A 144,179-nucleotide genomic window follows, 5' to 3' on the forward strand; every position below is an offset into this window, starting at 1 on the left:
TCATTAATATTATTATTATTAAAACTTTGCTGGAGTATTTTAAAGCATATCCTAGATATATCATTTCACTTTTAAATATTTTGGCTCATATCTTTAAAAGATAAAGACTTAAATACAACCACAATAACATTATCACACTCAATAAAATGTATAATTTCTCAATATCATCTAATACCTAGTCTGTATTTAGTTTTCCTTTAGTAGCTCAAAAATGTTTTACTTTGCAGCTGTCAACCTTCAGATTTTTTAAAATTAATTAATTAATTAATTTGACTGCCGTTGGGTCTTCGTTGCTGCGCACGGGCTTCCTCTAGTTGCAGCAAGCAGGGGCTACTCTTTGTTGCGGTGCTCAGGTTTCTTATCGTGGTGGCTTCTCTTGTTGTGGAGCACGGGCTCTAGATGCGTGGGCTTCATTAGTTGCAGCACGCAGGCTCAGTAGTTGTGGCTCATGGGCTCTAGAGCACAGGCTCAGTAGTTGTGGCGCACGGGCTTAGTTGTTCCATGGCATGTGGGATCTTCCCAGACCAGGGCTCGAATCTGTGTCCCCTGCATTGGCAGGCGGATTCTTAACCACTGTGCCACCAGGGAAGCCCCATCCTTCAGATATTTTTATTGACAATTTCGGAAGCTCTGCCACTCCCACTCCTTGTTTCCCTTAAGCTCTTTTTCCTATTTGACACTGTTGGCTATTCCTCATAACTTTTAAAGCTATTCTGCATGTTCTTCTGTTCTAAATCCTTTTTTATTTTTTCTTGGCTCCTCTACTTCCTCCTACCTGTACCCTTGAGACCCAATGTTGAACTCTTCTCTTTTTCTTTAACTTTCCTTTTCAGGTAACTAATCTACATTACTGTTTCAACTATCACCTTTGCTTGAAACTAATATAATACTGTCAATCAACTATACATCAATTTAAAAATAAACATCACCTTTGTTAATGACTAAAATCTTCATCTCTAGCCCAGGCCTCTCATCCAAACTCCAGTTCTCTATTTCTAACTGCCTACAGGACACTTCTGCATGAAAGCCCTATTGTAAACTCAAACTGAAAATATCTAAAATTGAGCTTACTATTTCCCCCATGCCAAGTAATTCTCTTCGTTTCCTCCTTTCTGATAATGGATATTTCATTCTCCCTGTTCCTAAGCTTAATATCCTAATTATTTCTAACCTGTGTTTCTCTTTCATTCCCCTTATTCAGTTAGTTACCAAGTTCTATTGATTCTTTCCTTGTAGTGACTCTAGCTTCTCTCCAGTCTCACTGTTATTCTCCAAAATCTAATCTCAGACCTTCATAGGTAACTTAGCTACCATTTAGCATTATGCTGGAAGTCTTGACCAATGCCATGAAATGAGAAATCAAAATAAGAGGTATAAATACTGGCAAGGCAAAGACAAAACTGTCAGGACTTCCCTGGTGGTGCAGTGGTTAAGACTCCACGCTCCCAATGCAGGGGGCCCGGGTTGATCCCTGGTCAGGGAACTAGATCCCACATGCCACAACTAAGAAGCCTGCATGCTGCAACTAAGGAGCTAGCGAGCTGCAACTAAGGAGCCCACCTGGTGCAACCAAATAAATAAATATTAAGAAAAAGACAAAACTGTCATTATTTCCAGTTGATACGAAAATCCAAGAGAGTCAACCTACAAGTTATTAAAAAAGAAATATTTACATGCAAGATGGCCACTTATAAAATATATCTAAATCAATAACTTTCTATATAAGCAATAACTAAGTAGAAAATGAAATTTCATTCACAACAGTAACAAAAGCTATAAAATATATAAGAATATAGGCAATGTTCTCATATAGGAGAGGATAAAAAAAGCACTAAGCATAAAAGAAAAATTTGATTGGACATCATCAAAATTAACTTCTGCTATTTCATTTAAGAAAATGAAAGGCAAGCCACAGAGTGGGAGAAAATATTCACAATACCTATTCTGATAAAGGATTTGTATCCAGAATATATAAAGAGCTTTTACAACTCCAAATAAGAAAACAACCTAATAGCAAAATAGGCAAAAGATTTGAACAGACACTACACCAGGAAAGATGTATCAATAGCAATTAAGTAAATGAAAAGCTGCTCAAGTCATTGGGCATCAGGGAAATGCATGTGAAATACCACTATATATACCCACTAGAATTGCTAAATTAAAAAGACAATACTAAGTGATGGTGAAGATGTGGAGCACCGGGACTCTCATACATTAGAATTTTAAATGGTACAACCACTTTGCTGTACTATTTGATAGTTTTTTAAAATGTTAAACATACAAAGTTAAACATACACCTACCCAATGACCCAACAATTCCACTCTTAGGTATCCCTCAAGAGAAATGAAAACATATGTCCACAAAAAGACTGATTGATGAAAGAAATGTTCAAATATTGAGGTATGGGGAAGTCATTCTGGCTTGAGTTAACTTGAATTTTATGCACACAGCCTGTTTGTGGCCTAACAAACATAGATTGTAACTCTGCTTTAGTTATTAAAGAAAAGGATGCATTGACCAGAAGTAAACAATGTCCATGTTAAAAATAAAGATTAAATGCCTCCCTTCCTGAGATGCCAATACTGATACTCCTTCCATGATAAGACTCCCTTCCCAGGTGCCAAGGCCAGTACTGACTCGCTGTGCACATGCTGACTTGGTTTTTGGTTTGTTTTTGGAAACCTTGAAAGAATGTATCTATGACTTGTTTGATGTTCTTTGCTCTGACCAGATACAAAATTGTGATGAAAACCATGCTTATCTGGAGCAGTTCTTCAGGGTTATCTGAGAGGCTGTCTTCTGGGCTACAGTCCTCAGTTTGGCTCAAATAAAACTCTTTTCTCTTCCTATTATAGATTATTTTTTATTTTCGTCAACAAGACTTATATACAATATTCATAGCAACTTTATCCATAATGGCCCCAAACTAGAAAAGAATTGCTATATATCCTTGCGATTGAATGCTACTAAGCAATAAAAGGGAATGAACTACTGTTATGCCCCACAACATGAATAAATCTCAGAAATATTATGCTGAGAAAATAATTAGCAGCTCATGGTTTTTGAAAAATCAAAATACTTATACAAGTTAAGAAGGTAACTATCAAGCTATCATATACAATGTGATGAAAGAAATTTTCACATATTGAGGTATGAGGGAAGTCATTCTGGCTTATACATGATTTAACTTGAATTTTATGCTAGCTAAAACAACCTGCTTGTGGCCTATGAAACATACATCGTACACCTGCTGTAATTACTAAAGAAAAGGGTACACTGACCAGAAATAATGTCCATATTAAAAATAAAGATTAAATGCCTCCCTTTTGGGATACCAGTGCTAGTACTCCTTTGATGATAAGACTCCCTTCCCAGGTGCCAGGGCCATAGAGACTCACTGTGTATGTACTGATCTGCTTTTTTTTGAAACTCTGAAGGAATGTATCCCTGACTTATTTGATGTTCTTTGTTCTGACAAGATATAAAACTGTGCTGAAAACCATGCTTCTCTGGAGCAGTTGCTCAGTTATCTGAGATATCCTATTCCAAAAAAAAAAAAAAAAAAAAAGGACACAAAAGAGTAAATGCTCTGATTCCATTTATATGAAGTTCTAGAAAGGTATAATTAATCTTCAGTGACAGCAAGCAGAACAGTGGTCCTCTGGGGCTAGGGGTGGTAAGGATTGACTACAAAGGGGTACAAGGGAACTATTTGGGGGTGATGAAAATGTATGTCTTGATTGTGGTAGTAATTACATGGTACATACATTTGTCAGAAGTCATCAAGCTATAAACTTAAAATGAGCTTATTTAGTGGTATATAAATTATACCTCTATATATTTGATTTAAAAAGAAAAAATATAATTTGGCAATAGAAAGGGATGAAATACTGATACATGCTACATTGTGGATGAAACTCAAGAACATTACGCTAAGTGGAAGAAACCAAATACAAAAAGATGATATACTGTGTGATCCCATTCATGTCAAATGGTCAGGAAAGACAACTTTATAGAGACAAGTGGATTAGTGGTTGTTGCCTGGGGGTTGGGAACAGGGAGTGACTGTAACTGGGCATGAAGGATCTTTTTGGGGTGACAGAAATGTTTTAAAACCAGACATGAAAAAAAATTTAAAAATCAGATTGTGATGATAGTAGCACAATGTTGTAAATTTACTAAAAATCATTTAATTGTATACTTAAAGTGAATGAATTTATGGTATGTAAATTGTATTTCAATAAAGCTGTTTTAAAAAGATAATTGACCATATGGTCCAGCAATCACGCTCCTTGGTGTCTATCCAAATGAGTTGAAAACTTATGTTTGCACAAAAACCTGCACTTAGATGTTTATAGTGCTTTATTCATAATTGCCAAATCTTGGAAGCAACCAAGATGTCCTTCAGTGGGTAGATGGATAAACTGTGGTACATCCAGACAATGAAATATTATTCAGCACTAAAAAGAAATGAGCTATCAAGCCAGGAAAAGACATGGAGGAACCTCAAATACACATTACTAAGTGAAAGAAGCCAATCTGAAAAGGCTACATATGGTATGATTCCAACTAAGGCAAAGCTATGGAGAAAATAAAAAGGTCAGTAGTTGTCAGATACTGGGGGGAGAGGGGAATGAATAGGTGGACCACAGAGGATTTTTAGGGCAGTGAAACTATTCTGTACGATACTATAATGGTGAATACATGTCATCATACAGTTGTCAAAACTCATAGAATGTACACCACCAAGAGTGAACTCTAATGCAAACTGGACTTTGGGTAGTAATAATGTATCAGTGTAGGTTTATCAATTGTAAAAACTGTACCACTCTAGTGTAGGATGTTGATCATGGGGGAGGTTGTACATGTGAGAGGGCAGGGAATATATGGGAACTCTCTATTTTCAGCTCAATTTTGATTTGAATTTAAAACTACTCTGAAAAATAAACTCTATTTTTAAAAAAGAAGAAATGAGCTATAAAGCCATGAAAAGCCACGGATGAAATTCAAATGCATATTACTAAGTGAAAGAAGCCAATTTGAAAAGGCTAAAGATTGATTACAACTATATAGCATTCTAGAAAAGGCAAAACTAAGAGACAGTAAAAAGATCAGTGGCTGCCAGGGGTTAGGAGGGAGGGAGGGATGCATAGGCAGGCCACAGAGGATTTTTAGGGCAGTGAAACTATTCTGTATAATACTATAATGGTGAATACATTTGTTAAAACTCGTAGAATGCACAACTCCAAGAATAAATCCTAAGGTAAACTGTGGACTTTGGATGATAATGATGTGCCAATGTAGGTTTGTTGATTGTAACAGACATATCATGGGAACTCTCTACCTTCCGCTCAATTTTGCTGTGACCCTGAAACTGCTCTAAATAATGCAGTATTAAAAAGTAACTATTTAGGGCTTCCCTGGTGGCACAGTGGTTAAGAATCCGCCTGCCAATGCAGGGGACACGGGTTCAAGCCCTGGTCGGGGAAGATCCTACATGCCACGGAGCAACGAAGCCTGTGCGCCACAACTACTGAGCCTGCGCTCTAGAGCCCGCGAGCCACAACTACTGAGCCCACGTGCCACAACTACTGAAGCCAGGGCGCCTAGAGCCTGTGCTCTGCAACAAGAGAAGCCACCACAATGAGAAGCTGGTGCACCGCAATGAAGAGTAGCACTGGCTCGCTGCAACTAGAGAAAGGCCGAGCACAGCAATGAAGACCCAATGCAGCCAAAAACAATAAAATAAAAAAAAGTAACTGTTTAAACAAAAATAATAACAATGTATCATGAGATAAAAGTAGAATGCATAACGAGCGGTCCAGGAAGAGAGAATGGAAGTATAATAATGTAAGGTTCTTATACTGTTTGTGAAGTGGTATAATAAACACTTAAAGGTAAACTGATAACTTATAGATGTACACTATCAACCTTTAAGCAACCACTAAAATAAAAAAACAAAGAGGTATAGCTAGGGACTTCCCTGATGGCCCAGTGGTTAAGACTCCATGCTTCCAATGCAGGGGGCGTGAGCTTGATCCCTGGTTGGGGAACTAAGATCCCACATGCCGCTCGATGTGGCCCCCCCCCCAAAAAGGGGGAGGGTATAGCCAATAAGCCAACAAAGGAGATTAAATGGAATAAAAATAATATTGATTAATCCAAAAGAAGGCAGAAAAAGAGAACAAAGAAGAGATGGGGCAAATAGAAAACAAATAGCAAGATGACAGACTCAAACCTAACAATCACAAATCAACAATCACGTTAAATGTAGATGGTCTAAACACCCCAGTTACAGGGTAAAGATGATCAGATTGGGTAAAAAAAGCAAGACCCAACCGTATGCTTCCTACAAAAAATACTCCTTAAATACAAAGACACAAATAGGTTAAAAGTAAAAGTATGTAAAAAAAAAGATGTACCATGATAACACTAGTCAAAAGAAAGCTGGAGGGGCTATATTAATATTGGACAAAGTAGATTTCAGAGCAAAGATACCATGAATAAAGAAGGTAATTTCATAATGATAGAGGGGTCAATTAATGAAGAGGACATAACAATTCTAAACGCTTGTGCATCTAATATAAGACCTACAAAATATGTGAATCATGGACTTCCCTGGTTGTCCAGTGGTTATGACTCTGCGCTTCCACTGCAGGGGGTGCGGGTTCGATCCCTGGTCCGGGAACTAAGATCTCACATGTTGCGTGGCATGGCAAAAAAAAAAAAAAAAAAAAAAAATCCATGAATCAAAAACTGATAAACTTGCAAAGAGAAATAAACAAATCCACAATTCAAGTCAGAGATTTCAATACTCTTAATAACTGATAGAATGAGTAGGCATAAAATGAGCAAGGATATAGAAGTAAATAACACTATCAACCAAATTGACCTGGTTGACATTTATAGAACAGTCCACCCAATAGCAGCAAAGTACACATTCTTGTCAAGTGTACATGGAGTATTTACCAGGATAGGCTATATTCTAGGCCACAAAACAAGTCTCAATGAATTTGAAAGGATTCAAGTCACACAAAATATGAATAATGGAATTTAAATTACCTATCAATAACAGAAACATCTCTGGAAAATCCTCAAATATTTGAAAACTAATCCACTTCTAGACAACACATGGGACAAAGAAGAAATCAAAAAAGAAATTAGAACATATTTTGAACTGAATGAAAATGAAACCACACCATATAATTCATGACATTCTGCTGAAACAATAGTTACAGGGTAATTTTTAAGCACTAAACACCTATATCAGAACAGAAGGAAGTCTCAAAACAATAGCTTCAGCTTTCACTTCAGTAAAAAGAAGAGCAAATAAAACTCAAAGAACAAAAATAATGAAGATCAAAGTGGAAATCAGTGAGATAGAAAACAAACAATAGAGAAAAATCAACAAAACCATATTCTTGTACACCAGTGTTCATTGCAGCATTATTCACAATAGTCAAAAGTTGGAAACAATCCAAATGTCCATCAATAGATGAATAGTAGCTAGACAAGTCGAATTCATGGAGACAGAAAGTGGATTAGAGGTTGGTTTTCAGGGGCTGTGGGAAGAGGGGAATGAGCAGCTATTGCTTAGTGGGTACAGAGTTTCTATTCGGGGTGATGAAAAAGTTTCAGAAATAGACAAGGGTGATGGTTCCACAACATTGCGAATGTACTTAACGCCACTGGATTGTACACTTAAAAATGGTTGAAATGGCGAATTTTGTTATATATATTTACTACTATTTTTAAAAATTAATAATGTAATATATCAAAAACTATTGAATTGTACAATTTAAGTGAGTGAATTGTATGGTATGTGAATTTATATCTCAATAAAGCTGTTAAAAAAAGTGCATACTGTATGATTTCATTTATATAAAACTCTAGAAAATGCAAACTAATATATGGTGACAGCTACCTTAACTCACTACCACATTTTCTTTTATCGCCTCCGTTTTTACTAACACTTTTTCGGTTCCCTGACTGCCTCTTTATGTTACTATTTGTCTTGAGGAGAAAACAGCGGTCCGGGGAGGAGGAAGCGGCCTCACTTTGTCACGGGAAATGTGAAGCTCGGGGACCTCCGAACCGAGGAACTGGGACCCCAGAGATCCTTGATTACCCAAAGGTGTAGTTTAGAAGCCAACGACTTGCAGAGCACGCGGCGGGCGCTAGAACTCCATTTCCCAGGAGGTCGCGGGGCACCGGAGGGAGACTGCGTCCGACGACGGGGGCGGGACTCGGTAGCTGCCCGGATGTGGCGCCGAGCCCGCCGAGCCTGCCCAGCCCAGCGAAAGACGCCTGGGAGGCTCTGCCAGCTGCGGTTGAACAGCGCGGGAGGACGACTAGTTTGCCGGGTAATCCTTATGGAGAACCACCCCCCCCAGGAGGCCCCCTCATCCGCTCTTTTCTCTTCGAGTCTCCCCATCCCCGGGACGGTTACCTTAGTATATGAGCCACTCCTTGGATGGAAGGGATTTGAGAGTGGGATGAGTTGTATGTATAGCGGGGGAGATCGAGCCAGCTCTTCCTATTTGTGAATCCGACGTGAGGCACCTCTCTGTCCCAGGCTCACGAGTCCATCTGAAGTCCCAGAACCAAGGACCCTCGGTGGAAAGGATGTGAGGGAAAGGCCGAGCGGGCTTGCGGTGGCTATCGATGGGTCACTAGAATTGCCTCTCTGGTTAAGTTTCCAAGCGCAGGATAGTCTTCCCTGGCTCCGGGTTGGGGAGTGTTCACATGGCTTCCTTCGCCCTGGGGTGTCTTTGACTGGACTTGAACCAAAAAGTCAGTCTTCAATGTGAAAAAGCTTCCCGGATTTAGTAGATAACTAAGTTGCAGAAAGTAGTGAATAAAAATGAGGGTCTTCTGCTGAATTGTCTTAGTTTCAGAAAGTTAGAGTGATTTCAAGTGGGTTTGACTTTTGGAAAGGGTGAGACTTGGGGGGAGAATGTGCTAGAAATAGTAATACTCTGAGCTACATTCTTGTCTTTACTGCTACTGGGTCTTTTTTTAAAATTTATTTATTTTTGGCTGCATTGGGTCTTCGTTGCTGCGCACGGGCTTTCTCTAGTTGCGGGAGCGGGGGCTACTCTTCGTTGGGGTGCGCGGGCTTCTCATTGCAGTGGCTTCTCTTGTTGCGGAGCACGGGCTCTAGGCGCCCCGGCTTCAGCAGTTGTGGCACACCGGCTTAGTTGCTCCGCGGCATGTGGGGTCTTCCCGGACCAGAGCTCAAACCCGTGCCCCTGCATTGGCAGGCGGATTCTTAACCACTGCGCCACCAGGGAAGTCCAGTTATGGGGTCTTTTATGTTGTGCCTCTAACCTAGGAGAAAAGTGACTGCTGGGAAATGTACATGTGAAGAAGGATGCTTTGTCAGATGAGAATGGAAGATTTAGAAGAAACTGTAATTCCAAGGTTAAAAGTGAATGCCTTCTGAGGTGTTGGTCTCTGCAGCTCCAGGCCTCTTCCAATTTCCAATCCTAGAGGCATATGTAATGATCTCTGAGCTGAGGTGATGTCTACTTTACAGTGCTACTATGAAGCTTAAATAAGATATGTGAAAGTATTTTACACAATGCCTGTAACAGGCTCTCAGTTTTTAATTTCCCCTTGTTTCCTCATAGCAACTTATTTTTCTCTGGACCATGCTTTACTGTGTATTATTGTTTACCTTTTTATAGAAGTCCTGCCTTTACCCTAAGACTATAAACTTCTATCATCGTTCTTTATTTTTTAACCCTTCTTTGAGTCTCTCCTAGCAGTGCATTGTGCATAGTAGTGCCTGGGAGAGTGTGTGGATAGTGGTGGTGATGAGGGAAAAGCTGTGGGTGATCTGTAACCGGACAGCATTGTGCTGGATGCTGGAGCTGAACGAAACAAGCTTTTCTCATATGGGTGATAAACAGAATATTTGCCTCTCTCTTGTAACTCCTAGCCTTCTCTCAGAGTTCCCAGCCCTTTAAAAAGTATTATTTTTATTTTTAGTATTTTTAACCATTCTAAAGTGTACAGTACAGTAACTATATGCACATTTTTGTGCAATAGATCTTTAGAATTTTTTTATCTTGAAAAACTGAAAGTCTATACCCCTTAAACAACTACCCATTTCCCCCTCCCCCTGCCCCCGGCAACTACCATTCTACTTTCTGTTTCTATGAATTTGACTATTCTAGATACCTCATATAAGTGGAATCATGCAATATTTGGCTTTTTGTGACTGGCTTATTTCACTTAGCATAATGTCTTCAAGGTTCATCCATGTTGTAGTGTATGAAAAGATTTCCTTTTTCTTTTTAAGGCTGAATTATATATATATGTATATATATTTTTCTTCTTTATCCATTGTCCATCGATGGACATTTAGGTTGCTTCCATCTCTTGGCTATTGTGAATAATGATGCAATGAACGTGGGTGTGCGATTATCTCTTTGAGATCCTGTCTTCAATTCTCTTGGATTATATTTTTTAGTCTTATTTTTAAACTTGTTAAATATGGAGAATTTCAAATATACACACAAGCAGAGAAAATCGTATAATGAATATGTGGGCTGAATGAATGAGTCAACTGTACAAAGCAGCCCCCCCACTTCTGCTGAACCTTCCCTTTCTTTGAGAGTTTGCTATAGGTGAGGATGTTTTGGTTTTGTTCAGACCTGGGATGTTCTAGGTGCATTTCATCATGTAGGCCTGGTATTTATTATATATACCAGGAGTACTGGTAGACGTAAACAAGTAGAAAAGAGTGTAGATGGCTCTTCCTAGTTATAGAGGTGAGGAGCTGAACTTCGGATGCAAAACGGTCTTTGTGCCTAAGAGTTTTGCTCTGGTTCAGCAACCCCCTCAGATGCACTGTTGTCACTTTGAGCAGAGACACCGGATGATACCTAGAGGCGGCTGGAAAGATGAGTTGTACAGGGAGTGATTGCTATCAGAGGCAAAAGAAATTAATCCAAACTGGGAAAGTCAAGGAAGGCTATTCTCAAGGAGTGTGGTGGTGACTTTGCCCTGTTTCCATTGACCTTGTGTGTTTGATCCTCATGCGTATTCCTAGATGGAAAAAGACAGCTATGGTCAGTGAGTCTTCTGGGATGATTGCCTACTAGAGCTGAATCAGGCTCTGGACTTTTAGCTGTGGGACCTGTGCCAAGGAAAGGAAGCCTTCTAGGTGGAACGCCTCACTGGGCAGAGCTGGCTGTGTGAGGAGAGAGCTACCCCTAGCGGGCCTGTGCGAAGCATGCTGAGAAGGCCAACTTTTTTTTACCTTCACCCAAAATGAGCTGTTTTGTTTTGTCTGGTTTTTGTCTATGATATGGACCTAATGTAGACCTTAGCTAATAAGACAGCAGGATGGGGGAATGTGTCTATTCCCCCACATTCCCAAGGTGAGAAACTAATTGATTCTCAAATTTTTTTCCATAATCAAATACATATGATAATGTGTCCCCTTTCCTCCATGTTCGGACACTTGAAGTTAGTGCCGTGAGGATTGGATCTGAAATTAGGGTACTAGTTAAGAAGCTAAAGAAAATGGAGTGCTGTGGAGGCACTGACACAGTAGGGCATTGACAGAATATTAATAAGGGGATACAGACATGGGAGCTCATAGTAAACATGCTCCTTGGAGATCATCTGTGTTGTACCATTAACTCGCAAATACTTGATTCATGAAGAAATGGACGAGAATATAGTGGTGTTATGACCTGTAGTTTTACTCAGATAAGGTCGGAAGGGGTGAGACCCCCTGGTTTGTCTAGCATTGTACTCACATTATAGAACTTTTGCCTTCCCCGGCAGATTAGTAATTTCTGTGAAGTCATAGTAGCTTCTAACACTTAATGAGTACTTCCTATGTGGCAGGCACTAATAAGTACAGCACATGCATTCTTTCATGTAAGCTTCAGGTTAAAAACTTGCCCGAGTTTCACAAAGCTTAGGAAAAGAGAGGACTGGTTTTCGACTCCAGGAGGTCTGACTTCAGAGTCTGGACTCTTAGCCACTTCTCTATATGGCTGAGTCTGACTGGCCTACCTTTCTCTCCAATATTATGATGTCACTTTTTCAGGAATAGAGTGTCCTTTGCTGAGTCTATAGCCACAGACCCAAAGTAAGAGACATGTTTCCTTTCGTTTCAACCTTGGGAACCTTCTTTCTATACCAATTTTTTTGTTTTTTAATTAGTTAACATTTATTTAGCATCTGCTATATTTTAGAACCTTTGATACTGTATATGCAGACCTTATGACGATACTGCAACATAAATAACCTATCTTGTTGGGCTCACAGTCCTTTTTGAGAGTCTGATGACAGCTTTGGATCTTCTTTCCAGAAAAATTTCCTTATGCACATAATATTGCACATAACTGCAGAGGTGGCTTCTAGAATCTACTGAAGCTTATCCTCTAGCAGTCCATGGACTCCATGGTAAGAATTCTTGCCCTCTGCAACCTTTCGCAGCTGACTTTTCCATAGTGTTAAGAGGCCAGGCAAGTGGCGGTGGCGGTGGGGGGGGTCTCACCTCCTTTCTTTCTTCTCAGAGAGAAATGTTTATATGGCTTAGGCTCCCTAAATTAACCAGACGTCTGTGAACATTCTTTCTTTCTCTCTTGTCTGTAGGACTCCAAGGGAAGAATGCAGACGATTAAATGTGTGGTTGTAGGAGATGGGGCTGTAGGTAAGACCTGCCTCCTCATCAGTTACACAACAAACGCCTTTCCCGAGGAGTATATCCCTACTGTCTTTGACAACTATAGTGCCCAGACATCTGTGGACGGCCAGATCGTCAGCCTGAACCTGTGGGACACAGCTGGCCAAGAGGAGTATGACCGACTGCGAACACTCTCCTACCCCCAGACCAATATCTTCGTCATTTGTTTTTCCATTGGCAACCCATCTTCTTATGCCAATGTGAGGCATAAGTGGTACCCAGAGGTCTCCCATCATTGCCCCAATGTACCTGTTTTGCTGGTAGGCACCAAGAGGGACCTGCGAAGTGACATTGAGACAGTGAAGAAGCTGAAGGAACAGAGCCTAGTGCCCACAACTCCTCAGCAAGGCACTTCCCTGGCTAAGCAGGTGGGGGCTGTGAAGTATCTGGAATGTTCAGCCCTGATGCAGGATGGGGTCCATGAGGTATTTTCAGAAGCTGTCCGGGCTGTGCTTTACCCTGCCACAAAGAAGAACAGCAAGAAGTGTGTCCTCTTATAGCTTTCGGGGTGCTGCTTGGGGACTGCACCTAAGGAGAATAAGGGGGAATTCCTTTGACAGCATTTAACAATGCCAGCGTGAGCCACTTATCTCTTCCCCTGGAAACCCTAGACTCCAGGTTATTCAGCTTTTGGAGGAACAAGGAGAGGCTAGTTTGCACTTGGCTGCTTTGAAGTTTGGTCTGAACCTTTTGGAGGAAGTTTGAGAGAGTGAGTGTGTGTGTCTCTCCTGTCAAAGTGGTAAGAGGAGATGCCACCAAGTGCTGTTCTTTTCTGTCCTGGCCAGGCCACGACTAAGCAGAGCAGCCTAGCACTGTTGTTTGTAGGCTTTTGCTTGGCTGTTTAAAATCTAATTTCAGCGTTCCTGGCTGTATTTACCGTTGAGCAAGTGCCTCACAGAAGGACAAGGTTCTCCAAATTTTCAAATCATTGCCTTAAGCTTTCTGATATACTAATTTTTGGAAACCATCTTATGTGTGATTCCTGGGTGTTCCCAATGTTGACATGCTCTTTCCATTCTTGAGAGGAGATATTTTTGCAATAATGGTTAAGCAGCATTTCTAGAGTTCTGTGAGATGGTAATAGATGTTTCTTAAAAGGGTTCTGTGGTCAAATAAGGCAGGAACCAGTGATTTAAATAATGCCGAATAGTTTCTTCTACTGCAGGAAGTTATAACTTTTAATAAGTATGCAATATTTCCCAAACTTATTTCACTGAACTTTTGTTTTTTGGCCCCATGCAACACCTATTAACATCTCTGGGAACACAGTTTCAGAGATGCTGGATTACAAGGGACTGGGAATTCTCATGGCGGAGACTGTGAAAAAAGCATAATGTGGTCTTGTTCTTTGTGCTGTTTCCCTCTTCATTGCCTTTGAGAGGAATGTTTACCAGCCATGGCCTTGTTATTGGTTCCTCTTCCATCCTCAGGAGGTGGGTTTGGCACTTAGTCACGATAGTATATTGGCTGTGGGATCTGATGTTCAGATCTGCTCTTGGATTCTGCTAGCACAATAGGCACGGTGATGTGTAATGAACAGTCCCTCTGAAGAGCTGTGTCTCTGAGGCTTCTGTGTGGCTCTTTTTTCTCTCATCATCCTTCCGCTTGAAGGAAAGACCACTGAAGACCACTGAAGACCCCCTAAATAAAACCAATGAAACGACCAACGAAATAAAATGTCCTGCCAGTCACTGTCAGGGGGTTCTGTGATTCCCTCTGATACTTCTCTTCTGCTGTCATTCCTCTGAGTCACTATAAAGACTACCTTGCTCTCTTCCTGTTCCTCCCGCCTCTGTGTATCTCCCTGTGTGTTTGTTCAGCCCTGTGTGCCTTTTGAGGTTGCTCCAAGAGAGCTGGGGTACGTTGGGTTTCCAGGCCGCAGGGCTGTCGTCGCCCTTGTGGTGGTGTTGCTGGAGTTGCTCAGCCTGCTCTCGGGGTGGAAGGAGTCAGATTCCATATCCCAGCGGGCCTGCTGCTCCTTCTCCCTAGTTGTATTTTTGACCTTCTTCATTTGATATGGAAGGAAACCTTAACTTCTCTACCTGGCAAATAGTGGTTGACAACTCCACCGTGCACATATCCTCTCACCCTGCCAGAACAGCATGGGATTTTTGAGAGTTTGGGAAATGGAGCTAAAAGGAACACATACCTCCCCTTGGGGTGGGTGGAGTGCCTGAGCTTAGCTCTGTGATCATCTTGCTGTTGCTCTTTGACGGGATGGATATGATCAGAGTAACCTCAGGCTAACTGAACCTCCTGAATAGGGTTGCCAGATAAAATACCATAATTGTTTAGTATAAGTGTGTTCCGTGCAATATTTGGGACACACTTACACTAAAAAATTATTTGCTGTTTATCTGAAATTCAAATTTAATGGGGCATCCTGTATTTTTATTTGCTAAATCTGGCAACCCTACTCTTGGAGAACCTGGAAACTGGAGGTCAAATATCAAGTATTGATAGAAGATAAAAGGTTATGTAGGGACTTCCCTGGTGGTCCAGTGGGTAAGACTCTGCGCTGACGATGCAGGGGGCCCAGGTTTGGTCCCTGGTCGGGGAACTAGATCCCGCCTGCCGCAACTAAGAAGTCCGCCTGCCTCAACTAAGACCTGGTGCAGCCAAAATAAATAAATAAATAAATATTTTCTAAAAATGGTTATGTAAATTCTCTATTCTTCCTCCTTTTCTTCTGGTTGCCTTTTCCCTCACGGTGGACTAGTGTTTTGTTTTCTTTTTCCTTCATGACTGTACCCTCCACTTCACATAGTACTTCACTGGTGTATATTTCTACACTGCTGATTGTCTAAAGCTGTGGAGGATCCAGGATGAATACTGTTGTCCAGCGCTTGCCTTCTATCTCAGGTCCAATGTATTGTATCTGTTTTCCAGTGTGTGACTCAGGGCCTCCTGGGGGTGGCAGGGATTATGTATGAGAAGTGAGTCAACTGGAAGAGGGTGAGGGTGGACCTCCTCAACTAAGGCCCAGTAGCACTTTGGAAAGTGGGGCTGCTGTTACAGTAACGTGGCCACCGTAGAAGTCAACTGGCTTCTGGGCACTGTGCCCACTGCCCTTGGGTAGAGTCACTGGGTTTTCCCAAAGGCAGCCAAATGAAAGTGTATTCCAGTCTCAGGATGTTCTGATTGATGCCACCTTGGGTGCTCACGGGACTTCACGGTTCAAAGGGGTTAGAAACATGGCTGTCACCTGGGTCTCTGGGAACTTTCTAATTAGCTACTGAAATCTTTTAATTTAATAGTGCCTCCTGCTCTCCCTTTGCCTGGCAAATTCCCAAATGTAAGCCTGGGTTTGGTTTGGGCAAATTTGTGTCCTCTAATAAATGGAGGTGTGATCCACAAGTCTGAGAGTGGTTTTGTATTGGTCTGATTTAGTAGTCTTAAGCATACACTGACATCTTGGTTTTTATACTTGAAAGGAATTTGTATGAAGACTAACATGCTAATATCACTTTTAAATTATTCATAAGGAATGGTAATAAACTTTTCTGATTTTACTGGGTCCATCGTTTTCTAAAAATCAAAGCAATTCCTCACCACCACCCCTTTGCTTTGAGTGGTTTCTAAATGCTTTTCAGCTTGCAAAGGATGAAATAACTATAATTGTCATATTGCACATGGCACCTATGTGTAGCTGTGCTTATTTCTCTACATCAGATAATCAGGGTAAGGAACTGTCTGCCCTGCTAACATTGATTGTCTAGTTCCTGCCCACCCCCTACCTATTCATCCCCAGGATTTAGCTTCATTTCCTGGTTTTCAATAATGACAGACCAGTTAGTTCCCTGTTGGTGATTTTCCTCACTTATTACACTACATTCAATAAACAATTATCAAGCTCCTACTGTGTTACAGGCTTGACTGTGCTAGGGGCTGGGTTGTGAAGATAAGATATATCATTTAATATTTTTTGCCTCTTCCAGTTATCTCAGAAAAATCTTCCCGTTTGTTATAAAAATGAACTAGGGAATTCCCTGGTGGTCCAGTGGTTAGGACTCTGTGCCTTCACTGCTGAGGGAGTGGGTTCGATCTCCTCCCCCCCAAAAAAACACAAAGAACCCCCCCAATCCTGGCTGGCAACTGTAAATAGCGCTGGTGAGTAAAGAAGTGCAATATCATGTTTTGTGTTTTTTTAAAAACAGCTTTATTGAGGTATAATTTACATACTGTACAATTCACCTATTTCAAGTGTACAATTTAATGATTTTTAGTAAATTTACCGAGTCATGCAACCATCACCAAAATTAAGTTTGAGAACACTTCCATCACCCCAAAGAGATCCCTCATGCGGTTAATCCCCGTTCCCACCCCCAGCCCTAGGCAACCACTAATCTTTGTCTTTTCTGAACATTTCATATAAACGGAATCAAACAATACATGGGTATATAACGAAAAAGAAGAGATAAGAACATACTCATTTGCATATATTTTCAAAAAGAAAAAGGAAATACAAATAGCGAATCATGCTGTACATCTGAAACTAATGTTAATGTCAATTACGCCTCAATTGAAAAAATAATAAACGAAGGATAAACCAGAAATTAATGAAAATGGTTACAGGGAGTGGGTGACAATGGGGCAGAGAGCGTAGGCATGGGAGCAAGACTTCTCTGGAAATAGCTTTTTAAATAGTTTTGACTTTGAACCATGTAAAAGTTTACATTTTTTAAAAATAAAAATTTTATAAAATTTTTATCCTTTTTATTAAAAAGGACAATAAAAGCAAATCCTAAAGTTGAATACAAACGGAAACAACTCCACAGAGGAAAAAAAAAGATTCACGTAATTTTTAATAGGATATAGTCTAAGGACAGAAAACTGCGAAGAACTTCTGAACTTTACTTAGGTTAATTGTTGGTAGTGGTATTGGTCTTGTAATTCTGAAAAGAGTAATATATTGGTGTTAGGAACCAGAGTTTTCATTGTAAGAGAAGCAAGATACAAATATGAAATGGGGAACGGCGAGGGAGAACCCTGTGGTATTAGATTTGAATCGAAGGTATTAGTATAAACTCATTAATTTAAAATTTTTTCTCTCTCTCTCCACTGAAAGGGCCTACAAGCAATGATGACCCAGTTTTGTTTTTAAAAAAAAATATTTATTTGGCTGTGGCGGGTCTCAGTTGCGGCACGCGGGATCTTTAGCTGCAGCACGCGAACTCTTAGTTGCTGCATGTGGATCGAGCCTGGGCCCCCTGCATTGGGAGGGCGGAGTCTTAGCCGCTGGACCACCAGGGAATTCCCGATGCCCCAGTTTCTAAACACCATTCCCCACTAAAAGGAACCAGGGCTCCTTGGAGAAATGGCTTATATCAGATCCAGGACAGGGAATGCACAGAGTGAGCCTGGAACATCTTGTGCCAAAAAGCAAGGAAGTGCTCAAAGACTAATTGGGGTCATGTCAAAAGGACACAGGAGCCAGAGTGAAGTGGTAACCATTGGACAAATTTGTAACAGTTCGAGGATCAAAAAGGATAATGATGGTGTTAGATTGTAACACATTAAAATAAAAATACAAGAAAGGAGATAAGAAAAAGGAAAGTTCTGTACTGAATAAGTCCAGTTAATAAATGTAGAAGGAATTAAGAATTAGAAAAATCACCCTTTTGCACTCTTCCAATATAATTGATTCAGGCAAGGATCATCGACGGATGCTAAAACCTTTGGGTGCAAGGGGATAGGGAACAGAATATTCACAGAATTTCAAAGTACCACCCCATAGGTTATTTACTAATACAAAAGGAAAAATGTGTCATTGCGACGGAGAGATCTGGTGGACACCTTTTTGAAGTGATCAAATTTAGTATCACCAACATTGGGACAACCTGACATTGTGCCTTCTGATGACCGGTAAGATATTTAACCGGAATCACTTTGAAGAAAAGATTAAACGAATTCAGCATATAGAATATTTTCAAGACAACTTCCCTTCCCTTCAAGACAACTTCCAAATACGTACGGTCATGCAACACAAAGAAAAAAGCTGGTCGATTCTGGATTGGGAGACTAAAGGGAGATAAACAAATACAATGCATGAACCTTGAGTGGATCCCGGGTCGAAATGTAAAATGCTCCAATTAGGACAATTTTGGAAATTTAAATACGGACTGTATGTTAAATGATATTGAATTAATGTTAAGTTTTAAATATGTGCTAATGGTATTGTGGTTGTGTAGAAAAAAGTATTTTTAGGGGTGAAGAATCACGATATCCGTAACCCACTTTTAAATGGTTCAGGAAAACAAACCTAGCAAAATGTTAAAACTGTGAATCTAGGTGAAGGTTCGCCTGTTCGTTTTACTTATCTCTTAGTTTCACATTTCCCGAAAAAAACAGGGGGGGAGAAAGTCCATTTCTAAGGGTAAATTTTAATTCAAAACAACTAACTGCAAAGGTACCTTTGCCACACTGCCAGTTTCTCTTTGGAACGAAACAGTACAAGAGGAGACAACACAGACGAGAAAAACCGGTTCTAATCTTTACTTCCATGTCCTGTGGCGTGGTTACCTGCGGTTACCAGTACGTAGATCACGTGACCTAGGAAGCACTCCCCCCAGTGCACTGAGACAGCTCCTGCTTAGATAAGTGGAAGGGGGCGGGAGCGAACGTTTTCTCTGACTAACCGCTTTTCACAGATCCAGCCTCCTGATCGCATATAGTCCAATCAAAAGCCTCTAGTAATGTAGTGACACCAATTCTCCTTTCTCGTAGGACTGGCGGCCTTTCCGGTTCTGTTTTTCTTTATTCCGCATCCGGTAGGGGCTGGTAGGGTCATTGAACTCTGTGAGTCACTTCTGGTCGACATGACAGTTTATTTCCGGACTATGGGACGAGGCTGGGGTTTCCTCTTCCCCGTAGCGGCTGCCCGCATCGACGCCGCCATCATGTCAGACACGGACAGCGATGAAGATTCCGCTGGAGGCGGCCCATTTTCTTTAGCCGGTTTCCTTTTCGGCAACATTAATGGAGCCGGGCAGCTGGAGGGGGAAAGCGTCTTGGATGATGTGAGGGGATGGGCGTGGGGATAGGGCTGGGGGTGGATCGGCTAAGGAAAAGGTGGAGTGAGGAGAGTTGAGTGGTCTTAGGAACTGGAAAAAGAGGGCGATGCGGCCCTCCCCCAGTGAGAGGGCGCCCTTAACGTACGCGAAGAGGACCAGAGAAGCGGTTGCCATGCTAGCAAAGATTGTGCAGTGACGGAGAGCGAGGGGGCTCAGTTTGGGCGAGGGTGGAGACAAGAGAGGAGAACAGTAGGCAAGCTCTGGGACGTCAGCGGCGCTGATATGGATGGCTTTGGAGCTAGTTAGATGGAGAAATAGCAGCTTAACCTAGTGAGAGTGCTTTCAAACCTTTGCTACGAGAACTTTGGAGATTCTTGAAACTGCGTTTGTGCCATCGCTGGCTAGAGGAGGCTCTAGAGCGAGAGGACAGGACCTGCACCAAATCACGTGGTTCAGGTCCCAGTTCTTAGAACAGCCAGTGTTCGAACTATCCAGGGCAGACCCCTTCTGGTCCCAGTGCACTTCTTACATAGTTTTCCCACCGTTCACTGACATTCATGAAATAGTTTCTTGCGCCTGACACTCACCTAGCTTCATTTAAGTTCGTCTCCCCAAGGAGAAAATACCAATATTCCTCATTCCCTGCAACACACAATAAAGACAGCAGTAAAGTTCTTGCCTTGCTTTCTCTGATCGGAGTTTCCTTAGCCTTTATTCAGGCAACTGCTGTTCCACTTATTTAGTCTTGGTGGGTGTTCCTTGAATAATCTTTCCTTACATTAGTTTAAAGGATGGTGATGAAATTGGACATGATGTGTTAATAAAGATCTGATCAATGTGGAGTTTAGTGGAAGATGTACTTTACAGTTCTCAGATGTGATGCTGCTTTCAGCACGCTGCCGAGTCGTTTTTCAGATGGATTTATAGCTTTGTCGTGGATCTGGGAAATAAGCCTTGTGGTGTGGGAAACTTAGGTTTAGGTATTGTCTTTGATTCTGGTGCTGTCCCTTTTTCAGGAGTGTAAGAAGCGCTTGGCAGGCTTGGGGGCTTTGGGTCTGGGCAGCCTGATCACTGAACTCACAGCAAATGAAGAATTGATCGGGACTGACGGTGCCCTGGTAAATGATGAAGGTGAAGTCTGGGTCATGGGGAGTAAGGTGGGGGAGGAGGCTAGCCACTTACTGTACATGTACTTTTCAGTGGGAATTATCTAAGGGAGCGAAAGTTTCTTGCTCTTTGTTTAGATCTACCTCCCCTTTTTATTTATAGGATGGATCAGGAGTACAGAAGATGCTGTGGACTATTCAGACATTAATGAGGTAGCAGAAGATGAAAGCCGAAGATACCAGCAAACAATGGGGACCTTGCAGCCCCTTTGCCATGCAGGTGATTCTTTGGTGCCATCAGTTAAGAGCACTCCAGTACATTTTCTTGCTGTGTAGTCCAGTTTGTTTCTATCCAAGCTTTCTGTCGTTGTTTCTGCTCTTTATGTCTTTGCTTCTCTCCCTTTGTCAGCTCAGTTCCAAGTAGCTGCTGTCCTCTTTTGTGTTCTGGGGCAGCGTTACTATACTCAGGCTTTTATTCCTCATACTGGTTAGTCCCAAATTCTTGGTGAATGCCAAATAAGGATGATAATTCTTTTCTCCTTATCATCTGGTACTTGAGTACCTATGGGGTTCACAGTACTGTTTTAGATGCTATTTAAACTCAGTCTTTGTCCTCAAGGAATTGGTAGTTGAAGAAAGATTAAGTATGCTATGTTGTATATAAACAAGCACATGTATTTATCGGCTCAGCTTCTGTTAGTCACTCCCTACTTGTATGCCGACACAGTGCGCTTAATGCTTGCTCACAACATGGGTTTTCCTCCTAGTATAAGGTGCTACATTATAGAATCAAAATGTCAGAGTTTGAAGGGGTTTTAGTGATTATTTATTCTTAACCTCATCATAGATATGGAAACCTGGAACTTCAGAAAACTTTAATAAAATGTGGAACTTTATCAAAATTTCTGTAGTTACTAGTGGCAGACCTTGACTAATTCAGCATTTCAGTTTATTAGGCATTGAGCACCCGTTATGTGTTATAAACTGTGATAGTAAAGTACAAAGATAATAAAATCCATTTTCTGATTTTTGAGTAGCTCGGCTTTGTGGTCTGGAACCTAGACTTGCTGATCCTAGTTCATTCTTTCCACTGCCCTGTACTACCTTTCACTGTTTGGGACTTTTGTATGAAGTTGTTCACTGTTTATTCATTATCCACCTCTTTGAATTAGATTTCAGGCTGCTGAGAAGTATAGATAAAACCTTGGTAAAGAGCTGAACTTAGTTTCTTCAGAGCCAGTTAATATATTTGGGTGCTTCTTATATAAAGAGAATTAACTGCACCACATACACAAGAAGTAACCTAGAAAAATAGAAGATACAGGCCTTACTTTCAGGGATATTGTTATCATTTGGGGAAGCTGAGATAAATGACTGCAGAACATAATTATTCATAATAAGAAGACATAAACCAGTTGCCAGCTCATGTTTCTGTATAGAGTGTTATACTTAATTTTGAAGGGCTGCCAGACTAGCTAAGTCAAATAGCATAGCTATTTGTTTGAGCACCCTGACTTAGGCTGAGGGGGAGGTGGTAGCAGATCTGATTTTTCAGGGCATGTTATAGTTTTCAGTTTTGGATTTGTTGTCTTGGCTAGGGATGGTAAGGAAGAGGATAGGTGGGGGGTTCTTAGTTGGGTTGTGTGAGCTGGCCTCCTGGGAAAGGAGGATGCTGTATTTGATAGAGTCTCAGTACTGTGGGAAGCTCATTTCCAAGTTCTCTTGTCCTCTGAGGGTACCTTCATCTATGCCCTTAGCTTCCTCCTTCCCTGGCATTGGCCCTTTCACATGGCTTGATTGATAAGGGTGTTTCTTTGGAATAATTAGAAGTAGATGGAGGTCATTAGAAGAGGCTTCATGGAGGTGAATTTTGAGCAAAATTTTGAAAGATAAGGTTTGATGAAGAGGTCGCAGCAGGGCATTGTGGTTTGGAAACATGGCTTGCATAAAGGTTGGGAGATAGAAATAAGCAAGTAGTGTGGGGGGAATTGGCCAGCAAGTTTTCTTGGAAGGAGTGGAAAACATACACCAAATAGTAAGAACCAACCATAGAGCAATTTGACAGCACCTTTATGTACGCATTACTTGGGGTTTGCTGCCATAAAGGATTGTAAACTGATATAGATTGTTGAGTAAGAAGCAGGATGGTATAATGAAAAGAAGATGGACTTTGGAGTCAGAATGTCATAGGTTCAAGTCCCAACTCCATATTTAGTTTGACCCTGGGAAAGTTGCTCAGTCTCTGAGGCTTGGATTTCTCATTTGTAATAATCCGTCAGTTTTCTTTCTGCAATAAGTGTATTAATACCTACCTCATTAATAGGACTTTGGTGGGAATTCAAGTTCATTATCACATGGTATGAAAGCACCTACATAGAACAGTGTTGTGGTGGATGCTCTATAAATGTTAGTTGTCTTTCCTTCCTAAATGAAAATGAAAAGTGATGCTTGTTGCTTTGGGGTTTTGATTAGAAAAAGGGTGAAGGGGCAGACTAACTTGGAGACAGTTCTTGTGGGCTAGATGTAAAGTTATCAAAAGTTATCAAGGTCTGGAATAGGGTGACAATTGTGGAAAATGATAGGCAGTGTCAGACTTGAGAGTTGCTGATAAAACATCGGTAGAACTTGGTGAGTGAGCAAGCGTGTTGGAAAGACACTGTTGTTAAACCAGGCTTGAATTGTGACTTTTGTCACTTAAAACTGTATGGCCCTAAGTCACTTCGCTTCTGTATCTCAGAATAATTCCTACTTTGTAGCATTATTGGGAGGATTATAGATAAAATAGCTAAAAGTACATGGCACATAATGGGAGCTCAGTGAATAGAAGTTGCTATAATGACTACTATTAATGATTGATTGGAAAAGGTGTGTTGGGGGTAAGAGATTGATGAAGGAGACAGGAGGCTAAAATCATAAGCTGGGAAAATGAGGATGGAGGTGGTATTGATAGTAACAAAAGGGAATTTAAAAGAGTTGAAGGATATTTCAGTGTGATACAGAATGCAGTTGTTGAATATATGAATGGAAAAGCTCTTCAGGCAGCAGAACATGCAGTGCAATTGTAGAGGGGCTAAGTCAGGGCAAGACTTAACAGATTTGAGTTTAGTCTGGATAAAGGTGATTCTTTAGAAAGGGAATGGAGAGTGTATAGAGGAATAAAAGCAGAGTGTTCAGGACTAAGTATTGAGTGATGCCATTGGTTAAAGGGTAGTGAAAAGAATAACAGACTATAGAAGGTAGACAGAAAAAAATGTGTCAGAGACTTGGGAGGTGAGAAAAAAGTCCAGTCTTAAGCTGACAGAGGAAAGAAGAATGTTCAATTCCGTTATGAGATTGAGTAGCATGAAAATAAAGGAACAGGGTTTGACCAGGAGAAGGAGCAAAGGTTTTAAACAGTTCTTGGGAGCTTCCTAAATTCCTGTGTGAGATATACATGGTGTTCATAGCACTTGGCAATATGGTGCCATCTCTTTCTGAAGGCAGAAACTGCATCTCTTGTGTGTTGTCAAGGCATCTGCCTAGTTCTTCATGTGGTGCTTTAAATTCTTGAACGACAAGGGAGCTCAAGGCTGTTGTGTGACATTCTGGATATTGAGGAGATCACTTTCTTGGTTTTATTAGATTATGATGAGGATGACTATGATGCTGATTGTGAAGACATTGATTGCAAGTTGATGCCTCCTCCACCTCCACCCCCAGGACCAATGAAGAAGGATAAGGACCAGGATGCTATTACTGGTGGTAAGTAGAGACTGTCTATTTTTGTCTGAGGAGCAAGTTCCATTCCTGGTCCAAATTTTTGCCATGCTCATAGTGGGCTATTAAAATTAAGCTGCTAGGAAAGGACACAACTTCTAGAAGTGATTCATACAATTTTCAAATTTCAGTATTAAAGGGAAATTTTACTTTTAAAACATTTGGCAACAGTATTTTAACATGTGCTCAAGAAAAAGTAGTTTAGGTCAGTGTGGTTCTCAAATCTGGCTGCCCATCAGAATCACCTCGAGTCTTTTAAAAAAAATACAGATTTCTGACTGTCACCCTTGGAGAATCTGATTCAGAAGATCTGAGGTAGAGCTCAGGGATTTCAGAGAATTCCCCCAAGCAGTTTCTGATGCAACTGATCTGTACTGGTATTTGGAATCTACCTGTTTAGATGACTCTCTTTAAAAGAAATGATTAAATAGGAAGGCACCTAGAATGTGTATAAATCATTTAGAGCCACCTGTCAGAGTCAGAGATTTCAAAGGCAGGGTCTTTAATGATCGTCTCACCTATTCCTATGTCTGCAACAGCAGTAAGTAACCCTGTTCTAGGCTAGAAGATTGGGGAAGAGCAGTATCTTTGATCTCCTGTATTTTGAGGCTTATGTCAACCTAAGTGTCTCCTATTAGAGTTTTAAGCCATTTCCTTTTTAGTCTGCAGGCTAAGTAGCATTTGTGGCATAGATCTTATTTTATGCTAAATAATTTCATTGTTACCCTGTGGGCTTAAAAAATCTCTCCAGTTTATGGGTCCCTGAATCGGACATAAGGCCTGACTGGTATAAAAGTGTTATGTAATTTTTCTATTGGTCACATTTCTTTAACCTAATATACTTACAGAAAGTAGTAAATGTAGTAATAGTGTTTGTTTTCTCTCATCACAACCCCAGGGTACCAGGTACAAGGTGAGTTGGGGATGGTGGGAGATAATGAGTTGGAATGAGTTTTCTGGGTTGCCTACTAGTAATCTGGGTGCTTGGAACTGTATCCCCTGCCATTGAGCCATGCTTAAGCCTAGAGTGGGTGTTGGCTGAATTTGAGGAAATATGCTCACAGTTACATGCCAAAGGGGTTTCTCTTCCTTGTTGCAGTGTCTGAGGATGGAGAAGGCATCATCTTGCCCTCCATCATTGCCCCTTCCTCTTTGGCCTCAGAGAAAGTGGACTTCAGTAGTTCCTCTGACTCAGAATCTGAGATGGGACCTCAGGAAGCAACACAGGCAGAATCTGAGGATGGAAAGCTGACCCTACCATTGGCTGGGATTATGCAGCATGATGCCACCAAGCTGTTGCCGAGTGTCACAGAACTTTTCCCAGAATTTCGTCCTGGGAAGGTACTTTCTATGGAGAATGTCCACATTGCAAACCACTGCCCTCTTGTAGATACTGAGTTGTGTTGTTAAGATATTGAATATGGAATGGGTAGAATCTAAAGGTTTCCTTTTTTTAAGTTTTGTGCGTTGATAGTACATGTGATTTATATAGTTCTCATTAGAAATTGTCCTTTCTGTTTAAAAAGAACTAATCCAAATTATTAATGAACACTTTACTTTCTTGGCAGATGTTATAAATCTGAGTTCAGCATTTCTTGATCCCTCCCTCACAGTTGAGTAGAATCCTCAAGGGAGTTTCCAGACTCAGAGCTACTGTTTTCGTATCTGACATTGAGTCTCTGACATAGAAGCACGTTTTGTGTTCTAGGTGTTACGCTTCCTACGTCTTTTTGGACCAGGGAAGAATGTCCCATCTGTTTGGCGGAGTGCTCGGAGAAAGAGGAAGAAGAAGCACCGTGAACTAATACAGGAAGAGCAGATCCAGGAGGTGGAGTGCTCAGTAGAATCAGAAGTCAACCAGAAATCTTTGTGGAACTACGACTACGCTCCACCACCACCTCCAGAGCAGTGTCTCTCTGATGATGAAGTAGGCAAAGTAGAGATCTGGAATTAAGACCTAAGAGGGGAACAAATGAGTTCTCCCTAGCTTATGTCTAAATTGAAAATGATACCTTAGCAGGTAGTGTCCTGTGCTGATTATCATTAAGTAATCATGATTTCAATCCCAGTGGCTGTCCCTTCCCTGTTGTAATAGAAAAGTATTGGGGACAGGCAGATGGTGATACACTGATGAGTAGGAAAGTTGAATGATAGAGTATGCCATGATATACCTCCATTGTTTACATTCGAACTCCAGTCCTGTTCAAGAATCATCCTTACGGCTCCTCTAAGTTCCCCTCCTGCCTCTTAACTCCCTGTAGCCTTAGGGCATCTGGGATCAGGATATCTTCCTCCCCTTCTACTTTATTCTGTTACAGATCACAATGATGGCTCCTGTGGAGTCCAAGTTTTCCCAGTCAACTGGAGATACAGATAAAGTGACAGACACCAAGCCAAGAGTGGCTGAGTGGCGTTATGGTCCTGCTAGACTGTGGTATGATATGCTGGGTGTTCCTGAAGATGGCAGTGGGTTTGACTATGGCTTCAAACTGAGAAAGATGGAACTTGAACCTGTGATGAAATGTAGAATGATGGAGGTAAGTAACACTGGTATGTAAGAAAGGAATCACTGTGCCCAGAGCCCTATCAGTTTTACTTTACTTTTCAACTGGGGAGACACTGGGTAGGGTTTCCTTGGTGGGAGATTGAGGTGTCCAAGCCTTTTGTTTGGTGTGGTATATCACCCTAGCAACTTGGCCCCACTGCAAGGATTCTGTTTGTGAGATGAGTGCTGTGCCAGACTAGGAGTGGGAGGAGGCAGATACCCCTTTGTTATCAGGTTCTTCTCTCAAGTCAGGGACCACACTTGATGTATCTGTTGTGGCATTTGGAGTGGGAACTCTGACAAGTGACCATTCAGGGATTTGTTGTTCCTCTCCTACTTGTGTAGGACTTCAGGAAACTTGAGGAAAGCAGTGGCACTGATCTTCTGGCTGATGAAAACTTCCTGATGGTGACACAGCTGCATTGGGAGGATGATATCATCTGGGATGGCGAGGATGTCAAACACAAAGGGACAAAACCACAGCGTGCAAGCTTGGCAGGCTGGCTTCCTTCCAGCATGACTAGGAATGCCATGGCTTACAATGTTCAACAAGGTGTGCATCTATGCCCGCTGAGTCCAGCACAAACTGTCCTTCATCTCAGTCATCTTAAGTAGGCTTAGCTGTCATCTTGGCTGCTGAGGGACAGTGAAATGTTTTGGATCTGAGCCCTGATTCTAGTCTGTAATGTTTTTTTTACACTGTTAATGAACTAGGTTGGACTCTGATTTCTCATTAGAAAAATGTGAAAACTACTTTGAAGTTAAAGATCTTTCTGAACTGTAACAATGCTTTTATCTTTATAGTCTACTTTTGTTTCCAAAGGCCCTTTATCTTTATCGTTCTACAATTTGCTTTTTTCCTTCTTAAATACACGTGGACACTCAAAAAAGGTATGCTATGCTTAATGTAGAAAACTGTGAAGATACAGTACAGTGTCAAAAATCACTGGTAATCCTACCATCTAGAGACTATCAGCTTTAACATTTTGGTGTATTTTTCTTTCAGTTTTCTGTCTTGTGTGTGTATGTAGCTGAGCTCATTCAATTTTACATGTTGTGCTTTTCACATAATGTAATATTATTTTACGTCATTTAAAGCTCTTCATAAAAATGTTTAATGACATGGGAAATTCATTTTAAATGGAAAAAAAACCCCCAGATATGAAGTGGCATATTTGATAACCTGTTTGCATAAGTGAAAAAAAAAAACACACTGTATAAACAGAAAGTTTACTAAAAGGGAATATGCTATGGGATTTACAGTGGTTCCTTATAGTTTGTAAGATCACAAACAGCTTCGCAGTTTTCTTTATACCTTTTGTGTATTTTCCAGATTTTCTTGAGTTAATCTGGATTGCTTTTATAATTCAGAGGAAAACGAAAAATGTCTTTTAAATCTAAGAAATAGTTTTTTTTCTTTTTCCTTCCCTTTTTTTTTTCTTAACACCTTCATTGGAGTATAATTGCTTTACAATGGTGTGTTAGTTTCTGCTTTACAACAAAATGAATCAGTTATATATATACATACGTTCCCATATCTCATTCCTCTTGCGTCTCCCTCCCTCCCACCCTCCCTATCCCACCCGTCCAGGTGGTCACGAAGCACCGAGCTGATCTCCCTGTGCTATGCGGCTGCTTCCCACTAGCTATCTACCTTACGTTCGGTAGTGTATATATGTCCATGCCTCTTTCTCGCTTTGTCACAGCTTACCCTTCCCCATCCCCATATCCTCAATTCCATTCTCTAGTAGGTCTGTCTCTTTATTCCTGTATTACCCCTAGGTTCTTCATGACATTTTTTTCCTAAATTCCATATATATGTGTTAGCATACCGTATTTGTCTCTCTCTTTCTGACTTACTTCACTCTGTATGACAGACGCTAGGTCTATCCACCTCATTACAAATAGCTCAATTTCGTTTCTTTTTATGGCTGAGTAATATTCCATTGTATATATGTGCCACGTCGTCTTTATCCATTCATCCAATGATGGACACTTAGGTTGTTTCCATCTCCGGGCTATTGTAAATAGAGCTGCAATGAACATTTTGGTACATGACTCTTTGAATTATGGTTTTCTCAGGGTATATGCCCAGTAGTGAGATTGCAGGGTCGTACGGTAGTTCTATTTTTAGTATTTTTAAGGAACATCCATACTGTTCTCCATAGTGGCTGTATCAGTTTACATTCCCACCAACAGTGCGAGAGGGTTCCCTTTCATCCACACCCTCTCCAGCATTTATTGTTTCTAGATTTTTTGATGATGGCCATTCTGACTGGTGTGAGATGATATCTCATTGTAGTTTTGATTTGCATTTCTCTAATGATTAATGATGTTGAGCATTCTTTCATGTGTTTGTTGGCAGTCTGTATATCTTCTATGGAGAAATGTCTATTTAGGTCTTCTGCCCATTTTTGGGTTGGGTTGTTTGGTTTTTTGTTATTAAGCTGCATGAGCTGCTTATAAATTTTGGAGATTAAGCCTTTGTCAGTTGCTTCATTTGCAAATATTTTCTCCCATTCTGAGGGTTGTCTTTTGGTCTTGTTTATGGTATCCTTTGCTGTGCAGAAGCTTTGAAGTTTAATTAGATCCCATTTCTTTGTTTTTATTTCCATTACTCTAGGAGGTGGGTCAAAAGGATCTTGCTGTGATTTATGTCACAAGAGTGTCCTGCCTGTATTTTCCTCTAAGAGTTTGATAGTTTCTGGCCTTATGTTATGTCTTTAATCCATTTTGACCTTATTTTTGTGTATGGAGTTAGGGAGTGATCTCATCTCATACTTTTACATGTACCTGTCCAGTTTTCCCAGCACCACTTATTGAAGAGGCTGTCCTTTCTCCACTGTACATTCCTGCCTCCTTTATCAAAGATAAGGTGACCATATGTGCGTGGGTATGTCTCTGGGCTTTCTATCCTGTTCCATTGATCTATCTTTCTGTTTTTGTGGCGGTACCATACTGCCTTGATTACTGTAGCTTTGTAGTATAGTCTGAAGTCAGGGAGCCTGATTGCTCCAGCTCCGTTTTTCGTTCTCAAGATTACTTTGGCTATTTGGGGTCTTTTCTGTTGCCATACAAATTGAAATTTTTTGTTCTAGTTCTGTGAAAAATGCCAGTGGTAGTTTGGTAGGGATTGCATTGAATCTGTAGATTGCTTTGGGTAGTAGAGTCATTTTCACAATGTTGATTCTTCCAATCCAAGAACATGGTATATCTCTCCATCTATTTGTATCATCTTTAATTTCTTTCATCAGCGTCTTATAATTTTCTGCATACAGGTCTTTTGTCTCCTTAGGTAGGTTTATTCCTAGATATTTTATTCTGTTTGTTGCAATGGTAAATGGGAGTGTTTTCTTGATTTCACTTTCAGATTTTTCATCATTAGTGTATAGGAATGCCAGAGATTTCTGTGCATTGATTTTGTATGCTCCTACTTTACCAAATTCATTGATTAGCTCTAGTAGTTTTCTGGTAGCATCTTGAGGATTCTCTATGTATAGTATCATGTCATCTGCACACGGTGACAGCTTTACTTCTTCTTTTCCGATTTGGATTCCTTTTAATTCCTTTTCTTCTCTGATTGCTGTGGCTAAAACTTCCAAGACTATGTTGAAAAAGAGTGGTGAGAGTGGGCAACCTTGTCTTGTTCCTGATCTTAGTGGAAATGCTTTCAGTTTTTCACCATTGAGGACGATGTTGGCTGTGGGTTTGTCATATATGGCCTTTGTTATGTTGAGGAAAGTTCCCTCTATGCCTACTTTCTGCAGGGTTTTTATCAGAAATGGGTGTTGAATTTTGTCAAAAGCTTTCTCTGCATCTATTGAGATGATCATATGGTTTTTCTCCTCCAGTTTGTTAATATGGTGTATCACGTTGATTGATTGGCATATATTGAAGAATCCTTGCATTCCTGGAATAAACCCCACTTGATCATGGTGTATGATCCTTTTAATGTGCTGTTGGATTGTTTGCTAGTATTTTGTTGAGGGTTCTTGCATCTATGTTCATCAGTAATATTGGCCTGTAGTTTTCTTTCTTTGTGACATCCTTGTCTGGTTTCGGTATCAGGGTGATGGTGGCCTCGTAGAATGAGTTTGGGAATGTTCCTCCCTCTGCTATATTTTGGAAGAGTTTGAGAAGGATAGGTGTTAGCTCTTCTCCAAATGTTTGATAGAATTCGCCTGTGAAGCCATCTGGTCCTGGGCTTTTGTTTGTTGGAAGATTTTTAATCACAGTTTCAATTTCAGTGCTTGTGATTGGTCTGTTCATATTTTCTATTTCTTCCTGATTCAGTCTTGGCAGGTTGTGCATTTCTAAGAATTTGTCCATTTCTTCCAGGTTGTCCATTTTATTGGCATAGAGTTGCTTGTAGTAATCTCATGACCTTTTGTATTTCTGCAGTGTCAGTTGTTACTTCTCCTTTTTCATTTCTAATTCTATTGATTTGAGTCTTCTCCCTTTTTTTCTTGATGAGTCTGGCTAATGGTTCATCAATTTTGTTTATCTTCTCAAAGAACCAGCTTGTAGTTTTATTGATCTTTGCTATCGTTTCCTCTGTTTCTTTTTCATTTATTTCTGATCTGATTTTTATGATTTCTTTCCTTCTGCTAACTTTGGGGTATTTTTGTTCTTCTTTCTCTAATTGCTTGAGGTGCAAGGTTAGGTTGTTTATTTGAGATGTTTCTTGTTTCTTAAGGTAGGATTGTATTGCTATAAACTTCCCTCTTAGAACTGCTTTTGCTGCATCCCATAGGTTTGGGGTCGTCGTGTCTCTATTGTCATTTGTTTCTAGGTATTTTTTATTTCCTCTTTGATTTCTTCAGTGATAGCTTCGTTATAAAGTAGTGTATTTAGCCTCCATGTGTTTGTATTTTTTACAGATCTTTTTCTGTAATTGATATCTAGTCTCATAGCGTTGTGGTTGGAAAAGATACTTGATACAATCTTAATTTTCTTAAATTTACCAAGGCTTGATTTGTGACCCAAGATATGATCTATCCTGGAGAATGTTCCATGAGCACTTGAGAAAAATGTGTATTCTGTTGTTTTTGGATGGAGTGTCCTATAAATATCAATTAAATCCATCTTGTTTAATATATCATTTAAAGCTTGTGTTTCCTTATTTATTTTCATTTTGGATGATCTGTCCATTGGTGAAAGTGGGGCTATGAATGTGTTACTGTCGATTTCCCCTTTTCTGGCTGTTAGTATTTGCCTTATGTATTGAGGTGCTCCTATGTTGGGTGCATAAATATTTACAATTGTTATATCTTCTTCTTGGACCGATCCCTTGATCATTATGTAGTGTCCTTCTTTGTCTCTTCTAATAGTCTTTATTTTAAAGTCTATTTTGTCTGATATGAGAATTGCTACTCCAGCTTTCTTTTGGTTTCCAATTGCATGAAGTATCTTTTTCTATCTCCTTACTTTCAGTCTATATGTGTCTCTAGGTCTGAAGTGGGTCTCTTGTAGACAGCAAATATATGGGTCTTGTTTTTGTATCCATTCAGCCAATCTGTGTCTTTTGGTGGGAGCATTTAGTCCATTTACATTTAAGGTAAGTATCGGTATGTATGTCCCTATTCCCATTTTCTGAATTATTTTGGGTTCGTTATTGTAGGTCTTTTCCTTCTCTTGTGTTTGTTGCCTAGAGAAGTTCCTTTAGCATTTGTTGTAAAGCTGGTTTGGTGGTGCTGAACTCTCTCAGCTTTTGCTTGTCTGTAAAGGTTTTAATTTCTCCATCAAATCTGAATGAGATCCTTGCTGGGTAGAGTAATCTTGGTTGCAGGTTTTTCTCCTTCAACACTTTCAATATGTCCTGCCACTCCCTTCTGGCTTGCAGAGTTTCTGCTGAGAGACCAGCTGTTAACCTTATGGGGATTCCCTTGTGTGTTGTTTGTTGTTTTTTCCTTGCTGCTTTTAATATGTTTTCTTTGTATTTAATTTTTGACACTTTGATTAATATGTGTCTTGGTGTATTTCTCCTTGGATTTATCTTGTATGGGACTCTGTGCTTCCTGGACTTGATTAACTATTTCCTTTCCCATGTTAGGGAAGTTTTCAACTATAATCTCTTCAAATATTTTCTCAGTCCTTTTCTTTTTCTCTTCTTCTTCTGGAACCCCTATAATTCGAATGTTGGTGTGTTTAATGTTGTCCTAGAGGTCTCTGAGACTGTCCTCAGTTGTTTTCATTCTTTTTTCTTTATTCTGCTCTGCAGTAGTTATTTCCACTATTTTATCTTCCAGGTCACTTATCCGTTCTTGTGCCTCAGTTATTCTGCTATTGATCCCATCTAGAGTATTTTCATTTCATTTATTGTGTTGTTCATCGTTGTTTGTTTCATCTTTAGTTCTTCTAGGTCCTTGTTAAATGTTTTCTTGCATTTTGTCCATTCTATTTCCAAAATTTTGGATCATCTTTAATATCATTATTCTGAATTCTTTTTCGGGTAGACTGCCGATTTCCTCTTCATTTGTTAGGTCTCGTGGGTTTTTATATTGCTCCTTCATCTGCTGTTTTTCTGTCTTCTCATTTTGCTTATCTTACTGTGTTTGGGGTCTCCTTTTTGCAGGCTGCTGGTACGTAGTTCCCGTTGTTTTTGGTGTCTGTCCCCAGTGGCTAAGGTTGGTTCAGTGGGTTGTGTAGGCTTCCTGGTGGAGGGGACTAGTGCCTGTGTTCTGGTGGATGAGGCTGGATCTTGTCTTTCTGGTGGGCAGATCCAGGTCTGGTGGTGTGTTTTGGTGTGTCTGTGGATTTATTGTGATTTTAGGCAGCCTCTCTGCTAATGGATGGCGTTGTGTTCCTTTCTTGCTAGTTGTTTGGTATAGGATGTCCAGCACTGTAGCTTGCTGGTTGTTGAGTGAAACTGGGTGCTGGTGTTGAGATGGAGATCTCTGGGAGATTTTGTCGCCGTTTGATATTATGTGGAGCTGGGAGGTCTCTTGTGGACCAGTGTCCTGAAGTTGGCTCTCCCACCTCAGAGGCACAGCACTGACTCCTGGCTGCAGCACCAAGAGCCTTTCATCCACACGGCAAGAACCTTTAGAAGGTATTCGGGAAGAGGAATCAGAGGAAGAGTGTGGAAGCCGAAGTTTGTGAGGTTCCAGAGCACAGACACGTACACACCGCCCGTCTCCTTCACCAGCATTTGCACCTCTGCTTCTTGCTGCCCTCAGAGGCCGCGAATCTCTGCAGAGCATGCCCAGTTGCTTATTCAGGCCTGTGCCCCGCTGTGGGCGGAGGTCATGGGAAGGATGCGACTGCCGGCTGACCTGGAGCTGAACCTCTTTCCTTCCTTCTATCTAAACACTTTATTAGTTACATAGCAGTCATACTTGGATGTTTTCATAGTTTACCAATAATTACTGTATTTTAAATATAACATTTTACTACATTTATTGTTAGCGTATTTTACCATATCATTTATTACCAGAATTTATTTAATCAGTCCATTACTAAACATTTAGCTGTTTAAATTTTGAGTATTATAAAAAAACATTGCAGTGAGCATTTTTGTCTGCAACATTTTTTAAAATACACTGTATCCACTAGGTTCCTTTTCAGTAGCCACATGAGTAACTACTAGCATTTGCTCCTTTTCCCTTTGCTAGAATTGAAGGGGGCATAAATGTTTTGTTTGTTATTGTTTTCTCGTGTTTTGACTAGGTTTTGCAGCAACCCTGGATGATGACAAACCTTGGTACTCCATTTTTCCCATTGACAATGAGGAGCTAGTATATGGACGCTGGGAGGACAATATCATTTGGGATGCTCAGGCCATGCCCCGGCTCTTGGAGCCTCCTGTTTTGACACTTGATCCCAATGATGAGAACCTCATTTTGGGTATGGTACTGGCTGGGTCAGTGTTTCTCCTCCATAATTGACAGCTTGCTCTGCTAATGTCGGGGGCAGGAGCAAATCAGAAGGGTTGGGAAGGTCAAGACTAGAAGCTTCTTGATGGCAGTTTGAGAGAGCAAAGTTGTGGCTGTCAGTTTCTAGTATTGGTGTATTGTTTAGGGAAAACTCATAAGATAGGAATGTTGGAAAGTAGTACCTTGGAGATGTCAGGAGTGTAGTTTGGTTGGAGTTGATTATGGACTAGAAGTGGTCTGGAGAAGGATGAGAAATCTGGTTAGGAATTGCAAAGGTGTCATTAGGAAAGGTGAATCTTAAGGGATAACAACTCCAGGGTGACTTTTGTTTCCTCAGAAATTCCAGATGAAAAGGAAGAGGCTACTTCTAACTCCCCCTCCAAGGAGAGTAAGAAGGAATCATCTCTGAAGAAGAGTCGAATTCTGTTAGGGAAAACAGGAGTCATCAAGGAGGAACCACAGCAGGTCTGTGAAGGGAAAAGGGGTTTGGTGTTTAGAAGAACAAAGAAAGGTAATGGAGAAGGGTAGTCTCACTAAGGTTTGATGATCTATCATTAGAACATGTCTCAGCCAGAAGTGAAAGATCCATGGAATCTCTCCAATGATGAATATTACTACCCTAAGCAACAGGGTCTTCGAGGCACCTTTGGAGGAAATATTATCCAGGTAAAAGTAGCATTTTTTCTGTGGTGAATGGGAACCACTGCTTTTTTATGATGGAGGATATGGGTAAATCTTGCCTAGGCTGGAGTTTAATTTGAACCCTTATATTTCTGTCTTAGCACTCAATTCCTGCTGTGGAGTTGCGGCAGCCCTTCTTTCCCACCCACATGGGGCCCATTAAACTACGGCAGTTCCATCGCCCACCTCTAAAGAAGTACTCTTTTGGGGCACTATCTCAGCCAGGTCCCCACTCAGTCCAGCCCTTGCTAAAGCACATCAAAAAGAAGGCTAAGGTATGATTGAATCTTGGTTAGAAAAAAACAGCTATAAAAGACATTGGAGTACAAATGGGGGAGATGGACTGGATATTAGATGATACTAGGATATTATTTATTTTCTTAGATGTGATAGAATGTTACTGTGGTTATTTAGGAGAATGTCCTTATTCTTGGGAGATGTATGAAAATGCGGTGAAGTGCCACGATAACTGCAACTTTGAAAAACGGTTAAGCAAAATCTATTGAGAGATAGTTAACAGGTAAAACAAATATGGCAAAATATAAAGTTACATCTAAGTGGTGGGATAATAGGTGTTCATAGTTTTGACTTTATGTTTGAAAATTTTTGCAATGAAATTGGAAAAAAAAAGGCAGGTAAGAGTTTTTGATGTCTCAATGAACAACATCACTCTGTAATTGTTGTCCTGTCAGTAGCTGTACTGTATTGTCTTTGTTCTCGGCAGATGAGAGAACAGGAGAGGCAAGCTTCAGGTGGTGGAGAGATGTTTTTCATGCGCACACCTCAGGACCTCACAGGCAAAGATGGAGATCTTATTCTTGCAGAATATAGTGAGGAAAATGGACCATTAATGATGCAGGTTGGCATGGCAACCAAGATTAAAAACTACTATAAGCGGGTGAGTCTGCTCAGAAAATCTTTGTTGTTAGTATAGTTGTAGTTAAATATCCAGTGATCATATGTGAACGTGTATTTTCTTATTTTATACTAGAAATTTATTGGGAGAAAGGAATGATATCCATTTTGCAGGTAGTACTATTAGTAGAATGCTGTGCTCATGGAATATTTTGTGTAGGCTTATTGATTATATTCTGGGATAGTAACTGGGTCTGCTGCATTCCTTGTAGAAACCCGGAAAAGATCCCGGAGCCCCAGATTGTAAATATGGAGAAACTGTTTACTGCCATACATCTCCTTTTCTAGGCTCACTCCATCCTGGACAATTACTGCAGGTGAGGAATTACTTCCTGTTGTAACTCTTAAGGAAATTGACAGATGAGGAGCTAGTCAGCCCAGAAAGGACCAATTCTAGTTGATTGAGATACTGTTTATACATCAAGTATGGGAAAGAGCAATATAAACTAAAAATGATTATAATACAAAAATTTTTTGCATCTTTTTATTGAAACTGGCTCCTTATTATGTTATTCAGTAAGTTAAATTTGAAATAGTTTTTTGAAAATACCTAGTGGTAAGAAGTCTAGAAACATCTGGGTGGCATAGGGAAATCAACCTGGGATTAATAATTTACTATAGGGACTTCCCTGGTGGTCCAGTGGTTAAGACTTCACCTTCCAATGCAGGGGGTGCAGGTTCAATACCTGGTTGGGGAGCTAAGATCTCACATGCCTCGGGGCCAAAAAACCAAAACATAAAACAGACGCAATATTGTAACAAATTCAATAAAGCCTTTAAAAATGGTCCACATTTTTAAAAAAATCTTAAAAAATATTTACGATAGTTAATTTATGAATGTTTAATTTGTATGTGTAAGATGGGTATGTTTTGATTATATTAGTCATGGTCATTTTGAGTATTGAACCACCCTGAACTGTGCTACTTACAGTCCCCAGCTGTAGTGAAATGGTTTTTTCCCCTCTTTGTTCTGATGGGTATAGAGATGCCCTTTGGTAACCTAGCTTTTACATCTTTTGTTAAGGCAATGTACAGAGGTCCACAAATGATGTGAGGAAATCTTTAGCACTCTTCTACCTTGTTTCCCCCCCCACTCCCGCCCCACTTCATTTCTCTTGGCAATCTTAACCATTTTACCTGCTCTTGTACCTACTTTATTCCATTGTTTCTATTGCTTATTCTCTTAAAGCATCTAATAAGCACATTTTTTTTTTATCCTCTACATCTGTAATCCATTTTCCACCATATTTTGAGTATCACCTTCATACTGTTCCTGGAGTTCCTACCCCTGTAACTTTCTATTGAGATTTTCTACCAGTCCATCCCCTTCTTATGTGGCTACTTTTGTAGTCTCTCAGAGAGATCCTTTTTTACCTTCCCCTGTAACTCTTTTTCACATTTAGAATTTTCTTTCCACACCTATCTATTGAAGATCCTCCCTCTTTCTACTTTTCTGATTTTTTTGAAAAGTCTTTCCTTAGAATCACAGCTTCTTGTGATAGTTGATCCTCATCTGGCTGCTGCTTAAACAAGCTCAAATGTTTCTGTCCTGCATGTTTAGTCTGTCTTTTCTAGCACACTTTCTAATTCATCAGTTGTTTTTGTTGTTTTATTTTTTTATTAATTTACTTAACAAATGTTTTGATCTCACATATTATGTCAAGGGCTATGCTAGGTCTAGGGTAATAGTATGGTACTTGTTAGTTTATAAAGTGATTTTCATATGTAATCTTTATAGCAATCGTGTGAGGTATAGGCGTTTTAAATATCTCCATTTTGGAGATGAGGAAAATTAAGCTCATAGCTATTAAGTAATTTATCTGACATACAGTGAGTAGCAGAGCCAGTGTCATCTGAACCCAAATCCTGTAGTTTCCCTACTACTGACTCTTAAAGGTAGCCAGTGGGTAAAAAATTATCTGTCTAATCCCATTTGATACTCCATGTTATAATTTGTTTACGTTATTCGATAGACCTTAGATGGCATAATGGGGATAGAGAGCAAACAAGCTTGATTTTCCTTTCTCATTAGTTTACTAAATTTCCAGGGTTTCTCTGTATATAACTTTTGTGTTTTTGTTTTTGTTAGGCATTTGAGAACAATCTTTTTCGTGCTCCAATTTATCTTCATAAGATGCCAGAAAGTGACTTCCTTATCATTCGCACAAGACAAGGTTACTATATTCGGGAATTAGTGGATATTTTTGTGGTTGGACAGCAGTGCCCCTTGTTTGAAGTTCCTGGGCCCAACTCCAAAAGGGCCAATACACATATTCGAGACTTTCTCCAGGTAAGAATGAGAGGATAGGGAGGGGCTCTGGGTGTACATAAAAGGATATGTGGACTTGGGGGCACACCAGGAAAGATCAAAACACATAGGGCATTAGCAGGGGAAGGGGCCCTGGGGAGGACTTTTATCCTTACTTTGCCAAATAAAAAAAATTCGGTTTGTTGGGCAGGTGTTTATTTACCGCCTGTTCTGGAAGAGTAAAGATCGGCCACGGCGGATCCGAATGGAAGATATAAAAAAAGCCTTTCCTTCCCATTCAGAAAGCAGCATCCGGAAGAGGCTAAAGCTCTGCGCTGACTTCAAACGCACAGGTCATCAATTGTGACTGATTATATGTCCTCTCTGCCTCTCTCCAAGAAAGGAATTACGGCTTCCAGTTAAAAGGATAAACATACAGTTAATAAAGTAGAAAAAAATAATAAAGTCATCAAAAGGAGGTAGCAAATCTTCTAATTATGGAGACTCTGATTACTATTTAATTTTTTTTTTTTTTTTGCTATTTAATCTTGCCTGTCAGGAAATTCAGTGTGATTGTTGGATGTCTTACATGAGATATAGGAAACCTAGCAGCAGGGCTTTTCTTTGCCGGACAGTCAGGCTAACTGTGGCTAGGCCTGATACCTTCTGGGACATTGCCTAGTTCAGTCTTGTTTCGCTATCCCTGTTGCTGTCAATGAAAGGGCCTTTGGAATTCAGAATGGTCTCATTTTCTCTATCTTTTCTAGGCATGGACTCAAACTGGTGGGTGCTGAAGTCTGATTTTCGTTTACCAACTGAGGAGGAGATCAGGGCTATGGTGTCTCCAGAGCAGTGCTGCGCTTATTATAGCATGATAGCAGCAGAGCAGCGGCTGAAGGTGAACACCTTCCTCTTAGGCACTACTTGTGCCTATGGGTTTTTTTCAGAGAGATGAGGGTGAAGACTTTTCTCACTGGCTTACAAATGATGGTTACTAGATTATTACCAACTATTTATAAAGTCAAACTGTATGATGTACTCTGTGTACATCAGTTCTGGGGTAAACTGCATTGTAGCTACATACCAGTGGGAAGGCCTAGTGAGGGACTTAGGGCATATTGTTTTGCTTTGAAAATGGTTGCTCATTCATTTGGGTGGTGGTTTTAATCTCTGTTCTTTGTAAGACAGGTGTGTTAGCAGGAAAAGTACTTCTTAGTTGTTTTCCATAGCCTTCCAGGTGGGCAGAGATGATGGTGCTGGACATGTGGCTTAGAGAAGCATAATGTCCTTATCAGGCCAAAATAGGAAAGGTCTAGCTGGGGTGAGATAGCACAACTCTGTCCCATTGAGTTAATAAGCATCTCTATTCCGCTTCCTAATGGGCCTTAACTATCCACATGTATTAGCCTAAGGATGTAGAATGGTGATAGGTATGCCTAAGATTTTACAGAATCCATTCTCTATGCAAAATGGGCTTTTGGTGTTCTGTACTTGGTATTCAGTGAAACTTGTGCTTTGTTTTATGCATGGATTTGTCCTCTTCCAGGATGCTGGCTATGGTGAGAAGTCCTTTTTTGCTCCAGAAGAGGAAAATGAGGAAGATTTCCAGATGAAGATTGATGATGAGGTACGGCTTTAATCTTCATTGGTACATCCCTTTTATCCTTTTTTTTAAAAAAAAACAGCTTTATTGAGATGATTGACATACAATAAACGGCACATATTTAAAGTGTACTATTTGGTACATTTCGTTGTATGTTTATACCTGTGAAATTGTCGTGACAAGATAATGAGTGTATCTGTCACCCCCACAAGTTTCTTCGTGCCTCTTTGAAATCCCTTTCTCCATTCTCCTCCCTTCTCTCTACCCTCCCTGTCCCTCCTTGACAACCACTGATGTGCTTCCTGTCACTATAGATGAGTTTACACTTTTTAGAATTTTAGGTAAATGGAATCGTACAGTTACATGTACTCTTTTTATTTTAATTGTGGTAAAATACATGTAACACAAAATTTACCATCTTAACCTTTAAGTGTGTATTCAGTAGTGTTAAGTACATTCACATTGTTATACAGCCAATCTCCAGAACGCTTTTCATCTTGTAAAACTGAAACTATTACCCATTAAACAGTAATTCACCGTTTTTCCCTCCCTCAGCCCCTGGCAACCACCATTTTAATTTCTGTCCCTATGAATGTTACTACTTTAGGTGCTTCACCTTACAGTATTTGTTGTTTTTTTTTAACATCTTTATTGGGGTATAATTGCTTTACAATGGTGTGCTAGTTTCTGCTTTATAACAAAGTGAATCAGCTATACACATACATATGTTCCCATATCTCCTCCCTCTTACGTCTCCCTCCCTCACACCCTCCCTATCCTACCCCTCCAGGCGGTCACAAAGCACCTAGCCGATATCCCTGTGCCATGCGGCTGCTTCCCACCAGCTATCTACCTTACATTTGTTAGTGTATGTATGTCCATGCCTCTCTCTCGCCCTGTCACAGCTCACCCTTCCCCCTACCCATATCCTCAAGTCCGTTCTCCAGTAGGTCTGTGTCTTTATTCCTGTCTTACCCCTAGGTTCTTTGTGACTTTTTTTTTCTTAAATTCCATATATATGTGTTAGCATACGGGATTTGTCTTTCTCTTTCTGACTTACTTCACTCTGTATGACAGACTCTAGGTCTATCTACCTCATTACAAACAGCTTAATTTTGTTTCTTTTTATGGCTGAGTAATATTCCGTGGTATATATGTGCCACATCTTCTTTATCCATTCATCTGATGATGGGCACTTAGGTTGTTTCCATCTCCAGGCTATTGTACATAGAGCTGCAATGAACATTTTCGTACATGACTCTTTTTGAACTTCGGTATTCTCAGGGTATATGCCCAGTAGTGGGATTGCTGGGTCATATGGTAGTTCTATTTGTAGTTTTTTAAGGAACCTCCATACTGTTCTCCATAGTGGCTGAATCAATTCACATTCCCACCAGCAGTGCAAGAGTGTTCCCTTTTGTCCACACCTTTTCCAGCATTTATTGTTTCTAGATTTTTTGATGATGGCCATTCTGACTGGTGTGAGATGATACCTCATTGTAGTTTTGATTTGCATTTCTCTAATGATTAATGATGTTGAGCATTCTTTCATGTGTTTGTTGGCAGTCTATATCTTTGGAGAAATGTCTCTTTAGGTCTTCTGCCCATTTTTGGATTGGGTTGTTTTTTTGTTATTGAGCTGCATGAGCTGCTTGTAAATTTTGGAAATTAATCCGTTGTCAGTTGCTTCATTTGCAAATATGTTCTCCCATTCTGAGGGTTGTCTTTTGCTCTTGTTTATGGTTTCCTTTGCTGTGCAAAAGCCTTGAAGTTTCATTAGGTCCCATTTGTTTATTTTTGTTTTTATTTCCCTTTCTCTAGGAGGTGATTCCAAAAGGATCTTGCTTCGATTTATGTCACAGAGTGTTCTGCCTATGTTTTCCTCTAAGAGTTTGATAGTTTCTGGCCTTACATTTAGGTCTTTAATCCATTTTGAGCTTATTTTTGTGTATGTTGTTAGGGAGTGGTCTAATCTCATACTTTTACATGTACCTGTCCAGTTTTCCCAGCACCACTTATTGAAGAGGCTGTCCTTTCTCCACTGTACATCCCTGCCTCCTGTATCAAAGATAAGGTGACCATATGTGCATGGGTTTATCTCTGGGCTTTCTATCCTGTTCCATTGATCTATCTCTCTGTTTCTGTGCCGGTACCATACTGTCTTGATTACTGTAGCTTTGTAGTATAGTGTGAAGTCAGGGAGCCTGATTCCTCCAGCTCCGTTTTTCGTTCCCAAGATTGCTTTGGCTATTCGGGGTCTTTGTGTTTCCATACAAACTGTGAAATTTTTTGTTCTAGTTCTGTGAAAAATGCCAGTGGTACTTTGATAGGGGTTGCATTGAATCTATAGATTGCTTTGGGTAGTAGAGTCATTTTCACAATGTTGATTCTTCCAATCCAAGAACATGGTATATCTCTCCATCTATTTGTATCATCTTTAATTTCTTTCATCAGTGTCTTATAATTTTCTGCATACAGGTGTTTTGTCTCCTTAGGTAGGTTTATTCCTAGATATTTTATTCTTTTTGTTGCCGTGGTAAATGGGAGTGTTTTCTTGATTTCACGTTCAGATTTTTCATCATTAGTGTATAGGAATGCCAGAGATTTCTGTGCATTGATTTTGTATGCTCCTACTTTACCAAATTCATTGATTAGCCCTAGTAGTTTTCTGGAAGCATCTTTAGGATTCTCTATGTATAGTATCATGTCATCTGCAAACAGTGACAGCTTTATTTCTTCTTTTCCGATTTGGATTCCTTTTATTTCCTTTTCTTCTCTGATTGCTGTGGCTAAAACTTCCAAAACTATGTTGAATAAGAGTGGTGAGAGTGGGCAACCTTGTCTTGTTCCTGATCTTTGTGGAAATGCTTTCAGTTTTTCACCATTGAGAATGATGTTGGCTGTGGGCTTGTCATATCTGGCCTTTACTATGTTGAGGAATGTTCCCTCTGTGCCTACTTTTCTGCAGGGTTTTTATCGGAAATGGGTGTTGAATTTTGTCAAAAGCTTTCTCTGCATGTATTGAGATGATCATGTGGTTTTCTCCTTCAATTTGTTAATATGGTTTATCACATTGATAGATTTGCGTATATTGAAGAATCCTTGCTTTCCTGGAATAAACCCCGCTTGATCATGGTGTATGATCCTTTTAATGTGCTGTTGGATTGTTTGCTAGTATTTTGTTGAGGATTTTTGCATCTATGTTCATCAGTGATATTGGCCTGTAGTTTTCTTTCTTTGTGACATCCTTGTTTGGTTTTGGTGTCAGGGTGATGGTGGTCTCGTAAAATGAGTTTGGCGTGTTCCTCCCTCTGCTATATGTTGGAAGAGTTTGAGAAGGATAGGTGTTAGCTCTTCTCCAAATGTTTGAAAGAATTCGCCTGTGAAGCCATCTGGTCCTGGGCTTTTGTTTGTTGGAAGATTTTTAATCACAGTTTCAATTTCAGTGCTTGTGATTGCTCTGTTCATATTTTCTATTTCTTCCTGATTCAGTCTTGGCAGGTTGTGCATTTCTAAGAATTTGTCCATTTCTTCAGGTTGTCCATTTTATTGGCATAGAGTTGCTTGTAGTAATCTCTCAATCTTTTTTGTTTCTGCAGTGTCAGTTGTTACTTCTTTTTCATTTCTAATTCTATTGATTTGAGTCTTCTCCCTTTTTTTCTTGATGAGTCTGAGTAATGGTTTATCTATTTTGTTTATCTTCTCAAAGAACCAGCTTGTAGTTTTATTGATCGTTTCCTTCATTTCTTTTTCATTTATTTCTGATCTGATTTTTATGATTTCTTTACTTCTGCTAACTTTGGGGTATTTTTGTTCTTCTTTCTCTAATTGCTTGAGGTGCAAGGTTAGGTTGTTTATTTGAGATGTTTCCTGTTTCTTAAGGTGGGCTTGTATTGCTATAAACTTCCCTCTTAGAACTGATTTTGCTGCATCCCATAGGTTTGGGGTCATTGTGTTTCCATTGTCATTTGTTTCTAGGTATTTTTTTATTTCCTCTTTGATTTCTTCAGTGATCACTTCGTTATAAAGTAGTGTGTTTAGCCTCCATGTGTTTGTATTTTTTACAGATCTTTTCCTGTAATTGATATCTAGTTTCATGGCGTTGTGGTCGGAAAAGATACTTGATACAATTTCAGTTTTCTGAAATTTACCAAGGTTTGATTTGTGACCCAAGATATGATCTATCCTGGAGAATGTTCCATGAGCACTTGAGAAAAATGTGTATTCTGTTGTTTTTGGATGGAGTGTCCTATAAATATCAATTAAGTCCATCTTGTTTAATGTATCATTTAAACTTGTGTTTCCTTATTTATTTTCATTTTGGATGATCTGTCCATTGGTGAAAGTGGGGTGTTAAAGTCCCCTACTATGAATGTGTTACTGTCAATTTCCCCTTTTCTGGCTGTTAGTATTTGCCTTATGTATTGAGGTGCTCCTATGTTGGGTGCATAAATATTTACAATTGTTATATCTTCCTCTTGGATCGATCCCTTGATCATTATGTAGTGTCCTTCTTTGTCTCTTCTAATAGTCTTTATTTTAAAGTCTATTTTGTCTGATATGAGAATTGCTACTCCAGCTTTCTTTTGGTTTCCATTTGCATGGAATATCTTTTTCCATCCCCTTACTTTCAGTCTGTATGTCTCTAGGTCTGAAGTGGGTCTCTTATAGACAGCATATATATGGGTCTTGTTTTTGTATCCATTCAGCCAGTCTGTGTCTTTTGGTGGGAGCATTTAGTCCATTTACATTTAAGGTAATTATCGATATGTATGTTCCTATTCCCATTTTCTAAATTGTTTTGGGTTCGTTATTATAGGTCTTTTTCTTCTCTTGTGTTTCTTGCCTAGAGAAGTTCCTTTAGCATTTGTTGTAAAGCTGGTTTGGTGGTGCTGAACTCTCTCAGCTTTTGCTTGTCTGTAAAGGTTTTAATTTCTCCATCAAATCTGAATGAGATCCTTGCTGGGTAGAGTAATCTTGGTTGCAGGTTTTTCTCCTTCATCACTTTCAGTATGTCCTGCCACTCCCTTCTGGCTTGCAGAGTTTCCCTTGTGTGTTATTTGTTGTTTTTCTCTTGCTGCTCCTAATATGCTTTCTTTGTATTTAATTTTTGACAATTTGATTAATATGTGTCTTGGTGTATTTCTCCTTGGATTTATCCTGTATGGGACTCTCTGTGCTTCCTGGACTATTTCCTTTTCCATATTAGGGAGGTTTTCAACTATAATCTCTTCAAATATTCTCTCAGTCCCTTTCTTTTTCTCTTCTTCTTCTGGAACCCCTGTAATTTGGATGTTGCTGCATTTAATGCTGTCCCAGAGGTCTCTGAGACTGTCCTCAGTTCTTTTCATTCTTTTTTCTTTATTCTGCTCTGCAGTAGTTATTTCCACTATTTTATCTTCCAGGTCACTTATCCGTTCTTCTGCCTCAGTTATTCTGCTATTGATCCCATCTAGAGTATTTTTCATTTCATTTATTGTGGTGTTCATCATTGTTTGTTTCATCTTTAGTTCTTCTAGGTCCTTGTTAAATGTTTCTTGCATTTTGTCCATTCTATTTCCAAGATTTTGGATCATCTTTAATATCATTATTCTGAATTCTTTTTCAGGTAGACTGCCTATTTCCTATTCATTTGTTAGGTCTCGTGGGTTTTTATCTTGCTCCCTCATCTGCTGTGTGTTTTTCTGTCATCTCATTTTGCTTATCTTACTGTGTTTGGGGTCTCCTTTTTGCAGGCTGCAGGTTCGTAGTTCCTGTTGTATTTGATGACTGTCTCCAGTGGGTTGTGTAGGCTTCCTGGTGGAGGGGACTAGTGCTTGTGTTCTGGTGGATGAGGCTGGATCTTGTCTCTCTAGTGGGCAGGTCCACGTCTGGTGGTGTGTTTTGGGGTGTCTGTGGACTTATTATGATTTTAGGCAGCCTCTCTGCTAATGGGTGTGGTTGTGTTCCTGTTTTGCTAGTTATTTGGCATAGGTTGTCCAGCACTGTAGCTTGCTGGTCGTTGAGTGAAGCTGGGTGCTGGTGTTGAGATGGAGATCTCTGGGAGATTTTCACTGTTTGATATGATATTATGTGGAGCTGGGAGGTCTCTTGTTGACCAGTGTCGTGAAGTTGGCTCTCTCACCTGAGAGGCACAGCACTGACTCCTGGCTGCAGCACCAAGAGCCTTTCACCCATACGGCTCAGAGTAAAAAGGAGAAAGAGTAGAGAGAGAATTAGTAGAGGTATGAAGAAAGAAAGGAAGGAGGAAGGGAGGGAGGGAGGGAGAGAAGGAAGGAAGAAAGAAAGGAAAGAGGGAAAGAAAGGAAGGAGGGAGGAAGGACGGAAGGAAGGAGGGAAGGAAGGAAAAAAGAAGGAAGGTACAGTAAAATAAAATAAAGTATAATAAAGTTACTAAATTAGAAAATAATTATTTAGGGGAAAAAAAGGGACAGATAGAACCTTAGGGCAAATGATGGAAGCAAAGGTATACAGGCAAAATCTTACACAGAAGCATACACATACACCCTCCCAAAAAGAGGTGAAGGGTAAAAAAATCATAAATCTTGCTCTCAAGGTCCACCTCCTCGATTTGGGATGATTCGTTGTCTAAAGGAGGGAAGGAAGGAAGGAAGGAAGGAAAGAACGAACGAAAAAAAGAAGGTAAGGTATAATAAAGTTATTAAAGTTAATTATTAAGAAAAAAAACTTAAAAAAAAACGGATGGATAGAACCCTAGGACAAGTGGTGGAAGCAAAGCTATACAGATAAATTCTCACAGAGAAGCATACACATACACACTTACAAAAAGAGAAAAAGGGGAAAAAATCATAAATCTTGCTCTCAAGGTCCACCTCCTCGATATGGGATGATTTGTTGTCTAAAGGAGGGAAGGAAGGAAGGAAGGAAGGTAAGAACGAACAAAAGAAAGAAAGAAGGTAAGGTATAATAAAGTTATTAAAATTAATTATTAAGGAAAAAAATTTTAAAAAACGGACGGATAGAACCCTAGGACAAGTGGTGGAAGCAAAGCTATACAGATAAATTCTCACACAGAAACATACACATACACACTCACAAAAAGAGAAAAAGGGGAAAAAATCATAAATCTTGCTCTCAAGGTCCACCTCCTCGATATGGGATGATTTGTTGTCTAAAGGAGGGAAGGAAGGAAGGAAGGTAAGAACGAACGAAAGAAAGAAAGAAGGTAAGGTATAATAAAGTTATTAAAATTAATTATTAAGGAAAAAAATTTTAAAAAACGGACGGACAGAACCCTAGGACAAGTGGTGGAAGCAAAACTATACAGATAAATTCTCACACAGAAACATACCCATACACACTCACAAAAAGAGAAAAAGGGGAAAAAATCATAAATCTTGCTCTCAAGGTCCATCTTCTCGATTTGGGATGATTCGTTGTCTAAAGGAGGGAAGGAAGGAAGGAAAGAACGAACGAAAGAAAGAAAGAAGGTAAGGTATAATAAAGTTATTAAAATTAATTATTAAGAAAAATTTTAAAAAAAGGATGGATAGAACCCTAGGACAAGTGGTGGAAGCAAAGCTATACAGATAAATTCTCACACAGAAGTATACACATACACACTCACAAAAAGAGAAAAAGGGGAAAAAAATCATAAATCTTGCTCTCGAAGTCCACCTCCTCAATTTGGGATGATTTGTTGTCTATTCATGTATTCCACAGATGCAGGGTACATCAAGTTGATTGTGGAGCTTTAATCTGCTGCTTCTGAGGCTGCCGGGAGAGATTTCCCTTTCTCTTCCTTGTTCTCACAGCTCCCAGGGGCTCAGCTTTGGATTTGGCCCCGCCTCTACATGTAGGTCACTGGAGGGCGTCTGTTTTTTGCTCAGACAGGACGGGGTTAAAGGAGCCGCTGATTCGGGGGCTCTGGCTCACTCAGACCGGGGGGGAGGGAGGGGCGTGGAATGTGGGGCGAACCTGCAGTGGCAGAGGCCGGCGTGACCTTGCACCAGCCTGAGGCCCGCCATGCGTTCTCCTGGGGAAGTTGTCCCTGGATCCCAGGAACCTGGCAGTGGCGGGCTGCACAGGCTCCCCGGAAGAGGGGTGTGGATAGTGACCTGTGCTCGTACACAGGCCCCTTGGTGGCAGCAGCAGCAGCCTTAGCATCTCCCACCCGTCTGTGGGGTCCGCGTTTTTACCTGCGGCTCGTGCCCATCTTTGGAGTTCCTTTAAGCAGCGCTCTTAAACCCCTCTCCTCGCACACCGGGAAACAAAGAGGGAAGAAAAAGTCTCTTGCCTAGACCTTTTCCTGGACTCCCTCCCCGGGCTAGCTGTGGTGCACTAACCCCTTCAGGCTCTGTTCACGCCGCCAACCCCAGTCCTCCCCCTGGTCTCTGACCAAAGCCCGAGCCTCAGCTCGCAGCCCCGCCCACCCCGGAGGGTGAGCAGAGAAGCCTCTGGGGCTGCTGAGTGCCTGTCAGCACCGATCCTCTGTGCGGGAATCTCCCCGCTTTGCCCTTCACACCCCTGTTGCTGTGCTCTCCTCCACGGCTCCGAAGCTCCCCCCTCCGCCACCCGCCACCCGCCACCCGCAGTCTCCGCCCGCGAAGGGGCTTCCTAGTGTGTGGAAACCTTTCCTCCTTCACAGCTCTCTCCCACTGGTGCAGGTTCCGTCCCTATTCTTTTGTGTCTGTTTTTTCTTTTGCCCTACCCAGGTACGTGGGGAGTTTCTTGCCTTTTGGGAGGTCTGAGGTCTTCTGCCAGCATTCAGTAGGTGTTCTGTAGGAGTTGCTCCACGTGTAGATGTATTTCTGGTGTATCTGTGGGGAGGAAGGTGATCTCGGTGTCTTACTCTTCCACCATCTTCTCCTCTGCTCCAGTATTTGTTTTTATTTATATCACTGATGTATTTCATCTGGGATAATATTCTCAAGGTTCATTCAGGTTGTAGCATGTGTCAGAATTTCCTTCCTTTTTTTTTTTTTTTAGAGTTTTTGTTTTGTTTTTTATTATCTTTGGCTGTGTTGGGTCTTTGTTGCTGCACGCGGGCTTTCTCTAGTTGTGGCGAGCGGGGGCTACTCTTTGTTGCGGAGAGTGGGCTTCTCATTGCAGTGGCTTCTTTTGTTGCGGAGCACGGGATCTAGGCGCGCGGGCTTCAGTAGTTGTGGCGCATGGGCTCTAGAGCGCAGGCTCAGTAGTTGTGGTGCACGGGCTTAGTTGCTCCATGGCATGTGGGATCTTCCCGGACCAGGGCTCGAACCCGTGTCCCCTGCATTGGCAGGCAGATTCTTAACCACTGCGCCACCAGGGAAGCCCTTCCTTCCTTTTTTAAGGCTGAATAATATTCTGTGGTATATATATACACACACACACATATACCATGGAATATTATTTTGGTTATCCATTCATCCATTGATGGACATTTGCATTGTTTCCACCTCTTAGCTGTTGTGAATAGTGCTACTATGAACATGGGTGTGCAGGTATCTCTTCAAGACCTTACTTTCAATTCTTTTGCATATATACCCAGAAATGGAATTGTTGGATCATATGGTAATTCTATTTTTATCAGTAGTTGTTTCAGGAACCTCCATAATGTTTTTCAAAGCATCTGCACTGTTTTACATTCCTATCAATGGTGTATAAGAGTTCCAACATCTCCACTTTTTCGTCAGCATTAATTTATTGTTTTTTTGATAAGTAGCTATGTCAGTGGGTGTGAGGTGGTATCTTAGTGTGGTTTTGATTTGCATTTCGTTGATGATTAGTGTCTTTTCATGTGCTTGTTGGCCGTTTGTATGCCTTACTTTTGAGAAATGTCTGTTCAAGCCCTTTGCCCATTTTTTGTTTGTTTGTTTTTTTGGCGGTACGAGGGCCTCTCACTGTTGTGGCCTCTCCCTGTTGCGGAGCACAGGCTCTGGACGTGCAGGCTCAGCGACCATGGCTCACAGGCCTAGCCGCTCTGCGGCATGTGGGATCTTCCTGGTTTGGGGCACAAACCCATGTCCGCTGCATCGGCAGGCAGACTCTCAACCACTGTGCCACCAGGGAAGCCCCTTTTGCCCATTTTTGAATTGTGTTGTTTGCTTTTTGCGGTTGAGTTGCAGGAGTTTATATATTCTGGGTGTTAACCTCTTTTCAGATATATGTTATGCAAATATTTTCTCCCATTCCATAGGTTGCCTTTCACTCGGTTGTGTCCTTTGTTGCTGAGAAATTTTAAATTTTGATGTAGTCCAGTTTACCTAATTTTACTTTTGTCACTTGTGCTTTTGGTTCCATATCCAGGAGATCATTGCCAAATCCAGTGTCGGGAAGCTTTTCCCCGTCTTTTCTTCTAAGAGTTTTACATTGTTAGTTCTTACATTTCAGTGTTTGTCCCATTTTGAGTTAATTTTTGTATATGGCATAAAGTAAAGGTCCACCTTCGTTATTTTGTACGTGGGTGTTCTATTTTCCCAGCACCATTTGTTGAAAGTATAAATTTTTTCTTGTCTGTGTTCTTCACTCTAATGATGAGATTCATCCAGGTGGTTGTGTGTATTAATAGTTTGTTCCTTTTATTGCTGCGTAGCATACTACAGTATGGATGTACCACAGTTTGTTTAATCATCTGTCAAAGGGCATTTTGGTTGTTCCCAGTTTTTGGCTATTATGAATAAAGCTGCTTTAAATATCCATGTATAAATCTTTATATGGACATACATTTTTTTGGTGGGGGGGTAAATACCTAGAAGTGAAATTGCTGGGTTGTGTGGTAACTCTGTTTTACCTTTGGAGGAACTGCCAGACTTTTCCACAGTGGCTGCACCATCTACATTCCTACTAGCAGTGTATGAGGGTTCCAGTTTTCCAACATCCTTATCAACACTTGTTATTTTCTATTTATTATTATTACTCTTATTATTATTGCCCTCCTATAGTGGGTGTGAAGTGGTCTGTCATTGCAGTTTTAATTTGCATTTCCCTGATAGCTAAAGATGTTGAGCATCTTTCTATGTGCTTATTTATCATCCAGTTATCTTCTTTGGTTGAGGGTCTGTATCTCTTTTGCCCATTTTTATTTTTAATTAGTTGTTTGTTTTCTTCTAAAGTTTTGAGAGTTCTTTATGTATTCTAGGTCCGAGTTCCTTATCAGGTATGTGATTTACAAAGATTTTTCTCCCAGTCTGAGGCTTGTGTTTTAATTGTCTTAGCAGTGTCTTATGAAGAGCTGAAGTCTAACTTGTAAATCTTCTCCTTTGTTGCTTGTGGTTTTGGTGTTATATGTAAGATATTTTAATCTAACTCAGGGTTGCAAAATTTTTTTCTTATATTTTCTTCTAAAGGTTTTATTGTTTTAGATCTTATGGTTAGATCCATTTTGAGTTAATTTTTGTTTAGGGTGTAAGGTGTAGATTAAGGTTCTTTTTTTTTTTTTTTTTTTTGTGGTACACAGGCCTCTCACTGTTGTGGCCTCTCCCGTTGCGGAGCACAGGCTCCAGACGCGCAGGCCCAGCAGCCATGGCTCACGGGCCTAGCTGCTCCGCGGCATGTGGGATCTTCCCAGACCAGAGCACGAACCCATGTCCCCTGCATTGGCAGGCAGACTTTCAACCACTGCGCCACCAGGGAAGCCCTAAGGTTCATTTTTCTTTGCATATGAATGTCCAGTTATTCTAGTACCATTTATCAAAAAATTAAATTATCTTTTAAAACAAAAATTTGGTCATATCACTCTCTTGCCCAAAGACTTCCTTTGGGTCCTCATTTCTTTTAGGAAGAAATCCTTAACGTGATTCATAAGGCTTCACATGATTTTGGTCTTGTACTGTAATACAACTCTCACCTCCTCTCATCTGTCACTGCCCATCTTTTTTTTTTTTTTTTTTAACATCTTCATTGGAGTATAATTGCTTTACAATGGTATGTTAGTTTCAGTTTCACAACAAAATGAATCAGTTATATATATACATATGTTCCCATATCTCTTCACTGCCCATCTTATACTCTAAGCTCCAAACATACTGAAGTTCATTCAGTTCCCTTAATTTCTTTCTGCTGTCTTCTGGGATTTTGCAACTGCTCCTCCTTGTGCCTAGAATGTTTTCTCTCCACTCCTCTGTCATCTGACCTTCATCTACAAGTTATATTCTCCTGGAAGCTTTCCCCAACTCTGGCCCTCACTCCCACCCCTCATTCAGATTGGATCACCATCCTTTCCTTCTTTGTGTACATATAGCACTTTTTACTTTCCTATCATGGCACTGATCATGCAGTATTGAATTTGTTGGTTTATTTGTCTCTCCCTCACTAATATGAGGTCCTTGAGAAAGTAGTGCTTGACATGTGGTAGGTATTCCATAAATATTTGTTAAATGAGTGAATGATTGTCAGTGAGGTCAGGCAGAGTGACTAAAGAAGCATTGTTGTACTATTCTTTTGAGGTTGGAGTTAACAATGAGTGTATGTCTAAGAATTTCCAAAATTAAAGATTCTGTTGAATGGCCTTCAAGATTGAATTTCGAGTAGAGAATTGGTCTCTTTCTAGCTAATAATTTATACTCTTGACTGGTCTGTTTGGACAAGCACATTCCCCTTGTCTTAACTGCCTGATTATTTAATGGGGTCGATGAACACTATTCAGGGTCCCAGGAGAGGACAGGCCTTTTTGACCAAACCAGTGGCAGAGGTAGAATATACTTTAATTTATTGCTACTGGGACTGGGGCCAGTGCTTTTGTAAAGCATGCTTATCATCTAATTGTGAGAGTCATTCTGAAGAAGGCGTTTGAGCAATTGGACAATCAAATTTGGTCATCAATCTAACTTAACTCTTTGAGCATCATGAGGGTGGGGGAACACTGTCTTTGAGAACTCTCAGTCAAACCCAAGGGATATGGGGCTGAAGGTACCACTGTTCAACATATTCCTACTTATACTGACTGAGATCTTGGCCTCTATTTATTATCATGATTTAAGTACCATAGGAAAGAACAGCAGGCTGAGTACTGGGCAGCTTTATGAAACTATTGATCTCTGTGGGCAGTTTAAGGAAGCATCAAATTGTACATTATTGTAATTATCCTCACCTTCTAAGTATGGCTAGACATAGAGCAAATGTTTCCCACCACCCTTTGAATCTTTTTCTGTACCTCAGGTTCGCACTGCTCCTTGGAACACCACAAGGGCCTTCATTGCTGCCATGAAGGGCAAGTGTCTCCTGGAGGTGACTGGGGTGGCAGATCCCACAGGGTGTGGTGAGGGATTCTCCTATGTGAAGATTCCAAACAAACCAACACAGCAGAAGGTGAGACTGTCTGAATTTCTAGAGGTTAAAAATCAAGGGAGGAAGAAATAGAGGTTAAGGAATGGAGATGAATGGGTGGGGATCTGGAAAGCCATTAAAATGTTGACAGGATGACTTAAATGCCTACTATAAAGAGTTTTACTAGTATTCTCTCTTGTTTTGTTTCTGAGGTAGGATGATAAGGAGCCTCAGCCAGTGAAGAAGACAGTGACAGGAACAGATGCAGACCTCCGTCGCCTGTCACTGAAAAATGCCAAGCAACTTCTACGTAAATTTGGCGTGCCTGAGGAAGAGGTGGGTGTGGAAGAGGAAGACTTACAGGCTCCTAGGGGCTTTGTATAGAGAGGGAAAAGCTTGGAGGCAGATGTTAGGAACTAATCTGGAGAATTTTGTAGGGTAGGTTGTGGTAAACTGGATCTTAGATACTTTTTCAGGAGTTAGCTTTCTCAAAGCTTTCTGTTTAACGTGCTTTGGGTGATTTCATTGTTGTTGTGTTTTTTTGGTTTTTTGGGGGTTTTTTTTGGTCTAACTCTCTAACCGTGTACCCTGGTTTGTCCTTTGAAATCCCTGAATGATTTGTGTGTGTGTGTCTCTTGTAGATTAAAAAGTTGTCCCGCTGGGAAGTGATCGATGTAGTACGCACAATGTCAACAGAACAGGCCCGCTCTGGAGAGGGGCCCATGAGTAAATTTGCCCGTGGATCAAGGTTTTCTGTCGCTGAGCATCAAGAGCGTTACAAAGAGGAATGTCAGCGCATCTTTGACCTGCAGAACAAGTGTGTTGTTTTAGTGCTGTAGAAAATCCAGGCTGGAAAGGGGAGGGGTCCCAGACATTATTTTATAGTGAAGAGAAGGTCACCTAATAAAGTGACTAGTGGTCAGGTATCTGAGATTTCAGGGTGGTGTCTATTCATAATACTGCTAGAGTACCTACTCCCTTCAAAGCAGCTTGGCAAAGGTTTTGAATGGCAAGAACTGCTAGGTTCCATGGCAACTTTTGTGGCCTACTTGGGCCTGGCAGCCATTACAGTGGTGATGGGCAACAGTAGGCTTAGTGGTTAGAGGATGGTAATGCTCTATTTAAAATGACCAATGTACTGATTTGTTTCTCAGGCTTTTTCCAGGAATTGTGAAAGAGTTGCCGTACTATTTCATATTTTGAACTTGCCTTGTGACTAAATTTCTGGGAAAACTTCGTAGAGCTTCTCTGTTCAGGGTCCCATGTCTTAGTGGATTTTGAATATTTCTTTTTTAAGGATGATTTCTCAATTTCCTACTCTTGCCTAAACTAAAACTGTATTTCTTCAGTTGTTTCTACACGTTTATGTTTCCCTCTTCTTAACATTGTTTTTTCTTTTTAGGGTTTTGTCATCAACTGAAATCTTATCAACTGACACAGATAGCAGCTCAGCTGAAGACAGTGACTTTGAGGAGATGGGAAAGAACATCGAGAACATGTTGCAGAATAAGAAAACCAGCTCTCAGCTGTCACGTGAGCGGGAGGAGCAGGAGCGGAAGGAACTGCAGCGGATGCTACTGGGTGAGGGTAGTGACTTCACAGACAAGAAAAAGAAAGATGAAGAAAGTGTAAATAACCACACTAATCACTGAGATAGAGCTGGAGGCAGAAGAAGTAGGGGACGAGTGTAGAAAAGGCTATAGAAGAGGTAGAGAGATTTCTGCAAAATGGACTGTAGGTTTGTCTGTGGGGCACAAATTGAAGAGATGTTGCCAGTCCACTACGGCCTCTGTCTGTATCAGGCCTGGCCAAGCCAGGGCTATCCGTGCTGTACATCAGTTGAGTTTTCTGGGCATTCATCCTAGAGGATAAGAGTTTTTAATACAGAATCTGTGGATGAATTGGGGGATTGTTAATGAACCCTCTGAAATCACATGTACAATTCTGTGCAAATGTGCCTTTTCTGAGAAGATCCATATGGCTTTCAGAAGATTCTTAAAGGAGTCTTAGACCCTAAAAAGTTTAAAATCACCAACCCAAAATTGCATAAGTTGACGGTGGGGATGAGAAAAGCCTAAACTGATTTGGGATCTGGTCACTGGGAATGAAAAGAGGAGAAAAATCAAAGGGACCTTAAGATTTCACTCTTGCTTGCTAGAAAGATGGTGGTACCATTGATTAAAGTAGTAAATTTCAGAAAAAGAAGCAGGTTTAAGAAGGAAAGGTGTAATATGTGGTGTTTGAGGTCCCCATGATATTCCCAGTATAGATGTCAAGCAGGCAATTGAAAACTTGGTTGTAGATACTGAGAGGGAGGATAAAGGCTGAAGATGAAGGTTTAAATGACTATTTTCACTCACAGTAGTCTTTCCTTTGTTTCCTCCCTGTAAAAGCTTTGTGTAATTCTGTTGTTCTGGCTACTTTGTGAAGATGTGATAAAGCCTTTCCTCGAGTGTGGTCCTGGACCAGCAGTATCTACATCACATGGGAGCTTGTTAGAAATGCAGCATCTCAGGTCTCACCCCAAACCTACTGAATTAGAATCTATTTTAACAAGATCCTCAGATGATTCCTATTCATTCATATTAAAAGTTTGAGAAGCATACGCTAGGCCTTGAAACTCTGGATTTTTTCTGTGGTGCCTTTTTTTTTTTTTTTTTTTTTTTTTTTTTTTTTTTTTTGCGGTACGCAGGCCTCTCACTGTTGTGGCCTCTCCCGTTGCGGAGCACAGGCTCTAGACGCGCAGGCCCAGCGGCCATGGCTCATGGGCCCAGCCGCTCCGCGGCACATGGGATCTTCCCAGACCGGGGCACAAACCCGTGTCCCCTGCATCGGCAGGCAGACTCTCAACCACTGCACCACCAGGGAAGCCCTGTGGTGCCATCTTTTTCCCCTGGGTGCTTTTCTATAATGCGACCATCAACTGCTTCCTGCTTGGACTTTATTCTTGTGCTGTTGTTCAGAGGAATCAGAATACAGCTACTGCTCTTCTGTCCTCTATATAACAAACGTGTTTTTTGAGATCCTTTCAGAACTTTCTGTACTTACAAAAATGATAACTCTGACAGTGGTAAAATGAAGTCAGGAAAGGACAACTCAGTGTATTCTTGGGGCTGGTGGTGACTGATGCTTTCTGTAGAAACATAGTTCTGTGGCATGTTGAGCTTCAGGGTCTCCACTCAGCCCCAAGAAAATGGCCATTTGGGTGGTAGGGGGAATTTGTGGAAATCTTTTTCTGCCTTGCAGCAGCAGGCTCAGCAGCATCAGGAAACAATCACAGAGATGATGACACAGCTTCTGTGACTAGCCTTAACTCTTCCGCCACCGGCCGTTGTCTCAAGATTTATCGCACATTTCGCGATGAAGAGGGGAAAGAATATGTTCGCTGTGAGACCGTCCGAAAGCCAGCTGTCATTGATGCCTATGTGCGTATACGGACCACGAAAGATGAGGAATTCATGTGAGTTTGACTCCCTCCCCACTTTCCAGTGCGATAAGAAGAATGATAATGATGGGGAAGGGAGTGAGGGTGGATGCTTGAGTTTTTTATATTTTTAATTTTTAAATATTTTTTTATATTTTATTATTTGAATATTCTTTTTTTCACACACACACACACACACTGTATTTTATTTTTACAAGAGATAAACTGACACCAAGCATTGTAAATGGATGACCACAACAAAAGCAACAATGATTGCAATTACCAAACATGAAACACACTCATACTATGTCATAGTATTGACATTCAGTCCAGTAATCCTCCACTATAACAGCTCCTTTACTTTGCAGTGAAAATTGATTTGTATATTTTTTGCCTCTGAGTCCTGGTGGGTTTTTCTTTTTTTAATTCAAACAGAAAGTCATAAAAATTATAATCATCCTCATTAGTTCACTCAGTCCCATGTAATTAATTTTTTTTATCTTGATCTTTTTTTTCAATATTTATTTATTTGTTTGTTTATTTATTTATGGCTGCGTTGGGTTTTTGTTGCTGCACGCAGGCTTTCTCTAGTTGTGGCAAGCGGGGGCTACTCTTCATTGCCATGCATGGGCTTCTCATTGTCGTCGCTTCACTTGTTGCAGAGCACAGGCTCTAGGCGTGCGGGCTTCAGTAGTTGTAGCACACGGGCTCAGTAGTTGTGGCTCACGAGCTCTAGAACTCAGGCTCAGTAGTTGTGGCACACAGGCTTAGTTGCTCCGTGGCATGTGGGATCTTCCCAGGCCAGGGCTTGAACCCGTGTCCCTTGCGTTGGCAGACAGATTCTTAACCACTGTGCCACCAGGGAAGCCCCATCTTGATCTTTTGTTAGCACTTTTATGAATTCATCAGTTTTACATTAGAGTTCTGAAAATGCTTATTCACTTCAGTTCAGCAGTATAGTCAGTTACCAGAAACCTGTACTTGTCAGAGTCTTTTCCATGAATTCCTTGAAGATGAAAACCTTTTATAGGAACATGTTTGCAAAAGCATCAGAGGACACCCAGAACTGTCTGTAAATGACAAAAGACTTAAAAATGACCATGGTTAAAGATTTGATGAAAGTTCATAATAACGCAATTGACAAGGAAATTTCGTTATTTCTGAGATACACATTTTAAAATAATAACTAGAAGTATGACTTATAACATTATACCAGAACATATAAGATTTTTAGAAATTTCATGTCATGTCTGAAACATTTATATTAACATATGTCCATACAAATAACCCAAAGAAAGTTTAGTATTAGTTGTTTTTTTGTTAGTTTGTGTCTCAACTTCTGCCCTGCAAACCGGTTCATCTGTACCATTTTTCCAGGTTCCACATACATGTGTTAATATACGATATTTGTTTTTCTCTTTCTGACTTACTTCACTCTGTATGACAATCTCTAGATCCATCCACGTCTCAACAAATGACTCAATTTCGTTCCTTTTTATAGCTGAGTAATATTCCATTGTATATATGTAACACAACTTCTTTATCCATTCGTCTGTCGATGGGCATTTAGGTTGCTTCCATGACCTGGTTATTGTAAATAGTGCTGCAGTGAACATTGGGGTGCATGTGTCTTTTTGAATTATGGTTTTCTCTGGGTATATGCCCAATAGTGGGATTGTTGGGTCATATGGTAATTCTATTTTTCGTTTTTTAAGGAACCTCCATACTGTTCTCCATAGTGGCTGTATCAATTTACATTCCCACCAACAGTGCAAGAGGGTTCCCTTTTCTCCACACCCTCTCCAGCATTTGTTGTTTGTAGATTTTCTGATGATGCCCATTCTAACTGGTGTGAGGTGATACCTCATTGTAGTTTTGATTTGCACTTCTCTACTAATTACTGATGTTGAGCAGCTTTTCATGTGCTTCTTGGCCATCTGTATGTCTTCTTTGGAGAAATGTCTATTTAGGTCTTCTGCCCATTTTTGGATTGGGTTGTTTCTTTAATATTGAGCTGCATGAGCTGTTTATATATTTTGGAGATTAATTCTTTGTCCGTTGATTCATTTGCAAATATTTTCTCCCATTCTGAGGGTTATCTTTTTGTCTTGTTTATGGTTTCCTTTGCTGTGCAGAAGCTTGGAAGTTTCATTAGGTCCCATTTGTTTATTTTTGTTTTTATTTCCATTACTCTAGGAGGTGGATGAAAAAAGATCTTGCTGTGATTTATGTCAAAGAGTGTTTCTTCCTATGTTTTCCTCTAAGAGTTTGATAGTTTCTGGCCTTACATTTAGGTCTTTAATCCATTTTGAGTTTATTTTTGTGTATGGTGTTAGGGAGTGTTCTAATTTCATTCTTTTACATGTAGCTGTCCAGTTTGCCCAGCACCACTTATTGAAGAGACTGTCTTTTCTCCATTGTATATCTTTGCTTCCTTTGTCATAGATTAGTTGACCATAGGTGCATGGGTTTATCTCTGGGCTTTCTGTCTTGTTCCATTGATCTACGTTTCTGTTTTTGTGCCAGTACCATATTGTCTTGATTACTGTAGCTTTGTAGTATAGTCTGAAGTCAGGGTGTCTGATTCCTCCAGCTCCGTTTTTTTCCCTCAAGATTGCTTTGGCTATTCGGGGTCTTTTGTGTCTCCATACAAATTTTAAGACGATTTGTTCTAGTTCCGTAAAAAATGCCATTGGTAATTTGATAGGGATTGCATTGAATCTGTAGATTGCTTTGGGTAGTGTAGTCAATTTCACAATGTTGATTCTGCCAATCCAAGAACATGGTATATCTCTCCATCTGTTGGTATCATCTTTAATTTCTTTCATCAGTGTCTTATAGTTTTCTGCATACAGGTCTTTTGTCTCCTTAGGTAGGTTTATTCCTAGGTATTTTATTCTCTTTTGGTAAATGGGAGTGTTTTCTTGATTTCTCTTTCAGATTTTCCATCATTAGTGTATAGGAATGCAAGAGATTTCTGTGCATTAATTTTGTATCCTGCAACTTTACCAAATTCATTGATTAGCTCTAGTAGTTTTCTGGTGGCATCTTTAGGATTTTCTGTGTATAGTATCATGTCATCTGCAAACAGTGACAGTTTTACTTCTTCTTTTCCAGTTTGTATTCCTTTTATTTCTTTTCCTTCTGTGATTGCCATAGCTAGGACTTCCAAAACTGTGTTGAATAATAGTGGTGAGAGTGGACATCCTTGTCTTGTTCCTGATCTTAGAGGAAATGCTTTCAGTTTTCACCATTGAGAATGTTGTTTGCTGTGGTTTGTCATATATGGCCTTTATTATGTTGAGGTAGGTTCCCTCTGTGCCCACTTTCTGGAGAGTTTTTATCATAAATTGGTGTTGAATTTTGTATAAAGCTTTTTCTGCATCTATTGAGATGATCATATGGTTTTTATTCTTCAGTTTGTTAATATGGTGTATCACATTGGTTGATTTGTGTATATTGAAGAATCCTTGCATCCCTGGGATAAATCCCACTTGATCATGGTGTATGATCCTTTTAATGTCTTGTGGATTCTGTTGCTAGTATTTCGTTGAGGATTTTTGCATCTATATTCATCAGTGATATTGGTCTGTTATTTTCTTTTTTTGTAGTATCTTTGTCTGGTTTTGGTGTCGGGGTGATGGTGGCCTCATAGAATGAGTTTGGGAGTGTTCCTTCCTCTGCAGTTTTTTGGAAGAGTTTGAGAAGGATGGGTGTTAGCTCTTCTCTGAATTTTTGATAGAATTCACCTGTGAAGCCATCTGTTCCTGGACTTTTGTTTCTTGGAAGATTTTTAATCACAGTTTCAATTTCATTACTTTTGATTAGTCTGTTCATATTTTCTCTTTCTTCCTGGTTCAGTCTTGGAAGGTTATACCTTTCTAAGAATTTGTCCATTTCTTCCAGGTTGTCCATTTTATTGGCATAGAGTTGCTTGTAGTAGTCTCTTAGGATGCTTTGTATTTCTGTGGTGTCTGTTGTAACTTGTTTTTCATTTCTAATTTTATTGATTTGAGTCCTCTCCCTCTTTTTCTTGATGAGTCTGGCTAATGGTTTATCAATTTTGTTTATCTTCTCAAACAACCAGTTTTAGTTTTATTGATCTTTGCTATTGTTTTCTTTGTTTCTATTTCATTTACTTCTGCTCTGCTCTTTATGATTTCTTTCCTTCCGCTAATTTTGGATTTTGTTTGTTCTTCTTTTTCTAGTTCCTTTAGGTGTAATGTTAGATTGTTTACTTGAGATTTTTGTTTCTTGAGGTAGGCTTGTGTAGCTATAAACTTCCCTCTTAGAACTGCTTTTGCTGCATCCCATAGATTTTGGATCATCGTGTTTTCATTGTCATTTGTCTCTAGTTATTTTTTGATGTCCTCTTTGATTTCTTCAGTGATCTCTTGGTTATTTAGCAACGTATTGTTTAGCCTCCATGTGTTTGTGTTTTTTACGTTTTTTTCCCTGTAATTCATTGCTAGTCTCATAACATTGTGGTCAGAAAAGATGCTTTATATGATTTCAATTTTCTTAAATTTACTGAGGCTTGATTTGTGACCCAAGATGTGATCTGTCCTGGAGAATGTTCCGTGCGCCCTTGAGAAGAAAGTGTAATCTGCTGTTTTTGGATGGGATGTCCTATAAATATCAATTAAATCTATCTGGTCTGTTGTGTCATTTAAAGCTTCTATTTCTTTGTTTATTTTCTGTTTGGATGATCTGTCCACTGGTGTAAGTGAGGTGTTAAAGTCCCCCACTGTTATTGTGTTACTGTCAATTTCCTCTTTTATAGCTGTTAGCAGTTGCCTTATGTATTGAGAGCGCTCCTATGTTGGGTGCATATATATTTATAATTGTTGTATCTTCTTGGATTGATCCCTTGATCATTATGTAGTGTCCTTCCTTTCTCTTGTAATATTCTTTATTTTAAAGTATTTTTTCTGATATGAGTTAGCTACTCCAGCTTTCTTTTGATTTCCATTTTCATGGAATATCTTTTTCCATCCCCTCACTTTCAGTCTGTATGTGTCCCTAGGTCTGAAGTGGGTCTCTTCTAGACAGCATATATATGGGTCTTGTTTTTGTATCCATTCAGCAAGCCTGTGTCTTTTGGTTGGAGCATTTAATCCATTCACTTTTAAGGTAATTATCGATATGTATGTTCCTATGACCAGTTTCTTAATTGTTTTGGGTTTGTTTTTGTAGGTCCTTTTCTTCTCTTGTGTTTCCCACTCGGAGAAGTTCCTTTAGCAGTTGTTGTAGAGCTGGTTTGGTGGTGCTGAATTCTTTTAGCTTTTGCTTGTCTGTAAAGCTTTTGATTTCTCCATGGAATCTGAATGAGATCCTTGCTGCATAGAGTAATCTTGGTTGTAGTTTCTTCCCTATCATCACTTTAAGTATATCATGCCACTCCCTTCTGGCTTGTAGAGTTTCTGCTGAGAAATCAGCTGTTAACCTTATGGGAGTTCCCTTGTATTTTATTTGTTGTTTTTCCCTTGCTGCTTTCAGTAATTTTTCTTTGTCTTTAATTTTTGCCAGTTTGATTACTATGTGTCTCAGCGTGTTTCTCCTTGGGTTTATCCTGTATGAGACTTTCTGCGCTTCCTGGACTTGGGTGGCTATTTCCTTTCCCATGTTAGGGAAGTTTTCGACTATAATCTCTTCAGATATCTTCTCGGGTCCTTTCTCTCTCTCTTCTCCTTCTGGGACCCCTGTAATGCGAATGTTGTTGTGTTTAATGTTGTCCCAGACGTCTCTTAGGCTGTCTTCATTTCTTTTCATTCTTTTTTCTTTAGTCTGTTCCACAGCAGTGAATTCCACCATTCTGTCTTCCAGGTCACTTATCCGTTCTTCTGCCTCAGTTATTCTGCTATTGATTCCTTCTAGTGTAGTTTTCATTTCAGTTATTGTATTGTTCATCTCTGTTTGTTTGTTCTTTAATTCTTCTAGGTCTTTGTTAAACATTTCTTGCATCTTCTTGATCTTTGCCTCCATTCTTTTTCTGAGGTCCTGGATCATCTTCACTATCATTATTCTGAATTCTTTTTCTGGAAGGTTGCCTATCTCCACTTCATTTAGTTGTTTTTCTGGCGTTTTATCTTGTTCCTTCATCTGGTATTAGCCCTCTACCTTTTCATCTTGTCTGTCTTTCTGTGAATGTGGTTTTTGTTCCACAGGCTGCAGGATTGTAGTTCTTCCTTCTTCTCCTGTCTGCCCTCTGGTGGATGAGGCTATCTAAGAGGCTTGATGGGAGGGACTGTTGGTGGGTAGAGCTGACTGTTGCTCTGGTGGGCAGAGCTTAGTTAAACTTTAATCCCCTTGACTGTTGATGGGTGAGGTTGTGTTCCCTCCTTGTTGGTTGTTTGGCCTGAGGCAACCCAACAGTGGAGCCTACCTGGGCTCTTTGGTGGGGCTAATGACAGACTCTGGGAGGGCTCACTCCAAGGAGTACTGCCCAGAACTTCTGCTGCCAGTGTCCTTGTCCCTACCGTGAGCCACAGCCCCCCCAACATCGCCTCTGCAGGAGACCCTCCAACACTAGCAGGTAGGTCTGGTTCAGCCTCCCCTGGAGTCACTGCTCATTCCCATGGGTCCCAATGCGCACACTACTTTGTGTGTACCCTCCAAAATTGGAGTCTCTCTTTCCCCCAGTCCTGTCAAAGTCCTGCAATCAATTCCCACTAGGCTTCAAAGTCTGATTCTCTAGGAATTCCTCCTCCCATTGCTGGACCCCCAGGTTGGGAAGCCTGACGTGGGGCTCAGAACCTTCATGCCAGTGGGTGGACTTCTGTGGTATAAGTGTTCGCCAGTCTGTGAGTCACCCACCCACCAGTTATGGGATTTGATTTTACTGTGATTGCACCCCTCCTACTGTCTCATTGTGGCTTCTTCTTTGTCTTTGGATGTGGGGTATCTTTTTTGGTGAGTTCCAGTGTCTCCCTGTTGATGATTGTCCAGCAGCAGCTAGTTGTGATTCTGGTGTTCTCGCAAGAGGGAGTGAGAGCACGTCCTTCTACTCTGCCATCTTGGTTCCTCCCGATGCTTGAGTTTTAGTGACAGGATTCTGCACAGTTGTCCCTGGAAGTCTGTTTTAATTGGGAACCATTTTGCCTTTAGAACTTTGGGTTTGAACAAAGCCAAATCACAGGGAGAATTCCAAATTTGCTGCAAAATAAAGGCATGTGTTTAGTTCCACTGGGTCCTTTGTATTTTCATTGGTTGGTTGGCAAAAATCTTAGGGACTCCTCAGGGCTGCTCATTCTGAGAGAGGTGCCTCTCTGCACGTGGAAGAATGATGAGCAGGTTAGATGGGGATGCCAGGTAGGCCCTTTTGTTTCATTATAGATGGATTACTTTAGTCCTGAGATGTTTGCTATCAGGACAGTGTTCTTGGTTTAAGTTTGCTTATGGATCTGTGATTTTTTTCCCCATTATTTAGTCGCAAATTTGCCCTTTTTGATGAGCAGCATCGAGAAGAGATGCGAAAAGAACGGCGGAGGATTCAAGAGCAACTGAGGCGGCTTAAGCGAAACCAGGAAAAGGAGAAGCTTAAGGGTCCTCCTGAGAAGAAGCCCAAAAAAATGAAGGAGCGTCCTGACCTAAAAGTAAGTGTATGTGGTGTGATCATAACTAAGAAAGCATACCTTTTCCCTTAGCTTTTGGCATCCTCCCTTACTGGGAATGAGGGCAGTATTGTGGAAAACTAGTTTGAATTGATGTGGCCACTTGGGTGTTATTAGTACCATTGTGACTGGTACTGACAACACCAGACTTGATCTGATGTCTTTGGGTGTCATTTATACTTCATCCATTGGAAATATTTTCTGTGAGTTGAGATAGGCGTGGTGGATTTTTTTTTTAACATGTACACATATGTACATATATGAACACATCTTGTTTTTCAATTGCATGTATTAAAAGAAGCAACAGAAAAAAATCATACAATACAGGTTGCTTTGCATAATTTAGGTGGGATTCCAGATATTACTCTGCAGTGTAACTGTAACGTGCATCACAAAATGAGGCAACTGTGGTACAGTGGAAAGAGCCATGGACTCGGAAACAGAAGATCTGGGTTCAGGTTCTTGTTCTGCCATTTAGTAACTCTGTGACCGTAACCTCTCCAAACCTGTTTTCTCTTCTCTAAAATGATACCTATCTCACACTGGTGTTGTATTAAAGTATATAATGCATGGGAAGCACTTTATAAACTAAAATTCTCAACAAATGGGAACTGCTGTTAACACGTACTGAGGTCATTAAGTATTTTAATGTTTCTTTCTTCCATGTGATATTATATAAGTATTGTATGATACAGTATTGATCCATTTTACAGATGAAACTGAGGGCAGTTGCAAAAGTAAGATGGAGACTTCGGCTTTTTGTTTTTTGGGGTTTTTTGCCACACTGCACGGCTTGTGGGATCTTAGTTCCCTGACCAGGGGTTGAACCCAGGCCCTCTGCAATGAGAGCACGGAGTCCTAACCACTGGACCACCAGGGAATTCCTGGAGACTTGGTATTATTAAGCCTTTTCCTTGAGGCTGGGAATACACCCATGCTGGCTGCCTGTGAAGCTGAATGCAGCCTTGGGCTTCCAGTAGCCTTTCTTATGCATATTTAATATTTTCGTAGTTTACAACTTAAATTGGGGGTAGAAATCCTCTCTCTTTTCTCCTTCACTTGGTTTTTAAAGTAATGTTCAGTCTCTGGATTTCGTTTTGTTTTTAATGTGTCATTTCCATACATGCAGTTTTGTCTAGTGCCTTCTGGTTGAAAGGCGTATAACGATTCTGTTAGAATAAAATTTCTGGGCCTGCCTTTGTTTCTTTTCTACCTTCTATATATTTCTTAAAGCTAACAGGAAGAAGCCTGCTTACCTCTGACATGTTGATACTTTTCCTTTTGCAGCTGAAATGTGGGGCTTGTGGTGCCATTGGGCACATGAGAACAAACAAATTCTGCCCCCTTTATTATCAAACAAATGCCCCACCTTCCAACCCTGTTGCCATGACAGAGGAGCAGGAGGAAGAGTTGGAAAAGACAGTCATTCATAATGATAATGAAGAACTTATCAAGGTTGAAGGGACCAAGATTGTCTTAGGGAAACAACTAATTGAGAGGTAAGAGATAGCAGGTGGGAGAGATCTGTTGGTGGTATTGATGGGTGGCAGGGGTGGATGTGATGTGTTCTCTGAAGTGGAACTGAGGACATAGGAACTTTGATGGATTTTCCTCACTAATTGTTGCCAGTAATGAAAATTAGTCTTGTGAAGCACTCATTAAGCTCCACCACTTGCCCTTGGGCATGCTACCTAACTTTTCTGAGTCTTAGTTTCCTTATTTAGACAATAAAATCACCCTTACAACGGTAGCTATGAAGGTAAAATGAGGGAGACTGTATAAAAAATGTAGTATAGTGCCTGGCATATAGTAGATGCTCTTCCCATTCTACTTCCAGGCACTTGTAATATTTGTAAGGTCCCTGATCTCAGATGTTCTGATAATGGACCATCCAAAAAGATTAAGGAGACAAACTATGCTTATACTTATCTGTCTCTTGCTCTCAGAGAATTTGATAATCAAGTAGAAAAGTTTTTAAATAAAACAAATTCTCCCCTAAATTTTTAGTTTGAAAATTGCAAACCTACAGAAAAGCTGAAGGAATAATAAAGTTTGTTGTTCCTCTTAATTCACCAGCTGTTAACATTTGTCACATTTGTTTCATCTTTATATATCTAAAACATTTTCTTTCTGCTGAAACATTTGGAAGTTTTAGGCATCATGGCATTTCACTCAGATTCTTTAGCACACATAAAGAATAAAGATTGGCAAACATGATACTATTACTACACGTAAGAAAATTAACATTAATTCAATAGGATCTAATATTCAGTCCTTATTCAAATTTCGCCAGCTGTGTCAATGTCCTTTATTGCCTGCCCCTCACCCCCGTTCAGGATCCAATTCCAGTTCAAACATTAAGTATTTTGAGTCTCTCTTAATCTACAACTGTCCTCCCCACCTTTTTGGTTTTCATGACTTTGAATGTTTTGAAGAGTCCAGGTCAATGGTCTCATAAAACATTCCACATTCTGGATTTGTCTGTTTTCACATTGATTATATTCAGAGTAAATGTCTTTGGCAAGATTACAACATAGGTGGTATTATGTACTTACTGCACCACATCAGGAAGCAGATAACGTCAGGTTTTCTCAGTATTTTGATTATCTTATTAAAGTGTTAATCCTCAGATTCCTCTATAATAAAGGTATGTTTTTTCCATTGTAATTAATATGTGGGTGAATATCCTGGTTTTTTTTAAATTTTTTTTTTGACTGTGTTGTGTCTCCATTGCTGCACATGGGCTTTCTCTAGTTGTGGCAAGTGGGGGCTACTCTTCATTGCGGTGCGTGGGCTTCTTGTTGCAGTGGCTTCTCTTATTGCGGAGCACAGGCTCTAGGCATTGCAGGCTTCAGTAGTTGCAGTATGCGGGCTCAGTAGTTGTGGCACATGGGCTCTAGGGTGCGTGGGCTTCAATAGTTGTGGCATGCAGGCTCAGTAGTAGTTGTGGCTCTTGGGCTTAGTTGCTCTGCAGCATGTGGGATCTTCCCGGACCGGGGATCAAACCCATGTCCCCTGCATTGACAGACGGATTCTTAACCACTGCACCACCAGGGAAGTCCCTTTTTTTTTTTTTTTTTTTCCAGTAGCTTGAAACAACATACATTTATTATCTCACAGTTTCTGTGGGTCAGGAGTCTGGGCACAGCTCAGCTGGGTCCTCTGCTCAGAGGCTGCCTTCAAGGTGTCACTAGGGACTGAGGTCTATCCTGCTAACAATCTTTCTCTCAATAGTTTTAACATCCATTGATGATCATTACCTGATAACTGAGTTATTACATTGGGGGTTGCTTAATGGTGGTTTTTCTAATTCTTTTCATTCTTTCTACGTTAACTGGCATTCTGTAAAGAGCTTCCCCCTCCCTTGTTTGTTTGGGTATTACTATAGATTCTGAAATTCTTTCTTTTGGAAACTTTAATATATTAAGATCTATTAACATCATCATTAATTTTGATGGCCAGATTGTCCCAAATTTGATCCCTTCAGGCCTGACCTGTGTCCTTTGGAAATGACCCTATAAATTTTGAAAACTTCTTTGCTTTTTGGCACTAGATGTTCCAGGCTATCCTTGAAATTTCCCTGTCCCAGACCCAGAATCAGCCATTTCTCAGGGATTCCTGGTTCCTTTTATTGGAGAATGGTATTTAGAAAACAATATCTAGGTGTTAGATATACTCATTGCCACTGAGATGTCATTGCTTCTAGGCTCTTAGTAGACAGAACTAGGAAATATACATATATTGTAAATCACAACTTCATATCAATACCTCCAATTCAAATTGTATCTACAGCTTCTTCCTCATCTTCCTCCGTTTCATATTTGTATCCTTTCTTTGGTTCCCAACATCTTGCTCTGTCCTATGATATTTACAAAATAGTTTGAGAATTACAATACCAATACTACTACCAACAGCAAATCTGTACAGTAGGTTCAAGGTGTTTTCTGTAATTAGTTGTCCTTGGATTATATGCCACTGAAGTTGTACAGTCAGGGTATTCTATTCAAAATATATTTGAATTCTTTTTTGAGTATATAATTTTTAATTAATTTGATATGCAGTTATATTCATTTGTTTCTGTTTCTGTTTAGATTTGAGGGTTGTTTTCCATCCTCGTTAATTTAATTTATCAATATCTATAGTAGTCATGTTTTGAAGCACATTAGAAAAGGAAAATGTAGTAACTTGATCCCATATGATGGAAAGGAAAAAGGTGGATGGGCTTTTAATGATTGAGGGAGACTCAAATTAGTTTTTCTTTTCAAACCTGCTTTAATTTCTTCCTTGTTTCTATTCTGAGTAAGTTAAATTTCCTAGCCTTTTAACCCAAAGATAGAATGTTGGAGCTGGGAGGATTCTTGAAATTCCTTTAGCCTAGTTCCCTTATCATCCAAATAGGAAACTGAGGTGAAGTTGTGGCTTGCCTAGTTTTTTATTAATTTGGAGATCCTATGAGGCCTTGCCTGATCTGAGCCTTAGAATGTGGATGTCTGGCCTTTGGTTTGGCTTTTTCCTCCCCAGGCTCATGCTCAGGTACTTTGGACTTTTTCATTGTAGTTGCTTTTTTTCTGGGGACTAGAAATAGGGACTGCACGCTATGAAAGTGTTATTGATTGCAGTGCAGATGAGGTTCGCAGAAAATCTCTGGTTCTCAAGTTCCCTAAGCAGCAACTTCCTCCCAAGAAGAAACGGCGAGTTGGAACCACTGTTCACTGTGACTATTTAAATGTGAGTATTGGCATTGCCTGCTTTCTGACCACATAGGGTTCTCATTAATTCCCCCAGCCCTCTAAGCCATGGCCCTGATATAGCCTTAGATTCTCCCTTTGGCCTTGCCCTGAGAATTACGTGTACTGTGCATTACAGGGTTTCCAAACTATATATGTATTGGCGTTTTTTTTTTTTTAATCTAAAGAAGCATTCTGATTTCTTGTTTTTCCTTAGAGACCTCATAAGTCCATTCACCGGCGCCGGACAGACCCCATGGTGACATTGTCATCCATTTTGGAGTCTATCATCAATGACATGAGAGATCTTCCAAATGTGAGTTCATTTCATTCAGATCTACAGTATGGATGGCAAGGCTGTTCTGTGTGATTTCAGATAGATGGCAGTAGAGTATAGTCCTAGGAACCTGGAACTCCTGATTCTTTGGGATATAGTTTTTCATTTATTTTTTAACAGTTTAGTAGAGGAAACAGACCTGCTCCATCTAGAGATTCCTTTGAGAGTTGACGGCCAGGTAGAGGTAAGATGTGAGAGAGTCTTGAAGAATTGGTCTGGCAGTTGTTCTTTGCTCATGGATGGTGCTGGCTCTTGTTTGCACAGACGTACCCTTTCCACACTCCAGTCAATGCAAAGGTTGTAAAGGACTACTACAAAATTATCACCCGACCAATGGACTTACAAACGCTCCGTGAAAATGTGCGTAAACGCCTCTACCCATCTCGGGAAGAGTTCAGAGAGCATTTGGAGCTAATTGTGAAAAATAGTGCAACCTACAATGGTAAGAATCACCTGTTCTTTGACTGCAAAGGTCACCTTTCAGATCCTTATTTATCCCTTACTAGTCCTAAATTTAGACTAGATTGGACTGACTGAAAGGACCTACAATGTATTAGTGCATTTTGGGGTTATGAAAATCAGGTAATGTACATTTTAATCATTTAATAAGTATTGCTTCTTTTTATTCCCACTTTTTAATGTATCCTCTAGAGAATTTAGAGAATCTGTTGAAATGAAACAATTGCATGAGAAGCAGTGAGAGATAGGAGTGAGCCTATAAGTAAATAGAAGGGAGAGGCATTCAGTGTGGATGGAACCCCCGCAGAGTATATGCTTGTTGACTATATTTGTCTTTGATTTGGTCTACAAATCTGTTATAGGGGCTGTTATATGTCTATTTTGCTCAAAAGCTGGAAAGGCAAGGAGGAAGAAATCTGTTTTCTGAGTCTTAAAGAGTTCAAGAAACAGTATAGCTTCTGCATGTAGAGGATAAAGTTTTCTGGTTTCCAGTTGTATCCTTAGTGTAGGGATTAAGGTTACAGATAGAGTATGAACTATGGCTCTGCCACTTACTAATTGAGTTACCTTAGACAACTTTTTTTTTTTTTTTTTTTTTTTTTGCGCGGTACGCGGGCCTCTCACTGTTGTGGCCTCTCCCGTTGTGGAGCACAGGCTCCGGATGCGCAGGCTCAGCAGCCATGGCTCATGGGCCCAGCTGCTCCGCGGCACGCGGGGTCCTCCCGGACGGGGGCACGAACCCGTGTCCCCTGCATTGGCAGGTGGACTGTCAACAACTGCGCCACCAGAGAAGCCCCTAGACAACTTATTTAACCTCTCATAGCCTCTTCAGTTTTCTTACCTGTACACATGGGACAATAGTAGTACCTAGATTTTAATACGTTTCACAAGCAGGCCTGACCCATTTATCTAGTCTCATCTATAGAGACTGGCTCCCAGACCTACTATAGATAGAGACTCTGGCTATGCTCAGTGTTGTATTTAACTAAATATCCTATACCATGTCTTCATGTCTTTGTACAGTCTTTGCCCTTTGTCTGCAGAGTGCCCTTTATTCCATTTCCATTCATATTTCCAGACCAACTCATATCATCTCTTCATAAAGACTTATTCAGATTGCCCAAAGTACCCATTTTTTCAATCCTCTGTGCCCCCCTAACACAATTAAATCAAGTTTTATAGCTCTTATGTGTTATATATAATTGTTTATATATCTGATTTTCCCATCACTTTGTGACCTCCTAGAGAGACTATTCATCTTTGTATTCCGAGGGCGTAGCAGAGTACCAGACACATACAAAGGAATAATAAATTTATTAGTCCCAACTGTCATTCAAGGTGACGAGGATAAATGCATAAACAAAAATCAGCTTGGAAGGGGAATGGGAAGGTAAGAGTTGACTTTGGAAATACAGAGCTTGAGGTACTTGTGGGTCATTTAGGTGGCAGTGTTCGTAAAAATTTGGAAATTTAAGTTATGACTTTCTCCACATCCCTCTCTAACTCAATCTTCCTTCTTCCTCATACCCAAATGCTGATAATAGTGATAATAGTAGTAGTGCCACCATTGCTAGTATTGCTGTCCATCTAGTTGTACAACCTAGAAATGTTGGCCGTTGTTATTCCACTCTCCCTGCCCTATACTCATAGATCACTAAGTTGTATAAATTGTACCTTCTAAATTTTGCTGGAATACATCCCCTTTCTTTTGGTCTCCATTGCTACTATCTTAGTTGAAGCCCTTGTCGTCTCTTGTTTGACCTCTTGCAGTAGCTTCCAGACTTTCTCTCTGCTGCTTGCCTTATTAATTCTTCACACTGTTGACGGTATTATTTTCTGATACACAAATTTGAAAAATTACTCTCTAGCTTAAAATCTCCAGTGCCTTTGTATCTCCTATGAGACCATTGTAATATGTCCCTTCTTGCCTTTCCAAGTTCCATTTCCTATTTCTCCTCCACACATACCTACCTGTATTCCAGTTGTACCAAACTACTTGTGATTCCTGTTGTGAAATGTATTGTTTCATGTTTCCATGAATTTGCTTACTTAACATGTTTTTGCATACTTTTTCCTCCCTCTGGAATGTTTTTCAACCCTACTGTCTACCTGATAGACTTCTCTTGTTTAATAACACTGCTCGATTGTCATTCTCAACAAGCCTTCCCTACTCCTCCCTGGTACTCAGATTTAATTGTTGTAAAACAACTTAAAACACGTTGCAACCCCTCCACAGTTCATAGTAATCAGTGTATTCCTCTATTTGCACTTACACTCACTTTTTAAAAACTTTATTATGGAAATTGTTAGGCATATACAGAAGTAGAGAGAAAGTAAATAAACTTCAGTGCACCTATTCACCCAGTTCCACAATCACCAGCATATATGGCCAGTCTTGTTCATTGTTTAGCCTGTATTTCCAGACGTCATATCATTTCATCTGTAGATACTTCAAGCACTTACACCCTGTCGTGCATTGTTTTATTTTCATATCATTTTCTTTAACTAAACCAAGAACTCTCTAAGGTAGGGACTGTGTCTTATTTTCCCTTTATTCTCAACATTGAACACATCACAGACAGTCATTAAACAGTTGTTGAATGAATAAACAAATCCCTGTTAATTAATTAATAAGTAGTTGAGAAAAGAGCTGAGTTTTAGGCTCTGGGGAGCACTTACACGAAAGAATTGACAGAGGAAGATAAGAAAGTATACTGAAAGGAAGTAGCCAGAATTACTGTTTTTTTACATGAAAATGTTTTCACTATCCCTATGATGAGCTTAAATTAGGGTAGCCATAAGCAGGGAATGTAGGAGGTAGTTGGAGGATTCTGTGAAGCTCTTGTTATGGATTTCAGGGAAACTAAAGTAATAGTCTGGGGTGGGGTGGAGATTCTTTTCTGACAAAGGCTTTGGACTAGCCGTATGTTGGATGGACATCACAAACCATGAGTTCTGCAAACAAAAATTGCAGTCACAAATTTTGTATGCTGAGTCTGGAAAGATTATAAATCATTCATTGGTCTCCTTAGCCATCCTTAAACAAATTGTCATTCCCCATCCATAGTTTTATTTTCAAGGTATTAAAGGCAGCAGTATCGACAGTAGTACCGCTATGTATGGATATACACAAATAAGGGAGAGAGTTAAAATTAGTTTATTCATCCATATTGTGCATCTGCTATGTGTTAGGCACTGAAAAATGGAGATAAGACTGATACATCTGTCTAACCCAGCACCTAGGCTGGTGCCTGGCACATATTAGGTGATTAAGTAAATGAGTTAAAAGTCTGGAGAGGTGTTGGTAGCTCTTGCCTCCCCTTTTTTTTTTTTTGCGGTACGCGGGCCTCTCACTGTTGTGGCCTCTCCCGTCGCGGACGCGCAGGCTCAGCGGCCATGGCTCACGGGCTTAGCCGCTCCGCGGCATGTGGGATCTTCCTGGACTGGGGCACAAACCCGTGTCCCCTGCATCGGCAGGCGGACTCTCAGCCACTGCGCCACCAGGGAAGCCCTTGCCTCCCCTTTTTAGTGGTCCCATCTCTTTTATTGTTCCTCTGTAATCTAGGACCGAAGCACTCATTGACCCAGATCTCTCAATCCATGCTGGATCTCTGTGATGAAAAACTTAAAGAGGTAAGACATTTAAAATGAGAGAAAAGCAGTAGAATGAAGCTGGCAGGTACCAGTATTGAGGAAGTAGGGAATGTAACAGAAGGAAGAGTAGAGAAATGAGGGAGTAGCAGGTCTTTTGTACGTTAGAGTCTGGAGGGGACCTTAGAAATCATGTAATCTAATCCCTCCCTTTTGTAGATGGAAAGACTGAGGTCCACAGAAGAAACTAATTTGTCTTGGGCATCATGGCTATTAAATAGTAGGGCTACGATTAAAATATAAAATCCATATAACTCTTAGGAAATTGACTTCCCAGGAAGTCAGCTGAAGCTAAGAGACTGTTTTGGCAGGGAGAAATTTTAATTTTTAAAAGATAATCTATCTGTATTTTATCTTCTTAACAACAACAAAAATGGTACCTTAATAGGCTTAAAAAATATAAGTATGATGATGTTAATATTGCAGTAGAAATTTCATAAAAGAGGATAACCAAATGGCCGGTAAACATGAAAAGATTCTCAACTTGATTGATCATTGGGGAGATACAAATTTAAACCGTGATTAGTTAACACTGCATATCTCCCTTAGAAAGACTAAAATTTAAAGACTTAAATAACAAAAGACTGAGTTTTAGTGGATGAGGATATGGAGCAGTTGACACACAAACTTTTTCCTAGTACAATCTAAAATGAATTTGTTGGGTTAGATTCCCTTACACAAAAGTCACTACTCAACAATAATGTGTTCAAGTGTTTTCAGCAGTAGTTTTACGGCAAAAGCAGTCTGATATTAAAACTTAATTTGGTGAAGATGTTTTTGTTGTGGGAGCTAAGCTATTGATGCCCAGGGATGTATATTTTTGATGATCTACAAGAATAGAAGATAGAATACCTAAAGGAATTGGTCAGTACATCTCTTTTGATCCTTTTATTGGAATATTATTTCTCTTATCTGGACTTTTTGTCTGGAACTGAATAGGCCACAGTTCAAAGTTAGACTTTTTGGGACAAGGGCAATAGACCACTGAACCTTAAATTATCCTTAATACTCTATGGTGATTATACCTCAGGGAAACCTCTGCCTTTCCTTTGCTTTGTTTCATGTTAGAAAGAAGACAAATTGGCTCGTTTGGAGAAAGCTATCAACCCCTTGCTGGATGATGATGACCAAGTGGCATTTTCTTTTATTCTGGACAACATTGTCACCCAGAAAATGATGGCAGTTCCAGATGTAAGTGGTCTGTGTGTTAAATATTGTGAGGATAGTACAGGGGAGAGGAAAGGGTGAAAGGATGTGTGCATGTGTATGTTGGGGAGTCTGGAGTGTGGTGTTTGTCAATTCAAACTGGTATATAATTTTAAAAAGAAACCATTTTGCTCTATGAGTGCATTATCATTGAAATCAAAGAGGCCAGGAATCTGTGATATAGAGAGGTTCTTTATACCTGTTGTTGACATTCAGTATTTTAATGCTCCTGAATAGCCCTGGAGAGAAGTTAGGATGCCAGCTAATGGGAGGTTTTGGATTTAGAGGTGCTTCTTAACAAATGAGAGTTTGATAATTACCCAGCATTCGTTGTCTTTTTTTTTTTCTTTTTTTTATTTATTTATTTTTGGCTGCGTTGGGTCTTTGCTGCTGCGCGCGGCTTTCTCTAGTTGCGGTGAGCGGGGGCTACTCTTCGTTGCAGTGTGCAGGCTTCTCATTGCAGTGGCTTCTCTTGTGGAGCACAGGCTCTAGGCGTGTGGGCTTCAGTAGTTGCGGCACACGGGCTCAGTAGTTGTGGCACGCAGGCCCTAGAGTGCAGGCTCGGTACTTGTGGCTCACGGGCTTAGTTGCACTGAGGCATGTGGGATCTTCCCAGACCAGGGCTCGAACCCACGTCCCCTGCATTGGCAGGCAGATTCTTAACCACTGTGCCACCACCCAAGTCCCGCGTTTGTTGTTTCATTTTTTGTCTTGCAACTTTATGGCAGGGGTACCATGTTGATTCTTTGTATCATTTTGTAATGATCCTCCTTAGGGAATTCTGAACTGAGTTTCCTTTTGTGTTGTAGGCATGTGTTGTGTATGCAGTAACGCTATAAACCAGCGGTCCCCAATCTTTTTGGCACGAGGGACCGGTTTCGTGGAAGACAATTTTTCCACGGATGGTGGGTGGGGGATGGTTTCAGGATGATTCAAGCGCATTACATTTAAAGTGCACTTTATTTCTATTATTATTACATTGTAATGTATAATGAAATAATTACACAACTCACCATGATGCAGAATCAGTGGGAGGCCTGAGCTTGTTTTCACTTGCCACTCACTGATAGGGTTTTGATATGCGTCTGCAAGCAATTGATTTATTATGGTCTCTTGTGCAGTCAAGCCTCTCTGCTAATTATCATTAATTATCATCTGCTAATCTGTATTTGCAGCCACTCCCCAGCGCTAGCATTATCACCTCAGCTCCACCTCAGATCATTAGGCATTAGATTCTCATAAGGAGCACGCAACCTAGATTCCTCACATGCGCCAGTTCCCAGTAGGGTTCACACTCCTGTGAGAATCTAATGCCACTGCTGATCTGACAGGAGTCGAGCTCAGGCGGTAACGGGAGCGATGGGGAACGGCTGTAAATACAGATGAAGCTTCACTCGCTCGCTCACCTGCCCACCACTCACCTCTTGCTGTGCGGCCCGGTTCCTAACAGGCCACGGGCTGGTACCGGTCCATGGCCCAAGGGTTGGGGACCCCTGCTATGAACCTTCTGCATGGGACAAGGGAATGAGAGATTTTAATTGTGAATATAGAGCAGGGGTCCTTACCCTACCAGGGCACATGAACCCATAAAGGAATCCCCTTAAATTATATGCAGAGTTTTGTATGATTATGTGTCTTTCTGGGAAAAGGGTCCATAGCTTTTGTCGGAGTCTTAAGAATATTTGTGACCCAGTGAAGTTTGAGAATCTCTGGTATAAAGAATGGTTTCCATTTAATTTCTCATGCTTTCTTTTTGCTAGTCTTGGCCATTTCATCACCCAGTTAATAAGAAGTTTGTTCCAGATTATTACAAAGTGATTGTCAGTCCAATGGATTTAGAGACCATACGTAAGGTGAGTTATTTGGTCTAAAATGTCTTTTGGGAATCAAGTAACTTTGTGTATCTGAGTTCCTGATTCTTTTAATCACAGAATATCTCCAAGCACAAGTATCAGAGTCGGGAGAGCTTTCTAGACGATGTCAACCTTATTCTGGCCAACAGTGTTAAATACAATGGTGGGTATTTCTCCTTTTTTTCTCTTTCCGTCAATATATCCATCCAACATTAGTTAGCATTATTAAAATTTAAGTGCATAAAGCAGCCTTGAGCCATGATAGTCAGCAGAATCAGTCATGTGACTTACTTTGCATTTTTTTAAAAACAGGCACGTACTTTAGTGTGTTCTGTAAAGTTTGCTAATAACGTTTAATGATGAAAAAACAACGTATATTTATTTTCTAAACTTTGGAAAGCACCGAAAAATGAGATGAGAATAAAAATCAAATGGATATTACTTTGGGCCATCACTGCTTTCCATGAGATGTAAAAACTCACCTATGCCCCAGGCCCTTAGATGGAGCTTAGGGAAATGTGTTAAATATAGACCATGGTGTGCTTCCTCAGAGCATGGAGTTTTTGCTCAATATATGAAATGATTACATAATGTATCTCAGGTGCTGTGCTAGCTACTTAAATCTACCAGTGGGAAAGACATCATTGTCCTCAGGTCAATGAAGAGAAACAGTTAAAATGCCGCTTGGCAAGGGCTATATTAGAAGGATGTACAAAGTGCCCTAGAGGAGAGGAAGGAACACCTTCACCTAAGGGTTAGGGAAGACTTCATAAACAAGTTAATACAGTTAAGTTTTGAATGGCTCACTTAAGTAAACACCAGTTGAGCACCTAATATGTGCTGGCACTGATAGATGTTACAAATATAAAGTCAAATTAGATATGTTCTCTGCCTCCAAATTGGTTATAGTTTAGTTGGGAAAACAGAAAAGAAAAATTACAGAACTTAAGTATTATGCTAGATGCATTCACAGAGTGCCAAAGGAAAACAGGAACAGGATATCTAAGTCAGAGTGGGATTAGAGGAAGCTTTCTGGAAGAGAGTTTTCTTAAGCTGAGTTCTAAAGGATCAGTGGAGTTTGCTAACCAAAAAATGAGGAGAAAGCGTTCTAGGCAGGGAGAACAGCAATATATGAAGGCACAGAGACCTGAAATTGCATCTTGGGTTTAAGAAACAAGTTTACTGGGGTTGCAGTTAAGTGTACATGTTGATGGATGACTGGTTATATATAGAGAAGTAGACAGGTGTCAGATCATAAGAGGACCTAGTGTATGCCATATGTCATACTTAAGAGCTTTTACATTATCCTAAATGGAAAAACATAGAAAGAATTAGGCAGCAAAATGACAATCCCAAATAACTCCTGAAGCAAAACAGAAGAGGGAGCTAAGGGCATTTGAGAGAATTGCCTAGCATACTGAGGTCTCAGCTAAAAATCCACCTGATTGTATGACTTTTCTCCACAATATTCAGGAACCCAAGTAGTGTGGCTGTTAAGTTCGCCAGATAGAAGGGACAGAGAATTAGAAAGAGGAGGTGACGGAGGGGACAACCAGAACGACAGATGAGGAAATGGGTATTCTGGGTTTAGAGAATAGAATATCATGGAGGAATGAAAGAACAGGGTAAGTTCAAGGAACTGTACTTGACTAGAACCTATGTATTTCATTAAGAGAAGTGGTAGGAGGGCTTCCCTGGTGGCACAGTGGTTGAGAATCCGCCTGCCAACGCAGGGGACATGGGTTCGATCCCTGGTCCGGGAAGATCCCACATGCCGCGGAGCAACTAAGCCCGTGCGCCACAACTACTGAGCCTGTGCTCTAGAGCCCGTGAGCCACAACTACTGAAGCCCACACGCCTAGAGCCCATGCTCCGCAACAAGAGAAGCCACTGCAATGAGAAGCCCGCACACCGCAATGAAGAGTAGCCCCCACTCGCCGCAACTAGAGAAAAGCCCGTGCGCAGCAGCGAAGATCCAACACAGCCAAAAATAAATAAATAAAATAAATTTTTTTAAAAAAAGAGAAGTTGTAGGAGATGAGCCTTCCATTTTTGTTCCATCTGGGTTGCATTAAAAGAATCTGCGTTGTCCCTTGTGCCCTTCTTATTGCTGATTGGAAAGTGGAAATGACCTCTGTGAGGTCATTTATTTCTCCATTATTGTCTCCTGAAAACACCTAAAGCTAATCAGCCAAAATTCTGGTAATAGAAGTTGGCAGGCTCACAGGTGTCTAAAAATGAGTATAACAAGTAATAAGCAAGACTGTTACAGAGAGGATGCTTGGCCTGGTAATGGCTGCCCGAAGATAGAGGGCAGATTTATGAGGAGCTTATGTAAGGCAACAAGAAAAACCCAGAAGATGCTAACTGAAATGAGAAGAGGGCAGATGGACAAATCACAGAAGACAAAAATTAAATACCAAATGAAAAATGAATATTCAGTTGTACCTAGTAATCAAAGAAATGCAAATTGAAACAGACCATTTTTTTGCCTATTAAGATGAGCTCAATTTCTCTTTTTTTTTTTCAATTTCTTTTTTAATGGAAGTATTCAAAATGCTAGTGAGACAGGTACTCTCAAATGTGCTGTTGGCAGTGTAACATTGTTAGACATTTTTAGAAAGCTCTTTGACAGCATTGAGACCTAAAAATCGTTAAGTGAACAGACTTTATAGTCAGGTAGACTTGAATTTGAATATTGGCCCCACCACTTCATAGCACTGTGACTTTGGACAAGTAACTTAGACTCTGCTTTCTTTTCTGTAAAATGGGGAAAATAATAATACCCTCCTCAGAGGGCTATCGTGAGGATTAAATAAAATAATGCATGTAAATGCTTAGCATGTGGTAGGATAATCTATCCTAATCAGAGGTACAGACAAAGCTGTTCATGATAATGTCATTTATATTAATTAGAAATAACCTGAATGGTTAATGTAAAGGGAATGACTAGTTATTGTGCCACCTGTATGATGGATTGCTGTGTAAAGATTGAAAGCTTATTTTAAAAACTAATGACAGTGCTCATTTCGGCAGCACATATACTAAAATTGGAGCAATACAGTGAAGGTTAGCATGGCCTGTGCACAAGGATGACACGCAAATTCATGAAGCGTTCCATATTTTTTTGTTATAAAACAGAAACACCATTGTAAAGCAATTATACTCCAATAAAGGTGTTAAAAAAAAACAAGCTAATGACAAAAGTGCTTAGAATGTTAAGTGAGAAAAGCAGAACATAACTTTATGTCATCTCAGTTATGGTTTTAAGAAAAGATACATAGAAAAAAGACGTGCTGGTGATAAGTGATTATTTCTGAGATGTAAGGTTACGGTTGTCTTCATTTTCATCTTTTCTATGTTTTCCAAGTTTTCTACTGGTATGGAAGGCAGGAAACTCTTTCACGAGGAGGTGATTTTTGAGCTAAATTTTGAAGGATGACGATTATTGTAGCTAATTCTTTAGTGAGCACCTGCTGTGCCAAACAAATAGTCAAGTGGAGAAGGGTGGGGAAGAAGTTCCAGGTAGATAGTGCAAATGCTAAAAAGATAAGAGTGCCTTGGATAGGGCAGTGCAAATAGTTGAGTTTGGCTAGGGTGCAAAGTGGGAGCTAGTTTTGGTGTTAAGAGATTAGTTTTTAAAGTTAGATGGGGCCAAGTCATGAAAGGCCTAGTATGCCTTTAAAAGGACAGACCATCATAACAGGTATTTTAGTAAGATCGTTCTGGAAGCTATCTGAAGAATAGATAGGAGGGAAAATGAAATATGGAGACCAGTAAAGAAACTATTGGCAACAGTCCAAGTTAAAAGTACTGAGAGCTTGAACTAAGTTAAGTAGCAATAAGAATGGAAAGATGGGGACAGATGGTAGAGATATTGAGGAAGCAGGATTGATACCTTCATAAATGGTTGGAAGTTGAGGGTATGGCTAAAGGACAGGGAGAATTCAAAATGATGCCAAGTACTCTTATGCTCTTGGTGAGAACATAAATCAGTACAAACTCTTAAGAGGACTATAAATGTGTATTCCCTTTGACTAAGCAAGTTCATCTCAAAGGAATACTCCACACAGGTTTGCAAAGGCATACGTACAAATGTACATATGTTTGTAATTGCAACATTGTTTGTAATTGCAAAGATATATAGGAACATTCTAAATATCCAACAATAGGAAATTAGTTAAATTACAGTACATCTATATGATGGAATACTGTTTAGCCATCAGAATGGTAGATTAGCTAACAAATAAAGCTGTACCTTACATATGCTGATATCAAAATATATCCAAGATATGTACTCTTGAAAACTAGATCACTCAACAGTATTTACAGAAGGAGTTGCAAATTCAGATCCTGTGGAGGCCAGACAGGTAACATTTATATAAATGAGTAAAACAGGCTCAGTAGGAATGGATGAACTGGAGAGCACATCCCCCATCTAAAGGGCTCAGTCACTATTTTGTTCAATTATTGACATAGAGTAAAATTACTAAAGGGAGAGGTGGAGGATAATCTTCACTTTATACTTTTTTGTACTTAGGTGTTTGAATTTTTTTAATTGAGCATGAAATACTTTTGTAATTAAAAATAAAGAAATTTCCGTTTTTTGGAAGGATGGATAAGTCAGATGACATTCAGAATTCTGACTTGGGCAAACTGGTGGTGTCATTGACTAATATAGTTGTCCCTTGATATCTGCAGGGGATTGGTTCCATGACTCCCATGGATACCAAAATCTGCAGATGTTCAAGTCACTTATATAAAATGGCATAGTATTTGCATATAACCTACACACATCCTCCCATATACTTTAAATCATCTCTAGATTACCTACAGTACCCAATACAATGTAAATGCTGTGTAAATAGTTATAAATGCAATGTAAATAGTTGCCAGTGTGCAGAAAAATCAAGTTTTGCTCTTTGGAACTTTCTGGAATTTTTTTTTGCAAATATTTTCGACCTACAGTTGGTTGATTTCCATGGTTGCAAAACCTGTGGATACAGAGGGCTGACTATAATAGGAAATATAGGAGGAGTGGTTTTGGAGAAAAGTGGTAGAGTTCAATTTGGGCTATATTGTATTAAGGTAGGACATGCAAGTGAAGACTTTCAGTAGGTAGTTAGCTATATAGAGGTCCAAAGCTCAGAAGAGAAGTCTGTACTATTTGTACATATGGATATTTTTTTCAAATCATCAGCGTATAAAAATATAAGTAGATGAGCTCAAATAGGGAGTAGGGTACATTCCTTGAACCCCCTGATGCTGTAGGTGAAATATGGTTGTATGTTTTTCAGACCATAGCTTTATCATACTACGAAAGTTGTATGTGACTCAAAAAAGTTAAGACCCACTGTTAAGAGGGAATGTAGGATGAGAATATACTCGACAAATACCAAATCAACATTTAAGGGATCAGGTGGAGAAAACTGAGGAGTGACCAGAATGAAAAAAGGAAAACCAGAAGAGAGTAATGTCCTGGAAACCAAGAGAAGAGGAAAATGGCCAACAGGTCAAGTGCTACGGAGAAGACCAAAGAGAACGGTCATTAGAAGAGCTATTTCAGTGCAGTGGTAGAATCAAAAGCCAGACTACAGAGGATATAAATGAGTGAGAATTAAGTGGAGACTGAAATTTGCCCGTGAAGGGAAGACGGAAGACTGTAATCAATGTTTTGGAGGGGACGAAGGCAGTTGGACAGAGGGGATGTTTGTATAGGTGAAAGAGAAGAAAAATAAGAATATAAGATAGGACTCCTATGAGAATGGGAATATAAACATTGAGAAAGTTTCTGCCCAGTAGCCTCTCATTTTCTCTGCAAAGTAGCAAATGGGGTCTTTTGCTAAGAGTGGGTGAGGTGGTGGGAGAGAGAATTTGAAGAGAAATGTAGATAAGGGTTTGAATTATCTCTTGTAGGAAATTTGAAAAGGAGCTGACTTAGAGACATTTCAGAAATACTGAGCAGCCTTTGAGGGTCCAGCTGAAGTTGGAGATCATTCATCTTTATAACAGCATCAATTGGCACAGTTGGGTAACTTGTCAGTGCTCATCAAACCACATGAGGAAACAAGGCAGATGGTAGAATTGATTCAGGATTGGGATTTTGTTTCTGGATGTGTCGCAAAGATCGGGAATTGACAGTGTTAGCAAGAAAAAAAAAGTTGATGGTTGAGCTTCTCAAACTTTGTCACCAAAGGTCCCTTTATAGCAGAGAATTATGACTACATAGCCTCTAGTTTGGGGGGAGTATCCCAAAGCAGCTCTACAAAAGCTTGAAATTTCTTTGGCAATTCATGTTTTATCTTTTAAATTTATACTGATTTTGTATTAGGCGAAATCTCTTTGTACTTTAACATGTTTCAAATTTCTTACCAAATTATTTTATATCCTCCCCCTCCCCCACACTCACCTCCATCTTCAAGTAAAACTGCTGATGAAGAAAGATAAATGACAGTGATCCTATAGCTTTCTTCAGTATACTGCTACACATTGCCTTAGTTTTTGAACTAAAGCCAGGAGAGGCTTGACAGAGACAGGAGTTAATGGGGATGCAAGTTTCCTTGAGATCTCAGAGAGAGAATGAAAAAACTAGACAGATACAAGGCTGTGATAAGGAAGTGTAGGATGTTGGCATTGAAACTTTCAGAGGTGAAGCAGTTTTTAGTAAAGACAACATTCTGGATATAGTCGTGGATATGTTTGGCTGGAGTGGAGGTGCGAACCATTGGCATGAGGATTTGCAAGGATTTTGGATGGGTGGTACATGTGAATGTTAGAGTAACCCACCATGATGGGGAGGGATTTGGAGCCAAGAAGATTGTGCCAGGTGTGCAAGTCCTTGGTGAATGTGAGTAGATTAATGATGGTGAGTAAAGGTGAAGAGCAAAGATCTCAGACTCAGGTGGCCTATAGGGGCCAGGCAAGTAATGTAAATGAGTGAGGTGGGCCAGGTGTGGATTGTGGTAAACTGGAAGAGTACATATTCCATCTAAAGAGGCTTGTACTTTACTACATCTGATTGTTTTCCTAAGGAGATGAGTATACAGTGTCACTAGGTATCTTAATTTTTCAGGAGAAGCTGAAAATCTGGATTTTTGTGTGTATGACATTTCCCAATTTTTACATATTTGCAAATAGTTAAAAAAATTATTTTAACTGTGCAAGCCAAATAAAAACATCTATCTGCAGGCCAAATCTGGCTCCAAGGCAGCTGGTTTTCAACCTCTGGCATAGTAGAGAACAAGCCTCAAAGTAGGAGGGATTTTTTTCTTTTCCCCAAGGGGAAGTAAATAATAATTTGGTAGTAGCAGTGGACAGCCTGGAACGCTGTCTTCCCCCCATCCTTAACCAGTGGGTGAGAGTGTAAGAAACCTCTGGATAGGGCTGTAAGGGTAAATGGTGTCATGAGATAAGAAATGTCACATTTTTTATACTAAAAGGACACCCATCATGGAGTTGAAGGCACATATGAGATGTTTCCTACCATCAGGTACTATACACAAAATAATACTTTTGTTTAAAACTGTGTTGGTTTGGCCAGATACGAACCTGCCTCTGTTTCTAATTAACAGTAACAGGGGCTTCCCTGGTGGCGCAGTGGTTGGGAGTCCGCCAGCCAATGCAGGGGACATGGGTTCATGCCCTGGTCCGGGAGGATCCTGCGTGCCGCAGAGCGGCTGGGCCCGTGGGCCCGTGGGCCATGGCTGCTGAGCCTGCGCGTCCGGAGCCTGTGCTCCACAGCGGGAGAGGCCGCAGTGGTGAGAGGCCCACGTACCGCAAAAAAATATATATGTGTGTATGTGTGTGTGTGTATATATATATATATATATATATATATATATATATAAAATTAACAGTAACAAAGTCCATGTGGAATCTATTCCCTGCTTTAAAATTTTTATTTCAAAAAATTTTACTAACCAAAATTAGTAGAATGGTATCTCTAGTTAACATTATTTTGACTCTTTCCATTCAGATCCTTCACACATAATATCACACTGCATAGTGGCGTATTTCCATAGCATTTTATATACCTTCATTGACTTATCCTGTATTATCATGTATATGACACATGAGCTATATTGTACATAGCTAGAATGCTTAACACTAAGGTTATCATCGGGCAACAAGTGGAAGATAAGTAATACTCCAGATGAAACTGCATCTGGAAGTATGCAGTACATATTGGAGGACACAGTCTTGTACTTGAGGTGGTGGTGATGGACTACACACTGATATTGGAGTTTAGGCCTTTAGGCCTTCCAGATACCACGTAGGTACTGAATCAATCTCAGAGCCTCTGTTCATGTTCAAATTACATTTGAAGGAACGTTAATAATCAAGGAAACCCAAAACTTGGGATTGGAACTATTTGCAATAGTCTTAAAAGGCACACAACATTCCATGTCAGTGAGAGAGTCATACCGATAAATCCTGTCTGAAAAACACAGCCCACATTTTTTACTGGTCTTAACAAAGCCACAAAGTCTTAAATCGTTGGCAGAGGCCTTAATACTTAACGTTTGATTTAAATGTAAGGTAAACTGGGAAGATCTTAGGTTATTTTTCTGTGGAGTTCTCTTCTCTCCAGATCTGTCCTGCAGTTTACAGCTGTTTTAGCCTCCTCAGACTCCACTATCTGGCTCTATGGCTTAGCAAGACTTAACTGTGCTTTTCTTGGGTTCGGCAGAAAGCTAAGGACAATTATAGGGCTCACTTCCTTTATTTCCTTTCTCTCAAGAATCACAGTCCTATACTTCCTGGTTGGAAACAGTTGTTTCATGTGTTTTTTCCAGTTTTCTGGTTATAGTGGGAAGACTAGTCCAATAGCAGTTACTCTATCATGCCCAGAGGTCTTTTAGGTTTATGGTATTTTCTGACATATAGAAACTTCATTTTTATGTAGTTACATTTATCAGTCTTTGCCTTTATGAATTCTATCTTTGGTATAATTGTTTAAGAGACCTTCCCTACCCCCAAGATATCCAACTGTATTTTTTTCTAATACATATAACATTTTAAACGTTTGAATGTTTATTGATTTTTAAAAATAGAATCTAAGGTATAAGGTAAATATCTAACTTATTTTCTCTTCCAAAGGATTAGCCAAAGTGTTCAAGTTGTATTTATGGAATAGTCTATCCTTTTCTACATTAGTATAAAATACCACCTTTATCATATACTAAATTCTTATATATATTCTTGAACCTATTTTGGAGCTTTCTATTTTGTTTTATGTGTTTGTTTATCCAGTCTGCACTGTTACCACCAGATAGTATCACTGTGATCATCATTCAGACTTTATCATTTTAAATTCCTCTGCTAGACTGTCTTCACCCAAGTACCCTAAATACACTCTAGGATCATTTTTGTTAGATTCTATCTTGTCCATAAATAGATAGATAGGTAGGTAGGTAGATAATAGTGACATTTTAATTTGTGGATTAATTTGAAGAGAGTGTATATCTTTATAATAATACGCTTCTTCATCTAGGAGCTCATGTTTCTTCATTTATTCAATTTTTCTTTTACCTCCCGCAACAAAGACTTCTAGGTTTTTTGTATAATTTCTAGGCATCTTTTGTTTATTTCTATGTTTTATAGTTTTTGTTGCTATTGAGCATCTACTTTTTTCTTGTTGAGTTTTTCCCTAGTTAATTAATTAATTAATTTATAAATTTATTTTAATTTTGGCTGCGTTGGGTCTTTGTTGCTGCACGTGGGCTTTCTCTAGTTGCAGCGAGCAGGGGCTACTCTTCATTGCGATGCGCAGACTTCTCATTGCAGTGGCTTCTCTCGTTGCAGAGCACGGGCTCTAGGCGCGTGGGCTTCAGTAGTTGCGGTGTGTGGGCTCAGTCGTGGCGCACGGACTTAGTTGCTCCACGGCATGTGGGATCTTCCCGGACCAGGGATCGAACCCCTTTCCCCTGCATTGGCAGGCGGATTCTTAACCACTGCGTCACCAGGGAAGTCCCTATTCCTAGTTAATTTAAAAGTTTTGCTACTGTTGTACATGTGCTCCCCGCCCCCAAAGTGATTATTAAATCTAAAGGTTTCAATCAGTTTGAAGAATAGTATTGTTTGTAGGTTAATATAATGCTTAAAGTATTTCTGTGTACTAGTTTCTAAGTCTGTCCTTGAGACTACTCTGTAAGTTTGGCCATTAATAAATATTAAGGTTTTCTTTCTTTCTGTCAATGACTCTCCTTAGATTGGGGCCAAGGTATACGTATTCCTACATACAAGTTAAGTCTCTCACATCATTGAAGAGAATAAAATCTCTTTTGATCGTAAAAATGGTAAAATCTACACAACATAAAAATTTACCTTTTTTAACCATTTTTAAGTTTACAGTTCAGTGGCATTAAGTACACTCACAGTGTTGTGCAACCATCACCACTATCCATTTCCAGAACCTTTTCATCATCCCAGACAGAAACTCAGTACCCATTAAACAGTAACCACATTCTCCCGTTTCCCCAGTTCTTGGTAACCTCTGTTCTACTTTCTGTCTGTGAATTTGCCTCTTCTAGGTACCTCATATGAGTGGAATCATACAGTACATAGAATATTTGTCCTTCTGTGTCTGGCTTGTATTTCACTTTGCATAATGTTTCCAAGGTTCAACCATCCATGTTGTAGCATGGATGAGGATTTCTTTTTTTTTTTAAACGAATATGTAACGTTTCTCTCCTATTCTTTACCTGCCATTCATGCCTCACTTAGCTTTAATCTGGTTCTACCCTGCCCGGCATACCAAGTGAACAGTATTACATAATTGCCTGGTATAGTGGGCACTTTTCAAGTCCTTATCTTGATCTCACCCCAGTATTTGACATTACTGACCATTTCTTCCTTGAAACTGTAGTATGATTGGCTTCATAACAACTTTCAGCTCTTACTTTCCTCCTACCTCTTTGACCATTCCTTTTCAATCTCCTTTACTGAATGTTCTTCTGCCTGTTCCTACAACTTTAATTACTACCTCTTCCCTGGTGACTCTCAACTCTATTCTGGGGAAAGATCTATATTATATCCCAACCACCTGATGAACATTTCCTGTTGGATGTCCCAGTGGAACTTGAAACATGCTTCAAACTGAGTGTTCTTCCAACCTTTCTCTATTCCAGTTTTCTCCCTCTGTCCTTTACTTGACTCACTCCTTTACTGTTTCCAATCTGGGTTGAATGGGGTACTAGCGTCACTGAGTAGCTACATCTGGAAACCTCAGAGTTACTTTTGATTCTTTCCCTTGAATAAATCCCCAACTTCAAGCATATCACTAAAACCCTCATTATATTTTGCCTAGATTATTACAATAAGTAGTCACCTGGCCAGTGTCCCAGCCTTTAGACTTAACCTCTTTCTAACCTATCATTCACATTCCTGTCAGATAGACCTCTTTAATAATTCATACTTAGAAAAAGGTCAAACAATACAGAAATAGATAGAATTAAATATTAAAGCTTCTTCCAGAGACACTGCTTTGGGAAATATCCCCATTGTTCTCCTTACTTGCTGCAAGTGGTAAATCCATCCTTCTCCTGGGAAAAAAAAAAAAAAAGCTTGTTCCTGCCCTCCCGCTCCTATCTCCCATAGTTTTATTCCCTAGAGGTAACAGTTTGGTGTGTATCCGTCTGTACTTTTTTTTTTCTTTTTTTGCCGTACGCGGGCCTCTCACTGTTGTGGACTCTCCCGTTGCGGAGCACAGGCTCCAGACGCGCAGGCTCAGCAGCCATGGCTCACGGGCCCAGCCACTCCGTGACATGTGGGATCTTCTTGGACCGGGGCACGAACCCGTGTCTCCTGCATCGGCAGGCGGACTCTCAACCACTGCGCCACCAGGGAAGCCCGTCTATACTTTTTTCTGTACTTACACAAAACATGTTAAGTCATTACACATAAATAGTTTTTAACTTTTGGGGTTTTTTTACAAAAATTGTCATTTTTATAGATAATTATTCTGTAATTTGCTCTCTACTCATGAATATATCCTGATCCTCTTTTTTAAGCTTCCATTTTGAAATAATTTTAGACTCAAGAAATTACAAAAATAGTGTAGAGTCCTATATACCCATCACCCACCTTCCTCCAATGGTGACATCTTACATAGCTGTGGTTCAATATCAAAATCAGGAAATTGATATTGATGCATTACCATTAATTAGATTACAGACCTTATTCAGTTTGCACCTTTAAAACAATCTATATTCATTTGTGCATGTGGATAGTTTTATGCAGTTTTATGCCATCACACCACCACCACCACCATCAAGGTTTAGAACTGGTCTGTCATCACAAAAGAACTCCCTGACGCTACCCCTATGCATCCATGTCCCTCCATGTGCACCCACCATTCTCCTTGTTCCCTGGCAACCTCTTTACTCTTCTCCATCTCTATAGTTTTGAAACTTGAGCATGTTATATAAAGAATAATATAATATTTTTGAGATTGATTTTTTTCACTAAATATAATTCTCTTGAGATCCATCAAAATTATTGTATGTGTCAGTAGTTCATTTTTTAAATTGTTGCGTAGTGTTCCATCTCACTAGAGTTTGTTCAACCATTCAGTCATTGAAAGACATTCAGTTTTCCAGTATTTTGCTTATGAATAAAGCTGCTGTGAACATTAGTATACAGGATTTTGTGTGAATATAAATTTTCATTTCTCTGGAATAAATGCTTAAGAATATGATGGTAGATGTATGTGTGGTTTTGTGAGAAACTGCTGTACTCTTCCAGAGTGCCCGTACCAAGTTGCATTCCCACCAACAATTATGAATCATCGTTTCTCCACGGTATTTGGTATTACCACTGTTTTAAAAAATTGTATCCATTCATCTATCTCATTGTGTTTTTACTTTGCATTCCCCTAATGGCTGTTGATGTTAAACGTCTTTTCATGTGATTATTTGCCATCCATATATTTTCTTTGGTGAAGTGTCTGTTCATTTCTTTGCCCTGGTTTTAATTGCATTGTTTTCTTATGATTAATGAGTTTTGAGGGTTCTTTATATATTCTAGGTATGTCCTTTATTAGATATGACTTTTTTTTTTTGGCTGCGTTGCTTCTTGTGGGCTTCCTCTAGTTGCGGCGAGCAGGGGCTACTCTTTCATTACGGTGCGCGTGCTTCTCATTGCAGTGGATTCTCTTGTTGGTGGAGCACAGGCTCTAGGCTCACGGGCTTCAGTAGTTGCAGCACGCGGGCTTCAGTAGTTGTGGCTCACGAGCTCTAGAGCACAGGCTCAGTAGTTGTGACGCACGGGCTTAGTTGCTTCGTGGCATGTGGGGTCTTCCTGGACCAGGGCTCGAACCCGTGTCCCCTGCATTGGCAGGCACATTCTTAACCACTACACCACCAGGAAGTCCCTAGATATATGATTTACAAAGATTTTTTTCTAGCCTGTGTCTTTTCAGTCTTTTGACAGTAACTTTGGAAGAGCATAAAATGTTTAATTTTGATGAAATCCAATTTATCAGTTTCTTCTTTTTGGACTGTGCTTCCAGTATGTCTCTAAGAAGACTTTGCTTAACCTAAGGTCTTGTGGGACTTCCCGGACCAGGACTTCCCGGACTTCCCGGCATGTGGGAACTTCCCGGACCAGGGCTTGAACCCGTGTCCCCTGCATTGGCAGGCAGATTCTTAACCACTGTGCCACCAGGGAAGCCCCATGATCCATTTTGAATTTATTTTTATATATGGCATGAGATTTAGGTTGAGGTTCATTTTCTTTTTGCCTGTGGATGTCCAATTGTTCCATTATTGTTGGTTGAGAAGACTGTTACTCCAGTGAGTTGCTGTGAGCACCTTTGTAAAAAATCAGTTAAATGTGTGGGTCTGTTTCTGGGTTTACTTTGTTCCACTGACCTACGTATCTGTCCCTCCGCACATTGCCGTGATTACTGTAGCTATGTAGTAAGTCTTATCATCAGGTAGAGTGATTCCTTTCACTTTATTCTTTTTCTAAATTGTTTTCTTATTCTTTAGCCTTTCCATGTAAATTTTAGAAGAATCTTGTCTATATCTACAAAAAAGTCTTGCTGGGATTTTGATAGGAATTGAGTTAAACCTATAGATCAATTTGGGGAGAATTGACATCTTTACTGATCCTGTCTTATTGTTAGTACATAGAGATCTCTATCATTCTTTTTTAATGTATTCCATAGCATAAATATATATCATAATTGATATCCTTGCACATTTGTAGGAATATTTTTGTAGGAAATTTTGATGTTCTAAAACTGTGTTCCAAAAGGGCTGTCTGTACCTGTTTATAATAAAAATAACAGTGAAGGAGAATGCCTGTTTCCCTACAGCCTGTCCAACACTGGAGATTATCAGTGTTTTAAAATCTTTGCCAAATTATTTCTGTAAAATTCAAGTATATAACTTAAACTAAAATTTTCCATCATAAAAATGTTACATGTGCGTTAAAAAAAATCAGACCATATAGAATTGTATATAGTGAAAAGGAAAAATCTCCCTGTCCTTCCCCTTTACCCATCCCATTCTCCAGAGTAGTGTTAGTTTTGGTGTGAAGCATTCTGGGCCTTTTTCTGTACACACCATATACTTTTTCTTTTTTTGACAAATGAAAGCATATATTCTGTTCTATAATTTTCTTTTTTCAGTTGACATTATATTATGGACAATTTTTCATTCGTCTAAGTATGTGATCTTGTTTAAATAAAATCTGTTCATATGTGACTCAAAAAGGCAAAAGAGTGAACTGAATATCATTTTGAATGTTTCTGGAAAAAAAATCTAAATTGGATTTCTACTTTGCTTTTAAAAATACTGTGGCTGCTAGCTATGGAGAACAGTATGGAGGTTCCTTAAAAAAAACTAAAAATAGAGTTACCATATGATCCAGCAACTCCACTCCTGGGCATTTATCTGGAAAAGATGAAAACTCTAATTCAAAAAGATACATGCAAGGGGACTTCCCTGGTGGTCCAGTGGTTAAGACTCCATGCTTCCACTGCAGGGAGCACGAGTTCAATCCCTTGTCGGGGAACTAAGATCCCATATGCTGCACGACACGGCGAGAAAAAAAAAAAAAAAGATACACGCACCCCAGTGTTTATAGCAGCACTATTTACAATAGCTAAGACATGGAAACAATGTCCATCAACAGATGAATGGGTAAAGAAGATGTAATATATATATACACACATACATACACACAATTGAATATTACTCAGCCATAAAAAAGAATGAAGTAATGCCATTTGTAGCAACATGGGATGGACCTGGAGATTATCATACTAAATGTAGTAAGTCAGACAGCGAAAGACAAAGATCATATGATATCACTTTTTTGTGGAATCTAAAAAAATGATACAAAAGAACTTACTTACAAAACAGAAATAGACTCACAGACGTAGAAAACAAATTTACAATTACCGAAGGGGGAAGGTGGGGAGAGGGATAAATTAGGAGTTTGGGATTAACAAATACACACTACTGTATATAAAATAGATAATCAACAAGGACCTACTGTATAGTACAGGGAACTATATTCAGTATCTTATAATAATCTATAATGAAAAAGAATCAGAAAAGAATAGATATATGTAGATGTATAATGGAATCACTTTGCTGGACACCTGAAACTATCACAACATTGTAAATCAGCTGTACTTCAATTTTAAAAAATACTGTGGCTGCTACTATGTATAAAAAGGGTACAGTGATATATTGTATGGCACAGGGAATACAGCCAATATTTTATAATTAAATGGAGTATAATCGATAAAGATTTTGAATTACTATGTTGTACACCTGAAACTAATATATAAATCAACTATACCTCAATAAAATGTGTGTGTGTGTATATGTATATATAAATAAATACTGTGGCTGAAGTAGAGGGAGATTGCCCAGTGATAATTGTCTTTTGACATTTCACTTCTGTGAGAATACTTGTTTGTTGTTCAAGAATTCATTATCTGCTTGAGTTTGATAGGGAATAGACATAGGATGTCCATAAGTTACTAGCCCTCTTCTCTTATGTACTGTATTGAGCTAGTAAATAGTGATATAGCAATCTGTTACAAGGCATCATCTCACTGAAAGTCCTGTACTTACGGTGAGTGAGATATTATAATATGCTAGAAAACAAATATGCACCAGCAAGTGTTAAGGCTACAACAAAGCCCACATTTCCAAAAACAGCATTTGGGAAAATAAAAATTATTATTTATTAAAAGAAAAAGGAGATATAGAAAAATAGGCTTTCTGTCAGCCTGGGAGTTTCTGTAATGTATTGTCAAGGCAGTGTATTTTCTGTGGTGCCAGGAGAAACAAAACAAAAAACCTTATTACCATGAAGGATATAAATCAATGTTAACTTCCCCGTGTTTATTCTATATAAGCTATTACAGTTGGCATCATGTAGAGTTAGGTGAAGAGTATAGAAAGAAAAATGGGCACAGAAAGAAAAATGGCCTAAATCTAATAAGTGATTGCTCTAAGCTCCATGGAGGCAGGAACCATGTCTGTCTCATATCCCCAGTGTGTAGGATAATTCTTGGCACATAGTAAACACTCGGTAAATATCTGTTGAATGAACTAACGGTCAAAGAGAGAGGTGGAGTACCCAGAAAAAGTGAAGTGTGGTGCAGTAGAAGCTCGGGCTTAGAGAATTTCAAGGAAAAGAAGTGAACGTCAATTGCGTATGTAACATAGCACTTCTAGGGTTGAGTCTGAAAAATGTTGAGTGGATTTGGCAGTTAGCATATCACTGTTGACCTGATGAAAACAGTTTCAAAGAAGTGTTCTTTAACACTGCCTCATTCTCTGACACAGTTGCTACTTTCTCTATGATCCCTTAGTGCTTGGTATGTTGTTGAAATTATGAATTTGTGTATATTTATCTTCCATGAAGCCGTGAAAGGGCATCAAGGACAAGGACTTATCTCTTGTTTTTTGTTGTTTTGTTCTGTTTTTTATTTTTGTATCTTCGTATCATCAGAGCCTAGCACTATACCTGGCTTCCAGTAAGTACTTAAAAATGAAGAGTTAGGCTGTTATAAATTTTATTCTACAAGAAAAGGTGTTTTGAATTGTCTATATTGTTGTTTTTCTAATTGTAGAAATATGAGATGAGTGTGTTTAGCTAAGGCTATATGTGTAGTTTTTAAGTTGCTAAATGGAATGGTCCATTTGGGGGAAAAAAGTATTTTAACATTCTTTGGGAGTTTTAATGAGGTAGGTCCTGAATGTAAATCCTACCCATGCCCAGTGAGATTTATTACCCCAGTTCCCCTCTGGATTTTCTAGCTTCTTGAGTTTCTAATCCAGATTCTGAGTAAAGTTCTGTTACAATGGTTTGAGAGCTCAAACCTCTTATCTTGGAAACTAAACATCTTAATTTGCATTTGATCTACATCATACCTAATGTAAAGAGCCTAGCTACAGTCTGAAAGGTTAGATTCACTTCTCTTTTTACCTTTTCTGGACCTAGTTTGAGATAAATATCTAAGAATTAGGAGAGCCCAAGCTCATCTTTTTTGGGATCTGTGGACTATGCATAATTGAATTTAGTAATTCTAGTTTCTTTAGGAATTAGCTGTACACATTTTTCCTTTTTTTCTTTTTAAATCTGGCACTGATTTTTTTTAAGCTTTCTACTGCTACTGAGATTTTATTTTTTAATTTTAATGATTCACATTGCAACACATGCATATCCCCCACACTGTTCACTGTCAGGATAATAATTTATGCTTGTTTTGGCACAGTGTTCATCTTCTTAGGAGGAAGGTTATTTTTAGTATTTGTGGAAATGTTCTCAAAGGAAATAGGAGCTTAGGAGTGATCACAAACCCTCTTCTCTTGGTTGCATAGGACTGCTCACCAACTCAACTGGTATTTTTCTCTGAAACCTTTTAGATAGCAATAATACTTGTTTTCCCTCTCTAACTAGAACCACAAAGCTTGTAACTTTCTTCTCTTCTCCTGACATTACTAAAGAGGAAAATTAACTTAGAAATGACAAAAGGAATTTTCTTTGATTTTGGTGGAATATCAACTTTCCAAAGCTGTCATTGGAATTATCACTATTTAAGGACATTTGATTTGAATTACATGTGATTCTGTAGGCTACTGCCAATCCTTATGAATGAGGCAAAGTATAAATATAAGTATATTTCTTAGATATTTGCAGTTGCTTTACCATGATTTACTAGATAAGGAGAGAGAAGAAAAACAAAATTATTCAGAAAAACATTTCGTTTTGCAAATGGGTCACTTGTTCTCCTGTAGGGCACAGTGATAATTCATAGACAGTTTTATCTTTCACATTCATTTTCATGTCATCCTGGAAATTACTCTTCATAAATTCTGATTTTCTGTATAGTAATCCTTTAGAGACCGGGAAATTGGAATTCAGTTTCTGCCTCCTCTTTTTCCCCACAATAGCCACAGTATCTTTATTATTCCCGCAGAGGCCCTGTTGTCTGTGTATGTCTTTTCACTGGATGACTCTTCTCTTCCTAAGCTGAGAAACTTAAAGCTGATCATCCGACTTTTATTTGTTTATTTATTTATTTTTGGCTGCGTTGAGTCTTCGTTGCTGTGCATGGGCTTTCTCTAGTTGCAGCGAGTGGGGGCTACTCTTCATTGCGGTGTGCGGACCTCTCATTGCAGTGGCTTCTCATTGCGGAGCACAGGTTCTAGGCACGCAAGCTTCAGTAGTTGTGGCACGTGGGCTCAGTAGTTGTGGCTCACAAGCTCTAGAGCACAGGCTCAGTGGTTGTGGCGCACGGGCTTAGCTGCTCCGCGGCACGTGGCGCAACCATTGCGCCACCAGGGAAGCCCTGATCATCCTACTTTTGGTAAGCACCTGATTGCTGCAGAATATAGAGCAATATTTTTAGCATTATGGAGATGGTTATGGACCCCTTTGAGAATCTGATGGAAAACTATGGATCTTCTACTCAGAAAAATATGTATTGTATACAGAATTCTGTTTACATTTTGAGGGGTTCATGGATCTCACTCATTACCACTCCATTCAAGAATTTCTGGTGTAGGGACTTAACTGGTGGCACAGTGGTTGAGAATCCGCCTGCAAATGCAGGGGACATGGGTTCAAGCCCTGGTCCAGGAATACCCCACTTGCCATGGAGCAGCTAAGCCCGTGCACCACAACTACTAAGCCCGCGTGCCACAACTACTGAAGTCTGCACGCCTAGAGCCCGTGCTCCGCAAGGAGAAGCCACCGCAATGAGAAGCCCATGCACCACAACAAAGAGTAGCCCCCACTCACCACCCGTGTGCAGCAACGAAGACCCAGTGCAGCCATAAATAAATAAATAAATGAACAAACAAATTTCTGGTATAGGTAGGGTTAAGAAAATATCTGTATTTTTATCCGTTTTTGGTGATGTTAACAGTGGTTTGCCAACTCCACCACCATCTTTGATCCAAAATATTATACTTCAGTGCCACTTTGCATATAATAGAGTTATAATAGAGTTAAATAGCTGAAACCCTTGTAGCTCTTGAGAGCATGGACTGTCAGAAACTGAGAACAGACACAGCTAGTAATCAAAACACACAGAGAAGTATGTCAGCTATATAAGTAAGTGTATTTTTTTATATTCTGGGGGTTTTATTAGTGGGTATTTTACTCTTTTAGGGTTTTCTTAATACAAATTTATTTATTTTATTTATTTATCTTTGGCTGCATTGGGTCTTCGTTGCTGCACACAGGCTCTCTCTAGTTGCAGTGAGCAGGGGTTACTCCTTGTTGTGGTGCGTGGGCTTCTCTTTGTGGTGGCTTCTCTTGTTATGGAGCACGGGCTCTAGGCGCACGGGCTTCATTGCTCCGCGGCATGTGGGATCTTCCCAGACCAGGGCTCGAACCTGTGTCCCCTGAATTGGCAGGCGGATTCTTAGCCACTGCGCCACCAGGGAAGCCCGTGGGTATTTCTTTAGAGTTGTGTGTTGCAAAGAAAATGGGTGATGAAGAGGTCACATCTTTTTTTTTTTTACGGTACGCGGGCATCTCACTGTTGTGACCTCTCCCATTGCGGAGCCCAGGCTCCGGACGTGCAGGCTCAGCGGCCATGGCTCATGGGCCCAGCTGCTCCGCGGCATGTGGGATCTTCCCAGACCGGGGCACGAACCCATGTCCCCTGCACTGGCAGGCGGACTCCCAACCACTGCACCACCAGGGAAGCCCGAGGTCACATTTTTTAAATGGTTTAAAGTAAGAGAAAACTTTGCAAATGTATAAACTAATTTTTCCTTGTATTATGAGAGCACTGAGATATTGAAAGCGTTGGTGTATGTTTAGGTTTCAAAACTGAAGAGCTGAATTCTTATTCTATAGGCTGGAGTTTGAGGGATGAGTCAGGTAGGTAGGTATAAGAGCCAGGATACTGCAATAAGCTGATGTGCTGGCCTGGTGAAGGAGGGCTCTAACCTGTATGCAGCCTGTTTTCTCTAACATCATGCATTTCTATCAACATGAAAGCTTGTCTGATAACTTTTGCAGTCTGTGTCCATCAGTACTTTGAGGACCCAACCTACTGGTGGCCCTAGAAGATTAGAACTCAGAAACTTCAGCTTCGGTCTTCTTATCACTCAGACTGTTCTTGACTGTGAGCCAGCTCTGGCTGTCTTTATACATGTCCTGAATATCTTTTGGTTGACTGCGTTTTCTTTCTGGTTTGTGTTTGGCACAGTCAGCTTGTGTGAGGACACAGCTTTACTTATCTTTTATAAAGAATAGATGACCTGGGACTTCCCTCGTGGCTCAGTGGTTAAGAATCCGCCTGCCAATGCAGGGGACACGGGTTCGTGCCCTGGTCCAGGAAGATCCCACATGCCGCGGAGCAACTAAGCCTGTGCGCCACAACTACTGAGCCTGTGCTCTAGAGCCCACAAGCCACAGCTACTAAGCCCGAGTGCCACAATTACTGAAGCTGCGCGCCTAGAGCTCGTGCTCCGCAGCAAGAGAAGCCACGGCAATGAGAAGCCTGCGCACCGCAACGAAGAGAGCAGCCCCCCGCTCACCGCAGCTAGAGAAAGCCCGCATGCAGCAACGAAGACCCAGCGCAGCCATAAATAAATAAATAAAAGAACAGATGACCTATGCTTGTGAGAGATTTTAACTGAAGGAGACTTATTTATTTGTATAATAGCTTGCAATAGAGTAGTTACGGCACGAAAACTTCACTTGTGGTATATTTTTTATCCTTTACGTCCTGATAAATAGTACATTTAATTCAAGCATCACCTCCTCTGAGAAGCCTTTCCTAATTCTGCTTTCCTTCTTACATCCCCAAATTGGCTACTTCCTCCTCTATGCCTCTACTGAGCCCTGTATAGATTTTTTCACTGCATTGTATTGCCCCATTTGTTTATAGTCTATCTCACTGTGCTAGACCATAACTTCTTGAGGATATGGTCTATATCTTACTCCTTTCTGTGTCTAGTGCCTGGCACCTAGAAGGTACTCAAAAATGTTTTATGAATGATTAGGTGAATGAACAGTATGTTAAAGAATATTATAAAGCAATTAAGGCAGGGAGTAAAAACTCAGATGCCTTCAGGGTCCGGGCGTAAATGAATTAAGCAGACCTGGTAGGGACCAAGGTAACCTGGGAAACACATGCCTTATCTAAAAGGGACAGCTGCTACTCAGATCCAGCCCATCGGTGCATTATGAGAATGTTAACCCTGTGTTGCCACATCTTTTACTTTTTTAAGAGAAGCCAGACATTTGGGTTTTTATATGAAATCTCTTGATTGTTGAATGTTGCCAACTAAGATTTTTTTTAACTTTTTATTGAGGTATAGTTTACATACAGAAAAGTGTATATATTATGAGTGCACAGCTCAATCCATTTTCACAAACTGAAGTGATTTTTTTTAATTGAAGTATAATTGACCTACAACAATATGTTAGTTCTAGGTGTACAATACAATGATTTGACATTTCTGCACATTATGAAACGATCACCACCTGAACTGATTTTTTTGTGAGCCAAATAAAATTGGATTGACCTGCAAGCCACCAGTTTGCAACTTGTGACAAAAACTGTATGGGGAGCTGTGTAGTTTGGTTAAGAATCACCTAATAGGTTAAAGTGTCTTACATCAGTCAGATGCAGTGTGTGGACCTTATTTGGATTATGATTCCAAAAAATCAAATGTAAAAGAACATATGTAAAACAGTTGGGGAAATTTGAATGTTGACTGGCTGTTTAATAATATTAAAGAATTATTGTTAACTATTTTAGGTGTAATACAGTTGTTTGTTTTTTTTTTAAATAGACTTTATTTTTTAGAGCAGTTTAGAGCAAAATTGAGCAGAAGGTACAGAGTCCCCATATACTCTGTGCCCCTACACATGCTCAGCTTCCCCTGTTATCAGCCTCCCCCACTAAGGTGGTACATTTGTTAAAATCAGTGAACCTACGTTGACACATCATTATCACCCAAAGTCCATAGTTTACATTAGGGTTCACTCTGGGTATTGTACATTCTGTGGGTTTTGACAGATGTATAGTGACAAGTATCTACCATTATAGTATCATACATAGTTATTTTTTTAGAGTCCTTAAAGACACATACTGAACAATTTATGGATGAAATGAAATGCTGCAATTTGCTTCAGAATAATTTGGGAAGTGTCAAAGTTGGTGTAAATGAAACAGGGCTGACCATGTATTGATAATCATTGACATTGAGTAATGGGTACATGGGAGTTCATTTTATTAGTGTCTCTGTTTTTGTATGTGTTTGAAATTTTCTACCTCCAAAAGTAGAGCAAGAGTCCAAGTTAAAGCTGAAGCATGATTCTTTGGATCTAGGGTAATGGGACACTACCGCTGGTGACAGAATGTAAATTTCTGGAACTGAAGTCTGCAAAGGTAATGGCGTTCTCTTTTCATTTTTAGGGCCTGAAAGTCAGTATACCAAGACTGCTCAGGAGATTGTGAATGTCTGTTACCAGACATTGACTGAGGTAAGTGGTAAAGAGGAGGTCCCCTTAGGATCTAGCTTTCTGGAATCCCTTTGTTCCCTAGAGTGATGAGGAGGCCTTCTCTGCCTATCCTGTTTTAAAATGTAATATCCCACCCCAAACCTCAGCCCACATCCCTTAGTTCCTTCCCTGCTTTATTTTCTTACCTAGCACTAAATGTTTTTAATAAACTATGTAATTATTTACTTTAATTACCATATGTGTCCTGCCACTAGAATAGAAGCTCTTCGAAGACAGGGATTTTCATTTGCTCTTTTTACAACTTTTGTATCCCCAGTGTCTAAAACAAATGTTGAATGAATTCACTAATTTTCTTTATTTCTCAGTATGATGAGCATTTGACTCAACTTGAGAAGGATATTTGCACAGCTAAAGAAGCAGCTTTGGAGGAAGCAGAGTTAGAAAGCTTGGACCCGATGACCCCAGGGCCTTACACACCTCAGGTGAGTCTGAGGACTAGAAGCCTCCTCTTACAGTTTTCTTTTTGGTTTGGGAACTTGGGAGCATGTTAACAGATGTATTTACTGAGATACCCTTCTTCTCTGTCCTTCCTCTTCATATGCCTTTCGTGTGCTTTCTTGTCTTCTCAAAGGCTAAGGTGAGTGAGGGCCGTGGGTCTTGGTAGCCTTGTTGAATCCAGAAGAGACAGATATGGGATGAATGAACGGGGTGGGATCTTAGTTGTTTAGGCAGTATTTAGGAATACCAGATTCCTGACTACCATGGCCAGAGGCATTCTCTTGAGTCTCTGGGGCTCCCTTGCCTCATGCATTGGGGTTCTAGGACATCCCTAGAGTATAGACATGGGCCACATTGTTCCTGTGCCTTATAGATGCCTGATTACTCATTCCTTCTGAGATATCTCAGTGTAGCTCAGATGTCACCCATTTTCCTGGATTGACTCGCTCTCCCCATAAATGAAGACAGGTAATGTTTTATAATGTTCTTCAATTTTCATGTGAAAGACTAGAGAGCAAGATTAATAAGAAATTTTTATTCTTTCTGATCTGACCCTTGAATGTACTAAGAGTCTCTTTCATCTATACTATACTCTTAGAGGGCTGGTATATTTGAATAATAAGACTTACCAGAATATAACTGTATTGGAGGCACTATGGTAAAGTGGAAAGTACATGAAGGTTGGTATAAAACAGTCCTGGGTTTGAGTCTTAGCTCTGCTGCTATCTAGCTTTGTGAACTTGGGAAGTTAACTTAACCCCTCTAATCCAGTTTCCGTTTCTCTAAAATGTACTTTTCAAGGTTGTTGCAAACATTAAACAAGGTCATTTGCCCAGCACATAGTAGACATTCAGGAAATGTTTATTTCCTTATCTGTATGAAAGTCACCTACAGGGTTCTCAGAGGCCCTTTCAAATTTAACCAAATATTCTGATGCATATTTCTCCCAATTCCCACTGGGAAACGTTTTTCCATTCTGCTCAGGTTTCACTCTGAACTAATAATGCAACCTGTGTGATCTCTGTTGGATAATTGCTGTCTATATCTCATTCATGCACTCTCCTTACCTATCTTTTACTCTCTCTTTCACCCCAAAACCTAGGCCACTGAGGGGCCAAGTATAAAGAGCCCTAAGATACGTCTTCCAGGCCCAGAACAAGGAAAGGCTCTTGGAGTGTGTGGGCAGATTGGGTCAAGGGGGCTTGGGTGAGTGATGTTGCCCAGGAAGGTCCTATTTGCTAATAGGCCCACAGCTTCCACAAGACCCTTTGTGGTAAGTTAAAGCCTGGGTTTTAGCCATCATTCCCCAGGAGAGTCTAACTACTGAGTGGCGTGTTTGCTCTGCTCTGTGACAGCCTAAGGCTAGCCCTTTGGTGAGTCAGACCCTTAGACCCAGAAGCCATCTTCCTTTCTTCCCTTCCCCTCCCACACTATCTCAAATGGTGGAGGAAAACCTGGCAACTGTTCTTCCTCCGGAGCAGTAGCTGTTGTTTTGTGCAGTTAAGAGGATCTCCTATGAGGAGTAGGGTGTAGGTATTGCCTCTTCATTATTCCAGTTCACTCTCTGATCATTGCCTTCACTCATATATACACGTTTTAAATTAGAAAGCCCAGTGCATTATTTCTAAACCTGAGGAAGATGCGCATGAGTGATTGTCCTTACTCATAACTACTCTCAAACCCAAATGCTATTAAAGTGTGTTTGTGTAAGTTTAACCTGTCATAATACAATTTTGTTGTGTAGAAACATGACAGTAATCTTACTTTACTTCCAGCTCTAAATGGTGGTAATCAATAATGTACTTTCACTCAACTATTTCTACCCAGCTTATATTGCACCATACATTCAGCTTAACACTTTCTCTGAAATTGCTTGCTTTACATTTTCCCACATAGCATTTCATTCCCTGATTTTCTCTTCTTTTGTTCCACAACTAGTTTATTTGCAGTGTAATGCTTTGAATTCTGTTTTGCCTCTCTTTCTCCAAAACCCTGTTCCCAATCAGCCTTGTTTACTTTAAAAACAACAACAACAAAACCAACAGCAAAGTAACACATGTGGGTTTTTTGTTGATAAAAGTAACATGTTCATTGGGACACATTGGAAAATATACAGAATAAATAAGTTACTTAAAATCAAGTCCACCAGTCAGAAAGAACCAACCACTGTGAACATTTTGGCGTGTTTCAAATCTGTAATGCGTGTACGTGTGCGTTTATAGACACATTTTTTTTTTTGCGGTATGTGGTCCTCTTACTGTTGTGGCCTCTCCCGTTGCGGAGCACAGGCTCCGGACGTGCAGGCTCAGCGGCCATGGCTCACGGGCCCAGCTGCTCCGCGGCATGTGGGATCTTCCCGGACCGGGGCACGAACCTGTGTCCCCTGCATCGGCAGGCGGACTCTCAACCACTGTGCCACCAGCGAAGCCCTATAGACATATTTTTAAAGTGAAATTGGTCATTATGATCTTGTCTTGTTTTCGCTTCACATTATATCATGAGCATTTTATTTCATTAAATAGTCTTTGAAAACATTTTTAATAGCCACATAATATTTCTACCCTCAGCCAGCTTTTTAGAGAACGCTTTCCTACTTTTCCAGCCTGTTCTTTTTTAGTCCCTCCTGCCCTCCTTTCACTGAATTAGACGGTTTGTTAAACCCCTGTTCTCTTCAGGAGAGGGAAGAAGGAAGGAAGCTATAATTTGTTGACTACCAAGCATTGGGTAAGGAGCATATACACATCTCTTAATTCTCCCAAACAACCTTGTGAGGTAGACATTATCATCCGTGTTTCACAGTTGAGGAAATCAAGGCTTAGAGAAATTTTATTTGTTAAAGTTACTCAGCTAGCAAATGGTAGAGCCAGGACTCAAACCCAGGGCAGTTTACTCCAAAGTCCATGGTTTTTCACCATGCCATTTTGCCTCGTAGCATCCTCTGGTGAGCTCATAAGCTCTTACCCCATTCCATGCTCTGGTTGGAACTGAAATTTCTTTATCCCATTTTCTATTAGATGTCTCTAAACCAAACAATCTAAATGGCACTGGTATAAAGCCCTGGGCCTAAAAACAATAAGACAAGGCTTAGAAGAAATTAGGTTATTGACCATAAAGGCTGTTAGAACATAGAATTGTCCCATAGCTTTGATGCTTTTCTGCTTCAGGCTTCTGATCATATACATCAGATGCCTCTCTGCTAGAATGAGCAACATTTGTGAGATACCCAAAAATCTGTCCATAAAACTATGTCAAAACTATGTTTTCTCTTTAAATGGATTGTTCTGCATGATCTTTTTCTGCAGTGAATGCTCTAAAGGGGAGTTCTCTGTATTTCTTGCTCCCTTTACTAAATAGAAGCTAAGTTGTATGATTTGTGCCACAGCCTCCTGACTTGTATGATACCAACACATCCCTCAGTATGTCTCGAGATGCCTCTGTATTTCAAGATGAGAGCAATATGTCTGTCCTGGATATTCCCACTGCCACTCCAGAAAAGCAGGTGACACAGGTAGGATATTCTTTTTCTCTTTGTGAGATTGGTAGTGTGTTTGGGGGTAGGGGATGGGGGAGTGATGGTGGTGGTGTGTGGACATGTGTCAAGGATGATGATTGGACCCCTTGGCCCTGGAATTAAGGCCTGGAAATGTGATTTCAAGGTGGGACGGTGGCAGGTCGCATGACTGGCATTGTCTTCTATCTGTCACCATGGGCAGAGTCAGGCACAGCAGAACTTAAGGGAAGGTACAAGTGTGAAAAATGTGTGAGGCATCACAGCAGCCTGACAGGTGACTAGAAAGACCAACTGCATTCAGAGACAGAGTTCAAAATAATTGCCCTGCTACTTTACTGTATATGAGTTATCTAAATTAAAGTTATTCTTAAAATTAAGTTTTTTAAGTTGGCCTTTTCTTGAGGTATCAGCAGATACTCCTGATCTGAATCCAGAAATCTTATCAGCTGATCTCAGTCAGGGTTCCATTGGAGAGTGCAAAATCCAGGAGGGTTTTTCTGTCCCAGAGTCCAACACAAGCTAGGGAAAGCTTGGTTTAGAAAGGAGGAGTCTCCTTGTGATGATACAGTAATAGTAGACCAAGGCCTTCCTGTTCTTTGGGTTTTTGTTTTTCTTTCTTTTAACCCTACCTGTGATTTCCAAAGAATGAATGGGGGAAAATGCACATGCCTTGAGCTGTGTAAACAGCCCCCACTAGCTGTGGGGTTGGCTGGGATATCAGGGAGGAGCATCGGTCCTGAGTGAGAGCCCTCGGTTAACTCCTCCTACTGGCACGTCCCTCAATGATGTGCTATTTGTGTTCCTTACTCAGATGCGCCAGGGCCGAGGTAGGCTGGGCGAGGAAGACTCTGATGTAGATATTGAAGGGTATGATGATGAGGAGGATGGGAAACCTAAGACTCCAGCCCCAGTGAGTATGCTTACAGAAAGCTTATGGTTACATTATACCCTTATATGGTAGGAGCCCCAGTAGTACAGGACAGGCCAAATCCCCAGGCGCTATCAGAAGGTCTCCATAGTGAGGCCCAATCTGACTTGTAAGAACCAGCTAAACAAATCTATCCACCAAAATTATGTAACTTCTTGTAAGGCAGCAAGGGGGGTGCGGCTGGTGGTGGCTTCTGGTCTTTTACTTGGTCGATTAATGGGACTTTGATCCTCAACTGGTCTCATTTAGGAAGGTGAAGATGCAGATGGTGATCTTGCAGATGAAGAGGAGGGAACTGTGCAACAGCCTCAAGCCAGTGTCCTGTATGAGGATTTGCTTATGTCTGAAGGAGAAGATGATGAGGAAGATGCTGGGAGTGATGAAGAAGGAGATAACCCTTTCTCTGGTACGTAGCTCACCATGGCACCCTCAGGACTTGGGAGGAAGCTCTGGGCCACATATGCTGTTACCAGAAATTGCTCTTTTATTGAAGTCCCATTAGTAGACCTCAGGGTACTGAGCACTCACTCATAGGCTGATCAAATTCATTAGTCTTAGAAGAGGTGAAAAAATACAACACAGGAGGTACAAAAGATGACAGTCAAAAAGGCAATGCCAAAGCAGCGGTTTTGATTTAAATACTTGATAAAAACGAGATAGAAGTGTTATATGTGGCAATAGGGAAGGAAAATGAAGAAAAAAGATCCTGCTTTGGGATTTTTTTGTGGATTAATGACAATAGCAGGGGATGAGTATAGGAGGAGATGATGGGGGGGGGAAGAACAGATAGATAGCACTGAAATGGAAAAAGGAAATGATTTTTTAATTCTCTTTCCAAACTACAGATCTTGTCAATGTTGACCCTAGGCAATCCTCTGAGGTGAGGAGTCAAGGCAAGATGCCTCTGTAGATGCATGGGATTAACTAGTTCTGGAAGACTAAGCCAATGATGTTAATTCTTTGTCAAACTTATCTCAAGATCTGTCTCTTTTCACAGCTATCCAGCTGAGTGAAAGTGGAAGTGACTCTGATGTGGGATCTGGTGGGATAAGACCCAAACAGCCCCGCATGCTTCAGGAGAACACAAGGATGGGCATGGAAAATGAAGAAAGCATGATGTCCTATGAGGGAGACGGTGGGGAGGCTTCTCATGGTTTGGAGGATAGCAACATCAGGTAATCGGTAGCAACATGCTACAGGGCTGTGGCATCAGTGCCCAGCTATGATGTCAGAGGGCCCAGCATCAGATTACTTTCATCCATCAAACATTTCCTGAGCACCTACTAGGGCCAGGCACTGTGCTAGGCCCTTGGGGATACACAGAGGAGCAAGACATATCCTGCCCTTGAGGAGCTCACAGTCTAGTGGAAGAGACTGATACAACGAAATTATTACAAATACAGTGTGATGAGAGCTACATAGCATAGGTTAAGTACAAAGTGCCAAGTCACCACTGAGGAGGGAGTATCTCTCTCTGCTTGGAGTAATCAGGGAAAGTGTCACAGATGAGGGAACATTTGAACTGGGCCTTACAGGATGAATAGGAGTCTACTAAGTAGATAAGTGGCAACAGGTGAGGAGATCCTTAGAGATAGAACAGTATGTTCAAAGGCACAGAAATATAGCAAAGTAAATTCCAGACAGAAGGGAGGTTGCTGGGCGTTGTGACTCTAGAAGTAGCAAGGGAATATACTGTAGAGGACCTTAACTGGTATGCTAAGACATTTGGATTGTGGTTAATGGGAATCATCACTTTAAGGAAAAGAAAGTAACATCAAATTTGTGTGTTAAATAACTCTAGGGCAGTGATAAGGAATTCAGCTAGAATCTATTAGGAGTGGAAGAAAGGGAAGGGACATATTCAAGAACTGTTCAGAGGGTAGATCAATTGGATTTAGGAGGTAAGGAGATTAGATATATAATGAATGGGAATGTCACTGAGAGAAGAAAGAGGAAAAACAGGTATTAGATGGAGTGGGAAAGGAGGCAAAAAATGAATTTGTCTGTGGACATGTTGGATTTAAGGTACATATGATACATCTAAGCCACAGGTATCCAGCAAGCAGTAAGAGTCTATTCATCCAGCAGATATTTACAAGTACAAAAGCAAGGATGTTGTCCTTGCTTCAAGGAGTTTAGTCTAGTGGGAAATCTAAAACAGGCAAACAGATGATGATCACAGTGTAACAAGAAAAGTGCTCTGATAGGCAGCGACAGGATTTTTCTGGGACTTGGGTAGGAGTGGAGTAGGGGAGCTGGTTAGAGAAGCTGAGCTGAATCAGAATAAGAATCAGCTAAATGAAAAGGAAAGTGAAGGACATTCCAGAGACTAAGAACAGCATGTATGACGACACAGAGACATGAAACACTTCTAGAGAATGCAAGTAGCTCAGTGTGGCTGGAGGTTTTGATCATGATCCGTGTAATAGACAGTTTAAAGAAGTAGGTAAGGACCAAATCATGAAGGGTCTGAAAATTTGGGGCAGACATTGAATGAGCGTAGTATGATCAGATCTGTATTTTGGAAAAGTTGCTCTGTGCCCCAAAAGAAAGATGGGCAAAAGCCATGAATTAACAGTTTACAAAAGAAATGCAAATGGCCAATCAATATATGAAAAATTAGCTTTCCTAAGAAAGAAATGCAATAAAACAATGAAATGCAATTTTTTTACCTATAAGATGGGCAAAGATTAAAATGAATGATAATGCCCAGTGTTGGAAAAGGCATGAGGAAAAAGACATTCTGAAATGACTGGTTGATAATATAAATTGAAAGGGGTAGGTGAGAGAGATACAGCAATTTATCATTATAAATCAGAAACTTAAAAAGCGTGCATCCCCTTTGGCCCCCACATTCCATATCTAGGAAGTTATTCCATGGGAACAATAAAATACCTTCATCAAGATGTTTGTACAAGGATGTTTATCACAGCATTGTTTCTAATAGTGGGAAAATTGAAGACAGCTTAAATGTTCTAGTGAGAGACTGAAATAAATCCTGTTACAGCCATACAGTGGAATACCATGCAGCTATTAAAATGATGATATAGATGTATGTGTATTGACATGGAAGGATGTTCATTATAAACATTAGTGAAAAAGCAGATTCCTGAAGAGTATGTAGAGTATTCCAATTTTGTAAATAAAAAGAAAATGTTTAAGCATCAAAGTGAAGTGCATAGAAAAAAATTTGGAAGGTCATATACCAAAAGATTATCTCTGGGTGGTAGAGTTATTGGTGTTTTTTTTTTCTTTTTCTTTTTTTCTGGTGTATATTCTAATTTTTTTTTAACCAGTGAACGTGCATTACTTGTGGTTTTTTTAAGTAAAATTAAGAATAAACAAACAAACAAAAATAAACAGCACTCTGGCAGAAATGTGAAGAATTAATTGGAGGAGAGCAAGACTGGAAGCATGAAGACTGATTTCAGTGGTGCAGGCGGCCAGGGGTCACAAAGGACTAAGCCAAGGCAGGCAGAATAGGGCTGGAAAGGAGGGGGTAGAGACAAGATATATTGAAAAGGTAGAATCTTCAGGACTGTTGACTAATTGGATATGTAGATGAGTGAAGCTGCAAGTGGCAGAAGAAACTATGAGGCTCTCAGAGCATTTATGGTCATGTAAGCTGGCAGTGTGTTGTTCAGGTGTAGGGGAGTTTCTTTCATTCAGATTCTTGCGTATATGAAGTTGGCAAGTTGATGTTTTTGAATAGGATCATTTTTCTCTCAGGGACCTGTAGAACAGTCCAGAACCATCATTTTAGTGTCCAGGGGAGGTGAGATGGGCTGATCCCTTGGTGGCACCAAGAACGGGACTGGTCAGCTAGAGGATGGTGTCCGAGCTTGAGAGATGACATGTTTCTCTTCTCAGTTATGGGAGCTATGAGGAGCCTGATCCCAAGTCGAACACCCAAGACACAAGCTTCAGCAGCATCGGTGGGTATGAGGTATCAGAGGAGGAAGAAGATGAGGAGGAGGAAGAGCAGCGCTCTGGGCCGAGCGTACTAAGCCAGGTCCACCTGTCAGAGGACGAGGAGGACAGTGAGGATTTCCACTCCATTGCTGGGGACAGTGACTTGGACTCTGATGAATGAGGCTTCCTTTGGGCCTCCTTGGTCAGCCTTCCCTGTTCTCCAGCCTAGGTGGTTCACCTTTCCCCCATTTGTTTATATTTGTACAGTGTCTGATCTTGAAATCACCAGATTAACTAGTACCGTAGCCTTTAAAAATTAGTAAGTAAGGGCTTCCCTGGTGGCACAGTGGTTGAGAGTCCGCCTGCCAATGCAGGGGACACAGGTTCATGCCCTGGTCCGGGAAGATCCCACATGCCGCAGAGCGGCTGGGCCCGTGAGCCATGGCCGCTGAGCCTGCACGTCCGGAGCCTGTGCTCCGCAACGGGAGAGACCACAACAGTCAGAGGCCCGCGTACCACAAAAAAAAAAAAAAAAAAAAAAAAAATTTAGTAAGTAAGTAACTGATAAAAAATCACCTCTCCTGATCTTCCTGGGGGCAGTGCCACCCTTTGATTTAAAACCAAGCAACCCCCTTCCCCCTACCACTAACAGAGAGTAATCTTCTCCAGTGTCCCCTTTAACTCCATTTATTGCTCTTAGTATCATTCTTTCCTGGGGAAAGAAGAGAAATCATGAAATAACTAATAACTTTATGTCCTCTTGATGTATTAGAAAATTTCCAAGCATGGTATCATCTCAGTTTTCTAATTTGCAGGCTGGAACAGGGACAGCCCCTCTGCTGGGACAGAGAATTGGATTCTGGTGGACTCTATGCCACACTAAAAACATAAACCTCTTGGACAAACTGAACTGCCCATTATTTTATTATTTATTTGATTATACAATGCCTTGTTCCTAAATGGATTGGAGGCAAATAACTAAATGTTTGAAACAGCCTATATGTCAGAAATGATATGTTGCCATGTAAATGTGTTCTGTCCCTCCCCCCCAGGGGAAATGGTAGGGAAATGGTAAGTTCCTTAGGGCAAAGACTGTGTCTTCTGTTTCTTTTCATGCTTAGGATATGGTTCTGTGCAGAGTAGGTACTCAGTAAATGTTCCTAGAATCATAAAATCCTCAACAGATTCATTACTGAGCGTCTGCTCCATGGTAAGCGTTCCATCAAAACCTTGGGATGCAAAATGAAATAAGACGCATTCCTTTCACTGAACAATATCACCATCAAGTTGGGGGAGGGGGGGTGGAATTCAAGACGTTAATAAATCATTACAGTACTGTGAGATAAGTGCAATTAAGAAGCTAGATATAAAGTATTGGGGAAAAAAGAAGAGTGATCATGTCTGAAAAAGTCAGGGAAGTCTTCCTAGAGGTAATTTTTAAGCTGATTGTTGAAGAATTAATTAGTAGGAGCTTGCCAGATGGAAAAGTGCAGGCAGAGTGTAACATGAAGTGAAAAGGACGAACTCCAGAAATGGCAGAGTGTGTTCCTAGTTTGTTTGTTTGTTTGTTTGTACCAGCCTTGTTCCGGAAAGGATTTAAGGTGGTTTATGTTCCAGTCCCTCGAATGCTGGAATGGCTAGAGATGAGACTGAAAGATGGATAGGAAGCATATCGTCAAGAGCTTTGATTTTGATGCTAATGCATATGAATTCATATTATGAGAAATGAGGCGCTCTAGTGGAGTGATATAATCAGATTTGTGTTTTAGGAATTTTCTGTATATTAAATGAGGAAAAATTGAACAATCATGTAACAAGTGTGATACCATTTTTGTAAATGACAAAACCCATGTGTGTGTATTTATATGTGCTTATATGTATATGCAAAGGAAAAGGTCTGAAAGGATATACACAAAACTGTTTGCAGTGATAACCTCTGGGGAGTGGGATTGGAGGGGAGGAGGATTGGAGGGGAGGGGGCTATATGCTTGTGTGTATACTGGGTGGGGTATTGTGCTTTTATTTCTGTATTTGAATTTTTTACAAGAATGTATGATTTTTGGAATAAAAAAATTAAAAAAATTCCAGCACTAGTGCGGAGAGTGGTTTGGAGAGGGGCAAATCTAGTTCAAGTATGGGGTAGTGGAGCCTGAACCAGGGCTGTGGCATTAAGATGGGGAGGAGGGGGATGAATTTGAGAGCTGTTTAGGGGATAGAATCAACAGGACTTGATGACCAATTGGCATTTGGGAGTGGAGAAGGAAGAATGAAAGGTGGCTTCCAGAATTTTGGTTTAGCTTGATTGGATGGGTACATGGTATTCATTCATTCAGCATTTATCGAGCCACCTATTTTTATCAAGTAGTCTGCTAGATGCTGATACAGACGTTAAGATACAGTTTCTGATGGCAGGGCACTTAAGGTCTAGAATGAGTGGTAGACACATAAATATAAATAAGTTTAATAAGAAATGATCATTGCAATAAATATTTATAAAGTTTCATGGTGATAAGGAGTTACCAACTCTGCTTATGAAGTGAGGATAAGAAGCCTTCGTAGAGGGGAACCCTTCAGATAGATCATGAAGAGTAGGGAGGAGTTTGCCGGGGTCAGTGCGGGGGAAGTATTCTAGGCAGAGGGAACAGAATGCTTAGGGGCATGAAAGTACATGGTCTGTTCATGGAACAACAAGTAGTTCTGGATGGATGGAATATAGGAAACATATGTAGTGTAGTGATTATTTACAAGGCTCAGGTTCAAATGCTCATCTTAGATCACTGGCACAGTGTGGAAAATGGATGGGCTGGGGAGGGCTGATGCCAGATGAGAGATGATGGAGACTTAAAACTGGCTGAGGCATTGGCAGTAGGCGTGAAATGAGAGGTACCTCTTGGTGACTGATTGGATAATGGAAAGTAAAAAAAAAAAAAAGTGGAATCTAGGTTTCTGACTTAGGTGATTGGGTAAATGGTGATGGCCATTCACTGAACAGATTGAGGGTGGAAGGTAGGAGAAATAGCTAAGTTCGGTTGGGAGCATGTGTGTTTAAACTATGATAGGTAGAAAGCTTAGGATTTGTGCAAACTTGGGAGTAGGTGAGATCACACAGGAAGCCTGTGTAGAGTCAGAAGAGTATGGAGGGCAGAATGCTGGTATAGACCAATTTTTAGGGGTGGTCAGAAATAGGAGAACTTGAAGAATGATATTTCTTAAACCAAGGAAGGAGGTTTAAAGGAAAAAAGAAAAAGACTTAGCATCTATACCACAGAGAAGTAAAATAAAGCCTGAGAGCTTTGGGGTTTGGCAACTAGGAGGTCCCTGGTGACCTTAGCTAGCAAGAGAGTGAGATTAGAAGCCAGCCAGCAGGAGGTTGAGGGACAGATGGAAGATGAGGAAGTGACAAGAGAGATCATAGACTACCCCTTCAAGAAGCTAGGCTGAAAAAAAATAAAAAAAAAGAAGCTAGGCTGTGAGGAATAAAAGAGGGGGAGAGTCTTAAGATGGAAGAAAAATAGGGACTTCCCTGCCTGTCCAGTGGTTAAGACTCTGCACTTCCACTGCAGGGGCCGCAGGTTTGATTCCTGGTCAGGGAATTAAGATCCTGCATGCGGAGCCTGCGAAGCGCAGCCAAAATTTAAAAAAAAAAAAAAGGAAGATAAATAAGTACGCTTGCGTAGGCTTAAGGGAGAAAGCAATAGAGAAGGAGGGGTTGGAAAAAAGCAAGAGAAGATAATTGTTGGAAAGACCTCTGTGAAAACAGGAAGGAATGTTAGCATAGATAGCATTTCCTCCTATAGGAGAAGAGATTCCCCCCCAGAAGAAGGAAGGAGTTGGAGTTACAGATCAGCCTATAGATGAGGGAGGTAGAAAGTTGGAGGAATTCACACTTCATAGCTTCAGTTTCCTCTGTGGAATAGGTAAAATCATCCTTGTGAGAAAAGTGAAAATGGGATGGGAGCTCGAATAAAAGTGTTGAACTGCTGAGAGAGAGAATGAAAAACCGAAAACCTGCTAAATGTCCCATTAGTAGCAGAGAGGTTGAATTGCGGTACGTCCAGTCAAAAAATATTCAACTGTTGAAGAAGAATGAGGAAAATCTACATGTGCTAATAGGAAAGATATTTTTGAAGAAATAAGTCTTAGAATAGTAGGTGACATTTAATTTCACTTGTTTAGGAGACAAAAGGAATGTAAATCCATATTTGCATATTCACAGAGAAGATTCCGCATGTTGCACTTCAAACTTAACACCTCTAGGAGTGAGGTAGGGTTGGGGAGGGGCGCATTCTCTTCACTGTAAACCCTTCTATTAATGTTGAAGTGTTTCTTGGTATTTTTTTTTAATGGTCATGAGGGAAATGGGAGCTGGAGCTGACATGGGATCCATAAAAGGATTGTTATAGGTGTTCAATGAACAAATGAGGTTAAAGGCTGTTTATTTAAAATGGTACCGATTTACTTTATTGTGTGATTTTTCCCCAAAGGTCCTCAGCAACACAGCTGTCATGGTGTAGAAGCAGAAAAGGTAAAGCAGTTTGCATGTGACTATAAATAGGGATGGTTAGAGCATGGTGCATATGGAAGGGGCTGGCAAAAGCTGAAACTAGAATTAGCCAGGGTCCAGATCATGGAGAGCTCTATATGCTTTGCTAAAGAATCTAGACATAATCCTAAAGGCAGTAGGAATCTATTGAAGGATTTGGATCACTTTAGCTGCAATTTGGGATATGGACTATAGAATAGGACTGGAGATGGTTGTGGCAGTCATTTAAGCAAGATATGAGTCAGTTGTGAAGCAAGAACAGTGGGCAAAGATTTGAGAGAATTGAGGAGGTAGAATCTACAAGTGATTGATTAAATGTGGGGGATATTTCAGTCAGTCAAATGCTGATTTAGCCTAGTGGGTGCCAGGCATTATTCTTCGTGCTCTGAATACAGCAGTGAATAAAACATACCCCCTTCCCTCAAAGAGTTTAGGATCTAGTGGGGGCGGGGAGACAAACAAGTGAATCAGAGTGAGAGAAGTACTCCGAAGACAAAACAAAGTGATGTGACAGGGTATGGGGTGAGGGTTCTAACTTAATGGTCAAGGAAGACCTTGCTGAGTAGCTCTCATTGGCGTATAAATATGCATGTATTACTGTGATAAAACATTTTTTTTTAATTTGAAAAAGTAAGCAATGAAGGAACCACAAAAGGTACTTTAAAAGACTGGCCAGAGAAGTATGAGGAAACCAGGATACAGTTTTTTGGGATGCCAAAGGAGAATTTCAGAGGATGGAATGGTCAGCAATGTCCAGTATTTGCAGAAAGGTCAGTCAGATAAGGACTGAAATATGTCATTTGGACTTGGCAGTTGGTGAGCCTAATGAAAATAGTTTCTTTGGCATGGTGGATGCAGAAACCAGATGGCAAGTGGGTTTAAGAACTGAATTGAATGTGAAGTAGAAACAGAGCTTGATTTGATTAAATAATAGCTATCATTCACTGTGCCAGCCCCTCTGTGCAGAGAGCTCTTCTTACCTGACCTCATTTAATCCTGAACCATCTATGAGATCAATATTCTTCCCATTTTACAAATGAGGAAACTTCCTCAGGAGCACCAAGGGTCGAAGAGATTAGCCTTAGCCTAGAGAAGGGCCGTCTTTAAATTAAGACCAGAAAGATGGGTACTGGATATAGAGAAGCAGTAGGAAGGAAACCATGACTCTGGGCATTGTGGACCATGGTAAGGAGTTTTGTCTATATTCTAAAAGCAGTGGGAAATTTTTCAGTGGGAGTGGGGTGGAGCCTGAGAAGGTAACGTCAGGATTGTGTTTCCAAAACACCGGTTCCATATCAGTGTAAAAATAGACAAATTTTTTTCCTATTGGTAGTTTAATCTCCTTTGGCAATTCCAGGGTCTTTGGTATTACGGTGCAAATATTTGCCTAAATATAATAATATAATTTGTTTCCCCCTGACGTTGAAGATAAGCCACTGGTGTACTTGTACTGATTCCCAGGCCCCAGTTCAACCTTCTTGAGTCAGAATGTCTGGGGAAGACTGGTGGTGTGTATATTTTACAGATGGCCCAAGTGATTTTTTGGCCACGCCACGCAGCTTGTGGAATATTAGTTCCCCAAACAGGGATTGAACCCATGCCCTTGGCAGTGAAAGCACAGAATCCTAACCATTGGACTGCCAGGGAATTCCCTCCAAGTGATTCTTATCTGAGAAGTTTGGGAAACTGATTCAGCAACATTCCCAAATTTATGCTATCCTCTGTATCAGCTGTTGTTGCCAAAATCTTAGCTCTCTGTGCACCAGTGCCAAACAGAAATATGTAGACAGAGTGATGGAGGAGAAAGAAAGAGTGGCTTTATTTCTTTGCCAGGCAAAGGGGAACACAGTAGGCTAGGGCCTCAAGAACTGTGCCCCCCTTCACTGGGGAATAGGGAGAAGTTGTATAGTCAGGGGTAGTGGTCAGAGGTATGTGATAAGGATCAAGGCAGTAACAGTCTTGCATTCTTCTTTCTTCTGCAGAGTTTCAAAAGGGTGGGGTTGCTGACAAGATTAGGGTGTGTTCAGGGTCTCCTAATCTCCTGAGCTTCTCTGGTCACTTTAATCTTGCCTCAGGTGGTTTTGTGGCTGCTCCTCCCTTGATTAGCAAAACTGTTCAGGTCTGCCCTTTGGAACTCAGGGAAGGTCATGGAGGCTGGAGTCTTGCTTACAAGAAATGAGGGACAAAAAGGCCTCCCGGCCCAGGAGCCCCAGAGAGCCCTACTCAGCATCGATCCCTTCCTTTTCTTTGATATTCCTCAATCTTGAGGAGAACAGATGTTGGACAAGAAAAGGGAACAATCGTTTTGGATAGAGATGTTAATCGTAAACTCGGCAGAGGAACTCAGCTTTCGGGGGACTCGGTTTTCATCCCCACTTCAGCTGTATCTTTCCCCAAATCTTTTAGGGAACGGGGCGACAACAGCTTTAACTACTTCTTGCTGAGCTGGGGCGTATTCCTGCCTAAATTTTGGGGAATAGATAACAAATTAGAAGTATTTGAGTTCCAAGTCCTGGATCTGAGTCTTGTGTGATTAAGAACTCAAACCTTTGTTTTGCCATTTTGGTGTAGCAGACCCAGTTAGAAGTAAGAGGAGTGACAACTAGAACGTTAGTAGACAGAACAGATCTCATTTCCTTGGGAATTCAGGGAGTAAGTCTGAAGCCCAGTCTGGAACCGGCACTTCAGAGAGACTTATTGTAGCCAGTTGTTTCCAAACCATTCCCTGTATGGGGAAAACCTATCAAGGCAATCCTGAAGACCCAGAAATAGGAAGCTGACCACATGTCTAGCAGTTAGAATTATCGAAATAATCAGCATGTGAATCTATAGGTAGAAGGTATGAGAAAGGATAAGAAAACAACTTTCATTCCACTTGTCGGAACAAATACTTAAAGTTTCCCAAAGGGTGAGATGTCTGTTTCTCAGGAGTCTGTTGGCTGTAGGCAGGCTTGGCTGGTCAATAGCTGATAATCTTCTTACTCTGGTATGATGTACCCACGGTTTTACTCTATCTAATTTTAGAGAGGCGTGAGTAGTAAGAAGAACGTGCTAAGATAAGATCCCTTTCATTTTTTTCTTCAGGCTGCTGCTGCTGCTCAGGTCATTGCTCTTTTTCATACTTCAGCAGCACCCCGTCTCCCGCTTTGAAGGGAGGTAAGAGAGCTTCAAGGGAAGGGGAAATGAGCCAGGTCCAGGATCTCGGGCAAGCTGTCTACTTCTGATGTCGTCGTCTTCTCGCCCTGGTGTGAGTGTAGTTTCTCCTTTGTTTGAGCATTGTTTTGAGGTGATTTTCAAGGTCAGCCATCCTCTCTATAGGCCACTCCAGTGCAGGGGCCCTTTGTGAGTGGAAATTAATCCAAAAGTCAATTCCCTTCAGTTTTGCTGTGCATAAGCTAGTTAAGAGTACCTGAAAAGGGTCCTTCTCTCCAGGTTGGAGATAGTCCTTTAAATTTTGTCTTTTCCGGTATGCATAATCCCCTGGTTGCAGGTCATGGGGCATCTGATCTTCATCCAAAGAAATTACGGAGATAAGCTTCAGAAACAAACTTAGAGTATCCTTTAATAATGCAATTAAACTCCGCTCCGGCTCCGGATAAGCAGCGGCTTGGCGTGGGCTGCGCGGAGAATGGATGCCCTCGTGACCTAATGTCCGGCAGGCTGTAGGGCCTGCCGACCCGGCTCGCAGGGAATCGACCGGCTGCCTGAGTGCCTGCGCCACCCACTACCATGAACGAGGAGGCCATCTGCAGTGCCCTGCCCACCATCCCGCACCACAGGCTCTCCAACTTGCGCTACCTGAGCCGCGGCGCGTCCAGCACAGTGTCTTCTGCCCGCCACGCAGACTGGCGCGTTCAGGTGGCCGTGAAACACCTGCACATTCACACCCCGCTGCTGGACAGTGATCGGTGAATTATTCTCTGTAACCTGACTTCTGCCCAATGAGTGGACCTTCCCCAACAATCTCCCAACTCCTTATGAGTAGACTGCTGCCATGTCATGAGGACATTCAGAGAGCCAGTGGAGAGGCCTATGTGACAAAGAAGGAAGACCTGACAGCAACATGAGCAGTCTTGGAAGGGGACTCTCCCCCAGTTGAGTTTTTGTGTTTTTTTTGTTTTTTTTTTTTTGTTTGTTTGTTTGTTTTTTTGCTGTACGCTGGCTTCTCACTGTTGTGGCCTCTCCCGTTGTGGAGCACAGGCTCCGGATGCACAGGCTCAGCGGCCACGGCTCATAGAAACTGAGATAATGTCTGTTGTTCTAAAAAATAATAATAATAATAATGATTCGATTAAACTTTAATATAACATAACAGCAAAGAATTATGTGAGAGATGAGTCTTAGTAATTACAGATCTCCATTAACAAAACTGGGATTTAACATTCATTGCAAAATCTTTTTCTCTCTAAAATAACCCTCTTTTTTACTAAATGTAACCAAATTAAAACTAGATGGTTTGTAAAATAAGTGTGGGCTCAGTAAACTTGGTTTGATGATTTATATAACTGTAATTGATCATATAGACTTTTTACTTGATGAAACTTTTTTTTTTTTCTTTTTGTGGCACGCGGGCCTCTCACTGTTGTGGCCTCTCCCGTTGCGGAGCACAGGCTCCGGACGCGCAGGCTCAGCGGCCATGGCTCACGGGCCCAGCCGCTCCGCGGCATGTGGGATCTTCCCCGACCGGGACACGAACCCGTGTCCCCTGCATCGGCAGGTAGACTCCCAACCGCTGTGCCACCAGGGAAGCCCCCAGTTGAGCTTTGAGATGACTGTAGCCCCTGCCAATATTTTGATGGCAGCCTGCCTGAGAGCCGGAGCCTGAGGCTTTGACACTCCCAGCTAAGTTGCACCTGTTTTCCTATATCTGTTTCCACAGAAACTGTGAGATATTATGTCTGTTGTTCTAAAAAATAATAATGATGATTCGATTAAACTTTACATTAATATAACATAACAGCAAAGAACTATGTGGGAGATGAGTCTTAATAATTACAGATCTCCATTAACAAAACTGGGATTTAACATTCATTGTAAAATCTTTTTCTCTCTAAAATTACCCTCTTTTCTACTAAATGTAACCAAATTAAAACTAAATGGTTTGCAAAATAAGTGTGGTCTCAGTAAACTTGGTTTGATGATTTATATAACTGTAATTGATCATATAGACTTTTTACTTGATGAAACTATTTTTTTTTCTTTTTGTGGCACGCGGGCCTCTCACTGTTGTGGCCTCTCCCGTTGCGGAGCACAGGCTCCGGACGCGCAGGCTCAGCGGCCATGGCTCACGGGCCCAGCCGCTCCGCGGCATGTGGGATCTTCCCAGAACGGGGCACGAACCCGTGTCCCCTGCATCAGCAGGCAGACTCTCAACCACTGCGCCACCAGGGAAGCCCTTGCTGAAACTTTTATAAGGAGTCTCAGACTGGACTTTTAAAGGACCTCTCAGGGCTAGGAAAGTCACACCAAGGGTTTATCACAGATTTTTGCCTAACCTATGTAGGTGAATTCCTCCCTTTTTGAGGTCTCCAAAATACCTTGGGATTTCTGTAACCACTAGTGGGGTAGCCTTCCTAATTTATCTGATAAAGCTGCAGGGAACCTAAGAGTTTCCAAACTCTGGAGGGAGCAGATAGATAAGATAAATGTTTCAATTCTGCTTACAAAAAAGTATAATTTACCAAATTTCTGTAAGTTATAATGAGTTTGAGGGGAAGGTCTCCTTATACCTGGAAGACACAGATTTAAACCGGTAATTTTTTCAGATAGAAACCATAAAAATAACCATATTCACCAGTTCACTCCATCCTGTATAACTAATCCTTTTTTGGTTAACAGCTTTATGAGGCCATCAGGTTTTTCATTAGAATTCTTCAATTTCTTACACAGTTCAGCATTATGGTCTGAAAGTCAGAAACTTGTATATATCCAAAAGTCCTTTCTATAAATCTTCTTGAAGGGGAAGCATTTTTTGCAAAGGCATTAGATTGAAACCGTAAGTGTCTATAATGACAAAAGACTTAAAAAGGCACGTTTGTTAAGGAACCTCCGTACTTTTCTCCATAGTGGCTGTACATTCCCACCAGCAGTGCAAGAGTGTTCCCTTTTCTCCACACCCTCTCCAGCATTTGTTTCTAGATTTTTTGATGATGGCCATTCTGACCGGTGTGAGATGATATCTCATTGTAGTTTTGATTTGGGCATATACCCTGAGAAAACCATAATTCAAAAAGAGTCATGTACCAAAATGTTCATTGCAGCGCTATTTACAATAGCCAGGAGATGGAAGCAACCTAAGTATCCATCATCGGATGAATGGATAAAGATGTGGCACATATATACAATGGAATATTACTCAGCCATAAAAAGAAACGAAATTGAGCTATTTGTAGTGAGGTGGATAGACCTAGAGTCTGTCATACAGAGTGAAGTAAGTCAGAAAGAGAAAAACAAATACTGTATGCTAACACATATATATGGAATTTAAGAAAGAAAAAAGAAGTCATGAAGAACCTAGGGGTAAGATGGGAATAAAGACACAGACCTGGTCTTCCCTGGTGGCGCAGTGGTTGAGAGTCTGCTTGCCGATGCAGGGGACACGGGTTCGTGCCCCGGTCCGGGAAGATCCCACATGCTACGGAGCGGCTGGACCCGTGAGCCATGGCCGCTGAGCCTGCGCGTCCGGAGCCTGTGCTCCGCAACGGGAAAGGCCACAACAGTGAGAGGCCCGCGTACCGCAAAAAAAAAAAAAAAAAGACACCTACTAGAGAATGGACTTGAGGATATGGGGCGGGGGAAGGGTAAGCTGTGACAAAGTGAGAGAGTGGCATGGACATATATACACTACCAAACGTAAAATAGATAGCTAGTGGGAAGCAGCCACATAGCACAGGAAGATCAGCTGGGTGCTTTGTGACCGCCTAGAGGGGTGGAATAGGGAGGGTGGGAGGGAGGGAGACGCAAGAGGGAAGAGATATGGGAACATATGTATATGTATAACTGATTCACTTTGTTATAAAGCAGAAACTAACACACCATTGTAAAGCAATTGTACTCCAATAAAGATGTAAAAAAAAAAAAAAGAATACTTTGGAGAAACCAAATCCAGTCTTGTTCTAGCCCATTCCTATTGAAATCCATGTACCCAACTAAATTTAGTCCAATCTTAGAAAATCCTGATTATGTATCACTCTTTTCAGTATTTTTCATTCTTCACACATTTTTTTAATGCTTTTTTAAAAAAATTATTTAGTTTATTTTTGACTGAGTTGGGTCTTCGTTGCTGCGCGCAGGCTTTCTGTAGTTGTGGGAGCGGGGTCTACTCTTCGTTGAGGTGCGCGGGCTTCTCATTGCGGTGGCTTCTCTTGTTGCGGAGCACAGGCTCTAGGCGCGTGGGCTTCAGTAGTTGTGGCTCACGGGCTCTAGAGCACAGGCTCAGTATTTGTGGCGCACGGGCTTAGTTGCTCCACGTCATGTGGGATCTTGCAGGACACGGGCTCGGACCCGGGCTCAAACCCGTGTCCCCTGCATTGGCAGGTGGATTCTTAACCGCTGCGCCACCAGGGAAGCCCTTCACACCTTTTACTAAAAACACATATCTTACTTTCCTTAAAAGTTTTTTCCCATTGAGTTCCTTTTCTTGTTGACAAATTTGTAATAGATACAGAATAAGGTCTTATTTGACCTCTAGGTGTACGACAGAAGTATTATACTTGACATTGATGACTCTAACATATCTATATTAATCAAACCAACAAGCTTAAGCCACCTTCAATACCAGATATCTGTTTAGTACTGAATATTTTGCAGATGACATGAACCTGAAATTCATTCTAGCCAGATTATTTTCTATTTTTGAGTATTTATATAAGCACTTAATTTTTTAAAAAGCCAACTAGTAGAGCTCTTTTACGAATTCATTTTTGGCAATACCATACACCTACAACACACATATAGACACTTACGAACACACAGACCAACATAGAGGCCTCATAGTTTCTGTTCGAATTTCAGCCCTGAGTCAGGTACAACATAAAAGCCATCAGTTACAAGGGGTTGGATTCAAATTGGGTTTCTAGCAGATGGAACACATCAAGGTCACCTATCTAGATGGTTAAACCCTTTTTACTAGTGTTTACAGAAGAAAAGACACTTAAGATTTCTATTTATCCTTGACAAGTCAAATTCTAAATTACTTTACCCTTTTTAAAATTTCCAGTTTAAAAAGATGGCAGAGCTAAGTGTTCCTGAGAAGACCAGATAGGACATTTGCATCTCAATGGTACAGGCAAGTTCCTCCTAGGATGACTTCGTTTCCCTTTTGTTTAATACTTATAAGCCTCTTAAGATAAATAGGGAAGGTTTTGGGAGTGGTGAAAGAGATTGGTGGGTTTTGGATTATTTTCGGAGCCACACCTCTGGTCCTGTAAAGACTACATTTGTAAAACAAGGACAGTTTTGTTTTCTTTTTCAAAGAATTGGGTGACTACCTCAATGATATTGAAGGACTGACATACCCATTCACCCATGTTGGAAAGTGTTACTTTTCCTCATTTAGCTTAGGGGAGGAGTCCTCTTCCAAAATTCCTATCAGGCTCTGAATATCAGCTATGGTTAGTTTAGTCAGACCAGTGGCCTCCTATTTTGGTAATCTATTTATAAACATTTTTTGAGGATCTTCCCTACGTTTAAGAAATTGGTACCTTATATTTAGACACTATATAACCCTTCTACTTAATATCACCGGCTGGATATCTTTGGCCAAGCCGGGAACCTCGATATTCCATGTTCCAGGGTCTACTAAGGCTTATCAGAACAATCTGAAGGAGTAAGGGAACATGCAGAAGTGGGGGAGGCTTGTTTTCCTCCCTGAGCCAGGAGAGTTTTTCTGATTCCTCAGGCTTTCAATTATAGGAGAAAGTCCTGGACATAAGGGAACCTCAGTCCATTTTCCCATCCTGTGGCAATAAAGATCTAATTGTAAGAGACCCATTTTTAGGCCATTCTTCTTTGTCATTGGATCATAGCTATAGGTTGACCAGTCATTCAAAATTTTTTCTAAGGGGCTCTCAGATAGGGGTGGAACCTTACAGGAAGCGCTTCCCATTCTAGCTTGAGCAGTTAGTAACATGTCTGCGCGCTCAAACCAAAGTAACCAAACGAACCCAAACCTTGCCAGCTGGAAGCCACACTCAAAATTAAAAATATCAGCAAAGAGATGCCCAGAAATCAAAAACCAAATGGCAAAAATGCCCTAAATGTGACTTCCCAGTCCCACTAGACGTGTGACCTTTGTCCGAAGCGGCGCCTTACAAATGGAATTTCCCTTCACAGGGAGAACTCCCCAAACTGGAACCGAAGTTCCCCAAACGAACAAAGTCAAAGAGGCTACGGTGTGCACTCCAGGGAACTTACCAAATTGCTGGCAGGTTTGTTGCGACGTACCAAACGCCCTCTTTCTGATCCTCCAAGAGTTAATGTTGTCTCAGGGTAGATGTCCCGGCTGATGCGGAGAAGGGAGAAGGAACGTGTCCTGAAGGCAAGGAAAGCCTCGGCAGCTGCTAGGGCAACCTCTCCCCCGATCTCCGCCGCAGCCATGGAGTTCTGCAGCTGAGACGGCGGGTCGGGTATGATCGGGGCAGGGCCCTATGGCAGGGGAACCCTGGCGATCTGGCCTCAGAGAAATCCTCCAACCCTCTGCTCTCCCTGGGGAGGGTGGTGTGGAGAGAAATCCCTGAGTAACCGATCAAACCGAGGGCCCTACGGGGCCTCCTGCCCACGAGTCAATCCCGGATGAGCCCCCAAATTTGTTGCCAAAATCTTGGCTCTCTGTGCAGCAATGCCAGACAGAAATATGGAGACAGTGTTATGGAGGAGAAAGAGTGGCTTGCTTTCTTTGCCAGGCAAAGGAGAACACAGTAGGCTATCACCTCAAGAACTGTGCCTCCCTTCACTGGGGAATAGGGAGAGGTTATATAGTCAGGGGTAGTGGTCAGAGGTATGTGATAAGGATCAAGGCAGTAACAGTCTTGCATTCTTTCTTCTGCAGAGTTTCAAAAGGGTGGGGTTGCTGACAAGATTAGGGTGTATGCAGGGTCTACTAATCTCCTGAACTTCTCTGGTCCCTTTAGTCTTGCCTCAGGCCCTTGATTAGCAACTGTTCAGGTCTGCCCTTTGGAACTCAGGGAAGGTCATGGAGGCTGGAGTCTTGCCTACAAGAAATGGGGGACAGAAAGGCCTCCCTGCCCGGGAGCCCCAGAGGTTCCTGCTTGGCATCACTGTTCTTCAACAAGTGTTACATCAAAATGGGAATAGGGGTTGCTTATTGTAAATTTAAATTCCTGGGCTTGGAATGTGCATTTTTAACATGCACATCTATAATTCTGATGCAGATCATCCTTAAAATAATACTAGCAACAATATTCATAATAATCCTTTGGTAAACATAAGTACTTTAGAAGAAGTATAGAATCACAATATTTTAATTATCAGGTATATAGTATTACAAATTTATCCTTTGCTTTTTGGTTCGTAATAACTTAATATTCAAGGTTTTATAAATAATAAATTACCCTTAATGTTATGCATTCAATCTATTATTTATAAATGTCATACCTAAACTGACAACTTAAATTACATATAAATTATGAATTCTGCAAGTTGGTTTAAATAGATGTAAGACTTTAAAAATCATTTATTTAAAAATGCCTGTACAGGTTTGGATTTTCCACATTTTGGAGTCTCAGAATGCAGTGTTTTCAATCAACTGCACATTACAGCTTTTCAACTTTTAAAAATACCCACTCATCCTGATTTACAGTAAAATAAAAATGTGTACTTATATCCTGTGTTTGTGACTCTCTCACTTACACAGTACAAATAAGAACTTGTATCAACCAAAAATTTGACTGAGTTAACTGTAAGAAGTGGTCAAATAACAGAGTAAGCAGAATTAAATTACATTTTAGTAGGTGAAGGGTATGTCATATCAATGATCACAAATTTATTCATTTTTCCTGTGTTTCCTTCTTATGAAATCTGGAATACTATAAAGGGAGGAAACAGCTATATGGGAAAACTTGGGAGCACATTTATTTGCTCTAGTTCCCAAAACTAGAGACATAGTTAAATACTTAGGAAGGAAAAAGAATTTATCAATGAAAAATGAAAGTTGGTAGGGTGCCAGATATATTTTGCTTCAGTTTTCACAACTGTATCAAAGAAAGTATATTAGAAGCTGTTTATTTTAGACAACTCACTTCCTAAATTCCTTTATCCTAAATATTGACAGTCTGCCTATCTTTTAAAATAACATCAGCATAGTGCTGGGCACATATTATGACCCTGAAGGCAAAAGTTTAAACCAGTCTTATTTGTTTCTTTTGTTTCTTCCCCAAATACACTGGGAGTTAAGATGAGCATTCATTAGTAAACAAATGTTCTAGATTCTGGGAGACCCGGGGGGGGGGGGGGGGGGAGGGGGGGGGCTGTAGATTCTAATGGTGGGAAAGGTCACCAGAGTCTGCGAGGAGGGTTTTTTTTTAAAGCCTCCCAAGTGATAGGGAGACCTGCCCCACCCCACCCCCAGCCCTGTCCTTCCCCAATCCCTGATTTAGACAATTTGATGAAGTTTCCCCAATATTATATTACAAAAATTCGTAGGTTTCAATACTTAAATTTAAAACTAATGGATTTCTTATCAACGAGGAATTTTCAGCCTTTACCTTTGTTCTCTATCAAACAGCTCTCAGTCTATCAAACAGTGGTTAAAATAATGGATCTTACCCTGTTTGGGGATATGGATAATTTTGAAAATATAGTAAAAGCTTTGATATAAATACACATAAAGTTTTTTTATTTTTTAAAAAAATATTTTTAATTTATTTTATAGTGGAGCATAGCTGATTAACAATGTTGTGTTAGTTTCAGGTGTACAACATAGTTATACATATACACGTATCTATTCTTTTTCAAGTTTTTTTTCCCATTTAGGTTATTACAGAGTAATTTTTTTTAATTTTCTTTTTTTTTTTAATTTTTGGCTGCGTTGGGCCTTCGTTGTGGCACGCGGGCTTTCTCTAGTTGCACTGAGCGGAGCGGGGGCTACTCTTCATTGTGGTGCGCGGGTTTCTCATTGCGGTGGCTTCTCTTGTTGCAGAGCATGGGCTCTAGGCGTGCGGAGTTCAGTAGTTGTGGCACACAGGTTCAGTAGTGGTGGCTAGCGGGCTCTAGAGCGCAGGCTCAGTAGTTGTGGCGCACGGGCTGAGTTGCTCCGCGGCATGTGGGAACTTCCCGGACCAGGGCTTGAACCCATGTCCCCTGCATTGGCAGGCGGATTCTTAACCGCTGTGCCACCAGGGAAGTCCCTATTACAGAGTATTGAGCAGAGTTCCCTGTGCTATACGGGAGGTCCTTGTTGGTTATCTATTTTAAATATAGTGGTGTGTACATAAGCTTTGTATATAATATCAGGTGCTTATTAGACTCCTGGTTAAGAAAGTAATTTGAAAAAAAAAGTAATTTAAAAAGAGGTGTAGTCTGAGGTTTAACGTAACTTTCTCACCAAGGGTGTCTAAGTTGCAAACAATAGAGCATAATTTAAATACTCCTAAATCTTTAGACAATATCATAAGCAAGTTACAGGCTCGATCACCAATTTACAATAGAGAGAAAAGTTGGGACAACACTTTTTCATTCTCTTGAGGTAAATTTATCGGTCGTTTCACTTCCTCCAACCTTGTGATTGCCAGCTGTAACTCCAGATTCCAGTAGAATCTCTTTGTGGACTATGAGGAAAAAAATATTTCAACAGGGGCTTTCCTGGTGGCGCAGTGGTTGAGAGTCCGCCTGCCGATGCAGGGGACACGGGTTCGTGCCCCGGTCCCAGAGGATCCACATGCCGCGGAGCGGCTGGGCCCGTGAGCCACGGTCGCTGAGCCTGCGCGTCCGGAGCCTGTGCTCCGCAACGGGAGAGGCCACAACAGTGAGAGGCCTGCATACAGAAAAAAAAAAAAAAAAAATTTCAACAGAAACCCACATTTCAGATCCAAGTGTCTTAGAAACAGTGTAGTGTGTGGTGGTTTGAAATACAGGCTTAAGTATCATGTATACTTATGTATAACAGCTTACTAGCAATTAACTAACATTGCTTCCTCAGCTATCTGACAGAGTTGTAGTGAGAGTTAAATGAGATAGTGCCTATGAAGTGCTCATCACAGTGCCTGGCACATGGTTCACACCCAGTAAATGTTAGCTGTGGTTATTATCTCTTCTGAATAAACAATAGTTCACACATTTAGACCAATTTAAGTTATTCTAGCTCCTTAAAGTGAAACCTCGATCTTAATGTGAAATTGCAAAATATTCCAGACTAAGTAGAAATCCTCAGGAAGGGAGGGTTTGTCAGAATTACTTGAGAGACGTTTTCAAACTCCCATTCCCTGTTAATCTTCTCCCTCCACGTGGAGAGTTGCTTCCACTCTCACCCAGAGTTTTATTATCCCCTTGGCTGAAGATCAGTGCCTTGGTGAGTCACTATTACGGATGAGAATCTACACAGGTAGAGGGGAAAGCTTCAGAACCATGTATTGACTTCACCTCCCTTTCTGGCAGGGCCAGAAAACAACTTCTCAGTTTACTTGACTCTCCTTTATTTAAAACAAACAACTCTTTATGACACAGTCAAATAAAAGTAAAACACAAATATCTGACGGCTCTAGACAGCTCCAAGTACTGTAATAAAGCCAAATTATGCAGATATGAAAAAAGCGTAAGAATTTGTCCACCACTAACTTTTGTAATTTAAATATTTTAGCTTTTCTTCCAAGTTACTTGATGTGTTTCTGAAATTGAAGTTTAGAATAAAAGCTTGGCCACACGGCTTGCAGGATCTTAGTTCCCTGACCAGGGATTGAATTTGGGCTGAGGCAGTGAAAGTGCCCGAGTCCTAACCACTGGACAGCCAGGGTGTAAGGCCAACTGGCCCGAGGCAGTGGAACACAGTCAGATTCACAGGTTGCATCAGACCGAAACTCTCCGGACCACCCAGTTCCAGAAACTGACCTGGAGACTTTCCGGACCACCCAGTTCCAGAAACTGACCTGGAGACTTTCCGGACTACCCTGTTCCAGGAACTGACCTGGGGACTTTGAACCCGGCCCAGCCTTCCCGCCTTTCGAGGGGCAGGACTAACTGTCCCCCAGGATACCTGAAAAGACCACCAAATAAGGAATACCCTGCACCCTCCCAGATTCACCACACCCCTTTCCCTTCTTCCCCTATAAAATCTTGCCCAACCCTCTCCCGGGTGCGACTTCTCTGGCCCCTTTCTCTGGGACCAGTGAACCTCGCCCGGGAGCGCTCCCTAATAAAGCTCACTTGAAGCTTTCCTGTTTCGCGGTGCCGTTTGTTAAGATCCGACCTTACACAGGGAATTCCCAAAACTTGGGGTTTTAAAAGTTTTGCTTCTCATTTCATTTTTTTTTTTTTACTTTAGAATCAAATTGTAAGTTATGAGATTTAACTCTCAGATCACCAAGCAAGTATGGCTACTCCTAACTCTGAGCAATAAATATCAGACTGGGCAGAATTTTTTTGCCAGAAGATATAATATAAATTCTTTAAAAAGGTAAGATGAGAAATTTCTTGCAACTAAATCAGAAGTTGTTCTCTTTGACTCCATCCTAGCATGATGATTTTTTAAATTATTATTTCGAAGTAAGTTATTACATAGTAATACATCCATTCAATTTATACACATTTCACGTACCAGTTTAGTCAATTAATTTCTAGTTTCAAGGGCTCCTCATTTTATAACACAAATTCTAAGCTTTTCCATGCAAACCTCTAATTATTAAAATTTCAAGCACTTAAACTGCTTTTGATTCAGTGGGAGCTGTGTAAAGAGGACAGCCTGGCGCTTTCCCTAGGTGTCCTGTCTTAACATAGGTAGTGCCCAAGACTTAGAAGATAATCTCTCAATATACAGGTAAAAGAGGCTATACTGCCCTGTCCCCTCCCCCCAGTACTCATTACAAATCTTCTGTTCTCCAACATATGCTACCCTTGTGCATTTTGCCAGGGACATATTTACTTGCCTAGTCTGTAATATGCTGCTTCAGAGCCTAGAGACAGTTCAGAGATGCTCCTGTGTGTGATTTACAAAATAAACCAGATGACTTACGACATTGTTTTCAAATGAAGATAATATGTCCTAATGCCTAGGAACATGCTTCTAAATCAGACTCCTATGGCTCTTTAGGCAAGTCCCCTGGGCGTTAAGTTTCCTCATCTGTGAATGTAGGATAGTAGGATAATCGTAAAGATTAAATGAAAAATACATTGTGAAGTGCTTAGAATAATGTCTGGCACATAGTAAGCACTCAGTATGTGTTAACTCTCGTTTTATTGTTACAAATAATAATGATGAGTAGGAGAAGAGAGGTGGACCTTCTTTCCTTGTTCTAATTCCACAGCTCATCAGTTCCTAAATCACAATTTACCAGGGTTGCAGTTCAAGTAGGAAAGCACGGCACGCTGGTAAAACAATGAATGCAAAACTGTTGGGAGGTAATCCGTCCACTCAGGGAAGACCAGTTGGCCACCCAGTTAGTTGGCCAGTGGTCGCATTCATCCCAGCCCAGTGGTCTCTGCCTCACCAATCAGAAGCTGTGTCTAAACCTTAAAGCAAACTGATACATAAACATTTACTAATTTGTTAATCAGCAATGAGAAATTTAACAAATAGGCAAGTACCCATATTTGCTCATTAGTACATTCTCTGCTAGTTGACAAGTCTACAGGAGATGACATTGTAATCAGAATGTTGCTTAGTGAGGAGACAATCAGAACCAGGGCAGTAAGTTGGATTTTACCTTTATATTTTTACTATGGAAAATTCCAAACATACTTAAAAGTAGAGGTGTATAATGAACCCTCATGAACCCCTCATATAGCTTGAACAATTAACATTTTGCCAGTCTTCTTACATCTATCCCTCCCACTTTTCTTGGAGAGGTGCTGTAGTATTTTAAAGTAAATCCCAGACATCATATTTTTTTTCAGACATCATATTTTGCCAGAAAATTCTTCATTATGTAGCTCTTATGGATAAAACTTTAAAAACTCCTCTACCTTTATCACATACCAAAAATGACAATAATCATGGGACTTCCCTGGCAGTCTAGTGGTTAAGACTCCGAGCTTCCACTGCAGGGGGCACGGGTTCGATCCCTGGTCGGGGAACTAAGGTCCCTCATATTGCATGGCACAGCCCCCCCCAAAAAAATCCCCTTATACTATCTAATACCCCATCTATGTACAGATGTCCCCATTGTCTCAAAAAAATGTATACATTTGGCTTGTTGAAATCAGGATTCAAACATTATATTTGGTTCACGTCTTTTAAGTCCTTTCTAATCTTTAACAGTTCCACCTCTCTCTCTTTTTTTAATGGCATTTGTTGTTGAGAAAACCAGGTCACTTTGACTTTCTCCCAGTATGGCTGACTGTATCCCCAATAGTCTTCTATTCCCTGTATATCCTGTAAATGGGAAGTTAGACCAGGAGGCTTGATTAGAGTCAAGTTCAGAATGTTTTTATTTTCGAGGGAGGGGGAGGAACAAGATGTTTCATAACTGATGGTGTGTGCTTCCTGTTGTATCACATCAGGAGGCACACGATTATCTGGTTGTTACACGGGCCAATTTAAATGGCTGGGATCAAGCTGTCATAACCTCATGTACCCATCTTCTGTATAGGGATGGACTTGATACCAGAACATCCTCCTAGACAGTGCTGGGGAATATTGATGACTTTGGCCTCTACCTTGGACTCTTGTATCTGATGACTTGCAGACTATCCTTGTTCTGTTAATATCCCATTTCGTCAGATAGAGCTCAGTAGGGCTTCCCTGGTGGCACAGTGATTAAGAATCCGCCTGCCAATGCAGGGTACACGGGTTCGAGCCCTGGTCTGGGAAGATTCCACATGCCACGGAGCAACTAAGCCTGAGCACCACAACTGCTGAGCCTGCACTCTAGAGCCTGTGCTCCACAACAAGAGAAGCCACCGCAACGAGAGACCCACGCACCACAACGAAGAGTAGCCCCCACTCGACGCAACTAAAGAAAGCCCATATATTTGCTAAAATAAAAGCTTCTTACCTACTGGAACAATCCATCCTGTGCTTACCCCAAATCAACTTAATTGAATTTGGGGTATTAAAAATTTTGTAGGTCCCTTCCACAGATGGCTTGTTTTAGATCCCTTACATTTTTCCTATATTGGTTTTTAAATTATAAAATAGTTCATGTGTATAAAAGGATATAATGGGGGGTAGGGGAGAGAGGGATTGGGAGTTTGGGATTAGCAGATGCAAACTATAGAGAATGGATAAACAAGGTCCTACTGTATAGCACAGGGAACTATCTTCAATATCCTGTGATAAATCATCATGGAAAAGAATATAAAAAAGAATGTATATATCTGTATAGCTGAATTGCTTTGCTGTACAGCAGAAATTAACACAACATTGTAAATCAACTATACTTCAATAAAATAAACTTAAGAAAAGAATATAATGGATGGGGACTTCCCTGGTGGCACAGTGGTTAAGAATCTGCCTGCCAACACAGGGGACACGGGTTCGATCCCTGGTCCTGGAAGATACCACATGCTGCGGAGCAGCTAAGCCTGTGCACCACAACTACTGAGCCTGTGCTCTAGAGCCCGCGAGCCACAACTACTGAAGCCCACGTGCCCTACAGCCTGCGCGCCGCAACTACCGAAGCTCGCATGCTCTAGCACCCACGTGCTGCAACTACCGCAGGCTCCACAAGGAGAGAAGCCACCGCAGTGAGAAGCCCACGCACCACAATGAAGAGTAGTCCCCACTCGCTGCAACTAAAAGCCCACGTGCAGCAAGGAAGACCCAATGCAGCCAAATAAATAAAAATTAAACCAAATAAACAAAAATTTAAAAAATAAAACTGTTCAAAATAAAATTTTTTTAAAAGAATATAATGGATGTACTAGATGCAAAGAATAATAAAACCATTAAATGTGTACCTACCACATAAGAAATTATATTTTTTTCTTCGATAGTTTTATGTTGAAAGAACTTTGGATTTACAGTAGAGTTTCAAATATAGTACAGACAGGTCCCCTATACCCTTATCTAACTTCCCCTAATGTTAACATCTTAATCTGGTACATTTATCAAAACTAAGAAATTAGCATTGGTACAGTTCTATTAACCAAACTAGAGACTCTATTCAAATTTCACTAGTTTTTTCACCTATGTCCTTTTTCTGTTCCAGGATCCAATCCAGGATACCACGTTGCATTTAATCATTATGTCTCTTTAGTCTCCTCCAGTCTGTGAAAGTTTCTTGGTCTTTCCTTGTCTCTCACGACCTTGGTGCTTTGGAAGAGTACTGGTCCAGTATTTTGTAGAATGGCCCTCAATTTGGGTTTGTCTGATATTTTTCTCATTATCCTGGTGGTATGCATGTGGGCGAAGAGGACCACAGCGTGAAGTGCCTTTCTCGTCACATCATACCAGGCGGTGCACAGAATATCAGCATGACTTATCACTGTTGATGTTAACCTTAATCACTTGGTTAAGGAGCTGTTTCTCCACTATAAAATTACTAGTTCTCCTTTTCCATGTACTGTTCCTTAGAAGCAAGTCACTGAATCTAGTTCACACTCAAGATGAGGGGAAATTAAGTTCCATCACTTAGAGCAAGAAGTAGCAAAGAAGTTGTGAACATAAGTTAAAGCCACCAAAGTAAGTAATGAACTTTTGATAGACTCCTTACATTTTTTTAACCAGCAATATGAGTTTATTTAGGAATGGCAGAGGAATAGCAATTAAGGACATGCCAACTATAGCAAACGATAGGCAACTCCAGAGACCAAGGGGAGGAATATTATTTTACAGAGGAAAAAGGGAAGTTGGGAAAGGCTGCTTTGTACGAAAGTCCATTGAAGGTGTTGACCGTAGAAATAAAACAGCCAATTATTTTACCAGAAAAACGGGTTCATTCAGGAATAACAGAGAATTGCAATTTGGGATAACTTTGCTATAGAAGAACTACAAGGGGCCTCCCTGGTGGCGCAGTGGTTTGAGAGTCTGCCTGCCGATGCAGGGGACACGAGCTCGTGCCCCGGTCCGGGAAGATCCCACATGCCGCGGAGTGGCTAGGCCCGTAAGCCATGGCTGCGAGAGGCCACAACAGTGAGAGGCCCGCGTACCGCAAAAAAAAAAAAGAACTACAGGCAAGTCTACCCGGCTCCTTATATTTTGACTCCTCTTAATTTTATTATTACTACCAATATTGCCTGCAGTATCCACCAACTACTTCCTATTTCTTCATCCATGAGGTTATTATGAATTCGTCATTGCCTTCTTGAAAGCTATAGGTATTTGTACAGCAGTTTCCCAGGCTTGTCTGATTATCATAATTACCTGGGGTAACTATACAAGTTCCCCAGCCCCTCCTCTACAATATGGTTCAGTTTAACTGGGATGTGGGCTTGGAAACAAGCTTTAAAGCATCCCAGGTGATTCTTATTATGAGACCAAGTTTGAGAAACACTGGCTTACAGCATTTCTGTCTTCTCCCTGTTTTGCAATAGCGAAACATCGACACAAAACTTACTATTCTTTATGTTTATAGTTTCCTTATTTATATAGTTTTCTTATTTCCTTTTTCAAATTTAGGAAATTTGTATTTTCCCATCTTCCACAGAGTAAGGACATTTGAATGTAAATGACAAGAAATATTTCCAGCTGGGAAAGGGCAGGCGGTCTCCCAACTCTTTCCCTCTAGTTTTGGTCTCTTCTTCCCCTTTCCCTTTTGTACTTGAAGCCTCTACTGCTTTTGTAAAAAGGCCAGAAGTTTTTCTTTAGGAGTTTATCTCTGCTTATTTCTTCTAAACCTGAGGGATTTCAGTAAGGATGCTATTCATTTTTGTTATCCTGCTTCCATAATAATAATTTCAGTAACTACCATTTGCCAGATAGCATGCTTTATGTATTAGGTTGAACAATATGGAAAACATTTTTATAGGTCAAAATGATTGAATGTTGGTGATTTAATATGGTTCAACCTAATACATTATCCTAGTTTTTTTTTTTTTTTTTTTGGCTACGTTGGGTCTTCCTTTCTGTACGTGGGCTTTTCTCTAGTTGTAGCGAGCAGGGGCTAGTCTTAGTTGCGGTGCACGGGCTTCTCATTGCAGTGGCTTCTCTTGTTGTGGAGCACGGGCTCTAGGCACTAAGGCTTCAGTAGTTGTGGCACACGGGCTCTGTAGTTGCGGCACGTGGGCCCTAGAGTGTGCAGGCTTCAGCAGTTGAGGCGCACAGGATCAGTAGCTTTGGCTCGCGGGCTCTAGAGCGCGGGCTCAGTAGTTGTGGCACACAGGCTCAGTTTCTCTGCGGCATGTGGGATCTTCCCGGACCAGGGCTTGAACCTGTGTTCCCTGCATTGGCAGGTGGATTCTTAACCACTGCACCACCAGGAAAGTCCAACCTAATACATTATCTTCTTTAATCCTCACAGTAACCCTCAGGGTTGGTAGTAGTATGCCCATTTTTACAGATGAGAAAACTGAAGATCAGAATAATTAGGTAACTTTCCTAAAGTCATGTATTTATAAATGGTAAAGCCAGGATTTGGATACAGGGCTATCTGTTTCTGAAACCCATGTTTTTGAACACAATACTGCTTTAAAGAAAATGTTATGATGAGGGTATGATAAAGCAGGCACTGACACACTGTGTGTGGGAGTGTAACTCAGTACAATTTTGCTGAAAGCTATTTGACACTGCATCAAGAGCCTTAAGAATTTTCATCCTTTGCGTCTAGTAACTCCAGTTTAAAAACATTATCCTAAGGGAATAATCAGAGATGAACATGAAGATTTATGTAAAATACACTCATCAAAGCATTCTATTTTTAATATAAAAAATTGGAGGGAGTTCCCCAGTGGCCTAGTGGTTAGGATTCCAGGCTTTCACTGCCGTGGCCTGGGTTCATTTCCTGGTCAGGGAACTGAGATCCCACAAGCCACGTGGCGCGGCAAAAAAATTAAAAAATGGAAACCATGAGTGTTCAACAATATGGAATTAAATTAAGATACAGCCACAAGATGGACAGGGGACATGGAACAATGCTCATGATACAATGTCAAGTGAGACAAACAGTATACAAAATTAAGTATGACCACATTTTTTGTTAAAAAAAAATAAGTATAGAAAAAGTCTGGAAGGAAATACAGGAAAATTGCAACACTGGTTATATCTACACAGTGGGATGAAGAGTGGTTTTCATTTTATTTTTAAAATTTTTCCATAGAGGGCTTCCCTGGTGGTGCAGTGTTTTTGTTTTTGTTTTTTGTTTTTTTTTAATATTTATTGATTAACAAATATTTATTGAGTGTATATGGTGTACTGCTATAAAGTAAATGTTTTTTTTTAATTTAATGTATTTATTTTATTTTTGGCTGCGTTGGGTCTTTGTTGCTGCACGCGGGCTTTTCTCTATGCAGCGAGCGGGGACTACTGTTCCGTGTGATGTGCAGGCTTCTCATTGCGGTGGCTTCTCTTGTTGCGGAGCATGGGCTCTAGGCGTGCAGGCTTCAGTAGTTGAGGCACACGGGCTTAGCTGCTCCACGACATGTGGGATCTTCCTGGACCAGGGCTCGAACCCGTGTCCCCTGCATTGGCAGGCGGATTCTTAATCACTGCGCTGCAACTACTGAGCCTGTGCTCGAGAGACCATGAGCCACAGCTACTGAGCTGGCATGCCACAACTACTGAAGCCCGCACGCCTAGAGCCCGTGCTCCACAACAAGAGAAGCCACCACAATGAGAAGCCCGCGCACCACAACAAAGAGTAGCCCCTACTCACTGCAACTAGAGAAAGCCTGTGTGCAGCAACGAAGACCCAGTGCAGCAATAAATAAATAAAATTTATTAAAAAAAAGAAATTTATTAAAAATATTTTCTTCTATAGAGAATTTTCTATAACAAACATATATTACTTTCATCATAAAAATGTTGAAAATAAGTTTTGTTACAAGAAAAAAGTCATTTATAATCCAAAGATGCCAACATAATAACTGTTTTCATTTTTGCATATCACCTCCCAGTCTTTGTTCCCGTAGTTGCATAATTTTACCTGATAGCAGTCATGGTGTACAAAATATGTTTTTTAAACTTTTAAAAATTACTATTTAAAAAAAATAAAAATTATTATTTAAATATTATTGTTCATTGTAGAAAATTAATATAGATAGGCAAAAAAGAGGGAAATACAAACCTGTAATCCCACCACCAAAGAAAATCACCGTTAACTTGTTTTGTATATAGCTAGCTTCCAGGCCTTTACACACTTGTGTATATATAATGTATACCAAGATTAGATCATACTTGCACATACCATTTTTTAATGACTGTGTAATAGTTTATTGAATTTACCATTACTTATTTAACCATTTCCCTATTATTGTGTCATTAGATTGTTTCCAATGTTTCCCAGTCTTAGATAATTCAACAATTAACATTTCATACATATAGCTTTTACTTTTTTATATATGTATGTATGTATCTATTTATTTATTGGCTGTGTTGGGTCTTAGTTGCACCACACAGGATCTTTCGTTGAGGCATGTGGGCTTCTCTCCAGTTGTGGTGTGTGGGCTTCAGAGCATGGGGGCTCAGTAGTTGCGGTGCACAGGCTCTCTAGTTGTGGCACGCAGGCTCAGTGGTTGCAGCACATGGACTTAGTTGACCCGTGGCATGTGGGATCTTAGTTCCCTGACCAGGGATCGAACCTGCGTCCCCTGCATTGGAAGGTGGATTCTTAACCACTCGTCCACCAGAGAAGTCCCATGCATATAGCTTTTACTTCTGTTGAATTGTTTCTCTAGCATCAGTTCGTGAGTGTGGAATTATTAGGCCAGTGGTTAAAAACAATTCTATAAAGTTTCTATCTATGTAACACATGGTCAAAAAATCAGGAGAGCTCATAATGAATAGCAACTTCCCTACCCACACTTCCCTTTTCTTCTCCACTCACTTTCCCCAAAGCAACCACTTTTATCTGTTACAAAGGTATTTATGGGTTTTGATATGTAATGTCACATTGCTTTCCAAAAGTTTGTACCCATCCTATGTGAACATACTAATTTCACTATAACTTTGTCAATTTTAGATGTTATTTAAAAGTTGTTTTTTGCCTATTTCCATTCATTCAATAACCGTTCCAGCACCTACTACAGGAGACAACTGAGGTTACGAAGAAGAATGATACAGCATCTGCTCTGTTGCATCTTAGGAAGCCAGACTGACAGGAGAAGCAAAACCCAAGAGTACAGTACAGTGTGATCAATGCAGTGGAAGCATGTGAAAGGAAAAGGGAAAGTTGAGAGGAAAAAGTAATCAGTTTTGCAAGTTATGGGCCAGTGATGAGGGTGAAGAAAAGCTTTACAGTTCAAAAGACCTTTGAGCTGAATTTGAATGGCTGCTGAGGGGTTGGCAGGTGAGGTGGGGTGAGGATATTCCAGACAGATAGTACATATCCAAAAGCCAGAGCCTAGAATCAGCGTCGAATGTTTGCAGAGCTGCAAGTAGTCCAGCAGAATTGGAGCATTGGGCCTGTGGGGAGGGCAAGTGAGGGTAGGGGAAAGGTGGGGAAGGCAGAGTAGATTATGAAACAGATCCCACAAGGGGTTGTAGACCACAGTGAGGAATTTGGACTTTATCTTGATGGACAATGAAGAAGGTGAAGGATGTGATTCGATTTGGGTTGGTTTTAAAGAGATTAACTCTGGCTTCACTCCAGTGAATGTGTTAGAGAAGAGGCCAGGCTGGAGGAAAGAGTACCTGTTACAAAGCGATTGCATTTGTTCAGGTGAGAAGTGTTGTGGACTTCAACTAGAGCAATGATATTTGGGTTGGAGTAGATGGCATAGATTTGGGAGATGTTTAGGAGGTAGACTTAACCATGCTTGGTGACTAATTGTTAGAGGGGCAAGAAATAAGGAGGCTTATAGGACTCAGTCAGTAAATCTTTATAGTGTGCCTATTATGTGCCAGGCACTGTTCTAGACTCTGTGGATGTAGCAGTGAAAAACATGGAAATAAATCTCTGTTCTCATGGAATTTATACCTGAGTGGAAAAGAGACAGTAAACAAGGAAACACAAACTGTGTTAGAAATAAAAGAAGGTGGAATATTAGTCATTGCGGCCAGGTTGGGGTGGCTGTGGACCTACTTTAGGTAAGATAGACAGCAGAAGTCTCTAATGAGGAGGTGACATTTTCACTAAGCCTTGAAGATGAGAAAGAGCTAGCCTTGCATTGAGCCACAGGAAGATCATCCTAGGTAGAGGGAACAGCAAGAACAACGGCTCTGAGGCAGAAAAGAGGTTGGTGTATTGGAAGAACCGAAGTGTTGCAACTTGAGTAAAGCAACTTGGAATGTAATGACCAAAGGGGAGAGTGGAATTCTTCCAGGTTTTTGTCTTGGGAAGCTAGGGGTGGGGGTGGAGAATAATAGAGGAGTAACTTAAAAGAAGGAATAGGCTTTGGGTTGAGGTAGATAAGGAGTTGTGTCATGTTTGGTGAGATGTCTGTAAGACATCCAAGTGGAGATGTTCAGGAAGTAATTGGAAATAATGGAGCTTAGGAGAGAGGCCATGTTGTGTCGTTAGCCTATGGGTGGCAGATGAAGTTATGGAAATGAGATGAGGGCCAAGGGCAGAACTCTGGGGAAAAGATCCAACATTTAATGGGTGACCAAAGGTAGGGGAGTCAGCAAGGTGATTGCAAAAGAACAGTCAGCAAGTGTGTAATCCAGAAGTTAGAGGGGGAAGAGAAAGTGAGGAATGAAGGAATAATCAGTCTTTCTCTTTCTTCTTTCTTTTCTCCTTCCTCCCTCCCTCCCTCCCTCCCTTCCTTCCTTCCTTCCTTCCTTTCTTTCTTTCTCTTTCCCATCAGAAGATGGTTTTTTGGGTTTTTTTGGCTATGAGGCTTGTGGGATCTTAGTTCCCCGACCAAGGATTGAACCCAGGCCCTTGGCAGTGAAAGCACAGAGTTCTAACCACTAGACCGCCAGGGAATTCCCAATAATCAATATTTAAAATGCAACAAAGAAGTCAAGTAAGAACTGAAAAGTACCCATGATCATACTCTCTGACTCAGCAATTCTACCCCAGCTATGACCAGTAGAAAGATTCTTGCAGAAATGTACCAGAAAGTATGTACAGGAGTTCAAGCGTGTTCATAGCAGCACTGATCTTAAGAGCAAAAACCTGGAAACAGTTCAAATGTCCTTCAGCAGGACATTTGGCTTAATGAATTGCAGTATAATCATAAAATGGAAAACTACACATTGGTGAAAATGAATACCTACATCTACAGTATCAACATGGATAAATCCCGCAAACACAATCTACAGAAAGGTCAAGTTCAGAAGAGTTCATACGGTACGATTCTATGTATGTAAAGTTCAAAAACAGGTGAGAAAGCAATAAAGAAAAGCAAAATCCCTGCGGGCAGTTATATGTTGTGAGAAAGGAGAGGAATGCAATGCAGAAGGGCATACAGAGGGCTTCAGAAGCTCTGGTAATGTTCTGTTTCTGAAGCTGATTGGTGGGTTACATGAGTGTTCATTTTATTATTCTTTAAATCACATACATATGATTTTATTATTTGTATATATGATTTAAATAAGTCATAAGAGTATGTATATATTGTTTTGTATTTGTGATACGTTTCATAAAAATTTTTAGGCTAAGAAATAATGATTGGAAGGTGAGAAAGCTAGGCTGTGAAGGGAAGGAGAATAATAGTAATAACTAGAGGGAGAAATGGGATCATCAGAAGATTTTTTAAATACTGGTAAGATATGAGCACATTTACAGGCTTCTTTCATTCATTCAACAAAAATTTGTTGATACCAACTAGGTACAGGGTACTATGCTGGGCCCTGGAGTACAGAGATACATTTATTCAATTATGTAGTTACTGTTCATCTAAGAGCTAAATCATTAATACATTTATTCATTCAACAAATATTTATTGAGCGAGTGAATACTCTGTTCCAGGCAGTGATCTAAGTGCTGGGAATACAGCACTGAACAAAATAAAACAAAATAAACTTTAAAGTATATGGGAGGGGTACTTCCCTGGTGGTCCAGTGGCTAAGACTCTGCACTCCCAATGCAGGGGGGCCTGGGTTCGATCCCTGGTCAGGGAACTAGATCCCACATGCCACAACTAAGACCCTGCATGCCACAACTAAGACCCAACACAGCCAAATAAAGAAATAATAAATAAATAAATAAATAAAGTATATGGGAGGATGTGCATAGGTTATACGCAAATAAGGGACTTGAACATCCAGGGATTTTGGTGTGTGTGTGTGTGTGTCCTGGAGCCAATCCCCCCGCCTCCCCGAGGATATTGAGGGTTGACTGTATATGGACGGTGGTGGTAAGTACATGAGAAAACAAGTAAGGTAAGGGTATAGAGAGGGAGTTGGGGGTGGGTGGGTTATTAGACTGTTCAGGGAAGGCCTTTCTGAGAGGGTGACATTTGAGCAGAGAACTTAATGAAGTGAGAAAATAAATCATGTGGATATCTGGGGGAAGATCATTCCAGGCAGAGAGAACAGCAAGTACAAGGATGCCGAGACAGTTGAGGTGCTTGGCATGTTAGAGGAACAGCAAGGAGGCCATCATGTCTGCTGCAGTGTAAACAAGGAGAGAGTGGAAGGTGATGAGGTCAGAGAGGTTTCCAGGGGCCAGATTATGTAACTCCTTGTGGTATGGGGAACCATTAGAAGGTTTTAGGCTTGGAGTGACATGATTTTTATTTCTGTGTTTTAAGGGATCTCTTAGGCTTTGTGGTAAATACTAGGGGGCAATGGTGGAAGCAGGGAGACTAGTTAGTAGGCAATTGTAGTAATCCAGGCGAGAGATGGTGGTGGCTTGGATGAGGTTGGTAGTAACGGAGATGGTAAGAAGTGGTTAAAAGTAGGGTTGTATTCTGAAGGTAGAACCAACAGGATTTGCTGATGGATTGCATGTGAGGTATGAAATAAAGAGAGGAGTCAGGGATGACTCCCAAGCCTGAGAGACTGGAAGGCTGGAGATGCTATTTGGTGAAATGGAGAACATTGAGAGAAAAGAAGGTTTGAAGGGAAAAAGAGAGTTCCGTTTTTGACATATTAGGTTGAGGTGCCATTTAGACAACCAAGTGGAGATGTTGAATAAGCAATTGGCTATATGAGTCTGGAGTTGAGGGGAGTGGTTGGGGCTAGAGATATGAATTTGGGAATCATCACTATGTAGATGGTGTTTAAAGCCATGGGATTAGGAGAGATGGCCTAAGAATTGAGTGCAAAGAAGAGAAGAGATTAAAGGACCGAATCTTGAGGTCTTCCAACAAATACAGAGGCCAGGGAGATGCAGAGGACTCATTAAAGGAAGCCAAGAAGGAACAGACTGTGAAGTAAGAAGAAAATTAAGGGATGGGAGTACAGTACCTAGAAGCCAAGTAAAAGGAATTTAAAATAAGGAAGTCATCTAGAGATTATCCTACTAAGTAAAGTAGGTCAGACAGAGAAAGACAAATAACATATGATATCTCTTATATGTGGAAGCTAAAAAAAATGATGCAAATGAACTTATTTACAAAACAGAAATAGACTCACAGACATAGAAAATAACATTATGGTTACCAAAGGGGAAAGGGGGGGAGGGATAAATTAGGAGTTTGGGATTAGCAGATACAAACTACTATATATAAAATAGATAAACACCAAGGACCTACTGTATAGTAGAGGGAACTATATTCAATATCTTGTAATAAACCATAATGGAAAAGAATAAGAAAAAGAACACACACACACACACACACACACACACACACACACACACACATATATCTGAATCACATTGCTGTATGCCAGAAACTAACACAACGTCGTAAATCAACTATACTTCAGTAAGAAAAATAGTAAGTCATGATCAGCTATATAAAATGCTGCTGAGAGTTCCAGCAGGATGTTGCCTGAGAACTGAGGCAGAATGGATTTGACAAAATGAAGGTAATTGTGTTATTGACAAGAACAGTTTCTGTGGAGTGGTGGTAGTGAAAGCCTAGTTAAAGTTGGTTTAAGAGAAAATCGAATCCCACTACTGGGCATATATCCTGAGAAAACCATAATTCAAAAAGAGTCATGTACCAAAATGTTCATTGCAGCTCTATTTACAATAGCCAGGAGATGGAAGCAAACTAAGTGTCCATCATCGGATGAATGGATAAAGAAGATGTGGCACATATACAATGGAATATTACTCAGCCATAAAAAGAAATGAAATTGAGCTATTTGTAATGAGGTGGATAGACCTAGAGTCTGTCATACAGAGTGAAATAAGTCAGAAAGAGAAAGACAAATACTGTATGCTAACACATATATATGGAATTTAAGAAAAAAAAATGTCATGAAGAACCTTGGGGTAAGACAGGAATAAAGACACAGACCTACTAGAGAATGGACTTGAGGATATGGGGAGGGGGAAGGGTAAGCTGTGACAAAGTGAGAAAGAGGCATGGACATATATACACTACCAAACATAAGGTAGATAACTAGTGGGAAGCAGCTGCATAGCACAGGGAGATCAGCTCGGTGCTTTGTGACCGCCTGGAGGGGTGGGATAGGGAGGGCTGGAGGGAGGGAGACGCAAGAGGGAAGAGATATGGGAACATATGTATATGTATAACTGATTTACTTTGTTATAAAGCAGAAACCAACACACCATTGTAAAGCAATTATACTCCAATAAAGATGTAAAAAAAAAATAAAGAGAAAATCGGCGGTGAGAAGTGGAGACAGTGAGTGTAGATACTTGAGGAGTTTTGCTATTAAGGGGAGCAGAGAAAGGAGACAGTATCTCAAGGGGGATGTGAGGATCTAGAAGTGTGTGTGTACATGTGTGTGTGTTAGATGGGAGTTATATTTCTTTTTACACTTAGTTATTGTGAATGTCTCTCTACACACACACACCTCATTCTTTTTTAATTGACATTTTCATTGAGGTAAATGTAACAAATAACAGTGATCTCTTGCACATTTTGCCCAGTATCTCCCAATGGTAACATTTTGCAAGCCTATAGTATAGTACATCACAACGAGAATATTGACATTGATGCAACCCAGTAATCTTTTTCAGATTTTTCCAGTTTGCCTCATTATTTTTTTTATAAATTTATTTATTTATTTATTTATCTTTGGCTGCGTTGGGTCTTCGTTGCTACCCATGGGCTTTCTCTAATTGTGGTGATTGGGGGCTACTCTTCGTTGCGGTGCACGGGCTTCTCATTGCAGTGGCTTCTCTTGTTGCAGAGCACAGGCTCTAGGCACGCGGGCTCAGTAGTTGTGGCTCGCAGGCTCCAGAGCACAGGCTCAGTAGTTGTAGCACACAGGCTTGGTTGCTCTGTGGCATGTGGGATCTTCCCAGACCAGGGCTCGAACCCGTGTCCCCTGCAGGCAGATTCTTAGCCACTGCACCACCAGGGAAGCCCTGCATCATTATTTTTTAACAACCTATTGATAGACACTTTTAAAAAAATATTTATTTATTTATTTATTTATTTGGCTACACTGGGTCTTAGTTGTGGCATGTGAACTCTTAGTTGCGCCATGCATGTGAGATCTAGTTCCCTGACCTGGGATCAAACCCAGGCTCCTGCATTGAGAGTGTGGAGTCTTAACCACTGGACTGCCAGAGAAGTCCCTGGTAGACATCTAGTTTTCCAATTTTTTGCTCTTAGCAATGCTTGAGTCTCCTGGACTCTGTTCCGTTCTGTTTAATCTTTCTGTTTATTTCTAGGCCACTATAAAACTTTTAATTACTATGCATTTAATTATATCTGGTGGGTCAAATGGCCTTATTATTCATCCTTTAAAGTATTTTCTTTGGCTGCTGTGGAAGATAGATGGCCTCCAGTCATCCCCACCTCCTGGTATTCAAGCCTTTGTGTAGTCCCCTCCTGAGTGTGGGCTGGACCTTGTGACTTAACAAATAGAATACAGCAAAGGTGATGGCAAAGGTAATGGGTCGTTGCTTCCAAGACTAAGTTACGAAGGACCATGACTTCCATCTGGCTGGCACTCTCTCGCTCTCTCTTGCTTGCTTGCTCTAAGGAAACCAGCTGCCATGTTGTGAGCTGCCTTGTGGAGGGGCCAAAACGGCAAGTAACTGAGACCCTCAGTGCAACAGCCCACAAGGAACTGAATCCTGCTAACAACCACCGAGTGAACGTGAAAGTAGATCTTGAGATGGATGCAGTCCTGGCCGACACTTTGATTGAAGCCCTGTGAGAGACCCTGACCTGTAGAACTTAGGTAAGCAGTGCCAAGTTTTCTGACCCATAGGAGACAGTGAGATGATAAATGGATGGTTTGGGTTTTTTTCTATTCTAAATTTTTTTTTCCTTTCTTTGTTTTATTTTTTAATAAATGTATGGTTTTGTTTTAACTTCTTAATTTAACTGTAGATTTACACAGTTGTTAAAAAAAATGTAATACAGAGATCCCAACACCCTTCACCCAGTTCCTCCCAGTGGAAACATCTTGCATAACCATAGTGCACTGCACAACCAGGAAACTGACATGGATACAATTCATAGACCTTATCATAGCACCAGCTTTCCATATGCTAACCTGTGTGTTTGTATGTGTGTCTTTAGTTCTGTGCAGTTTCATCACATGTGTAGATTTGTGCAACCACCACCACTGTCAAAACACAGAGCAGTTCCATCTCAGGATGGCTCATGCTACCCTTTTATAGCCCCTGAGCATAGAATTTTAGGT

At 40.5% G+C, this 144,179-nt stretch overlaps 2 protein-coding genes across 11 annotated transcripts; both read left to right on the forward strand.

Annotated features, from left to right (window-relative positions):
- The first annotated feature begins 12,627 nt into the window (after window positions 1-12,627).
- On the forward strand, window positions 12,628-14,458 carry LOC309978820 (rho-related GTP-binding protein RhoG-like). Its single transcript, XM_082865465.1, has one exon. The coding sequence runs from the start codon at window positions 12,638-12,640 to the stop codon at window positions 13,211-13,213; it is 576 nt and encodes a 191-aa protein (XP_082721591.1). The 5' UTR covers window positions 12,628-12,637; the 3' UTR covers window positions 13,214-14,458.
- Window positions 14,459-19,525: 5,067 nt separating this feature from the next.
- Window positions 19,526-118,647, forward strand: TAF1 (TATA-box binding protein associated factor 1). Of its 10 annotated transcripts, none has more exons than XM_082864989.1 (41): window positions 19,526-19,732; window positions 20,743-20,857; window positions 20,996-21,112; window positions 24,454-24,573; window positions 25,688-25,929; window positions 26,297-26,515; window positions 26,907-27,125; window positions 27,479-27,686; window positions 34,802-34,978; window positions 35,345-35,472; window positions 35,566-35,673; window positions 35,790-35,963; window positions 36,413-36,586; window positions 36,816-36,920; window positions 38,693-38,893; window positions 39,063-39,204; window positions 39,619-39,749; window positions 40,398-40,478; window positions 53,553-53,702; window positions 53,877-53,996; window positions 54,302-54,477; window positions 55,063-55,241; window positions 56,907-57,120; window positions 64,514-64,679; window positions 65,985-66,196; window positions 69,317-69,425; window positions 69,642-69,740; window positions 70,026-70,203; window positions 73,786-73,853; window positions 74,940-75,062; window positions 76,838-76,930; window positions 77,009-77,093; window positions 99,849-99,916; window positions 100,261-100,377; window positions 103,776-103,901; window positions 104,716-104,814; window positions 105,082-105,238; window positions 105,830-106,007; window positions 113,229-113,269; window positions 116,372-116,534; window positions 116,778-118,647. In XM_082864989.1, the coding sequence occupies exons 1-40, from the start codon at window positions 19,532-19,534 to the stop codon at window positions 116,509-116,511; spliced, it is 5,760 nt and encodes a 1,919-aa protein (XP_082721115.1). In that variant the 5' UTR covers window positions 19,526-19,531; the 3' UTR covers window positions 116,512-116,534; window positions 116,778-118,647. The 10 variants fall into 10 exon arrangements, 9 of the variants coding, with proteins under 9 accessions (XP_082721115.1, XP_082721118.1, XP_082721114.1 ...); XM_082864992.1 differs by having other exon boundaries at window positions 116,372-116,389; XM_082864988.1 differs by having other exon boundaries at window positions 116,372-118,647.
- The last annotated feature ends 25,532 nt before the right edge of the window (window positions 118,648-144,179 follow it).

The sequence above is a fragment of the Leucopleurus acutus genome, assembly GCF_964270905.1.
Source record: "Leucopleurus acutus genome assembly, chromosome: X".
NCBI lineage: Eukaryota > Metazoa > Chordata > Mammalia > Artiodactyla > Delphinidae > Leucopleurus > Leucopleurus acutus.

Bases quoted from the DNA above. Each gene is read 5' to 3' on its own strand.
- LOC309978820 (XM_082865465.1), top strand. From the start codon at position 12,638: ATGCAGACGATTAAATGTGTGGTTGTAGGAGATGGGGCTGTAGGTAAG.
- TAF1 (XM_082864986.1), top strand. From the start codon at position 19,532: ATGACAGTTTATTTCCGGACTATGGGACGAGGCTGGGGTTTCCTCTTC. The intron at 104,815-105,081 runs GTGAGTATGCTT...GGTCTCATTTAG, and splicing joins AACCTAAGACTCCAGCCCCA to GAAGGTGAAGATGCAGATGG. The intron at 105,239-105,829 runs GTACGTAGCTCA...CTCTTTTCACAG, and splicing joins AGGAGATAACCCTTTCTCTG to CTATCCAGCTGAGTGAAAGT.